At 39.0% G+C, this 144,179-nt stretch overlaps 5 protein-coding genes across 9 annotated transcripts in view; 3 read left to right on the top strand and 2 right to left on the bottom strand.

Annotated features, from left to right (window-relative positions):
* Positions 1-10,753: 10,753 nt before the first annotated feature.
* LOC122639309 lies at positions 10,754-52,012 on the top strand. 3 transcript variants are annotated; one of them, XM_043832132.1, is made up of 16 exons: positions 10,754-10,787; positions 12,037-12,130; positions 12,254-12,361; positions 13,167-13,202; positions 13,465-13,575; positions 17,705-17,788; positions 17,861-17,979; positions 18,983-19,084; positions 38,279-38,395; positions 38,485-38,550; positions 38,769-38,835; positions 40,981-41,034; positions 41,933-42,022; positions 50,321-50,347; positions 50,459-50,494; positions 51,770-52,012. In XM_043832132.1, exons 2-16 carry the CDS (start codon positions 12,071-12,073, stop codon positions 51,875-51,877), a joined length of 1,185 nt encoding a protein of 394 aa, XP_043688067.1. In that variant the 5' UTR covers positions 10,754-10,787; positions 12,037-12,070; the 3' UTR covers positions 51,878-52,012. The 3 variants fall into 3 exon arrangements, with proteins under 3 accessions (XP_043688067.1, XP_043688069.1, XP_043688070.1); XM_043832134.1 differs by lacking the exon at positions 10,754-10,787 and adding an exon at positions 11,319-11,348; XM_043832135.1 differs by lacking the exon at positions 10,754-10,787 and adding an exon at positions 11,790-11,914.
* Positions 52,013-62,348: 10,336 nt separating this feature from the next.
* LOC122641155 (secretory carrier-associated membrane protein 2-like) lies at positions 62,349-110,025 on the top strand. Of its 2 annotated transcripts, XM_043834489.1 has the most exons (13): positions 62,349-62,549; positions 66,231-66,296; positions 88,838-88,954; positions 89,057-89,119; positions 94,213-94,246; positions 94,366-94,488; positions 96,223-96,285; positions 96,426-96,519; positions 97,013-97,058; positions 97,159-97,226; positions 98,549-98,597; positions 109,382-109,447; positions 109,529-110,025. In XM_043834489.1, exons 1-13 carry the CDS (start codon positions 62,493-62,495, stop codon positions 109,613-109,615), a joined length of 933 nt encoding a protein of 310 aa, XP_043690424.1. In that variant the 5' UTR covers positions 62,349-62,492; the 3' UTR covers positions 109,616-110,025. The 2 variants fall into 2 exon arrangements, with proteins under 2 accessions (XP_043690424.1, XP_043690425.1); XM_043834490.1 differs by lacking the exon at positions 66,231-66,296.
* Positions 110,026-111,019: 994 nt separating this feature from the next.
* LOC122640380 (pentatricopeptide repeat-containing protein At1g73710) lies at positions 111,020-114,685 on the top strand. Its single transcript, XM_043833548.1, has 2 exons — positions 111,020-114,291; positions 114,569-114,685. Exons 1-2 carry the CDS (start codon positions 111,173-111,175, stop codon positions 114,570-114,572), a joined length of 3,123 nt encoding a protein of 1,040 aa, XP_043689483.1. The 5' UTR covers positions 111,020-111,172; the 3' UTR covers positions 114,573-114,685.
* A 6,647-nt stretch (positions 114,686-121,332) lies between these two features.
* Positions 121,333-121,976, bottom strand: LOC122639451 (glycine-rich protein 2-like). Of its 2 annotated transcripts, none has more exons than XM_043832313.1 (2): positions 121,451-121,976; positions 121,333-121,407 (listed from the first exon to the last, which is right to left on the bottom strand). In XM_043832313.1, the coding sequence occupies exon 1, from the start codon at positions 121,920-121,922 to the stop codon at positions 121,452-121,454; it is 471 nt and encodes a 156-aa protein (XP_043688248.1). In that variant the 5' UTR covers positions 121,923-121,976; the 3' UTR covers positions 121,333-121,407; position 121,451. The 2 variants fall into 2 exon arrangements, with proteins under 2 accessions (XP_043688248.1, XP_043688249.1); XM_043832314.1 differs by having other exon boundaries at positions 121,348-121,413; positions 121,448-121,976.
* A 15,399-nt stretch (positions 121,977-137,375) lies between these two features.
* LOC122640895 (PAP-specific phosphatase HAL2-like) overlaps positions 137,376-144,179 on the bottom strand; it is a 9,051-nt gene continuing 2,247 nt past the window's right edge. Inside the window, exons 3-5 of the mRNA XM_043834177.1 lie at positions 142,830-143,517; positions 138,058-138,421; positions 137,376-137,713 (exon numbers count right to left, since the gene is read on the bottom strand). Of these exons, the coding sequence (XP_043690112.1) occupies positions 138,118-138,421; positions 142,830-143,517 (992 nt within the window). The 3' untranslated portion in view covers positions 137,376-137,713; positions 138,058-138,117. The remainder of the gene's footprint in view (positions 137,714-138,057; positions 138,422-142,829; positions 143,518-144,179) is intronic.

Below are 144,179 nucleotides of genomic sequence, written 5' to 3'. Positions count from 1 at the left end.
AAGTTAGACTTCGACTTCCCCTTTGGGGCCACCCGCCTCAGAGGAAACTCTGTGGTGAAAATGGGGGCCCCAGTATCTCCCGGTTCGTGTGTGTTGTAACGTCGTTCACGAGCCCTTGGGGATTTAGTGGTCGGATACCTCCTATTACCAAAAACAAAAACAAAAAAAAGAACAGGTTCAGCCTTGATGGGTTTGGCTGGGCTTGGGCTTGGGCTCATGGGCTTACCTTACTAATCAGACAAACGTGTGAAAACTTAAGTGGAGATCATCAATTTATTTTTATTTTTTTATTCAATCCCATTGTAAATTTGTAATCTCATATCGCAAAATCACTGCCATGGTGCCAAATTGCTATATTGCCATCTTAGCGTTATACCACTAAATCAATGTCATGACCCCATATCTTTTTTTGGGTAGAAGTCATGACTCCATATCAGTAATCACTAAATCATTGCCATATTGTCAATTTGAAATGATATAGTTACCAATCCGAATAGAGGTTGTGAGAAGGTACCTAATATCGGTATCGATGTCAGCCTTAAATCGGTATCGTCCCCATCAGATATTGAGCCTTGTGCTATGAAATATTAAATAAGCTTTAAAAAAATGAAACGTTAAATACAAAATTAAAATAAATAAAAGAACCTTAAGCCATGTTTACTCTATTACGTACATGATTCGGTAGTCTGGTGCGGCATCGTGCAGTGGGATTGGATTGGGTTGGGTTGGGTTGGATTGGGTTGCAGCAGGGGAGGGGGCCGGGGGGTTGCAAGAGGAGGAGGAAGACGATGAAGAAAAGAAGAGGAGATGGTGATGTGGGGTCCCATTAGGTTTTATATTAAAAAAATTATTTGTAAGGGTAAAAATTGAAAATAGAAAAAAATTCAGCGAATCTGTTAATTATAATACAATTTAGATATCCCAAACACAATTTGTGCAACGATAGGTATCTAAAATATAATTTGTCAAAACCTTAGGTACCTAGGGGCATTTACCCATAGTATAATTTTTATGGCGATTATTCCCAACCAAACACCTTTTGAGCCCAAATTATTGAATATGGATATTTCAACTAAGATCTCTTCTATACCAAAAAAAAAAAAACTCTTCTTTCTGCTAATTGCCCATCAAGTACTAGGTGGGCATGGTGAGTTATTTACTCAGTTCTCTTCTCCCCGATTCCCATCTAAAGAAACATGGTGTGTGACTGTGTGGCATCTATGCCCTACCCCTCTCCCTCGTGAAATGAAAAATTCGATCATTGTTGAATGTCTCTGTATGATAGCGATCATGCAGAGACACGCAGCCTGATTACGATCCCCCTCCCTAGTTCTATTTCCCCAAATTTTACTTCAGTCTTGAGACCGTTGAGGAAACTATTCTAATTTTGCCTCAGGTGAAGATGGATTCTACCAGTGCTTAGGTAATCCAAGGACTTTCAAAAAAATGCAAAGTATGCAATGTCAAGAAGAAGAAGAATTAAATTGGTTACGTTGCAGTACGTATTTGTTGAAGTCATTATAATTCTGCCAAATCCGAACTGATGAGGCTTACAACTTGGTATTTACACTACCATTACTCTATGATCAAATTACTAACAACATAGAAACGAATTTGTTGAAGTCGTCACAGCTCTTCCAACCACGAATTGTTGAAGTTTGCAACTTGATGATAATGGATGTCTTTTGAAACAAGCCAAAAGACATATAGATGGGTGAAAATCTATATTATACTGCTCCTAAAAAAGAAAATAAAAGATAAAAAATAAAGACACTTGTTGTGTTGATTTGTTGGATGCCTTGCTTTGTTCTAATACCAACATTTGCTCTAATCCATAGCCCTCAGCTTCAACAGATGTTAGAATGCCAAGGTTGAACACCACAAACCCACCAAACTAATCTGTTTCACAGATCATTTCTTACATTGTGCGGCTCTGTTTGGGGTAAGAGAAATATAAGAGAACTCAAATCAAATCAAAACTAAACAAACATTACAAAAATTGTTACTTTACATGATGTAATTAATTCCAAAATATGCTAAATTTAATCATTAAATTTCATTTTACTTTGTAATCAAATTCTTTTTATTTGAAAAGTATAACAAATTTTACATTAAAAAAATGAGGAAAGGTTCTATGAGGCTCTCAGCCATTGAGGTAGGGTACGAACACCATCTTAGTCTATCCCTCTCCTCGTCGCATTAAATGACTTTGTTGCCTTATGATGCACAAAAGCCATTTTGTTGCATCTCATTAGTGTGCTCACCTATGTTGTTCACTCAAACAATCATCTCCCTTGAAAAATATATCTACCATAGATAATAAAAGCTTTAGTTATGTTAAACAATTATCCTTGTAAAATTTTCCTTTTCTTTTTATAAGGTCAGTTCACTTCCTTTTACACTTCCTTTTAGTAGCAACCAAAGAAAGTCAAAAGGAGTCTAACATTGAAATGTTAAATCACGCACACTTAAATAAGAGATAAAATAGAAATAGTTTGATAGATTTATTTTAATGACAAAACAGTAACTCCTTGACCTATTAGGAGGTAGTCGAACCTTTTTTTCTCACAAGAGAAATATAGAGACACAACATTTTTTTTTTGGTACAGACCACGTAATACAATTTGCACAATTGCTAATGACGTTCACATGATAAGTTACATAACCATCTGAACCTCCATTGTGACTAGACAACTAATATTCCACCAAAGCTAAATAACTACTACATACACAACAAAATTACAATAATATAATCTTAAATACATAACCATGATAGGCACGTAACATGTTATTATCCTTTTCCTAATATTTCCACCCAATATTGTGTCAGAAATTCAATAAATAAAAATTTCCAAGAGCTTTAACTAATGATATAATATGTATGGATTTGTTGGGATACACGTAACAATCAATTTACAACCAACTCACTATACTTAAACTAGGGACCATCTAATCTGACACCCACTATTTCTCAATCTAAAGACTTGATTATAGTCTTATGGGAAAATGTTATCTAAGCTTAAGGAGTACATTGCGCCTTCTCACATGTATTATCATATTAATTTTGAACAAAAGATCATTATCTGATCATATAGCCTCTCCATTAGTGCGAGGGCCAACAAGAGTACACGCAGAGACATCAACATGGATAAGATTTTACACTTTATAGAAGGTGGAGCAGTAAATCCGTGCTCTCCTGATTCTATGCATAGAGACCACATGGCGAGGCAATGTTTTTTTTCTCATATAATTTTTAAGAGAAAGAAACAATGATTTTAAAAAAAAATATGAGAAGGTGTAGTGTACCCTTCATACTCAAAGAACCCTCTCCCAAACTCTAAATAGCACTACATAAGTATATAGGTTTTGGGAGAGGGATCATTAATTGTCCGTGATGCAATCATTGTTTGGAAAGTTATATGAGAAAGAATCATGAGTTTGAAGGTAAATTACTCACTCGGCTACTTAAAACCATAGTTGGAAAATCAGGTTTTCTGACTTGACTCATCTTTTATAAAAATTTGGTGATTCGGTCTTGTCAAATCCGGTCAAGGCGAGTCACTTTTTTAAAATTTTAATATAATAAATAGGAAATTTATGAAACACCCCCTAAAAATGGGTCGAAACTCAGATCACCCCCTAAAATTTGAAAATACTCAGATCACCCCCTGGAATAGAGCCCAATACTCAGATTCAACCCTACCGTTAGTTAAGTGATGAAGTCAGCTAGTTAAGTTTTTTGAAAACCCTAAACTACCCTTTGGTTAATGTGAAGTTACTTTTTAACCTTTGATCTAAAAACCCCAATTTTTTTGAAGTTTATAAGGATGAGGGGAATCAGAGGGGAATATTCCCTCTTTTTCCCCAAATCGACAGAAAGACAAATGAAACCCTTAGGGTTCTGCATCAAGGAAACGCCGTGAATGGCCTGAAATAACTCTGCAATTTTGAGATGATACACTCAATCCTCACTTCTTAGAGTTCGCCCTTTAGAACTTGTTTAGAAGAGTTTTTTATGGGATAAGAAGCTTCCATGGCTATGCCCCACAGTCCCTCTTTGGCTGAGACGTCACGCTGCATTCTAATGTAACCTTGCTCTCCCCATTCAGCTCCCCATGAGTTCCTCACAATCCAGTACTTAGTCCCATCAACAATTGTTCCATACCCAACAATCGCTACCCCATGATCCAGCTCTGTTCTGCAAGGTCCAGTGAATACCCCCTGTGTTGATCATCAATCATCACATTTGCAGAGTTATTTTAGTTTCGAACCTTTTCAATTTTTATATTACATATTAATTAAATACTAATTTTGGATTGGTAGGAACTATATCACACTTTTTAATTGAGAACGAAAACAAAATTCCAGATCCTCTGTTTTCTCATTTTGTTTTAGATGGAGATAAATTATATACGTACCTCTGAATAGAACTGGAATGCATTGCTGCTTGCTTCAATGGCAACTCATACAGGTTGGTTTGTGACGGCTTGCATCATGGGATTTGAAGTGGATTGGGGAAGCTGCAGTTCTGCTTCTTGGGCTTTTGAAAAATATGAGATTTAGGGTTTTCTTGATGGATGATCCTCCGGCCATATACCGTTTCCGACTAAATCAAAACCCCAAAATTTTCCAATGGAGACCGTTGTCTCTTGATTTTTTTGTTTTTTTCCTTCTCTCCGGCGACTCTCCGGCGAACTTACAGGTGTGAGTAAGAGGATGAAATTAGGTTGAAGATGAAGGAAAGGGTAATATTGTAAATTTAATTCTAATGATTTAGTACAAGGGTAAAACAGTCTTTTTACATCAATAACTAACAGCAGACCAACTCCGTTAGTATAGAGGGGGTGATCTGAGTATTTTCAAATTTCAGGGGGTGATCCGAGTTTTGACCCATTTTCAGGGGGTGTTTCGTAAATTTCCTTAATAAATATGTATAAATTAGTAAAAAATAGAAAAAATATGGGAAAAAGCCAATTAAAATAATGAATCACATATCAATACATTTTGAGTTTATACCATTGAACAAGAGAAGAGAGTCGAAGAGTTGAGTGTTTCTTATTGTTCTAGAATACGGATCTACTATTTACTCAACTCAAATTTTAAGTGAACCGGTTTTATGGATTTTTTTTAAATGACTAAACTCGTCGAGTTTGTCATGACTCGGGTAAAAATACCGAGTCTTATTTGACTAACCCAGTCATGTCATTTTTTACCTTGACCTAGTCTACACAATTCTTGACCGGATTTTTCAAAATTTTGACTCGACTCAGGTGACTAGCTCCAATCAAAACCCGATTTTCCAACTATGCTCAAAACTTCTCTTCTAGTTTTCCCAGAAAAATAAATTTCTCCTCTATTTCTCCCTTGATATTTTAGAATATCAAAGTTGCCCTCTAAGGTAATCGGTTTTTGCCTCCTGATACACCAAATATTATCCATCCAATCTGAGAACAACACATGGAGTAGCTTGGTGCCACAGAAATCAGTATTCGTCCAAGACTAATCAGACCACGAGCGTGGTAGTTACGTTGGGTTAGACACGTCAGCAAGATCAGTTTTAAAGAACCCTGATGGATGGTGACTGCTAACCACTACTCACGTGTAAAAAGAAGATTCTGAGTCCCTGGAAAGGAGGAGATGATTGCTCTTCTAAAGAGTTTCCTAATTCAAGTACTGGGGGAGGACGTGACGAAGAAGGAAAGCCATCTGGCAAATCTTTGGGAAGAGGGTTAGGGAGAGAAACTTGTATAAATAGAGGCCCTTGTATCCATGTAAGGGATGGATTCAAGTATTCAATCAATAGAGAAAAAAAATTAAAAAAACTTTCAAGAGTAACCTTCGGTTCCATAATTGTTTTTAGTCTAGTTCTTGTGTTGCAGTGTTGAGGGATTTTCTTTGTGCAATGCCTCCCAATAGGTTTGTTTACTTTTGCTTCATGGAAGCCATGATAGAGAGTCTGATACTTAAAGCAAAGGTGAAATTCCACACCGACTATGATTTGTTGCCATGTGCTGATGATTACTCTTGCAACAAGTGAAAATGTAAATTTAATTCCTAACTCCTGCTTCTATTAATTGCTATTTAAGCCCCGTTTGTTCTCAAGTAAAGATCGACCAAAAGAAAGTTTCTCAAAGAAAAAGCATAACTTTTATACTTAAAAAAAAAAGTTTATTATTATTATTATTTTAAATAATAATAATAATAATAAATTGTATGTAGCATTTGGCATTAAGGTGAAAGTTTCATTAACAGTGAAGAGATTCCTCCATATTGTATGGAGTGTTGAACCTAACCTCTCAAATGTATAAAGAGTCCTATCCAATAGAACAAAAAGATGTGGTGGGTGGTTCTTAGTTAAATGTAGGTGAAGGAAAACTCAATCCAATCATTAAATGAGAGATGAAAATGGAACCTAACACCACCTAATCCAATGGGAGAGGATTTCCCACACCGTTAGTGTGGGGAATCTAACACGCCACACTAATGGCACCAACAGTGTCATCTACATGGGTTTTCACTGTTCACATGGTCAAAGGAAGTAGAGAGAGTGTGTGTGTGAATGGAGGTATGGTACATTTTGGATCAATGGGAAATTTTTTTCCCTAAAAGGCAAGTAGCATAGAGGAGTGATATAGCACTAAAAATCCTTTTTATTGATGGACGACATGTGGCTGGCTCCAAATGCAATCCCCGAAAATCATAGCCCACAAATCTCTGAGGCTATGAGTTAATTAGCCTATTAACCAACAGAGCATAATGTCTATATCTGAAAGGGGGTATAGGGAAGAGACAGACGCCAATTATTCGTCATTGAAAAACGGGGAACGGACTTGTATCGTCCACATCCTGGATAGGCCCTGTCTGCACAGGCCAGGGGAAGAGATTTCTCTACTTCCAAGGCAGGTTGTACTGTCATGCGCCCAGCTTTGCCCCACATACAAGGCGGTGAAAAGTACCGCCTTGCCCCTGCCCGAGCGCCCTGCCCGAGCGGGGGTAAGGCGGTACTTTCCGCCCACCTTGTATGCTGGGCAAAGCTGGGCCCACGGAAATACTGCCCGGCTTGGAAGTAGAGGAGTCGGATCCCGGCCAGATCAAGTTACAATACAAGGATTTTTTCCAAATGCCCCCTAAAAATGGCCAAACTTACAGTTGCCCCCTAAACTTTCACTAATTTCAATTGCCCCCCTATTTTCCAAACTAAGTACCACTATGGTCCCTCCCGTTAGTTAGAGACGTTATGTTATAACGGATCCCAATTTTTTAACATTGTTGGACCATTCTACCCTTTGATAAGGTAAAATGACAAAAATGCCCTTACCTAATTTCCAAAAATGCCCTTACCTGATCTAACCCATCTTCCCCAAACCTCTGCAATTTTTCTCTTTTTCTTCAAACCCTAAACTTGTAGAGGATGAACTCCTTCGATCAAAAGAAGTAAACTACATTGTTTCTGATCTCCAATTCCATAAAATTGCCTCACTTGGGATTACATTTAGTACCAAGAAAAGGGAAGAAAAGGAAAAAATTTTTTAAAAAATCCAAGCCTTGCACCTAGAAGGAACAATACTTTGATCTCTGAACTCTGATAGCAGAAAAGAAAGAAACAAAGGTCAAACCCTGAATTAAATCTCATTTATTGCACTTTCTTTCATTTCAATTTAAGAATATGAATCTCTCCAACTCCCTCTGTTTTGAAATGCTCTAATTAACCTTCTTATTTATGTGGCCTGAATTAATGCTCATAACCATCTAATGCTGATGCTTTGGCTTTAGACAATTAGACCTTAACAATGACTCCTTCGATTTTTAGAGGAAGAACCAGGGTTTCCCATTGATTATGCAAGTTACCGTCAAGTGCAGTTTCAGGTTGCTAGTTCTCTGTCGGTGCCTAATCTTTTGGGTACATACTAGTAGATCTGAAATCTTAAGTCGAATAGTGCTTGATCGAATGAGTTCTTCCTCTAAAAATCGTTTGGGGTTTGAAAAAAAGGGAAAAATTGCAGAGGTTTGGGGAAGATGGGTTGGATTTTTATTTTTTTTTCAGGTAAAGGTATTTTTTTCATTTACCATATCAAGGGGTAGAATGGTCCAACAATGTTTAAAAATTGGGATCCGTTATAACATAATGTCTCTGTCTAACGGGAGGGATCATAGCGGTACTTAGTTTGGAAAGTAAGGATGCATGTGAAATTAGTGAAAGTTCAGAGGGACAACTGTAAATTTAGCCATTTTCAGGGAGGCATTTGGAAAAAAAACCAAGAAAAGATAATATCATAAGATAAGCATGAGATAGATAAAGATCGAAATCCCAAGAGAGTAATATCTAATTTAGGTGGGAACTAAGACCCATTAAAATGTCGGTGGCCCACCAACAGCCGTGCATCGGGCACCACGTGTCCACGTGTAGAACCAGACCACCGTCTTCAATACGCAATGTCGTTTAACACCAAACCTTTTAATAATCCAAAACTAAAATTTTCAAAATAAAGTAAAGTTTTAGGTTTACCTTATCAGTATTCATCACTCATTAGGAAATCGAAAATGAATTATTAAATGACTGACTTTTTTGTTTTTGGGGAGTAAAAGTCTTAACTGGACTTTTGTACTTATTCGTTTATAGTCTTCTAGTGGATTTTAGTTTTTTTTCGACCCACTGGGTCTCGCCGCCTCGCATGAAAGCAAGTGAACCACTTCGTAAATTGGAATCCCAAAACCTTCCCCGGTTAACTATTCCATCATCAATAATTTCTTTTAATTAAATTCTAAATAATAATAGATTAACAATAAACTCATTATCAAACTATCCCCATATTAGGAAATCCTCCTTAGCTCAAACCTTAATTCCATGCTTAAAATCCTACGATTTGTAAGCAACTAGATCCGATCCTTAATCGGAGTATATTAATAACCTATTTCACATGTCATCAGATTCTTCGATTGCACTTTTATTTTTTTAAGGGTAAATTACATGTCATCTCCTAATTTTCAAACGAAACTCAGATTATTCCTTCGTTTTTGAAAAAATTCAAATCACTCCCTCTATAATAACAGTGTTAATTTATTGTTAGTTATTAGTGTGAAAGAACTATTTTATCCTTATACTAAAACATTAGAATTAAATGGTCAAAGATAGTTTAGAGATTTAAATTTATTTAACTGGTTGATATCATCATTTAACAACATAAAACTAACGATAGGGATTAATTTATCATATTAGAGTCTAAAAAAGGGAGTGATTTGAGTTTTTTCAAAAATCAAGGGATAATCTGAGTTTCGTTTGAAAATCATGAGGGTGACGCGTAATTTACTAAAAAAAAACAATTTCCGCGGATCAAATCTTCTTATCTGTTTATCAAAAAAAAAATCTTCTTATCTGGACCCACAGCCGTCAGATTATGACCATTGGTTCACAATCGCAACTGCGGTCATAGGACGCAAGTTCAAGCATATCTAATTGACTCACGCGGTAAAGTGACAGGGAAAGGGTTCAACTCCCCTCCCCAAACCCCTTTCTTACTTTAAGGTTTTTCTTCTCTTGTGATTGGTCCGTCTAAAAAATATCTCGTGATTGGACTTTTATATCATCCTTAAATTAAATAATTCCTATCAAAACCGACCGGTGGCATAGTTTGAGGTGCTGGCTGCATGATTTTTGGACCAAAGGATGTTAAAATCAAACCGAAATTGTAAAATTGAGATCATTTAATTAAAGGGTTTAAATCAAATTACATTGTTTAACCAAATAAATCATTTAACACTCTTAAATGTAAATAAATGTGTCAAAATCAAATTGAAAACCATTTACCAAAACATTTAATTAAATAATTTAAACAAACCGAACCATTATTGGTGAATTGATACGATTGAAGGGTAAAAAAGTAAAAAAAATATTGAATTTTTGAATAAAACCAAGGTAAATCTCAGTCGGATCCAAGACAACCTGGATCGGTATCGGCCGAACCAATCCCTTGTTCGATACTGATTTCTTGCAACGGTTTCAAAATCCAAACCTAGAACTGTCAACAAAGACAAGGGCAGTTCACCTGTTCAACGATATTAGGTGATCTGCTGATGTGGACTTGACAGGTGGCATGAGTATACATCATAAACTAATCACACGTGTAAGGATGATAACCTTTTTTTTTTGGTAATCTAACCTAGTAGATTAAACTAATGATGTGTTCTTACCAAAAAAAACAAAAAAAAAACTAACAATGTGTGATAGTGAACGCCGGGAAAAGAAAAAAGAAAAATAGTTGCGTTAGGAACCCTATCGAGCCATATATAAGGGTATCCTGGTAAATAGGCATAGAATTATCGATTATTTATTTACTAAAATAACCTTGAAACGATTGCCTTTCCTGACGTAGAAGATTCCGAAAGAAGTTACTTTTTCGATAAAAAATGAGGGACTCGAAAATAAAATAAAATGTAACGACACAAAGATATGGATCAGTTGTTATTAGTCAGTCGGAGAAAAGCTCATGCAGTTTCCCCGTAAAATTTGGCGCATCTGACCCTTACGTGTGTCAAATACTCGAGCTCTCTCTCAAAAATAAAGGGAGTAGGAGAAGAGAAGAGAGCTCTCTGCCTCTTCTTATATTCTCTTCTGTGGCTTTTCGTCTCTTCGTCTCTTCCTCTCCCCCCTGTGTCCTGTCGACTCCCTTGGTTTTGTCTCTCTTCTTCTCGGAGGCAGAGAGAGAGAATCCTGGAAAGGAGTGAAGGAAGCTCGTGATACAGACTTTGAATCTTTGGGAATCATCTAGTTCTTTGTTACTTCTCCTGAGATTGTTGTTGTTCTTTGCTCTGATTGGATTTCGTTCAGATGTACAGAGGTCACCGACATTGTTTCCAATTTTGAGCAAAGCTTTTTTGTCCTTTACAAAAAAGCGAAAGATCCAGTTGTTTTGCTTGGAAGCTTCTGGGCGTCAGAGTAACGAGAGTGAGCTACAAGGAAAGTTTCCTGTGGAACTTGTTTGTTTCCATCTAATTTCTTCCATTTTTAGATTGAAGAAAAGATTTGGCTTAACAGATTCGTTCGTTCTTCATCGCTGAAGTTTCCATTCATTAGTATCGAAAAGCTACTGGTTTAATTTCAGGACGGGATTAAAGTAGAAGAAAAGCAATCTCGTCCCAAATCTCCCGCCAGCAGACGTGAAATTTCTCACTTAATCCGCAGTTACAAAGAACATAGACCGAATTTTATCCCTGCAAAGGAATCTGGTTCGAGGGAATTTCTGTGTAATAGTTCGTTTGATCCGCCGGAAAAAGAGGGACGAATATTTTTTTTTCTGGTGCGGAACAGAATTTCTTGTGAGTTTTTCTACTCCTAGTCGAAAATAGAAAAGGTGAAACCAATTTATTTCAATATTCTTTCTTGTTTTTAGGATTCAAAATTTTTTTCCTCTTTTTCTCCATTTTAAGATTTCTGTTTGGAGAAGGTTTTCCTGCTATCTTGGTTCTTACTTTTTTTGGATGGAAGGTTATTCCAGTAATTTTTGATTATCCACTGATATCCTTCCCCACTTTAGTTCCGTTCCGTTCCTTTCTGTTCTGTTTAATGAGAGAAAAGGGGAAAGGTTGTAGCTGAAACTGGAGTGTCACTAGCTTCTTTTTCGTTTTTCTTCTGTGTATTTGCAGCATACTTATCCGAATATGAGGTATTTTGTACTTGTGTTAATATACTCTTATAGTGTTCTAACGGTTCTGTTCTTAATCCATTAGTTTGTTCTCATTTATTCTACCAAAAAAAAAGTTTGTTCTCATTTAGCTTTGTAATCTGAGTGGTGCCTTTCCATTTTAGAGAATAAATCCCTTCAATGAGCTTTTGCTTTTTCCTAACTTAGCTAAGTGATCCGTTGCATGTTTTGAGCTGGAATTAAGTACCAGCAAATGGTTCCTTCGTGGAAATGGCATAGGAATTCTAATCAGTTTTTCGTGTTTCTAATTTGGTTTCTAAAAAGTTGCTGAATGTGCCTGCTTGGGCACTTTTGCACCAGTGCTAATTTCGTTATTGGTTTGCATGCTTTGTCACAGAATGTTTGAGCAAAAGTAGAAGCTGTGGTTGTCTATGAGGGCGATAAAACCTTGGATATGGCTGCCAAGAAGCAGAAACGTCTCTTTTGATGGGGTAAGAGACTCTGTTTAAATATTCCCCTTCTCCTTATTGCTGGGAGGAACATATGAGTTTTACTTGTGCTATATCTGATGGGTCTTAGTTTCTAAGAATTATGTATAATGGGTTTGATTGCAGGGTACACATGGCTTTAAGATGAAGCCGCTGCCTTTTATGGTAATTGTGTGTATACTTATGGTGGTCATTGTGTGGAGAACCACTAATTATCAGTATCAACATGCTGAGGTATATGAATACTATCAATCCTTCTATTATTGTATCTTTCTATGGTAAGGAAAATGTATGGGTCTTTAAGGCTATGTTTGGTTGACAAGAAATGGATAGAAAAGAGGAGAAAATATTCGTTTTTTAAAAAAAATTTGAGGATAGAGATAGACACAAAATCAATTATTGAGTCATGAAAAAAATTGAATTTTTTCTTTTCTGTCTATCTATTTCTTGCCAGCCAAACATAGCCTAAGGTGAATCCTTGGGATAGCATGCTAATGGAAGATATGATTCTCTCTACCCAACTTGGTCGCAAACCCTTCTCTCCCCTACCTCCCACCACACCTCGCCCCCCCCCCCCCAAAAAAAAGAAGAAACAATAGTAATAATAAAAAATACATAAATAAAAAGAAAGAATGAATGACGAATCTCGTATATGGAAGTCATTGAGTGGTGGTGGGTGGGACCACAGGACTTGATCATTTGCAAACCGTTGTTGGTGGACCACCATGATTATTATATATCACACAATAATCGCCATGATGATTATATATTTTCCCGACAGATACCTTATGTTGTGTTTGGTATGCATTCTTGGAATGCATTCTGAGTAGATTTCGCATTCTCAGGCGATAAAAACAACTATTTTCATCATCCAAGAATGTGAAATCAACTTAGAATGCATTCCGAGAATGCATACCTAACACTGCCTTAAATTTCACCCAGCTTCATTTTTTGGGTGGTATTTATAGAGCTCTCTTGAACTTGGACTCATGGCTGTATTTTTTGGTGGCTTGGTACTGGCATTCTATGAAACTGACAGATGGAAAACAGATTTCGTCCTTTTGGCACACTAAAGGTAAAATCTTAATTGTTGCACCTTTATTGTGAAATCTATTTTCGTTTTCTCTCTGATATTACTCTTTACTTGATTCGAGCTCACCTAAAAGAAATAATGCGACCTTCTTGGTCCTTGTTATCAGTTAAGAATTGCTCAGTGATCGTCACATTTACTCCCAAACTTGTTGAAGTGATTTCTTTCAGTTTGCATGGTTGAATATCTTTGTAATTCACATTTCAACTTCATTATTTTCTAAGAAGTCTATTCTATGGTAATCTAGGATTCTGAACTGGCTTCTGTCAATCTGGACTATTTACCTCATGGTATCATTCAAGCAAACTCAGATCTGGAGCTGAAGCCTTTATGGTTGAAAAGTCGTTCCAGGTCAAAGGTAAACTATGGTCTTAATAAACTGCAAGTTTTTCAGTGTCTGGAATTGTAGAATCTGAGTAGATTGCTTTGATTTTGTTGAATATTAGATTTGATTGTTATGTTAATTGGCTGTTGATGTTTGGACACAAAGTCACAAACCATTAAATAACTGGTATATGGATACCGAAATCTATTCGTGTGTGTTGGGTACTGTTGCATCCTTGTGGCTTATCAAGTGGTGTTCCCTTAGGCTTTTGTTGGAAAAAGGATGCTTATACTAAGTTGCAAGTTTGTCCTTGTTGGTAGAGTTCTGTTTAATATTTTATTCCATTTCCTAACCCATATCCTTTTTTATGACTTCAATAGTTTTGCTGTAAGAAAATTCAGAAAGAGACTTTCTATGGTAGGAAGACAAGAAACATGATCATTGGGTAGTGTGGAATAGTGTCCTAGCATAAGCTCAATTGAGGTGGATCAGTGGAGTTGATAGTCGTGAACTTGTAGGGATAAATGAATTTCTCAGAAAATGGCATTGGGGTTTGACACAACTTAACTCAAATGAAGCCCAACAACTCATGAAGAGAAGTGATCGAAGGTAAGTTTTGGTCGTGCTTTAGGTTGGATGAGAGAGTAATGCAGCGCTAACCTTTGTAATCTAGGGTTCCAATGAGAGGAAATGGTAATGGGGGGCTCGGAGAATGACTCTCAAACTAAGACCACAAGTGCGCTCTGAACCACGTTAGGATTCAAGCAATGTCAGAGAGTAGGAGAAATGGAGAAAGTGAGGTTAAGGAGGAGGAAGAAGAAGAAGAATGTGGTAGCAAGTTGTGTGGGAGTAATTGCTTACTCTCCACTATATTGGTTCACTAAGCATTAAGGGAAATTACATCCTTACCCTATGCTAATATATGTTAGCTAAGGGAGGTAAAAGGTAATGTTAGAGCAAAACACCAAAAGAAAACACGAAAAGAAGCAAAAACAGAGCAAGATGACAGAGATTTAACGTGGTTCACACACCAGTATGGTGTGCTACATGCACGGCTCCATGGGCGAAGCCGAAGCTGTTTCACTATGTAAATCGGAGAAAGTTACAATGGAGATCCCTCAAGAACACCCAAAACGGTGCTGCTTCTCTCTACCAGAAACCCTAAATCGAAAACCCCAAAATTCTCACTCTTTACAACAAAGCGGGTAAAGAACATAAATACTCCTCCATCGGATCAGGGTCGATCCATCGGGTCGGGTCAAACATACCACAGGGGCTTCGCCCCCTCACCCCCCCCAACGAGATCAATGATGAGCTCCGAGCTTGGGCCGCTCTGCTACCATCACAGATCTCAGGAAAAGTTCCATTCGGGTCGCCACCCAAAAAATGTCGGAGCGGGGCATTCTTCGAAACGGGTCAGAGAATTCAAGACACACATAACAAGTAAAAATAACATTACAACATAACACATTACATCATAATACCCAAAGTACCTTATTACATTGAATTACATAAACTCTTAACAAAAGTTGCAGGTGAGTACAATCCTCTTCTTATAATTCCTCCTACCCAAGGATAGCTATAATTTTAATGTCCTGAATGTCTTTGTAACATTGTAGAGTATTATCAGTATCTCTCCAAATAAACGGATTAATTAGCCTGAATCCTTGCATATCGATATCAGGATTTGATTGATCTAATTACATCCGCCTATGGAAGCAGGGGTAGAGGTAGCTACCAAATCTTCTACAATTGTGTGGACTGATGGACTGATGGACTTATGAGCCTTGATCGTTACAATGGACGATTACCACATTGAGCTGGTTGCTGGAGGAGAAAAACCAATTTATTGCTTATCTAGCTTACTCGAATTGCAGAAAAATGTGGTGTGGCCCGCTGATTCAAGAGGCATTTGATTGAGCAGAAATTTGACTAATGTCCTTGATATCCCTTCATGTATCGTTAGAACATATGGATAGTCAGCCACTTGGTCTGACAAACTGGACCTGTTGTAAACAGTCATTGTCAACACACATTTAACAATTCAACGGGTCATCTTTCCTCATGACCAGGCTTTGGATCATTGATTGCTCAGCCCTAAGAGTATGGGTTATTAATGTAGGACAGAAGTGAAAGCTTCAGTCAGTCCCAGAATGGGATCTTATACCAGGGAATAAGTCACACGAATGGTATAATCAGGTTGTGGTAAGGTTGATGGGTTAAGGGAAAGGATCAGAATAGGGAACAAACAGTATAACAGTTTAAAGGGATGGAACAGAATAGGGATCTGTGGGTAAAGGTCTGAAACAAAATAGGATCTAATACCAAGGGTCTATATGGAGCCGGCAGGTTAATTCCTACCTGCCCATTGCTGAAAACTGCAGGACTCGATCTCAGGGCAGGTTGGGATGATGGAGGGAGAATACAGCAGTTTCAATGGCTCCAAAAGGGCTGAGATTTGGATTGAGTGATCCACTCTTCAGGGGTGAAACCCGATCAAAGGCTGTGGGTGGTTTGATGACTGGGTTGGGCAGAGGAGTCAGGAATCAGAATTAGAAACTAACCAGAGAATAGGTCTGAAACTTGCAGCAGAGAGGATTGAAGGTTGAAGACAATCTTCTAATGGCTGTAGAACAGTGAAGGGTTGAAGAACTATGCTTGAATCAGTCTCCCGGGCTTCCCACCGCAAGGAGTCAACTGGATCGAACACAAGCCCCTTCCACCTTGGATCAAACACCAAGGAAACTCCATGGAAGCAAGCATGCAAACAGCAACGAAGTAGTTGAGCAAAAATCGTGGGCTCTTCAGCCCCTTGGGTTGCTTTATATAATATTAGAAAGGAGCAACAGGGTCCAAAATTAGAAAGTTTCCAATTTGGTCCCCTTTTGCTTGGAGTACAAGACAATCATTTTCTAAACTGATGTGAGCTAATTGTAGACAACTTCTAATTATGAAATAGAAAGTAAATAACATCAGCTAGACTACTAGACTGGACCATAACATAAGGACTCAAATAAGACAAAAGGACTAAAACAACCCAAGACAAAAATCATGTCATGGCTGCCAGCTAGGCAGAAACCTTTTTCTTCCTTGAGTACACCCTCAGCTCTGCATCAGTTATGATACGTTCTTAACAACATTTGTCAGTAATCTGCTGTTTGCGAGAGGCTGTATATGGGAGATAGGGCATTCAGTTTTCTCTCCTGCTGCTTTTATGTCCATATGTGATTATTTTATGTTGCATTATCTGATTTTATGTCATGCCAGTCCAATTTTATTTAGAGCCAGAATGTTCCCTCCCAGATGATTTATGGTCAAGGACCATTTTTGGAACAAGATATTGATTGGTTCATCATAGTTCTAGAAATGGGTCATCACCAACTCTTTTGTCAAGTCAAATGTAGAATTGTTAACCGACCTGTTCCACTGAACATGTACAGTTTATCTGTGCGTACTCTGAGGTTATGTTGGCATACAACGGCTCACTCGTATCATATCTGATCTAATCAATTTTGACATATCGTGAAATTTGTTGCGCTGAACCGGTACTTGATCATGCTTCCTTGTGCTGCTTCAAGGACTGAAGAAACATGGATACTTTATTGGAATTGGTGGATCAATGGGAACGTTTGTTCTCTTGGTCTTCTATTCAAGAAGTAACAGACTACGTGTTACTTCTCGTGTATAGAAATATTTTCGATAGGTTATTCTAAAGTGTATTGGTTGATTTAGTGTTCATCCTTGACTGGTTGTCTTCCCGTGAAACGTGGTGTCACGATAGACTTGGTAATCGTCTTCTTGAGAGACGTAGTATCATGATAGACTTGGTATCCTTGGTGGATCGACCTATCTATGTGGTAGATGAGGTTCCTGGTACATGAGTCCTTTGAGACCACGTGACTTGATAGGCGGTGGCCTAGAGTCCTTGGTGATGTGGTTGCTTAATTAGTGAGATGGTGACTTACATACTCCAAAAAGCGAATTAGCTAACGCTGTGAATCTTTGTATGTTTGAATATTTGCATTTCCCTTCGTGTATTGATAAGATATTTACCTTATTTACCCCCTAAAAGATGCAATTCCTCTTACCCTTGCTATTAAATTTTATTCTAGCGATGTTTTACTTGTTTGAACACCAAGTAATGGCAGTGTCCATTTTCCAGGTTGATATTCCTAGTCATCCAAGCTTACTGGCAATTCCAGCTGGAATTAAGCAGAAAAAAAATGTTGATACCATTGTTCAAAAGGTATAGTTTTTATTTTTGTTCTACACAGCTTGGAGTAGAGCATTCTTTGTCTCTAATTTTTTTGAATCTCAGTTTTTTGCAGAAAATTTTACTGTTATACTGTTTCACTATGATGGTAATGTGGATGGTTGGCGGGATTTAGCGTGGAATAACAAGGTCATTCACATAGTTGCTCTCAACCAAACAAAATGGTAAGTCCTCCATACTGATGTTTACAAATCCCGTTCTTGTTGGGTAGTGAAAATGCAGAAAAATGCTATAACGCATAGACAATGACATGGCCAATAGCCTAGGAGGCTTCGTTGATGACTTAGTAAACTAGGTCGTGTGGTGGGGGAATAATATACTATATAATACTTTCTCAATTGGCTCTTGAATATGGGTAATGTATTAAAAATATCAATTTTACACAAAGCAATTTGGCAGTAGTGTATCTAAAACCTACCTAAGCTGTCGACTGTCGTATTTTCACATAGACACATCCCTGAAAGCTTAGGCAACCCTCTAATTATCAATTTTACACAAAGCAATTAAGCAGTAGTGTTGCCAAATACCAACCTAAGCTGTTGCATTGTCACATAGACACATGCCTGAAAGCCTAGGCAACCCCCTAGTTAAACCTTGTGTGGACTTGTATCACCTTTTAGCCCTTAGGCTGGTCAGTTGTCTAGGTCTCAAGTGGGCAATGGCTCAATGCGCTGTTTGAATATGGCATGTTCTGCTGTTATTAATAGTAGGATTTAAACCAGCCAACGTAGTTTGGAGGCAATTCAGATTGACCATCTAGTGGTGCAAAATGGCACACAATCTTGGCAGGATGTGGAGGCAACGTGTGTGGGTTTAAAATATGGCATCTCCAAAAGGGTTCACCGACAAAATTAACTTGTCAAACAATAGAAAGCAAACTCCCATTCTCTTTCCCTCTCCCCCCTTCTCAAATTCTGCTTGGCCAATTGGAGTGTGACAACTAATGCTGTTGCTCGGCAGTAAGAGGATCAATTAACCAATAACCATATGCATTGGTTTCTTATGATCATGCTTTCAGACGCAACAGTTCACATCTCTAGCATTTGACTACAGGGTATGGGATGCAGTAGGCTAGGTCTATGGTCTTGGCAACTTGATTTCCTAACAATAGTAATGACCTGATCTCACCTTCCTTTTTATTTATTTTTTTTCTGTTTATTATTCCAGGTGGTTTGCTAAGCGTTTTCTACATCCTGATGTCGTCTCCATTTATGATTACATATTTCTTTGGGATGAGGATTTGGGAGTAGAAAATTTTCACCCAGGAAGGTAAATATCAATGGGGCTTTTTGTTAGTCAACATTTCGTCTGCCTTTTGATAAAGTATAAAATCTTGGTAAATGAACTGGAAGTACTAAGGCTTCCTCGTGATCCGGACACTGGAGCTTCAGATTCTGATGACGTCCCACAGTAGTAATATTCATAATTTGTTTTGTGGAATACTTTATCAGTGATCATATTGCTTGATCAAATGAACTTAAGTAATAAGTACTTTACGTATAACATAAGAAGTTTCAAAGGTCTTCCTCTCAGTTTGAATTTATGTTCAGTGCTTCCCTAAATTGTTTATTTTTTTCTTTTTTTCCTAAATTACACCTGAGGTTCCTCAAGTTGGGGGTATCTATGCCAACTTGAGAAATCGTAGAGAGAGAGATAGAAAGATTCTGTTTTGCAGAAGTTGATGAGAGTCAGTCGAAGAACCTCACTGTGGGGGTTGGGTTTCAGAAGCTTGGAGTGGTGAAACAAGTAAATATTTGGTGGTTGGGGGGCTGCCGAAACAGTTGGGGAGTTGCAGAAGATAATGATTGGGGGGGGGGGTTGGTTAGTGCAAGACTAGAACCAGATTAGGTCTAATCCCAGGCAGGATCAAATAGAAAATCTCCAAAGAACAGTAAAGAAAGCAATGGGATCCCGAAGAGAACAATGGGATCTCAATGGTTGGAGGAGAACGAAATCTCAAATTGGTAACCACAAGAGAAGTAATAAATATAAACCCACAAATTTGTAACTTTATGAAGCTGCAATCAAGAATAAACAATCTCCTGAATAAAGAGAAGCCGATCAGAATAGAGAGAAACAGAGATCGAGCAGCACTTACGGTTTTGAGAAACCCTAGGTTCTCCTATATTGTTTTTTGGATTGCTCCTGATTCGGTTGATGGAGATGTACCCTGGAAGCAATGATCTTGATGTAGCAATTGATGTAGTCCTAGGTAGGAGTAATCGCACTAGGAACCAGGGTAATAGGATCACCAACAAGGCTGCTGGTTCAAATGGGCAGAATAGGTAAACTAAGGTAGAATTAGGGTTAGGACTAGGAGTTGATCTAGGGTTTTATTTAGTAATGATGTGCAGGTCAAAAGGAAGCTAATGATATAGGTTTTAAATAGGTTTAAACAGAAAATTAAAATTCTGAAATTCTAGGGTTAGGGTTTTAGGTTTTAGGAAAAGAGATCAATTTAGGGTTGGGAGGGGGAATTCTGGACAGGGCTTCTGGCCGAGTGATAAAGGCAGTATGGGGAAGGTTCGGGTGTAATATGGTTAAATTCTGTAGGCTGGTTAGGTCTGGACAGGGTTTAGGGTTCTGGGTTTCAATGATGGTGAGGGAAATTAAGGTTTTTATGGATAGCTGGGGCTGGGAGTTGGGTCGAGTGTAGGGTGTGGTGTAAGGCTGTGATCCAGTTTTGGGTGGATTCTAATGAAGGAATGGTGCTGGACAGACTTTAGATGATCTAGGGTTTAAAGGGGATCGATGGGTTTTATTGGAAGCTTAGGTTGGAAGGTTAGAAGAAGAAGGGGAATGCTAAAACAGTAAAATAACTTACTGCATTGTAGGTTCTTCAATGGCAGCTTGAAGATGAGCTTGAGCAGGACCTCCCGATCTTAATAGATGCAAGGAGTCGATCGGAGTCCACCAATCCCTTCCACCTTGATATGACTTACAAGGCCTCCTTGATATTACCCACAAGGAACACTCTCAAAGAGCAAGCAGCAGCGTTCATGGCAGCAGCATAAAAAACGATTTTTTAAAACATAATTGGTGGGGGAGCCTCTCCCACGATCTATTATTAAATAGGAGGCTAAAGGCCTAATTCCTAAAGCTATTACAACTCTAATCTCCATCCAAAATCGTGGAGAGGTACAATTAAGTGATTTCAAACAATTCAAAAAGCATAAAAAGACTCAATTGACCCTAATGACTTAAAACAACTTAAACTACTTGAAATAAAAGAAGATTCTCTACTAGCCAATAGGATATAAGAACCTCTTAGCCAATAGGAGCACTTCACTTAAATTAGACCAATTGGATGCAACCAATGTAAACCGGTTCAATTAAAAACACAAAATAAAAACTAAGTATAGAACTAAAATAAACTAAACTAAGGCTCCTACACTCCCCCTCAAGCCAATATTTCATTAATCAAATTCATGTACAATTCTGGCCTCCCTTACAAACTTTTATAGAAGACTCAAAAATAGGCTTAGACACTAAAATGTGAAGGCCTAACCCTATCCTTAACTGAAGAAATAATTGAATGGCTTACTAATGTGGTAGCCCTCCACTATTTATTTATAATAGAAGTTCAAGCATAAACCAATTCAAATAAAACTCTTAACTCTAACTAACTGACTATAATAATAATCAGAACAGAACTAGAATAAGAAAAACACCCCATGGGTCGACCCATGTCATACAAATACCCATATTCCAACACTCCCCCTCAAGTTGGTGCATAGATATCAGTCATGCCCAACTTGCACACTAGAGGTTGAAAAACTTTTCCACTTAATCCTTTGGTGAACACATTAGCCAACTGTTCTCTAGATTGCACATAAGGAACACAAACAGTCCCATTATCCAGATTCTCCTTGATAAAATGACGATCAATTTCAATGTGTTTCGTCCTATCATGCTGCACTGGATTATAGGCAATACTTATTGCTGATTTACTGTCGCAGTAGAGTCGCATAGGCCGAGTAATAGGAATTCTCAAATCTTGTAACAAGGTTTTGAGCCACAATAGCTCACAAATACCAAGAGCCATAGCTCTAAATCCAGCCTCTGCACTGGAACGGGCCACCACTGTTTGCTTCTTGCTGCGCCATGTAACACAATTTCCACCCACAAATGTATAGTAACCTGTGGTGGATTTTCGATCATGAGAACCAGCCCAGTATGAGTCAGTGTAGGCTTCAATTTGTAGATGATCATGACGGGATAATAACACTCTTTTACCAGGGGTTGACTTCAAGTATCTCAAAATCCTGAGTACTGCCTCTAGATTATTAGATCGGGGATCATGCATAAATTGACTGATAAGACTCACAGCATGGGCAATGTCAGGCCGAGTGTGAGATAAATAAATTAGTCGTCCGACTAACCTCTGATATCTCCCTTTGTCCACTGGTTCTCCATCAATGTCTCGGAAACGAGCATTTGCCTCAATGGGAGTATCCACAGGAGAACAGCCTAACATGCCAGTTTCGGAAAGAAGATCTAGAGTATACTTTTGTTGAGATAAGAATAGCCCTTGAGAAGAATGGGCCACTTCAATCCCCAGAAAATAGCGAAGTATGCCGAGATCCTTGATCTCAAATTCCTTGGCCAAATAAGTCTTCAACTTGGAAATTTCAGCAGGGTTATTTCCAGTTACGACTATATCATTGACATATACTATGAGGAGAGTAATAATGCTGCCCGATGTCTTGATGAATAAGGTGTGATTTGCGTTGCTTTGTTTATAACCAAATGTCAACATCACTGTCTGAAAGCGACCAAACCATGCACGTGGTGACTGTTTCAGACCATACAAAGCCCGCTTAAGTTTGCAAACCTTGCCGTGAGTTGCAGCAGATGAGAACCCACGAGGAACATCCATATATACTTCCTCCTCTAATTCACCATGGAGGAAGGCATTTTTAACATCAAGCTGCTGTAGACTCCATCCTAAGTTCACTGCACAAGAGAGAATTACCCTGATAGTGTTCATTTTGGCAACAGGCGCAAAAGTCTCCAAATAATCTATCCCATATGTCTTGAGTAAATCCGCGAGCAACCAGCCTTGCTTTAAAATGGTCAACAGTTCCATCAGCTTTTTGTTTAATTACAAAGACCCACTTGCAGCCAACAGTCTTCTTTTGTGGTGGAAGTGTGACAAGGTCCCATGTACCACTCTTCTTTTGTGGTGGAAGTGTCACAAGGTCCCATGTACCACTCTTCTTAAGAGCTTGCATTTCTTCGACCATGGCCTCTTTCCACCTAGTATCTGCAAATGCCTCCTGCCAAGTCTGTGGTATGGAAACAGAAGATAAAGAGGAAACAAATGCATGAAATGAGGGGGATAAAGACTCATACGAAACAACTTGTGAGATTGGATGTTGCGTACAAGACCTTTTCCCCTTCCTAAGAGCAATGGATAGGTCAAGTGATGGATCGGAAATAATAGTAGAAGGATCCAAAGGAGCGGAATCTAAAGGATCAGAAATATTACCAAAGAAAGTGTCATTCGGTCTTGGTTCAGAGGACAACTCCTGGTGTGGTAATACTGCAGTGGTGGGCTGTCGTTGCCCCTTTTTTTTTCGATAATGCTGCTGACTAAAGTCTTTCTCTGGCTGTACCTGCTGCTCTCCCTGGACATCATCATCTAAAGGTACATGATAGTCATCAATAGGTTCATGTAGAGGAGGAATAGTAATCGGCACATCTTCTAGAGTAGATGTAGACTCCCCCTGAAGAGGTGCCGAGGAGGGAAAGAAAGCCACCGCTTCATGAAAAACGACATCCATGGAAACAAAAACACGACGAGATGTAGGATGGTAACATTTATATCCCTTTTGGGTGGGAGAATAACCAATGAAAATGCAGCGGAGACCGCGAGGGTCAAGTTTGCCAAGGGCATAGTGGTTTTGAACAAAACAAACACACCCGAAAATTTTGGGAGGAATAATATAGGAAGAAGACCCCTTTAAAAGGTCAAGAGGGGAGAGGGCATTCTATTGATAAGATAAGCGGCTGTTAAAACAGCCTCGCCCCAAAAATGAGAAGGAACATGCATTTCAAACATAATAGAGCGAGCTACATCAAGAAGATGTCTATTTTTGCGTTCAGCCACTCCATTTTGGGGTGGAGTGTCAACGCAACTGGTTTGATGAATAATACCTTGATTAGCAAGAAATAATTGAAATGCCCCATCTAAATATTCACGACCATTGTCGCTCCAGAGAGTTTGAATGGTGGCTTGAAACTGAGTTTGAACCATGCTATAAAAAACTTTAAAACAGGAAAACACTTCACTTTTGTGTTGCATTAAATAAACCCAAGTGGTGCGTGTGTGACAATCAATAAAGGTGACAATCCACTTAAAACCAGAAATAGAGGATGTGCGTGAGGGACCCCAGACATCAGAATGAATCATAGAAAAAGGCTTGGAACATCTTTTATTTGAACTAGAATATATAGAACGAGTTTGTTTTGCAAAAAACACAAGCCTTAAAGAGTGAGGATTACAATGCTGAAATAAAGCAGGAAAAATTTTAGCTAATGTTCCTAAAGGTGGATGTCCCAATCAACGATGCCATCGATGCAATTCAGATAAATGATGGCCAGCGGAAGTAGCAGTCAAAGCCTGGCCAGACTTAGCAGCAGTACTGGAGATAAGATCATCGTCAAGCAAATAAAGGCCACCACACATTTTATCAGTTCCAATCGTTCTCCCTGTCCCCAAGTCCTGAAAGACACAATGTGAAGGATAAAAAATAGCTTTACAATTGAGATCAGATGTCAAACTGCTGATAGAAAGCAGATTAGAAGTTAACTTAGGGACATGCAAAACAGAGGACAAGGATAAAGAAGGGGAACAATGGAGGGCTCCCTTCCCTGATACAGAGGAAAGAGAACCATCAGCTATTTTAATTTTATCTTTGCCAGAACAAGGAGAATAGCGAAAAAATAAATTAGATTGACCAATCATGTGGTTAGTGGCTCCGGAATCGATTATCCAAGGATGAGATAATGCCAAATCACAATGACCAGCAAAAGAAATACCTGGTTTGGAGAGAACAAGGTTGGATTCAGAAGAGGGAACCACAGTGGAGGTAGAGGTAGATGCAGATGAAGATGTGAAAGACCCAAAGTTGGTTATCATACGACGAAAGACAGCAATTTCTTCTGCAGAAAGCGTGGTAGTAGGGGCTGTTTCAGTAGCTTCAGAAAGGTGGGCTTGTGTGCCACCACGACAACCACGACCACGGCCTCGACCACGACCACCACTACGACCATCAGATGAGTCAGAAGGCCGACCATGCAATTTCCAGCAATAATCCATAGTATATCGTTCTTTTCCACAATGGGAACATTTAAGAGGTTCCTTCTCAGACGAGGAACGTGTACCAGTATTAGAAGGATCACCCCCAGAAGTAATTAAAGCTGATCTCTCTGGCTGTGTAGGTGGTAACATGGTGGAACGACGAGTATCTTCCAACTGTATCATAGAGTAGGCTTGCTCCAAATTGGGAAAAGGGGAACAACTCAAAACTTGAGACCGAAGCTGAGCATATTCCACATTAAGTCCAGTCAAAAAAGTATATACCCTGAATTTATCCTCCCTATGTTGAAATTTAGTAATATCAGAAGGACAATCAAGTTGAAAGTTATCATAGTAGTCAAGCTCTTGCCACAGACTATGGAGTTCAGAGTAGTATTGGGATAAAGTAAGTTCACCCTGTTTGGTTGCATGGAGTTTTCTTTGAATATCATAAACTTGTGCATCATTCCCTACCTGGGAATAAGTATCTTTAGCAGCCTTCCAAATTTTGGCAGCTGAATCAAGTAGTACATAGCCACGGGCAATGGATGAAGTCATAGCACTGAGAAGAAAGGACATAACCAGGGAGTTACTTGAACTCCACTTATCTTGTAATGAACCAGCCTCACTTGGCTTGACAGTGGTACCATATTTACATCCCTTATAGCCCTTTGAATCAATGGAAAGAAAGACTGATGTAGACCAGAGTAAATAATTAGTGCCATCGAGTTTCACTGGGCTGGCTGGAAAAGAGGGATAATCATGATGATTCCCTTGTGTAGAAGATTGGCCAGTGGTGGTGGTAGGTACATCTGAATCAGGCATATTGATGAGATTATCGATCACAAAAAAAAACCAAAGTATAAATATGATGTGATGAAAAGTGCAGGTATCGATTCCTGCAAAAGAAATAAGTCTCGGCTTTGTGTAGCAGATGGGATCCTTTATGGTTCCAATCTGATAGTGCAGGAAAAAATAAGATGAAAACCAAATATAAATCTTGGAATGCCGAGAGCCTCAATAACCTAGAATCTTCAGAAAAAAAAAATTGCAGAATCTTCTGCAGTGGCTGAAAAATAATCTGCAGGTCTTCAAACAGAAAAAAATCTGCAGGTCTTCAAACAGAAATAATCTGCAGGTCTTCAAACAAAAATCTGCAGGTCTTCAAACAAAAAATCTGCAGGTCTTCGAATCAGAAAAAAATAATCTGTAGATTGTTTGAGTTAAAATAATACCGCAAGCGTACGGGTCAATTGTAGCTACTGGTCGAACACGAGGAGATATACGCCACTCTATTTAACTAACTAAAAAGTAATGCAAAGTGAACCAAATTAAAGTGTTAAATTAAACTAATCAAACTAATGAAAATTAATGCATCCTAACTCATAATCATCTAACAAAATTAAGGGATTAAGTTGGCGTCCTAACACATGAGCATCTAACCTATCAAACTAACGTAAATTGGAAGGAATAACAAAAACGCAGCCACACTTCATAACCACATAAAAAGAAATAAGGGAATAAAAGTGCATCCACATACCACAACCATATAAAAAAAATTAAAAGAAATAGAGGGAGAAGAAGAAGAAGATAGAGAGAGATAAAGGAGAGGGAGAATGAGATTAAGGGTTTAGAGAATGAGATACCTTGATGTGCTTAAACCGGATTGAACTTGCTTGCATGAATACTTGAATAAACTTACCATGGCTTCTTCTTCTAAATCCCCAAGTCTTGTCATCAACATAGGAACTTAGACCAGGAAGCTTGAAACTAAACTAGAATTATTACAACCATATTGAAGACATAAAATTAAAGTATGAATCAAAAGCATTACAACCATGGAATTGAAAGCATAAAATCAAACTAAAAGCCAAAAACTAGAAGAAGAGAAGAAGAAATTTCACTAATTAATTGAACTAAAAAATGAATTAAAATTGAATTAGAAACTAACTAAAAACTAACTTCTTACAACCCAAAGGGCAAGGGGTATTTATAGGGGGAAGAGAAGAGAAGAGGGAAGTGTAGGAGAAATATTCCCTAAGAGAAAAGAGAATATTCTCTTCTCCTTCCTCCTTTACATTGCCTTGAATCTTAAGAAAAAAAAAAAAAAATAGAAAGAAGAAGAAGAGAAGATTGTTTAATTAGACCTTCTATTTCTAGAAAAGTAAACTTCCAATTCTAACAAATGCTTCCTTTTCTTTGTAGATATCTGCTCCATGCAATAAAATCAAAGCATCTTTGATTTTTCAACCTTCTATAGATGAGAAAATATCCTTCAAAATAAATCTATCCCAAGTAGAATACCAGAAGTGCCCTTGGAAAGTTGGAGGAGAGAGAGAGTAAGGGTGATGACTAGGATTCTTTCAAGAATAAATAAAATACCCATTCTATCCTTCAGAAAACGTGGAGCATGGGGTGCTTATATAGGCCTCACCATTGTGTTCCTTGCGAAAAATCTTCCAAGACCGAAATTTCGTCCAATTTGGAGTTCGGGAGCCCAAGATATCTCAAGTTGAAGTTGGACTGTCCAGGGCCCTCCAAATGGAATCTTTCGGGTACAGGAAATATAACTTCTGGTTATTGCGTTAAGGCTCCTGGAATCCAAACTTTCGCTTCACTTTGTCCCTGGCCGACTATCAATAATTACAAATAAACCCCTATAGACCATTTTCGTGCTTCGTTACGGAAACGGCCGTAAATTCTTTGTTTCAACTCGGAATCAAGTGTCGTTTGAACCGTTGCGAAGCTGACTCGATGGGCTACGCATCCAAGCCATTAACACCTCTAAACAGCTTAAAAACATTTCCTTAGCAGCATCTCCTCCATTTTCACAAGAATTCACCTAAAACCTGAAAAGCACAAGAAAGCATCGAGTAACTCTGTCCAATGTGGTAAAATGTATGCTTTATGCCCTAAGATTTCACACATAAATGTGCTCATCACAGATCTTAAAACAAAAAAAAATCTGCATTTCTTCAACTTCAAAAAGTGATCTCACTTTGTATGGAGATCATAAAAAAAGGATAAAAGAAAGGAGGTAAGATCTAGGGCAGGTACTAGATCATTATTAGATCACCTCAAAGTACCGCCCCCATGAAACAGTGGAGACTTGAGAAGAGAAGAGAGAAGAAGGGTCTCGGTGGGTTTAGGGTTTTAGAATAACTGAGTTAATCGATCTAGGAGAGATCGATCTTGAAGGGAGAAGATGGATGAGGGAAAAAATCAATCTCAAAGAGGGAGATCGATTTTTGGAATGTGGGTTTTATCTCTCAGGTATCGATTTTCTGCTTTGATACCATGAAGAAATAATTGAATGGCATACTAATGTGGTAGCCCTCCACGATTTATTTATAATAGAAGTTCAAGCATAAACCAATTACAAATAAAACTCTTAACTCTAACTAACTGACTGTAATAATAATCAGAATAGAACTAGAATAAGAAAAACACCCCATGGGTTGACCATATGTCATGGGTCGACCCATGTCACATGAATACCCATATTCCAGCATTAACTAATAAGGTAACCTAAATTGACTAGGAAAGTGAAATAACAAAGGAAATAAACTCAAATAGGACTCTTATCTAAACTATTGAAGTAAATCCCGTGTTCCTACTTTCTACCCCATATTTTATGCTCATTAAAGTGGTCAATTACAAAATAAACCCATGGGATCAAAGTCCCAATACATATATAACCCAACCCAACGCTTATTTCCAATAAAATAAGCCCTCTAAGTGACTTATCTATATCTGGGAGGATGGGAGAGGCATTCTGTTTTGCAGAAGTTTGACCTCTAACCCTACCCTCTCTGGCTATGTGTTATATGCAGCATTGGAGTAGTTGCGGACAGAATATCTGACATGTTTATGATATATGAAATGTCCGCTGGAATAATCACTTTAGAAGACGCCAAATCATCAGACCACCTACTCCTCACTGATCTTCCCAAACCTGTAGTCGTCTCTTGCCCCCCCCCCCCTCTGGTTTCAGGTAGCTGGAGGCAGGGAAGTAGACTGGGAGGGGGTTGAAGGTGATAAGGGGAAGAAAGGGCAGATCAGGGAGGGGGAATAATCTTGGTCACATAGCTTTCTGACTCTTCTGAGTTGCTTGAATCCCACTCACTAAGAGTTGAGTAAACATTTTGATTTCTGGTAACTCCCGAGTAAACTGAGTCAAATGAAGCATTCTCACAAGAAGTTTAATGATCATGAGAGACAAACCCTGGTCGTATGTGAGGAGTAATTTTGTTACTAGTAATGTTTTTTTTTCATGGTTTTCGTACGAAATTAATATTTCTTATTAAAAACATCTTACGTAAATGAATTCTGTGTACATACACATTTATGATCAACTCAATAAAGCCTTATCCCAGCCACTCTTAACTCTATATATATTTTGTAAGAGCCATTGAGCTCCCACCGATTTTATCATTGAAAGAAGATGGCTTTTTGTTGGTTATTCTGTGGGACTTAGAACTGGTTGTGAGATTCAACTGTCCTATTGGTGAGACCCCAATACTGCTGGTGGGATTCCAGTAAGGCTAGGTTAGAAGCCTGGTCATATCTTCTTCTTCCTATCACTTTCTCTATTGCTCAATTCTTGTGTACATGCTTATTATTTGGATTTTTATTGTTTGAAATCTGTAGATCCTTAAAATCATGTTATTGTTGATTTTCAGAAATCTTAAGTCGACTGTTAATTAAGAATCATGCTGGCAGTAGTATTCCTCTGTAAATCTAAATCCAACAATTTGATCAGGTTCTTCTTTGGTAGAGTTATTCTTAACCATGAATCAGACCTTCGACCAGGAGTTCACTTCAATCTGAGTTGCTGATCCTCAGATATTTAATTTCTCTTGAATCTGATTCTTTTTTTTTCCCATCACTGTGGTTCTGATTTTCAAATGAGTTTCTAAACCTAACGTTAGGCTTCTAAAAATCCATCATCTTGATTCCCGAGTCCACTTAAATCTCAACGTCACTGTTGAGAGGATCAGAATTAGAGCTGAATGCTTGGATGGTTAATTGATCACCCCAAGCCTTTATTTATATTAGTGAAAATAGAAGACAGAATTACATGTGAGCAATGTGGGACTAAACCCACATAATAGAAACAAAAAATAAAACAGTAAAAAAGGTCCAGAATACCCCCCACAGTATTCTGGCCCATATATTCCAACACTCCCCCTCAAGTTGGAGCATATATGTCGTACATGCCCAACTTGACTAAGATAGGAAGAAACACTTTGCCACTTAGCCCCTTAGTGAACATATCGGCTAACTGATCAGCAGACTGCACAAAGGGAAAGCAGATGAGTCCGGCTTCGAGTTTCTCCTTGATGAAATGTCGGTCGGTCAACCTCAACATGCTTAGTACGATCATGCTGGACAGGGTTATGAGCAATGCTAATGGCTGCTTTATTAGCACAATAAAGCATTATGGGAAGATGGACAACAACACCAATATCTTGCAACAATCCTCTAAGCCACAAAAGTTCACAGATTCCTTGTGTCATTGCACTGAACTCTGCTTCAGAACTGGACCTTGCCACAACATTCTGCTTCTTGCTACGCCACGTGACAAGGTTCCCACCCACAAAAGAACAGTAGCCATAAATTGATTTTCTGTCAGTAGAGCTAGCCCAATCGGTATCAGTATAAGCTTCAACCTTCAGATGACCATTGGGAGAGAGAAGAATTCCTTTTTCGGGAGGAGACTTCAAATATCGCGAAATATGAAGGACTGCCTCCATGTGAGAGGAATAAGGATCATGCATACACTGCCTCACCAAATTACAGCAATGACTATGTCAGGTCGTGTGTGAGAGAGATAGATTAGTTTGCCCATTAATCGTTGATAACGGCCTTTGTCGACAGGTTCACCCTCTTTCTCCCTAAGTTTGGTAGAAGCTTCCATAGGAGTATCTGAAGGATGACAACCTGATGCAGGTTCATCATAGAAATTGGCTTATTTCTTTAGAAATAGGCCTAGGGTTGGGTTATATACATGTTGGGCCTTTGTTCCCAAGGGTTTTCTATGTATTAGGCCACTTTGATGAGCCTAAACTAGGAGTATATAGGTTGCATACGGGATTAGCCCAATACTTAGTTTATTTTTATGTTTTTTAATCGAACCGGTTCAAATTGGTTGCATCCAATTGGTTCAATTTAAGTGATCATGTGACTTGGTTAAGTGGTCATGTGACAACTTAAGTGGTCATGTGATGTAAGTTGGGCCGGATTAGGATTCTATAAGTCCAGCCATGTTTTGAGTCTATATCTTTTAGTATTTTAGTTTTCTAGTTAGTTTAAGTTACCTAATAGGTTAAGGATTGGGTTAGGCCTTTCCTTTTTAGTGTAGGAGTCTAATTTTGAGTCTTTTATGTAAGGTTGTAAGGGGGTCAAGTATTGAATACGAATTTTGATTAATAAAAACTCAGCTTTATGTTTGCTGCCTTTGTTGCTGCTATTGCTCCCTTGTGTGAGTGTTGTCTTGTGGATCTCAAGGTGCTAGGGTGAGTGGACTCTCACGACTCCTTGCGTCTGTCTAGTACCGGGAGGTTCTTCTTCTTCTTCAATCGAGCTTCTTCAAGCTGCTGCTGCTGCCTTTGAAGGAGATCAAACCAGTAAGTAATTTTAGTTTTGCTGCATATATCCTTCCCCTCTTCATACTCTAACCTAATCCATCATTTATCATCGACCTAATCAGATCACTACAGCCAGCCTTCCATCCCCTCCATTAAACCTGCAACTATTCCTTCGAATTTTAGCTTGATCCCCAAGCATTCACCTTCCAACCATCAAATCTGTTCCAAACTTCCAGCATACAACCCCCACACTTCTCCCTACGCTCGATCCTAAACCCAGCTCATAACTCCCACTCTATCCCCTCCATTCCTCCACTCCATTAAAACCCAAAACCTGCAACTCCATTTTGTCCAGAATTGCAGAATTTTAAAACCTTCCTAAATCCTATTATTTATATGCCATAAAAGCACCCTAGACCTGCATATTAAAGCCATATAAGACCCATTCCCAAATTCCCATCCTAAACCCTAGAATTAACTTAAAATCTAGTGCTGTCCATTTGAACCATCAACCCCTTTTGCTATTGATCCTGTTATCTGGCTCCTAGTAGGTCTCCTACCTATCTAGGTCTACATTACAACCTAGCAACCCAGTCTCAGACAATAGATCTAGGATATATTTCCTTTGAGAAAGAAAGATGCCCTTTGAAGATCGAACAACTTCTATCCCTAGAAAATATTTTAGAGTTCCTAGATCCTTTACTTCAAACTTATGGCCAAGGAAGTGCTTCAATTTCTTGATAGCATCACTATCATTACCAGTGACCACAATATCATCCACATAGACTATGAGAATAGTTACTTTGTCACCAACTCGTCTGATGAACAAAGTGTGATCAGCATTGCTTTGCTTATATCCTGCTGAAATCTTAGCTTTGTGAAACCTGCCAAACCAGGCTCTAGGTGACTGCTTCAAATCATAAAGAGCACGTTTCAATTTATAGACCTTGCCCTTAGTCCTGTCATCAGAGAAACCTGGTGGAACATCCATGTATACCTCTTCCTCAAGCTCCCCATGGAGGAAGGCATTCTTTACATCCAACTGCTGAAGGTCCCACCTAACATTTGCAGCACAAAATAATAACACCCTTATAGTGTTCAGTTTCGCTACTGGTGCAAAGGTCTCCTGATAGTCAATTCCATAAGTTTGAGTAAATCCCTTTGCAACCAGTTGTGCTTTGTACCGATCAACTGTCCCATCTGTCTTCTGTTTGACCACAAAGACCCATTTACATCCAACTGGTTTTCTCCTTGGAGGAAGAGCCACAAGATCCCACGTATTATTTTTGTGTAGTGCTCTCATTTCTTCCAACATTGCTGCCTTCCACTTTTCATTTGTAGATAATTCCTGCCAATTTTTAGGAATGGAAACAGAAGAAAGAGAAGATACAAATGCACAAAAAGAAGGAGAAAGAGAACTATAAGAAACAAAACGGGATATGGGAAGCAGAGTGCAAGTCCTACTACCTTTACGATGAGCAATAGGTAGGTTGTAGGAAGAGGGCTTACCAGGAGAGGAAGAATCTGGATCTTGAGCCAGCAATTGGATGGGTATCGGTGGTACAGTGGATTGAAGCTGCCCCCTTTTGGTGCTTCCCTTTTTATAGGTGATCATGTTGGAGTTGTCAATCTTCTTCTGAAGCTCACCAATAGTTCTCTAGACAGGAGTCAGCTTCCCTGAATAGGAACATCAACAATAATCTTTCCCATGGTCTCCCCCTGTAAAGGACTCCCTTCGGATGAGTGGGAAACAGCCAGAGAGGGCTGGGCAGCAGTCAAAGGAGGCTGGGCAACAGTCGTAGGAGACTGGACAGCAGCCTCAGGTGGTTGGGCAGCAGCGTAGGGGTTAGAAAAGGAGGAACCTCAAAGGTCAGCACATCTTCACTAGAACTCCCCCTCTAAAGAGGTGGTGATGAATAATAGGAAACGGTCTCATGAAAAATAACATCCATACTGACCAAAGTACGGCTGACCAAAGTACGGCGGGAAGGGGGGTGGTAGCACTTGTAACCCTTCTGGGTTGGAGAATAACCCAAAAAAATACAATGTAACCCCCTAGGTTCAAGTTTGCCTCGAGACTTAGTATCTCTAGCATAACACACACAACAAAACACCTTGGGAGTAACAATAAAGGAGGAATTCCCTAGTAAAACCTTAGTTGGACTATGGGAGTCAAGGACTCGGGAAGGTAGCCTATTGATGAGATAGGCAGCAGTGAGGACAGCATCTCCCCAATACTAAGATGGAACATGTCTAGCAAACATCAAAGCCCTGGCCACCTCTAACAAGTTGCGGTTTTTCCTTTCTTCCACACCATTCTGGGAAGGGGTATCAACACAACTGGTCTGGTGAACAATACCATGGTCAGCTAGATAGTTTTGAAATTGAGATTCTTTATACTCTGTTTCATTATCACTTCTTTATATTTGGAGAGTAGCCTGGAACTGAGTTTGGACCATTTTATGAAAATGCCAAAAACACCCAAAAACCTGATTTTTTGTGTGTAAAAGATACTGGCAATGTGTGCTTAGAGTGACAATCAATAAAAGAAATAAACCATCAGTGACCAGAAAGAGATGTTTTACAACTAGAACCCCAAACATCAGAATGCGCCAATTGAAAACAAGAACTCCTTTTATTTGATAAAGAATAAGTGGAGCGTGTCTGTTTGGCCAGAACACAAGCCTCACAAAAAAAGTCATCCTTAGTACAATGGGGTGACCAAACTAGGAAATAAATGCGCTAAAATTTCTAATGGAGGGTGACTTAATCTGGAGTGCCATTGGTAAATTTCAGAAGAGACTAAGGTGTTCTGAGGTAGCGGAGAAGGTAATGGTGGTGGTGGAGAGGGACGGCCATCTTCAAGCAGGTACAATCCACTATGTACTTTACCTAATCCAATAGTCTTCCTAGAGCCCAGATCTTGAAACACACAATGGGAAGGAAAAAAGGTTATTTTGCAATTAAGATCATGAGTAATACTACTAATAGAAAGAATGTTAGTAGTAAAATTAGGAATATGTAAAACAAAGGACAAAGGAAGAGAAGAAGTACAGTTGATGATTCATTCCTTTTTCAGATATGGAAGAAAGGGAACCATTAGCTACTTTGACCTTGTCTTTCCCAGAAGTGGGAGAATAACGATGGAACAGGCTAAAGGAACCGGTTATGTGATCTGTAGCTCCAGATTCTATGATCCAAGGATGGGAAGCTACAGAAGCACAGTGACCTCCAAATGAAATACCTAACCGGGCAAAGTGTGAACCTGAAGGAGCAACGGAGTTGACAGTATCAGCAGATGTAGTAGAGGCAGCTGCAGCGGAAGTCCTTAGCATACGTAGGAATGTCTGTAGATCATTCTGGGATAGACCAATGGTAGTAGCAGGGGTTGTAGTAACAGTCTCAGTGTGATGAGCCTTGTTCTTTGGCTTTTTCTTTGTCTTGGCAGCCCTTTTTGCTTCGAAGTTAGCTGGTTTCCCATGAAGTTTCCAGCACTTCTCTTTGGTGTGTTAGGGTTTGTAACAGTGCTCACAAACAACAGTCCCTGTAGTAGAATCACCAAGAGAAGCAGTGCCAACAGGTGCAAGAGTAGTCGAGGCAGCAGCCTTTAGGGTTGATCTGTCAGTAATAGGTGGGTGCAGCATAGCAGCCCTACGATTTTCCTCAGAGGACACCAAGGCATAGGATTGTTCAAGTGTGGGAAAAGGCTTATGGCCCAATACTTGAACACGAATTTGGTAATACTCCACATTTAAACCCGCCAAAAAATCATACACCCTGATCTTGTCCACATGCTTCTTATATGAAGCAATGTTAGCAACTATAGTAGGGTGGAAATCAGAGAAATGGTCCAATTGTTGCCATAGACTGTGTAGAGAAGCATAGTATTTGGAAACTGAAAACTCTCCTTGAGTAGTGTGGAGGACCTTCTGCCTGAGTTCATATGCTTGGGCATCATTGCCAAGCTGCCCGTAAGTTTCCTTGCAAGCAGCCCGAATTTGAGAGGCTGTATTAAGGAGAAGAAAATTATGTTGCAGATCTGAAGTCATAGGTCCAATCAGGTAGGACATGAGAACACCATTGTTGGCAAGCCATCTTTCTTGAGCATGACCAGCCTCAGTTGGCATAACAGTGGTGCCATTAATGTGACCAGTAAGGCCACGGCTAGCAATGGCAAAGGAAGCAGACCGAGACCAAAGCAAGTAATTAGAACCATCCTGTTTGATTGGATTAGGAGAAAAAGTGTGATAGTTTGGTTTGCTTAGGCCATCATTATCAGAAGTAGTAGTGGAAGTAACAAAGTCAACCATAATTGCAACAGAGAAGCCCAAATTGTAGAGAGAGGCTGTTGTGATGAGAAACCCACTAAATACTCCAATAGAATGTCTAGAAAGAGGAGGAGAGACTCTGTAAAAGATGGTCAGATGTGCCTCCAAAAATCAGCAGCAACAGACAAGTAATTCTCTGAGATCGATATTTGTCAGGGTTTTGAGAAAACCCTGATAATGTTGTGATCGACTTTTGGGAGAAGGCTGTCAAAAAAGCATGGGATGAAGCTGAAATTTGGATCGAGTAGGCCTATGGGGCTGCTGAATCACTCTTCCAAAAATCAGCACTAACAGAAAGCTGTACTCCCAAGATCGATATTTGCAAGGTTTTGGGAAAACCTGAAAAAAAAAATCGATTAAAGAGGGGATCTTCAGAAGAGCTAGCTGGAGATAGAGGCTTGGCTAATAAACTGCAGCAGGTCTTGATCTTCAAAGAGGTGGAGAGATTCCTTGTAATTGAGATTGAATCAATCCAAAATATATGAAGTCTTCAAATTTCGCAGACAGAGTGCAAGCCCTTATCGATTGAAGTTGTTATAGCATGGACTGAGGTGATGGAGGGCAACAACTAGATCATATGGATCACCTCATCAGTGCTGCCCTATGAAATATGAAAGAACAAAAGAGAAAAAAAAATGAGAGAAAAGGGAGATCGAGAAAGAGGGGATCGAGAATGGAGGAGAGGAGAGCCCTAACCCAAAACCTGCTCTGATGCCATGTTGAGAGGATCAGAATTAGAGCTGAATGCTTGGATGATTAATTGATCGCCCCAAGCCTTTATTTATATTAGTGAAAATGGAAGACAGAATTACATGTGAGCAATGTGGGACTAAACCCACATAATAGAAACAAAAAATAAAACAGTAAAAAAGGTCCAGAATACCCCCCCACGGTATTCTGGCCCATATATTTCAACAGTCACCAAGTCGATTCAAAGGTCCAAGTTGGCAAGCTGCGCTTGGCCATTGAATTGTTCCTTTACTTTTTCAGTTTTTCTCTTCAAATTTTAATAATTTTTAAATTCGTTTCTCAAACTACTGTTTGACAACTGTTCAAAATTGGTCAAAACCAGAAAAAACAGGAACCCTTTTTGGTTCAATGCTCGGTTTGGGCCTTTGGATACTCTCATTTCGCTCATTTTCCGGACAACCAAACACAGGCTAAATAGATGGTATTTGGCTAAAATTCCATTATCTGTTAGGTTGGACTTATGCCTTTTGCGTTCGGGAACCTCAAAAATAACATATGAAACATCAGGAATCCTGCTATAGATAACCCCAGCACGAGGAACCTCAGGTTTAAATTACCTCTTTTTTTGGATTTGTAAACTATCTTTTACATTTCTATTTCCATGTTAGATGGATACATCATACATGTCTTCCAAATCTTCTCCGATTCCATGCTTGCAGCATTTTAATCAGAATCCAGTTTGGTTTCCTCAACCTAACCCAGAAAAAGATGAGTTTCACTGTTTAGTCAATTTCTTTGTCTTGCCCTAGTTACTCTGATGCAATCTAAAAATTCAGATTAAGGATCTCAGATGCAAGCAAGCCCATAAAGGAAGCAACTGTGTTGTTCAGGGAAGAAATCAGATTGATGGATGGGGAGGGAAGAGAGATGAGATCAATCTTCTTGGGAGGAAGAAGAGAGAAGAAGAGAACAAAAGAGAAGAGAAGAAATCAGTTTTGGGATACCAATCCCGTATGCACTGCTCAACAGCACCAAAATTCTTTAAAAAAAAAACTCATATTCATTACTCAAGTCATCTCTAATTGATGGGGGATGTATTACATACATATAGACCTTCTAAAATTCCTAATTTTACTCATGAAGGGACTTCTTATCACTCTAATACACTCAATAAAGTGAATAAACTGATAACAGAATTCTGTCTAGCTATTAAGTATCCTAATCTAACTCAAACACTCAATTTAAGTACTAATCCAATGTACTAACATTATCTCCACTTTATGGGCTTATAAATTAGGCCCATTACATCCATAAACCCAAAAATAAGAAGCTCAAGGTCTATAGAACCCAACCATGGGCGAAAATAAAATCTTCTGAGGCCCAATATACCCAATTGAACAACCTTAACTGCATCATACTCTGCTGATAAGACTGTTATTACAAAAAGCTAGGCGAAATTGAAACATCCTATTTGTTGATGTGAAAAGTTTTTTTTTTTTTTCCTAATCTCATTTGTGTAGTTTTGATACACCTAAAGGGTTTCTCTTTCCAGATACTTGGAAATTATGAAATCAGAAGGACTAGAGATATCTCAGCCGGCTTTGGACCCTAATTCAACAGGGATACATCACAGAATTACCATCCGGGAAAGAAGAAAGCAGATCCATAGGTGAATGGATTTCCTCTTAAAGAATGAGTGCTGTAAACATCATTACGTCTGACATGCCTGCTGATAGCAACATTGTTTGCTTTATGCAGAAGAGTCTATGACACTCGTGGCAAGGTGAAGTGTTCAGATGCCAGTGATGAACCACCTTGCACTGGGTATGTTATTGTGCTTGCTTACAGTTTCACCTTCCGCCTGTAACATTTTCAGTTTTTCATTTTTTTCTGGCCATAGAGCTGCAAAACAGAATGAAGGTGTTCAACCATTAAAGCAGCAATCTAAATTTTGTGCATCTGCTAGCAAGAATAATGCTGTAAAATTATTCCTTCCAACTTATTCTGTATGGCTATAATGTATTTTTTTTTTTGATTTATAGATTTGTGGAGGGTATGGCCCCCGTGTTTTCAAGATCTGCTTGGCGTTGTGCTTGGCATCTTATCCAGGTAAAACGAATTGCCCCAAGTATTGTCGTGTACTTTAGTTAATTTCCTTATGACTGTTCCAGTGCACGAGGCTCCCGCTACTGCAGGGTCTGGGAGGGGCACATGTATGCAGCCTTACTCCCTGCATCGCAGGAGAGGCTGTTTCCAAAAAGTGACAAGCTCTGTTAAGCCCATCCCTGTTGGACAATGCAACATGTCATAACAGTGAGGTAATGGCTTCTTTAAACCCAAAAAAAAAAGAGACTCCCGCTCCACAACAAAAGGGTTGGGATTGGGGGGGGGGGGGGGTTGGTGGTGGCATTCTCATATATGTCGAGAAAGAACAGAGATGACACTGTACATCCTAATCCTACTACTAGGCAGTATTAATCATCTACTGTTTTATTGGATCTTTGTTGTCCGTTGATCATAAAGTTTAAATGTCATTGTGTTATATAATATTCATGAAATCTTCCTTCATTGGGTATTTTGATATAAAATATTGAAAAGCCTATAAAAATACATGCATGTGAATTTGTGTAAACAGTGAACTTAAAAAAAAATTCTTGAATGGGCGAAAGTTTTCTGGTCTTGTGGTCCACATAACCAAGCCATGGTCGGGTGCCTACTTCTGCCATTGGGCAGATTGGATTGGGCTGAAATTTCGTGGATAGGTAGACCCTAAGGGGGGCTCATATGTCAAGTTTCAGCTCAATAGAGTTGGCCATGTTGCGAAACAAATCATTGAAAAATCTAGGATTTGACATGTTGCAATGGACTACCAAGGAGGTGCATGAACATACATGAGTGGTCAGATTGAATTTTGGGTTTGAAATTTTACATGTCGTCTATCCAAACAAGCTCCTTGGTATCTAATGCAGTGAATGCGCTTTGTGGCCAGGAATGGGAGGGGAGTTTAGTCCCACATTGGTGGGGTAGTGCGCGGCATTTTGTCTTATGACCTTGGAAGGGCCTCTCCACCTTGAAGCTCGGGTTTTTGAGTTGACGCCATTAAGTGGTATTAGAGTGGGTTGTTTGTGCACCGGCCATGTGGGGGTCCATGGCCCAAATCTGGGGGAGTTAAATGTAGTGAATGCGCTTCATGGCCAGGAATGGGAGGCGAGTTTAGTCCCACATCGGTTGGGTATTGTGCGGCAGTTTGGCTTATGACCTTGGAAGGGCCTCTCCACCTTGATGCTCGGGCTTTTGAGTTGGACGCCATTAGTATCCAACCATCAGTTTTACCATTTGATCCTTCCACGCGTTGGAATTAGATGATTCAGTCCCAACAAATTGTTTACCTGGTTTGCCAACCTGGGAAACATTTGCCAATGCTTTTATTGAAATCTCAAAATTTTATTCGAGTGAAAAGAAAAGGTCTTCATAATGCAAAATCGACCTCGAACCAGGGAAACCAGCGGGAGATTGGTTGCAGCAGGATCAATACAATAAAAGGAATAAAATTAAATAACTGAAACTCTTTTTATTGTTAGTTTCTGTTTACATATGAAGAAGAACATCAAAGGTTAGAAAAGAAGAAGAAATGGATACAAGAGGGGGGGGGGGGAATAGGATCAGCTCTCTCAGCCCATCATCCTCTCACCCAGGGCTTCTCACCGTTGCCGCATCTCACAGCTTCATCAATAGCTCTTTTCTCTTCAATCTCTCTCTTTTCTGTTCAGCCACATTCATGTATTTATAATAAAACCTAAGACAACTTCTAGGAATAAAATAAAAATCCTAAAAATAGAAATTAGACTCTAACTAGGATTCCCAATTAGGATTACAACTCAAACAGGCAACTAAATAAGCATCTAATAATAAAAATAACACAAAAAATCAACTCCTCTAAGCCAGCAGTCCATAGTAGCCCCAAAATCATTTTTCACGTGAACAGTGTCATGTGAACAATACCATGAGGTACTGTTCATGTGAACAGTAGCTTTTTTTTTTTTTTCTTTTCTTTAATCTTCTTCATGCTTTGATCTACATAACTTCACCTGGAGGACCAAAGCCACATAATATCATTCTTTTTAATTATCAATCTCTGGTATATGAATCATTCATATAGCAATATTGCATTAAGAATCTCGTATTTGTTGCTTCCTGAAGGATTTGAGAAGGAATTGCTTGCTTATGGTTATGTTACTATTTGGATTTATGCAGAATGATCTTGTTCATGGTTGGGGAATGGATATGAAACTTGGTTACTGTGCTCAGGTGAGATTTGCTTCACAGATTTTGCACCTGGTCTTGGATGTAATATCCCCGAGTTCAACATTTTCTGTGCCTGATTTCTTCTGTCTTTTCCTTAATGCATAACTTGGTCATACAAATTTATCTAAAGTGTACACTTTGATCTATAGTTTTAATGCTTATTTTATGACAGTGGTTTTCAAAGCATTTACTAAACAGTGTGTATTGGAGACTCGTTGCAAGTCCATAGAATAATTTAAATTTTCCATTATTTAGTTGTCACATATGAATGCTGACGCAATGCAGATATATAGAGTATGTGAATTCTATCCCTTGAAGTATTTTGATGTCTTGTTTATATATTTCACCATATCTGGTTGAAGAGATCTTACTGTTCTCACTGCTTTTAGTACTATTCTTCTGAAAAAAGATTTTTAGTCCCCCTACTTTTAGCAATTGAAAGGTAGTTCTTTAGCATATAAATAGGATGACATTATATATGAAAACTAATATTGGGAAGTGAACTGTGGGATCTCATTGAATGTGGATATAGGAATGCTATACGTTGATGCATTTCTCAAAATGCAACCCCCTCAACACACACATGGGGGGGGGGGGGAGACATGTACTCATACCTCAAATTTACCCCATTTAGTGCCTTTTTATCCCCTCTCCTGCTAGGCTGCTATGATAAAACAACAAAAATGGTCATTCTCCTGTTATATACTAGATCAAACATACATTGGTTTTGTGCGTTGGTGTGTGTTGTGTATATGTGGCATTCCATGGTCCTAAAAGTTGGTTAACCTTTTGGGATTGGTGTTTGGTTTGTGTGATTACACTTTCATAAAAAAAATAATAATAATAATAAAATAAAATAAACTTAGGTTTTTGTCTCACAGTCTTTACCTTGCATAAACAGGGTGATCGAACAAAAAGGGTGGGAGTCATTGATAGCGAATTCATTGTTCATCAAGGGATACCAACCCTCGGGGGACATTCAGCCATAAAGGTCAGTTGTCTTCATACTATTTTAATCCATTACTCCCCTCCACACCCCATTTACTGGATTTCTGGAATTCTATTGCCATGTTTGGGTAGAACTCAAGCGAAACAACATTTCATTGCTAATTTTAAATAAAACGTAATGAAAAGGAAAAAAGGATAATTTTTTTATGGAATTTTAGGTTGCAAGCATAGTGAAAAGAGTTGGTTGGTTTTACTTCAGCTTCACATTTTCACTCACTTTTCTCCTAGCCAGTTGGACCCATAGTTTCTTCTCGGCAGTCAGAATCAAGAGATTAGCATATTTCAATATATCTCGTTTTGAACTGGATTATTGTTTTTTTCCCTTTTTTGATCAGCCAAATGATTTTGTTTGAAAAGGGCTATACATACTTTAGAGGGTTATATAGATCTACGCATTAGATTGTGGGGTTCCAAAATTACTGGAAAAAAAAAATCCCCCTTCTGTTAAGTCCTTGTGTATTGAAGCATAGAAAATTGGTTTCTCATTAGCTCTGTGATAAACCATAAATGGATCAGATCTATTCTAAAGTGCTTAATTGATTCTTTAATTTTTTTTTCTCACCAAATGCTCCGTACAATTGCAGCTGTAAAAAAGATCCACATCTCTTCCCTATGAGACTAATGAACTGGCATTTTCAGCTCCATAACAAGTCATATATCCCTTGGCATGACCTAGCTAACCCTTAAGTTTGAATGTTTATGCCAATACTTTAAAAAGTCAAAGTGATGCAGTAGACTGTTTATACAGAAGGCAGACTGTTAAAACTGCTACCCTTTGTCATAATGCAACTGAAGATTTGTATTTTCTTAGGAACTTCACCTCAAACCATTTTGAGATACTTGCTGCAATCAAGTACTGCAAAACTTGAGTGAGAAATTAACGATGGTTGGATAATTATATATTTTCTTCAGTCCGCTACTCATGATTTAAAAAAAAAAAATAGTAATTTTGTTTGGTGAAACTCTCTATTCACAAAAAACTGATGAATTTTATTTCCTAGAAATTGTTAACAGAACATATGTCCCCTTTTTAGCTCTTTAGTTTATAATTAATGCAGTTACGGTGTAACATTAGGCCCTGTTTTGATAGCATTTGGTTATGGGCTTTTGTTTTAAGTGTCTTTATTTGTTATGAGATCAATTATAAGGCCCAAATTTTAGGACTACGGGGTACACTGGATTAATAGTTAAGTATTTGCGTTAGATTACGATACTTAATAGTTAGATAGAGTTCTATTTTCATTCTATTACTTAATTAAGAGTGTCAAACAGTTAGAGTGATTACGAGTTCTTTTATGAGCCAATTTAGGAATTTTGCATGATCTTTATATATGCAATACATCTCCTACCAATTGGAGATGATTTGAGCAAAGAATATGAGTTCTTTTAAAGATTTTTAGACTTGTTGAGCTTGGCATACTGGTTTGGTATCCTAGACCTGATTTCTTCTCTTCTGATCTCTTTTTTCTCTCTTTCTTCCTTATTATAAGCTGCTGAAATCATCAAACCAGTAACCCTTTCAACCCTGATTCATCAGGAAAATATTTCAGATCTGGGCCCGTGGAGCAGACAATCTGATCTTTGATTCCTAATCTGAAATATAGGTTGACTTGCTACATCAATAATATGGGAGAGTATCCTTCAGATATCCACATTTTGATTTAGTAAAACTATTTGAAGAATTTGATGCACAGAAAGTGAGCATCATTGAGATGTTGGATTAAGTAATGCAAGACTAGAACCAAAATAGGACTAATCCCAGGCAGGATCAAATAGAACACCTCCAGTGAACAAGATAGAGAACAATGGGATCTCAAATTGGTTGGAAGTGAATGATGAGATCTCAAATTGGTAACCACAAGTTAAGTAATAAATAAAATTCCACTAATTAGTAACCTGTTGAAGCTGCAACTAGGGCTGAATAATCTTCTCCACAGTAAGATGAATCCCCAAATGAAGAACTTGATCAGAACAGGAGAAAGAAGAGATCGAACAGCTTTTAGGGGTTTGGAAACCCTATATTTTCTCGGATCAATGATGGGGTTGTTCTTGCAGGTTCGCCTGATGAAGATGTGCTCTGTCAGAAATGAATATGATGCTGTAATCTTCAGAAATCGATATGAACAATCTGTTGAAAATAAATCTCAGAAACTTGTAGAACTCTTGAAATTGATTGGACAGAATTAGGGTTTGGAATCATGAACCGATGGAAGGGGATGGGGAATGGAATGGGTATCTCACCCTATGCCTCTTACCTATCCTCTCTCAGGACTTCAACAATTACTCAAAGCAAATTCTGTAATCATTCAGTCGTGGGTGGCTCTCAAGAGCTGTTACATATATATAGCCTAATGACTGAACAAAAATTAGAAACCAAGTCTAATTAGGATTCCCAATTAGGATTACAACTCAAATAGGAAACTAAATAAAAGTCTAATAAAATAAAACCTAACATCAACAGCCCATGATTTTACTGCTGTTATAGGGTTATCCCTACACCTACCTTACACCTACGGTGCTGCTGGCATAGGGGAATCCCTACACCTGCGGCTGTATTTTTTTGGTAAACAGCCTAGATACATCATTAAATTTACAATTCAAGAATCTGATAACGTGGATCATATGAACTTCAGCTCCTGGTGATGAATTGTGGATCAAATATAGGCTAATGCTTGACCTTAGTGCAATAATAGGTCTGATAATGCTCCTAAAACCTTAGAAGATATCTTCGCACTGCTACGTAGGTATTCATGCTACTTTAATTGTTAAAGGTCCATTATGCCTGTGTGTCGGTCTGATTAGGTAGAATTTTTTGGACTAAAATCTTGATAATTTTCTACTTTCTATACTAAATTAAGTTATTAAGTAATAGAATACCAGGTCCCAAGTTCTCTGTGCATCTAGATTCACTTGACAAGAGTCATTATTTAGAGGGAGGGTCGGAGCGTTCTATGACTGTAGGGTTTCTTACCAAGACAAACCCTACAGATGACTTGCTTCTCCTCATATTGGCATTCAGCATGGTGGTCATGAAGCTGTTCATGCTGTTAGCCAAATTGGCTGGATTTGTAAACTCAGTCAACTTACTTTCATAAATTAAATTTAAAAAAAAAAAAAAAAAGTAAAAGTCCCATTTGTTCAGCATTCAAGCCTTACTAGTTGGCAATATAGGGGGTGGATAACATGAATCTGATGCTTATTTTGGGATGGATTATTAGTTAAGGTTGATGCTTACAACCGTTCTAGCGCATGTTTCAATGAAAAGTTGGAAATGGATGAACTAGGTTATTGGCTGGTGAAACATTGGACTTTTATAGATCAGCTCAACTTGACTCAACCAAGCCTTAATTTCAACTAAATGAATTCAACTATATTCAAAGCCATACTTGTCATCAAACTTTTCTACATCAGCTATTGTAGTATGACAGTATCATGGAACTGTAATTGACTAGGATTGGGGTTTGTGTTAACTACAATAACTATGGGGATGTTTTGAGCTTATTATTTCTAATTTTTCAGTTATGTAGAAAAGTTAAATATTCTTTTTTTATTTTTTTTTTAAGCATTGTCCTATGTAATTCTGTTGATAAGATCCTTTATATTAAGATTAGCTTCTGGCAGACAACCTTTTGTTTTTTCACCCTAATCAAGGTAAGGAGAACTGCAGATACACGTTTTGTAACTTTTTTACTTACCTATACACATAAATCGAACTACTGTGGCAACTGGATACTTAAAAATTCTTAGAGTGCCTGGATTGCATATCAATATGATATTGGAATAATGGATTCATCTGGGTAGTTCTTCCAATTGGTGGAGGGCCAGTTAGAGGAGAGGTGGAAATTTGAGAAGAAACTCAGAGTTGCATGAGGAAGAGGAAACACACAACCATACACTCACGTTGCGCAAACAGAATCAACTTTCTATCCAATCCTGTCTTCTAATGTTGGGTACATGCAATTGTATAAAGAAAAACAAACAAGACTCCTAACTAGACTCTAAAAGTGAGAATAACTTGCAATCCCACTCTATCTCTAATTCCTACTTATCCAACTCAATACATGAATACAAGACAAAGACTAACTAAACTACTTTCAACCCAAAAACCCGAATTGGACTGGTTCCGTCTGGGTTTGAATTTCCAAACCCAGTCATGCTGGTCCAACCAGTTAAGTGCTACTGCATCAATTCTCCTCTGAAAAAAACTCTACTTCGTCGAGTTTGGACAAGGATCAAGGTTGCCATTTGACTTAACATGATGGAGGAGATAATATCCTGTTGTCTACTGAAGCTTGATTGCTGGAAGGTTCTTAGTTAAGAGAAACTTCATTTAAAATCCATCATGTTTGAAGAAGTATGTATTCTTATAATCACAACGTTGAGCCTTCTTATCAAACAACCACGGACACCTCAAGAGGATGTGACACACCTGTAAGCGTAGAACATCACATTGCACTTCATCGACTAATCTACCACTAGAGTACGTGAGCATACATTGATCCATTGAGCTTAAGATTAGTGTTGTACACGCACACAACTTTGTAAGGGTTAGAATGTGGCTGTCTTTCAACTGAGTTTGCGAAAGTATTTAGAGACGTCATTGGTGCAACTACTACCATCGATTAACATGGTGCACAAACTGTTGATGCATCCCCACTCTGGTCTGAAAAATACTATATCCATACCAATCATCCTCGTTAGAAGCCTTGTGTGTAGACAAAAGTGGACAAAGAACGTAATAATGTTGCAACTCTCCATCACTATCGTTGTTATTGGCTTTACTAGGTTCACTATCATGCTCTGCACATTCGCGCATCTTCAACTCATATTACCAATCTTGCCGAAGCCAAAAATGTTGCTAACAACAATATCTTGCATGTGTGTCACCTTGTTTCTTCATGCCCATATGGGCTTGTGTTGTTGTCCATAATGGACTTTCATTTTATAATCATCCAAAAAAAAGTTTTTACAACTCGCCAACTCCGAACTGTTAAGGTTTACAACTTGGTATTGAACGACACTAAAACTAAAACTACTCTAAAACCAAATTGCTTACTTGCCATTAACGAATTTGTTGAAGTCTTTACCGCACTGCCAGTCTCTAACTCTTGAAGCTTACAACTTGATGCTAATGGATGTCTTTTGAAACACGGGCCAAAAGACAATTGCTGGAGAGTAACACCTGTCCAGCAAGTTTACATAAAAAAAGATAAAAGATAATGTAGAGATTGTTGCGTTGATCCGAGGATTCCTTCCTTTATTGTTGAACTGCTCTTTTATATGCATTCTTTGCAGTTCTGGTGGTTTCTGATAGTGACCAGGTAGTTATTGCAACTATCCACTTCCTTGAGTGTTGGTTATAACTACCCTGTTTACCATTCGTCGGTCAATGACTGTTTATCGGTTTTTGACAATTCATCAGTCACTAATCGTTCGTCAGTCATTGATTGTTCATCAGTCATTGATCGTTTATCGATTACTGACAGTTTGTCAATCACTGAAAATAGGCCGATCTTGACTGAAATTGGTTAGGTCTATTGACCGAAAATTGGGTGTAAACAACTGCTCTAGGTTGTTATCCCCATAAAAATCGAGGATGTCCAAATTCATGCCTCTTTCAACTCCATAAATAGGATCAACATATTCATCGACTCCATATGGTCGCGGCGGAGGTGTATGATATGGTAGTGGTGGTGGCGGTGGTGTAACATGAGACGAACCCTGTGGGATGGAGTTGGAAGAATCCCCAGACTGCATGGTACTCTTTCCTCTATCAGAAGCCACTAATCAATAAATAGAAGCTTGGATGGATATCATTAGAGTATGGATGGAATGATGGTATCAACACGTTTGGTGAGGGTGCCATTTTTGCATCAGTTTCACCTTTACAGGAGTTTTATAGGAGTTGAGCTGTTGGATAATCTCACTATTGGTCACCATGATTATGATATGAATAGCATCTCCAAATTGGGGGTGATCCCGGGGTTTAGAAAACCTAGTTGGAATCGTGCCAGAGGTTGGAGTCTTCAACCTCTCTGTCAAACCAGCGAAGGAGGTGCTGCAAGTTGCGACAGAGGAGGATGTCGAGAAAGGAGGCCGACCACTCCGGAGGACGGGAGGGGTTGGCGCAGAAGTCAGGAGGGAGGGGTTGTCTATAGGAATTGATGTCACAAAGAAAGGAAGATGAGGGGATAGGGGTGTTGTTGCAGCGCTGGAGATGGGAGAGGGTTGTGTTTTTTTCCCTCACTGTTAGTGTCATTATGGCAGAACAGTAACGGGAAAAAAGAAAATAGGGAAGAACAGAGGAGTATGAAACTGCAGGGGAAGAAGCAGGGGTAACGTACGTGAGGAAGGAAGAGAGAGATTGATAGGGTCTTTCAGCTTTGATACCAAATTGATTTGATACCACACACTCACACCTCTGTAGTGTTGGGCAAACTTATTCTACTTTCTATTCAATTCTGTCTTCCAATGTTGGTACATGCAATTATATAAAGAAAAGCAAACAAGACTCCTAATAGACTTTAAGAGTGAAAATAACTTGCAATCCAACTTTATCTCCTAATTCTTCCAACCTTTGTTGGGCCGGTTCTGTCTGGGTTTGGGTTTCCAAACCCGGTCATGCTGGTCCAACCAATCAAGTGCTACTGCATCACCAATTGTCCTGGAGTTTATTTTATGTGCTGGCAATGCCATCTTTCTGTTGTCCTTAATACAACAACAACAAAAAACTAAGCCTTATCCCAACTTAATGGGTTCGGCTACATGGATCCAAACAAAACAAAATAGAGCAAACAAAGATATACTCAAAAGGACAGATGGAAAATGAGTAATAAATAATAAGATGAAAGATAGTAGGAGGAAAAAGGAACAGCCCAATACGTCAGGATAATCTCAGCTAAATGGGGTCAGCGACATGGATCCTTGCCCTCCAAATAGGCTCTGTCCGAGGCCATACTTAGGACCACACCTAGACTATTAATGTCCTTCCTCCCCACTTCTCCTATGGTCATTTTAGGTCTGCCCCTAGCTCTTCTAGCCCCTTCAATCGGAATCATATCACTCCTCCTTACTGGGGCGTCCCTAGGTCTCCATTGAATATGACCATACCACCTTAAACGACTCTCTCGGAGCTTGCCATTGATCGAGGCAACTCCCAAGTCCTCTCTTATATGTTCATTACACACTTTATCCTTCCTTGTTTTTCCACACATTCAACGTAACATCCTCATCGGTCAACATTCTGCCCCATACATCATGGCCGGACGAACAACAGTCCTAAAGAACTTTCCTTTAAGTTTTAAAGGAATACGTCGGTCACACAGCACTCCGGAGTCCGAACACACCTCTCCACTTCATCCAACCTACTTTAATTCTCTGTGTAACATCATCCTCTATGTTACTTCTATGTTACCTTCTTTACTTATTATTGTCCTTAATGTGGTATTTTATAGTAAATAGGATCCTTTTGAACATCTGAAGTTTAGCCCAAGCATGATTTACATCAAATAGGTGATAACTCAACTCAACTCAGCCTTATCCCAACTAAATGGGGTCTGATTCAATCTGAAAATCCAGATTAAGGATCTCAGATGCAAATAGGCCCAATAAACAAATCTGAGATAAAGGAAGCAACTGCGTCGTCAAGGGAAGAAATAAGATTGATGGAAGGGGAAGGAAGAGAGATGAGATCCATCTTCTTGGGAGAAAGAAGAGAAGAGGAGAAATCAGATTTTGGACACCAATCCTGTATGCGCTGCTCAACAGCACAAAAACTCTTTAAAAAAACTCATATTCTTTATTCAAATCATCTTTAATTGATGTGGGATATATTACATATATATAGACCTTCTAAATTTCTTAATTTGACTCATAAAAGGACTCCTAATCACTCTAATACACTCAAATAAAGTAAACAAATTCAAACAGTCAATTAACTACTAATCCCGTGTACTAATGCTATCCCAACTTTAGAGGCTTATAAATTAGGCTCATTGCATCAACAATCCCCAAAATAAGAAGCCTAAGGTCTATAGAACCCAACCATTGGCCAAAATAAAGTTTTATGAAGTCCAATCGACCCAATTGGACAATCTTAACTGCATCAGGGTCGGCTACATGGATCCTTTTCCTTGAATCATCTCTATTCAAAGCCATACATCATATAGGTGATACTTATATTGTATTCATCGTTGTAGTGATCCATAACTGAGAATTGCAATGATAATGGAGTTTAGTTTCTATTTCCTGCTGTAACAACTTCCTTTTACATCATATGCAGGCATCTAAAGATACTCATCACATGAAGGTATGCCCCATTTTAATCGATGAACATTTTCTTTTTCATCCATTCAAAGCAACTACCATAGTATACTTTTGATATACTTATTTTCTCTCTGGTTCTTTACCTGATCCACAGAGAGGAGGTGTTCCAGCAGTTGATGTGCGATCAGAGGTGAGATAGCTTAGCCTATAGTCTACTAGCAAACGTGCATGTGCAAATCCACGCGTGGTCATTTTTCTGTGTGTGTGTGTGGAGGGGGGGGGAGAAACACAGCTTAAATATGTGTAATACAAAAATCTTGAAATCGAGAATATGCCTTGCTTACTTTAGTTTATTGTTTCATTATGTTTTTTGGCCTCTATTGTTTTCCATTGCATTTTATTTGGGCGTGCAAAGGTTTCCCTTTTCTATCTAAAATTTTTAAAAAAATACACAATTAAGAACGAACAAAGAAAAGGGGAGGGTGGTGTGGGGGAGGCGTGAGTGAGAAGGGATGTGTAGGGGTTCCCTTTTTCTATTTACTTGATTCTCAAAGCATGACAGCATGTGCACAAACTTCGTTTTTTAGGTTGAAAGTCCTTTCTGATTTTATGACAGTACCTTGCCTTTTTACTGTGACATGAACTGATTTCCCAGTACAGTGGAAGGTATAGGTTTTTGACTTTGTTGATGTTTTGAGCCCAACTATTTGTTTGTTTGCAGGTTTAGATGTTCGTTCGTGTCTTGTAATTTTCAATTTGGCTAAAAATACTTATTTTTCCTATAAAGACAAAGGGAAAAAGTTTCCCATGACGCTAGTGTACAATTGCCCTCACATGGGATTTTTTTATTGTTTTTCTCTCGACTTCACTAACAATGTGGGCCCATGTGAATGATATTTTTCACGCAGCCACTGGCATGGCATGGGAGATTCACCCCACACTGGTGCCGTGGGGAACCCTCTTTGAAAGACAATCACATTTCCAAGTTTATTTTGGGAGTGTGAAAACATCATTCATATTCAAGTAGAGTTGAGTTTTGGCATTGTATCATCTATATATTCTTTGGTGTCATGCATAATGTAGTATGGACTACATGTGCAGTGCGGAAATATGTTATGCACCATTGTTCAGATGGACTAATTGTACTATTTTTGTGGAATTTTTGTTTGTGTACTGCTGACCTTCCCCAATGTCTGCCTTCATTTCATATTGTTGCTTCCTCGAGAATCCTTAGGAAGATCCCCCACATTGGACAAATTGCCGTATTGTACTACAGTATTATAGGTACATAGTTGCCATCAAGGGATGTAATAAAATACCTTACATAAATGTCTTGGTTTCCTGTTTCCCCCCTCCCCCCCCCCACCCACCCAAAAAAAATGTCGTGGCTTGTTTACAAATTATGAAATTGTGAATGTATTACAATGATTCAGTGTAGTCCTTATGGTTGGTTCTTATGGAGCAGATAAGGAGACAATCAACATCGGAGCTTCAAATCTTTCGAAAGCGTTGGGACCAGGCTGTCAAAGAGGACAATAAATGGATTGACCCCTTCAAGAAAAGGCAAAGATGACACTGGCTCAGCTAAAAGGTTTTCCACTTTTTTTTGTTAAATTTATTCATTCTTTTGTCCAACTCTCCGCTTCCTGTTTCTCATGTCATTTTATTCAGTCTGTTGAGGTTCATTGAATCGCAGATATATAGTTTTTGTACTTGGTCTCTAGTTATTGTTGTAACTTTCTATCAATTTTGTTTATACAGATTTTGTTTGGTATGTATTCTTGGAATAGATTTTGGGTCTAGAAAGCATCCCGACACCTGATTCTTCTCTATTTTTCTTGCTTCAGAATGTGTTCTAGAGACAATTTATTCTTAGAATGTATAGCAAACAGCCTAAAAAACTCAGAGCATTGTGCATACTAAAATTAATTTTGGAAACTCTTTATGATATTGTCTCAGAGGTCTCCATCATTAATTTCAAGTCTTCAAATATGACCACATGATAATGCAAGTCAATTGTAGGTTCTACAAGCATGTTGAACTGCTCCTATAGACTTTCCACCTCGTTGCCTGGGAATCTCAATGTACCAATCTGGGCAAGCGGATCCAATAAGACACTTGGAAAACATAGGTCTTCGTTGCTCTCCCAATTCAACTGCAGCTCCATCAGAAACTGCCACTCAATGTAGTTGGACTCGGGTCACGACTAGTTTTACATCTCCTTTGACCAATACAATCTTTTGAGTGTATGGGAGATTTTTTTTTTAAAATCCCGTTTTCTTCACCCATACAATAGGTGGTGAGAGTTAATGATGGCACAAGATTCCATATCATTGGATAAGGTTCATCATTCATGGGTGAAGAAAAGATTTTGCTTCAAATTATGGCAAAAGAAAAGCTATTGACCGAGTTTTCCCATACCCACAGAATCCTTTGAGCAATGGGTGTGGATAGTGTTGGACGAAATTTTGCAGCTACCTGGGCTTGCAGCCAAAGTAATGGAATCTCGAAGGGTGTTGTAGCAGCAAAAATTTTTTCATGTTGGACAAAATTTTGGTGTTTCCCGGGTTGCAGGAACTTTCTATCTACCTGTGCTCATAGCCAAAGAAATGGAATCTTAAAGGGTCTTTTAAAAAGTACCAAAACCTAAGTGTATTTGTGAACCCAAAGGGGAAGTAAATTTTTCCGTTTCTTTGACCCCAAGCCTGGGTAGCTTTAAAGTTCTTGCAACAATAGAACCAAAATTTTTCCCATGGGATTATCATCCAAGGGATGGTGGCAATCAGTTTCGTCCCAAAGGGAGTCTAACCTTAATCATTCTAGGATGATGTCTGACCCTTCGCAGTATTGGTGAAAACATTCCCCAAAAGTAAACTCAATCCTACTAAAATAGATCTCTTTCTCCCTGTTCTCACCCTGGCTCCCTGTCCTCACCACTTCCCCTCTCTCTTCTTCTTCTCCTGAATCCCACCGGCTGCACCCCTATGAAGAGCAGAATTTCTTCCCTCCAACCGCATAAAACTAGATCCTTGTAAGGGTTCTCATCAAAGGAAAGAATATGGAAGAACGGTAGTAGTGTTACGGAAGAACAATCACACTGCCGTTCGTAGATTCTCAAATGAATCTATCAAGTATTTGGGTTCGTTCAGTAACTTGTGTAACTTATGAATAAATATGGGATACAAATAGACTAGGAGCTCCTTAAGCTGTTTGATTGAAAAATGTTGAAGTCAAAGATAATTTTAGTTGACATTTTCCCATATACTATGAGGGAAAGGCACGAGCTTCATGCATTGGGTACGTCTCTTTTTTTTTTTAAAATTTTTATATTGACATTTTTTTTTATCGTTTTGTCCATTGAACTTCGACAGCAGCAAGGACAAACTCTGTCTACTTCTTCAACTCCTCCGCAAATAAATAGCAGCAATACCCCAGCAGCCACCATAACGGACCTCCGGACGCAACATGAACAGACCACCGAAATAAGCTGCGCGCGCTCACACACAACAATGGGGTTAAAATCGTGAGGCCCTCTTTACTGTTAATTCCCTCTATGCTTCTATGCTCTATACTCAATGTCATTAGATGTTTTTCTCATATCTTTTTGTTGTGAACACAAGCCCACAAATAAAAATTGATCTTATATTCTGTAAATAATATTTGTAATTCCATATATATCTGTAACTTACAAGATGATAAGTTCTTTTTTGGTGCAAATACAAGATGATAAGTTCAATACATGGAAAGCAACGTAACTGATTTTTGCCGATGGAGTTTGATACTTAATTGCCACAAAAAACGTAAAAAAAAAAAAAAAAAAAAAAAAAAAAAAAAAGTCTCTTAAGTCATCCATTTCTATATAAAAAAAAATGTCTTATCCATCAACCAATTGAAATAACAGTATTTTGTGACTCCACGGGTTCACATAACTTGGCTAGGTAGATCGCTTTCATTGCTCACAAAATCTTTACCTAATTAGAAAAATTGTTTCATTTCCTTCACCAAGGGGCGGGAGAGGACAGGAATGGATATCGGGAAGGTATTTTGAAACATACAAAAATCTTAGGAGGGGTTTTGTGAACACTAGGATGGTGGGTGAACCGTTCTGTATGGATGGGGCAAACTTTGTCCAAACAAAAAATGTTTTAGTCAACTCAACTCAGCTTTAGCACCATCAATCTTGTCGAGAAAGGTCATAATTCTCATTTTTTATCTTTTTATTCAAAATGATAAAGGTTGATACAATTCAACTCAACTCAGTTTTATCCCACCTAAATGGGGTCGGCTAAATGGATTTTATTTCTTCAATCATCTCTATTCAAAACTATACAAGATTCCAATCCGAAGCTATAAATGTCACTCATCACCACCTCTCCTATGGATATTTTAGATCTACTTCTAGTTTTTTTAACTCCTTCAATTTAAAACAAATCATTTTTTTATACTAAAACATTCAAAGGCTTCCATTGCACATGGGCATGCCACTCCAGACAAGTTTCTCGCAACTTATCATGAATAGGGGTAACACCAATGTTTGCCCACATTAAATTTGTTTAAACGTTCTTTCGTTGCATCCTAACATTCAGCCCATGTCATTGCTAGTCATATAATTGTCCAATAAAAATTTATTTGAATTTAAAGGGATGTGTCAATTACACAACACACCAAATGCACCCCTCCATTTCATCTATCAAATTTTAATTCTTTGTATAATATCATCTTTTATACTAACTACATATCATCGATTTTCACAACCTTATTCTCAATCTTATTGTTACTAAAGTTGCATTTCATATATTCTGTTTTTTGATCTACTTATCTTAAAACCTTATCCCAGCATTTATTTCATCCATCAAAACAATATTATCTACAAAAGGCATACATCATTGGATCTGGTTTTGAATGTCTAGTAAACTCATCCGTGATTGGTGCAAACAAATGCAGGTTGAGAGCTGAATCTGGGTGTAATCAAATTGTTATATGGAATTCACTACCTCAGTCTAAGTCCTTTTTGCTTGAAATATTTTTCTTCCTTACAACTTGCCAAATTAACTCTTTAGCAACTCTATCATAAACTTCCTCTAAATCAATGAAGGCCATATATACATCTTTCTTATATGGTCTAAGTCTTTCCATTAGTCTCATAAGAAAATAAATAGGTTCCGTGTTTGATCTCTCTAGCATAAAATTCAATTTGTTATCTAAAATGTTATTTTCTTGCCTCAGGCGAGTTTCAAGTACTTTCTTCCATAATTTTATAGAATGACTCATGAGTTTAAATCCTCTATTATTATTAAAGCTTTGGATATCACCTTTATTTAACCATTAAAATAATGCTTCTTCTCCATTTATTTAACATTTTTCTTAAGCTCAAAATCTTATTAAATAACTTAGTTAGTCATGATAATCCACAAATTCTTACACTCTTCCAAACATCTATTGGGATACCATCTGGACCTACTACTTTACCTATTTTCATCTTTTATTTAAGGTTTCTTTTACTTTAGTCACCCTAATTTTCCGTATATATCTAAGATTTGTAATTTCACAATGGTTATTATAACCTTCTAAGATAATATTAATTATTTTTATTGTTTTCATTTAGTAAATTGTAGAAGTAGTTAATCATCCTCTCTTTACTTTTCTCATCTTTTATTAAAATATTATCATCATCACTTTTAATACATCTTTTTTTTTTTTTTGGTAAAACACTTTTAATACATCCAATATAGTTGAAATTAGTACATATAGCTATTATCTTGTCCACTTGTGAAGGTTATTAGACGCTCTTCCCTCTTTTAGAAATATGTGGTTACTATTGATAAATCATAGGCAACCACAAAATCTAAAATTGATATTTCCTCCTTATTCTTATCTCTGAAAGTAAATCCTCCATGAATACTTTAATTACCTCTATTATCCCTTCCAAGAAACTCATTTAGATCTTTTCATTTGATTAATTCCTTGAGTTAAATGATCCATGTGTTCCCAAAATGTTTTTTTTTTGTGTTTTCATTTAATCTTATTTGGGGGGCATAAGATTTGAATATATTAATTATCTCATTCCTGATATAAGTTTGATGGATATTATCCTATCACTGACCTATTTAACATCTATGACTTCGATTTTTTTTAAATCTTTATCTACTATTAATTATTCCCCACACCATCAAGCTCTGTTAATTCTTCTTATTTTCATTGCATCTGTCAATTCTAGACTCTTTCCTGTGTAAAGTTTCTATTTTCGAAGATGTTGTAGCTTCTTTACTCATCCATTATACAAAAACCCTTGCCTACTTGTAAGTGTAACTAGGCACCAAATGATACATTTCTTAAGGTTGTTGATGGGTTAGAATATTATTGTAGTCATGATAGTAAAGAAAAAGGACTATGAAAATGGGGTTCAATAGAAGATATAACCCGCCTTTGTTCTAATTATATTTTAATGCATGAGTTATTACCATTTTGATAATATGTCTGCATTAAAATGTTTAAATAGCCTTACCAAAAAATACGTTTAAATAGGACGAATATAAAAAAGTTTGATGGTTTTTTGAAAGAAATCCAACTCGGGTTATGAGTGCAGCCTAATTGTTCAAAAGACACATAAGCCATGAATAGTTTTGTACTAAACATGTATTATATCTCTATCATACCTCCTCATATATAAAAAAGGAAAATCTTATGGTAATCAAATTTGGTTAAAACCTTACTTTTTTGCCCCTTGTTATATTTTCAAAAATTACTAATGAAGGGTAAAATAATTTTTTCAAAAAATTGAACATTATTTAAAGCAGCATTATATGCAGTTTATATGTGAAATGATAGGATTATCCATGCATTAAATACTATATTATATAAGTTTTAGGAATAAGATATGTGACAAAAGAGTAAGGTTACAACTTGTTAGTTCACCTACTCGGTGACAACAAGATGCACCCCTATAAAAATTATCATATGTGCTGAAATTTTTGGCCATGTGTTCATCTCTTTCTAGCAACCATTCGAGCCTCGTATGCAACTATGAAAGTCTCACTAACTAGAATTTGCAATGTCTTAGCATAGTAATATGCAATTAACTGTGGAAATGGGTCGAGTTGAGTTGGCCATAAAGAGTGAGAGTTAAGACATAATCTTTTTTTTATAATAAACAACTGAAGATCTAATCTTGTTTTATTAGGCAAGTGGATAAGATCTATTTGGGCGTGTCAGTGTACAAGGCTCCTGCCAGTGCGGGGTTTGGGAGGGTCATAATGTACGCAACCTTACTCCTACTTTCGTAGAGAGACTGTTTGCAGACTCAACCCAAAACCAATTGGTCACAATGAAACAACCTTACCATTGCGCCAAGGCCCGCTCCCCATTTCAAGATCTAATATAGTAAAAAAAAAATCCCTAAATCAATCAATTATGCTTATGTTTGAGAAATGTAAACCTAAATTTGGACATGCTAATCTTTTTCATCATCAATTGAGTGTTGCGATCCAACTTCACAACCCATCGACACAAGGCTCTATTAGTTATTATCATTATGTCATTTTCAATAGTTGTCATTATCCATGTGAAATAACATGATTTTATCCCGTCACTATTCTCAGTGAAACGTTATGCTTCACTATTTGTCACATGACAGTATATGAGTTTGTCCATGGGAATATGTGATAGAAGACTAAACAAGCATCACATTGGTACAATTTCAAATTAAAATGAGTAGAGTAAATAGCTAAAATAATAAAGATGTTATTTTGTATTTTATATTCATCTCTATTTAATGGTATTTTGGTAATTTTACTAAAACTTTGAATTAGAGTTTGAGCAACTTTCCTTGCTTACTTTGAACCAAAAATTTGCCATTGAGATGTATTTGGGGTCCTCTATGACATAAACTAACCCTTGTATTGCCAAGTGGTAGATAATTAAAATTAGGGGAAGTGTTTTCTATTGGGGAGTGTGGCCCTTACACATGTACATAAGCATCAACAAGGGCGTCAATGTCACATTTGATTGGGGGGGCGGGGGGGCAGTCATTCCGCTCCCCTCTATTTTTGGATGCAGGGGTCATGCTCCTACCCACAAAGTTCTTTTTGCCATAAGATTATTGGAAAAACTACCATTTTTGCTCTACTCTCTCCCCTCCTTGCATGAAATAAATTTGCTTCCCTTCAATATAGATACCATTTTGTCACACCTCATTGGTGCAGTCACCCATGCCAATTGCTCAAAGAATTCTCTCCCAAAATTATTATATGGGCTGAAATTATTTTCTTAGTAACCATTGGAGGCTCTTGTATGCAAGATTCCTGGAGCCCCAAATGGACTGGGCCCAACATAGAGAGTTTGACTTTGTTACAACTTACAACTCTCCTCGAAGCTGGGGTAGAAGAGAAGCCCACCACAGAGTAGTCCACAACATTCTCATGGCGACATGGCGTGATCGTTGGTCAATTCCAAGGAACTAATACCAGAAAGTCAGAAACCAACCATATGAAATCAATAAATAATAATTTAATATTGATACGATGAAAAAATATAATATATGGGAAAAAGAACGCTACCTGGTCGTGTGTGGTGTGCAGTCCTATAGCCAAACACTGGACCACATGAAATGACCACTATGTTCTCATTAATAGGGGTATGACAGTCATTTCACATATATCTGTGTCTAGGAACACATGACCAGGTAGTATTCTTTCTCCCATGATATATAAATAGAACAAGGGTTAAAGAATGCCACCTAGTCGTGTCCAAGGCATTGACACTGCGCCTAGACACAGCTAGGCGTTAAATGATCGCCCAACCCCCTACCATGGCGCCTAAAATTTTCACCTTGGAATGGAGAGGCTGGGCGGTCATTCCGCGCCTTGGACACGATCGGTTATTGTTCTTCGTATGTTTACGATGCATGGAAAATGAAATATTGCCTCATAAAGTCTATTTATCTTTGGTGCACTCCCCCTATGCCAATTGCTCAAAGAGCTCTCTCCCAAAATTATTATATGGGTTGAAATTATTTTCTTAGCAACCATTGGAGGTTCGTGTATGCAAGATTCCCGGAGCCCCAAATGGACTGGGCCCAACATTAAGAGTTTGACTTTGTTTCAACCTACAACTCTTCTCGAAGGTATGTATTTTTTTTTTTTGTTGTTTTGGAAAGAAGGCTATTGAAGGTGGGGTTGAAGAGAAGCCCACCATGTAGTCCACATCATACCTCCAATAAGTAATTAATTACCAATCTGCCAAATCAACGTTCTCATGGCGACATGGCGTGATCGTTGGTCCAGTCCAAGGAATTAATACCAGAAAGTCAGAAACCAACCATATGAAATCGGATCTGGCTCTTGTCCAGCCGAGGCGGGAGCTGGACCGTCCAGCACCCACCTAAGATTCTTACATTTGGATAGGTTTACATCAAACGGTCCTAATTTTGAAAGGAAAGTTCTAACCCATCTTCCTCTCTCACCCTCTCCTTGACGAAACCCGACCCGACTACTGAACATATTCCATCTTCCTCTCCTGAAAAACCGTTCGTTTCTCTTCATCTTCTCCCTTTCTGCGAGAATCTCCATCTTCCTCTATATTCCACTCATCTACTTCAAAGTTGATTCCGGCGATGGCGAGGCTAACCAGGTATTCTTCTCTCTCCTTTTCTATATTCCACTCATCTTCTCCAAGTACTGTACAGCTTAAAAAGAGTTGTTCCACTGAGATAACATCAACAAAAGTAACTCTTTCAAAATAGAGGATAATGAGTCTTGATAAATAGATGTAAGAAGGAACATTGAGTACAAAATTTCCAACCAATTCCAACTTAACCAGATATTCAGAAGTAAAGAGGCAGTGTGGCAAATTAAGGAATCGTTTCACAGAAATCGAGAGACAGAACTGGTGAACCAAACGAGTAATAGCAACACATATCCAAGCATGAATGTGATCTAAATCACAGGAGCTACCAAATTTGAGATGGAAAGACCGATTAGATACATCAATTCGATCAGCATCGCAAAACAAAATAACGAAAAGTGTGAAAATTCTGAAAAACGATGGGAGGTTTTAAAAAGTGTGAAAATTCTATAAAATTTTGCATTTCAATTTTGAGATCTTATCACTGCTCAATCAGTGTTAGGGTTTCCCTTGTGTCGCAGAGAGAAGATGATCCAAAGAGGGTTTCGTTCTGAAAAACGATGGGAGGTTTTAATTGACCCTGGGTTTCAAATTGTAGTTCTGGTCGGGTTTGGAGTGAACGAGAGAGACTGAGAGAGGAGAAAGTGGATTTCATTTTTGCCAAAACCCATTTGACCGTTGGATTATATTAATGCCAGGTGTTGAGATCGTAGCTGGTGCTGGACGCTCCAGCTCCCACCACTGCAGGATAGGAGCCGAATCCATATGAAATCCATAAATAATAATTTAATATGAATATGATGAAAAAAATATAATATATGGGAAAGAGAACGCTTCCTAATCGTGTCTTGTACGGGGCCTTACACCCAGATACAGAGCCACATGAAATGACCATTATGTCTTCATTAAATTTTGTATTTTCGTATGGGTATGACAGTCATTTCACACATATGTGTAGGCACACATAAGAGTGTCAATTGGTTCGGTTCTTGGTTATTGGTTCAGATCTTTAGCGGTTCCGTCTCTAAGGTGTCAAGACCATAACCGGACTAATAAGCTTACCGGATCTAAATCTGAGACCCAAGACAGTTAACTAATGGGTGGTCCGGTTCCGGTTCCTAATCGGTTCCAAACATTATTGAGCCCAAAACAAAGACACTGAGAGTTTCTCTAGGAAAATAGGAGCTTCATCATACATAGATATAGTATTGTCGAGCCCAAAATAAAGACATTGACACATATATAAATAAGGGGACAATTTTAAGAATTCATAATTTCCATTTCAAACTCAAGTCATATCTAGATGACTTGAAGAGCAATAAAAGAGCACCACTTAAAAGTCCCAAGCAATGTAATACTATCAATAGGTTAGGGTTTATAGCCTTTTAGGGTTTCAAATTTATAATTTCTCATTCAATTTGTTTACATAACATCCAGTTCCAATAGTTCTGGTGTTACTGGGTCCTTAATGGGCTATCGATTCTGGAACCAATGGGAGACCTGGACCAATAGTATATCACTAGGACCAGATCCGTCCCAATAAACTATTGGGTGATCCAGTTTCGGTTCTGTCGGCTCATATCGGTTTCGATTTCCGATTCTAATTCTAAATTGACACCTCTAGGCGCACGCGATCAGGTAGCATTCTTTCTCCCATGATATATAAATAGAATAAGTGTTAAAGAATGCCACCTGATCGTGTCCAAGGCATTGACACTGCGCCTAGACACAGCTGGGCGTTAAATGATCACCCAGCCCCCTGCCATGGCACCTGGAGTTTTCTGCCTTGGAATGAGGGTTGGGCGGTCATTATACGCTTTGGACATGACCGATTATTGTTCTTCATACGTTTACAATGCGTGGAAAATGAAATATTCCCTCATAAAGTCTATTTATCTTTTGGGGCGCTCTTCTCTGTGCTGTAGCACAGGCTGTGCCTAGGCACATTGGGATGGGCACAATGATCACCTTGCCCCCTGCACAGGCTGCCCATGTGTCTAGGTGCAGCCTGCGCTGCGGCACAGGGAACATTCTCCCTTATCTGTTTTTTGGTAGAGATAAAGTCTATTTATCATGTTTATAATCGATAGGGATAGAAAGATGCCGATTAAACGGTGACACACATATATCGATTAAAATAAAGAATCAGCTGGTAAAATTTAAAGTAAGATAATAATAATAATAAGAAAAAAAAACAGCCGTTCACGTTCAACATGAACTGAGAGAGACTCTCTTTCTCTCTCTCTCTTTGTGTGTTTTTCCTTCCCCACGAACAGTTTTGGTTGTTTCCTCCGACTTTTTCTATCCTCAGTTTTGCCTCAAATAAAGTCGTTTATTCACAAACAGTCAACAGAAGAAAGGGACCCCTTCATTTCTTCAATTGGTCCCTCTCCGTCGATTTTGTAGTTTCCTATTGATACGTAGAAAAATAAACTGGCCCTGTTTTGTTTTTCTTTTTTGTAAATTCGTTGATCTGATACGCTTCTCTTGCAAGTTTTGTCTGTGTTGAGTCTCCAGATCTTTGTTTTTTGTTTGTCTTGAAGATTGATTTCTAGCGATTCACTGTCATGGCCGGGCGTTACGATCGGAATCCGTTCGACGATGAAGAAGTCAATCCATTCGCGGTGAGTCCTCCATGATTTTTTTTCTTGGTTTCGTTCTGCATTTTGCGTGCCATGAATCTTCAATTTCACGAATAAACCATTATGTGGTGGTGATTTTCAATGTGAAACTAGATGTTATGGAATTGCAAAACTCCGTATGTTGGGTAGTTTTTGAATGATTTGCCCAGTTTCAGTTGCGTTGATTTGTCTGATTTTGTCGTAGATGCTACATTGGAAGTTGATTTGTCGTGATTTATGTTGCCTCCCTGTGTGAATTGTCGGATCTGTGTTTTCCATGTTGTGTCAGTGATGAAATGAAATGCTAGATGCCAAGTCACATTTATTGCTCGGAAAATTGTTTGTTCTTGCTGACCAGAATGGATTACATTTTATTGGATCCATGTTTTTTTGTTTAGCAGAGGTTGATTTTCTTTGCTTCAGAAGCTCTTTTCATGCTCACCTAAAAGTTAGAGAGAGGGGCTTATTTCATTAGAATATACTAGTGTTGCATTTGAAATCTGCAGGACATTCGTCACCCTTCAATTAACTCTTTTTTCATTTTTTTCTCTGGCCAGTCCATTTTTACCTTAATTTGTAGCAATGTTTGATAAAGCTCATACGTATCAATTTCTTATTTCACTTGCATCCTTCCTGGACTTCTTATTTCTATTGTTATAATCAATGAATTGTGTGAGAAACCAAAAAAGGATCAAGGTAAAGATTTCCCAAGGGTCCAAAGCATGGTTCCGCTGTTGGAATTCTCAGATTTTGTTTTATCAAATGATTTTCCATCAGTATAGATGGAATTATGTGGTCCTACTGATGCAGGTCCAAGCACTAGGAAGAAGAAGAAGCCATGATATGGCTGCTGCCGTGTTTTTCGTTGGAGCCTTTTTTTTCCTTTTTCCATACTTAGTTTTTTTTTTCAGTACTTTAGTTAAGGGTATATTGGTCATTTGACCTTTTATTATTTCATTTTTCCCCTCCACGATTTCTAAAGGAGGATTTGTTTTTTTTAAAAATCAGATTACAAGATCTGATCATATTGTAACTAGGATTCAGAGCTAGGACTAAAATTCCTACTCTGATCATATTGTCATTAGGACTCAGAGCTAGGATTACAACTCCTTCTCTGAATAGGACTGATTGGCTGATTGATGGATCAGCCCCTATTATAAATACATCAATTCGTGGGAGGCTCCCCCACAGTTCATTATTAAAAATTTATGCTTCTTAGCCTTGCTGCTATTGCTGCTGCTCTTTGTGAGTGTGTATCCTTGTGGATCTCAAGGTGGTAAAGGGTAGGTGGATTCCTGCGACTCCTTGCATTGTGAAGATCGGGAGGCCCTTTCAAATCATCAAGCTGCTGCCATTGTGTCTGCAATTCAGTAAGTTTGAACCTGCACTTTGTTTTTAAACCTTCTTCTTTTAATCTGCCCAGCCATTCCCCTTCCATTAGACCTCATTCACCCCCCTCCATCCATCAAACCTTACTCTCCATTAAACCTGCAACTCCTATCTCAACTAGGACTCCCTCATAACTACAGATCTGGCCATCACTTTCAAACCCTACTTCCAGCCTATATCCCCCACACCACTCCCCACACTCGACCTTAACCCTAGCCCTTAGTCTCCACTATAACCCCTCCATTCCCCGACTCCATTAAACCTAAAACCTGCAACTCAATTCTGCCCAAACTGCAGAATTTTCGAACCTTCCTAAACCCTAACATTTATATACCATTAAACCCTCCTAGACCTGCATATTAAAACCCTATAAACCCCATTACCTTTATTCAACCCTAACCCTAGTTTTTGCCCTAAATTAGTAAAACCTAACCCAATCGGCCAGCCCTTGTGTGTGACACTGTGACCCCATTACCCTGGCTCCTGGTGGGACTACTCCTACGTAGGACTACATTACCTACTGTCCATAGTATTGAGGTAATTGCAGCTTGCATGGCTCCTATGAGCTTGTCAAATGACGTGGCTAAGTTGGTATAAGGACTTATACAAGAGTGAATTATGCTTAAAGTTATTGATGAAGTATGGGTTCATGTATTTTTCACAGGCTTACATGTCCTTGTTTAGTTCCTCTTCTGTCCTTCATCAAGAATGAACTCCTTCAATGTTACTGGTTGAGTTAGACATTAGGATAATTTTCCTTGGATATCTCCTAGCACATTCAAGGAGATCTAGAAACTATTTGTGTTTTGGTGGTCTCCTCTTGTTAATATATGTCTAGATACCTAATGACTAATGGTTGAATTACTATTTGTCTAGGGACAAAATATATTTTTTTGTGTTCAACCTCCAATTTCATAGAAAATTTTGAACTTATAAGTTTTCTGTTTTTAGAGTATTGAGATTGGGATGGATTGTCAATCATTGGAACTCCATTGGGCACACAGATAGATATTGTGAAGACAAGATCCATTGTAACACCACCTGCTGGTTCTTCATGATTACTGGAGCACATATTTTTCATACTTTCTAGGATGACTAAAATCATGTCTCTAACTATTTATGATTATACGGTTGTGTCTAAAAATGGTACTATCATGTATCTAACTATTTATGATTATTATACAGTTGTTTCTAAATTTTTACTATCATGTCTCGTACCCATTTATGATTTTATTGTTTTTATAGTGATTTTAAAGTATCCTATTTAGCCTATTAATATTTTTTTATCGTCATTACTATCATGTGCTTTCACACTAGTCTTTTGAATTTCCATCTGGAGCTACCTATGAAGGTGTTTGTGAACGAATGTTTTTCTTTTGATGCTGATGCGTGACAATTTTTTGGGCACCACATATCTGAGAGTTTGGCTATTTCAGGTTCTTAAAACCCAATAACATGTCCAATGTGATGGATTCTGTCTATGCACTTCTTTGCACAATTTTCTCATATGCCCAGCAACATGAGAACATTCTTCGAGTACATGTATTTGGTGTGTTATCTATGACAGTGAAATAAGTAATGTAGTTTCTCTTTTCCAGATCAAATTTTTAGAGTAGTGTCTGATATTTTGTATAGGTGTGTGACACCAAAGATTTGATCCAAATTAACTAATTCAATTGTACTCCAGCAAGAATTTGTTTTTTGAACCTGAGAAATTAAAATATCTTGAGGTTGTATGCTGTTTGTTTCAGAATCTTGTAGTTATTTTCTTGATTTTCATTTATTTTTCGTGGCATGTACCGAATCTTGTTTTTGTACAACATGATTCTCCTGTATGCTGTTAATAGTAGCTAAAATTGCTACATTGCATTGCACTGGGTCATCATCATTATCATCATCATTATTTAGTGTTGGTATCAATAAAGGAAAACTAACTTTACAAAGAAGCTTTCCTTGACAGTCTGCCTTCTTGAGCCACCTGGAGGGCTTCTTTTGTCAATTCGACCATTGGATGGATGGTTTCTCAGGTTCTGGGTCTGATCCCAATTTATGGGCTCAACATATAGGACTTTACCTTTTTATTTTTTTTTCAACTATTGAAGCAAAATTGCTTGAAAACTTTGTATCACCACATGGAAATTGTCTTTCTGCTGAAACTTACCAGATCGTGACATGGGCAACATGTCCACAAAATTGAGCACCAACTAAATTGCCATCTGGTCAATATTGACCCATTGTTATTGCTACGTTGTTGTTGTTATGATCACCATTGTTGTTTGTGAACTATAATGGCAGGATCCAGCTGTTAGGGGGAAAGCATCTGGACAGTCAAACTATGGGGGAGGTGCATTTTATACCACAGTAAGATTTTTCTTTTGGATGGCTTGAAATCTGTTCATTGAATTTCAACTTTTGTCGAGGATTTCAAAAGTTCTTTGGTTGTACATTATTACCACCAGAAACCTCTGATTTTATTCCTTGATTCTGGAAGTTCATCTGTAAAATTTGGTGATGGGAGTGAACATTTCAAATCCTTATTGTAAATATGTACCAAAGTACAACTTAACTCAACTCAACTCAGCCTTATCCCAACTAAATGGGTTTGGTTACATGGTCCTTCTCCAATAAGCTCTATTCAAAGACATAGTTATTATGAGTTTTAAGCTATGCTTGTCTTTCCTCACCACTTCTCCTAGAGTCAGTTTAGGCCTACCCCTAGCTTATTTAGCTCCTTCAATCTGATTCAATCACCCATCCGTACTAGAGCATTCAAAGGCCTCCGGTGCACATGTCTATGCCACCTCAAACGATTTTCTCGCAACTTATCATGTATCGGAGCTACTCCTAAATTAGCTCTAATTTGTTCATTCCTTATTTTATCTTTTCTAGTTTTTCTACTGATCCACTTCAACATCTTTATTTCAGCTATATTAAGTTTGCTTATATATTGTTTCTTCACTTTCCAAGATTCAACTCCATTCCATAATCTCTGGTTGTATAATTGTCCTATAAAAATATCCTTTGAGTTTTAAAGGAATACATCAATAACACAATACTTCGTACGCACCCCTCCACTTCATCCACCCTATTCTAATTCTTTGTGCAACATCATCTTCTATTTCTCCTTCTTTATTTATGATTGAACCTAGGTACCTAAACTTTTCATTTTGTAGTATCTCTATATCATCAATTTTCATCACCCCACTTTCAGTCTTATTGTTACTTAAGTTACGCATCACATACTCTGTTTTTGTTCTATTTGTCTTAAAACCTTTTGATTCCAAGGTTGATCTCCATTATTCCAACTTAGCATTTATCCCTGCTTTTGTTTGATCCACCAGAACAATATTAGCAACATAAGACATACACCAAGGGATCTGATTTTGAATCTAGTAAGTTCTTCTATGATTAGTACAAACAAATATGGGCTTAAAGCTGATCCTTAATGTAATCCGATTGTAATTGGGAAGTCACTACCCTGCCCCCCACAGTTCTTACACTAGTCACCACCATAGTACTAAATCTCGCGAAATCTCGACTGAATATTTCGAAAATCTCGAGCAGGGCGAAACGAAATTGTACCTTGAATCAAACAAATACCAAATCTTGGTTGGGATTTTGAGATTCTCTTTTCAAAACACCTAGTACAAAAGGTAGAAACTTGAGACTAACAAGGCTGCTCTTTTGTGGTTTGTTTCTTCTGTTTTCTTCATTCTTCAAACTCTCTTTACTGATTTGTGTACCGACCTTCGAATCTACGCCGGAACCACTTGGAGAACACAATATTCAAACTTCTTAAGTTGTTAACTTGTTGTTGACTTAATGTACTTAATATTATGACTTAAGTTATGACTTATGAGTCATTCACTTTATGTTTTCAACTTCCAAGTCAATTTACTTGTTTAAATTGTTTATTAATCATTAATTTGTTATGTCCTCTAGAACTTAAAGTCTTAAACAATGTGTATGTGTAATTAACTAAGTTATACATTAGGGTTCGACCGTACATTGCCAATCAATGGTCCAAAACACCACTTTGGGTGACTATTTTTGCAATTTGAACATTTAAATGTGTTTATGTAGCCTAAAATAGGGTTTCCATGAAGTTTAAGGCCTTAACTTGGCCTAAAACCCACTGAAATGACCTACCGAAATATACCAGAAAAATTGCAAAATTTCGACCGAAATATCCGAAATTTTGGATATTTCGGTCAGCCCGAAACTGTTAAGAATAGGAGTTTAAGGGTATTCTTGTATATAACCACATGTATTTTATATTTCTTCTGTTATTTGTATAAGGCCAGGGGCCCCTGTGTAATTAGTTATTCTTTTTCAATATAAGGAAGTTTGTCTCTAGTTTGAGAAAAGAGAGATTAAACACAACCGTATGTGCTCTTCTCTTTCCCTCTCTTTTTCTTCTTCTCCTTCCTCTCTAAAACTGAACATGGTATCAGAGCGTACTCTTCCTGGAGTTTGAAGGTGTTAGAAGGGTGTTTAGTGGACCAAGAGGTGGTTTCCTCTCTTGGTTGTTGCTGGAGTTTGAGCTCCAACCTGCGGTTCTTCACAGATCTGTTTTCTCTCTCGGTTCTCATCCAAATGGAGAGCGACCAAGTGCTCTAGTTTCGTTTGGAGGTTACCTTTCTTCCCATTGTGTCATCTCGAAGCCGGTTGGGAGCATCCAGGGACGGGAGTGAATCTCGGCCAGGACTGCTTCGCCTGTTTTCCGCCGACCAGTGTGGGATTGGCAATAGCTCTTCACTAGAGCTTTGTTTGGGAGCTTTTTGGACTACCCACTGTCGTTTCTTGGTAAGGAAGACTTTTCTTTTCTACTCATTCTTTTTTTACGTTTGTGTGAGGCTCTCAAGCTTTTTCAAGCTTTGTGGTCTAGGTTACCTCTGTTTTTTTCTTGTTACTTGGGAATCTATTGTTCTTGCTTGAAGTCTTGTTGATTGCTCCTCTCAAGTGTTTGTTTTACAACCACAATGGGTGAAAAAGCTGTTGAGACATCCGAACTTCCCATTACGCACTTGCCAATCCCTCTATCATATGAGAATCCAAATGTTCGCTCCCCATTGTTAAGCTTGATAGTAACAATTACTTGGATTGGTCACGGTCAATGAAGCTTATCCTTCGAAGTAGGGGGAAGTTGGGATATATATCTGGGAGCTTTAAGGCCCCTTCCATTGATGATCCGGGTTACTCTAAATGGGAAACCGAGAACTCCTTGTGATGACTTGGCTCATTTTTTCAATGAAGCCGGAGATTGGAAGAAGGTTTATGAAGCAAGGAGACAGCCAAAGATATTTGGGATAGTGTTGCTCGTATTTTTGATAGAGTGGGGGACTCTGAAAGGTTTATCAACTTCTTCAACAGATTGTTAGCCTACGTCGGGTGACAAAAGTATCTCTGAGTACTATAGCCTTGTTGTGGGACTTTGGGAGGAGTATGATCACTACAGAGATCTCCAGTGTGTCCTGTTGATGAGCCTAAAGTGCATCGATTATTTGAGAAGGAGAGGGTCCTGTTCCTTCTGGAGGTCTTAACTCCGAGTTTGAACCCATACGGGCAGATACTTGGCCGACCAAGTCTTCCCTCCCTGGAGGAGGTGTGTGGTTATTTACAGAGTGAGGAGACGCGTAGAAGTGCTATGGAGACCACTCCCACTGTTGAGCGCTCTGCTCTTGTTTCATCCACTCCACAGGACCGTCCTCCCTTCACTAAGGGGGCTGGTAGAGGCCGATTCTCCTGTGACTATTGTGGCAAGTCCGGGCATAAAAAGGAGTTTTGTTGGGATCTTCATGGAAACCACCCTCTACCGCATCCGAGGACAGAAAGGACCGAAGAAGAATGGGCCTAAAGCCCATGTTGGGGTTCATGAGTCCGATTCATCCTCCCTCTCCAAAGAAGACATAAGCAGCTTTTCGTCGGATTGTAGCACACTTGGATGGATCCTCCTCTCGCACCCACTACTTCCATCGCTCTACAGGTCTCTACTTCATCTCGCCACTACACCTGGGTAATTGACTCGGGGGCCACGGATCACACGATGTAGGTCTCGGCTTTTTAACTCCTACTCGGTTTGTTCGGAAAAGATAAGGTAAAAATTGCTGATGGTTCCCTTTCTTCCATCTCGGGTAAGGAGATGTCCAAGTTACTCCACTTATCCCTTTGAAGTCTGTCTTTCATGTTCCCAACTTTGCCACTAATCTTCTTTCCATTAGCCAATTGACTAAATCTTTGAATCGCTTTGTCACATTTTTTCCTACCCATTGTCTTTTCGAGATTTGGTGACGAAGAAAGTGATTGGCGTGGACGTGAGACCGATGGATTATATGTTCTCGACACTTGTGCTTCCCCGTGACGATAGCTCAATCTTATGTGTGTGGGCAACATGGCGGACGTACGGGAGGACATTTTGCTTTGGCACCGCGCGTTTGGGACATCCTTCCTTTTACTTATGAGAAAAATGTTGCCACATTTATTTACCTCTTTTCCCGTCAATCATGTTTTCCATTGTGAACCTTGTCTTTTTGCAAAAAGTTGTAAGACAGTTTATCCATCTTCTAGCAATAGATCTATTTCACCTTTTCACATTGTTCATACTGATGTTTGGGGCCCTTCCCCTGTTACTTCTTTACGTGGCTTCCGCTACTTTGTCTCCTTTATTGATGACTTCTCTCGAGTTACTTGGGTTTATCTCTTGAAACAAAAGAGTGATGTCTATGTTGCATTTAAAAACTTTTATGAGTTGGTTTACACTCAGTTTCAAACTCGTATTCAGATTGTCCGTTCTGATAAAGGTGGAGAGTATATGTATGGTGGTTTGGAGTCCTTTTTTTCTGACCGTGGCATTATCCACCAGGTGGCTTGTGTTGATACCCCTCAACAAAATGGGGTTGTTGAAAGAAAAAACCGCCACCTGCTGGAAGTAGCCCGGTCTCTTTGGTTTACAATGCATGTTCCAAAAACCTTTTGGTCCGATGCCTTACTCATTGCAGTCTTTCTTATCAATCATATGCCCTCCAGTGTCTTGAACTTCAAAGTACCTCTTGCGGTCTTACCCTTACTTTCTTCTTCTTTTTCACTTCCCCCACGGGTCTTTGGTTGCATCTGCTATGTCCATCTTAGCAAATCTGCCCACACTAAATTGGATCCTAAGTCCTCGAAGTGCATCTTTCTTGGGTATTCCTCTACCTCTAAAGGCTACACATGTTATCACCCTCCTACCCGTCGGTGGCTTCTCTCCAAAGATGTTTCTTTCTTTGAACATCTCCCGTATTTTCGATGCCTCTTCGTGGGAGTGTGTAGTAGTGAGGTTGAAGAGGCTCCTGAGTTTCTATCATTTCCTTCCCCCTCTCTCGTCCCTATTTCCCATTTCAAATTGACAAGGGAAAGAAAAGGTCCGAGGATACTCGTTGTTGAGGGGAGTCTCCGAGCGCAGAGGTGAACAGAGAGCAAGGGGAGCTACTTGTGTACACAAAGGACAAGAGAAATCCTCCTTCATGGCTCCCTATACGAAGACCGCCAAAATCCTCCTTCGTCTCCTCATCCCGAGACAGTATACCTTCCTCTACTCCTACACCCTCGGACTTAGATCTTCCTATTGCTCACCGCAAAGGAACTCGAGCTGTACTAATCCCATTGCCAAGTTTGTCTCCTATGATTCTGTCTCCCCTACAGTATTGCTTTCACGTGGCTATCTCCTCCATCTCTATTCCTAAGAATGTAGTAGAGGCCATGGCTGATCCAAAATGGAGAGAAGCAATGAATACCGAGATGGTGGCCCTTGAGAAGAACCACACTTGGGATCTTGTTGAACTCCCAAAGGGGAGAGTTCTGTTGGATGCGGATGGGTATTCACGATCAAGTTCAAGTCCGATGGTACGTAGAGAGATATAAGGCAAGATCGGTTGCTAAGGGCTATACCGGTGTATGGCATTGATTATCGAAACCTTTGCTCCAGGTGGCCAAGCATAACTCCATTCGGTACTCCTCTCAATGGTCGCAAACCTTGATTGGCCATTATACCAGCTTGATGTAAAGAATGCTTTCTTACATGGTGACTTAGAAGAAGAAGTCTACATGCACTCTCCCCTTGGGTTCAAGCATCCTAGTGGCAATGGAAAAGTGTGTCGTCTCAGGAAAGCGCTTTATGGCCTTAAACAATCTCCTAAGGCTTGGTTTGAGAGGTTTAGGCAAGCTATTCTACGAATGGATACATCCAAAGTCAAGCTGATCACACTTTGTTTATACAAAGGAAGGGCAACACTATTACGCTCTTATTGTATATGTTGATGACATTGTGGTCACGGGGAAATGAAACTGAAATCACAAAGCTTAAACTTTACTTGGCTCGGCAGTTTGAGATCAAAGATCTTGGTCCATTAAGTATTTTCTGGGATTGAAGTTTGAAGATCCAAGCAAGGATCGGTGTTTGTCGGAGGAAGTTTGTCCTTGATCTACTTACGGAGACAGGGTACTTAGGGTGTAAACCAACCTTCTCTCCTATTGATCGAATCACAAACTAGGAGAAGATTGTGGTGAGCCCCTTGTAGATGCTGAAAAATATCGAGAGATTAGTAGGCAAGCTAATCTATCTTTCCCTTACCCGACCGGACATAGCCTATCTTGTTGGCGTGGTAAGTCGTTTATGCATGCACCCAAAATGGGACATCTTGATGCGAGTGTATAGGATCCTCGGATACTTAAAGTCATGCCCTGGAAAAGGTCTTCTCTTCTCTAGAAATGGTCACTGAGGATCGAAGCATACATCGATGCGAGGGCTGGATCTATTTCGATCGAAGATCCACTTGATCTTGTACTTTTGTTGGTGGGAATTTGGTTACTTGAGAAGTAAGAAGCAACTGTGGTGGCTAGGTCAAGTGAGGCGAGAATTTAGAGCTATGGCTCACGGAGTGTGTGAAGCCTTGTGGTCAAGAGACTTGTTCAGGAATTGGGATTTGAGACTGTCAAACCTATGAGTTTATATTGTGACAACAAGGCAGCCATAAGTATTGCCCACAACCCAGTGCAACATGATAGGACCAAGCATGTTGAGGTTGATAGACATTTTATCAAGGAAAAGATTGAGTCAAAGACCATCTGTACCCCTTTTGTGAAGACGAATGAACAAGTGGCCGACATCTTCACCAAAGGACTTAGCACTCATCACTTTGACTGTTTATTGAACAAGCTGGGTATGTATGACATATACCACCCAGCTTGAGGGGGAGTGTTAAGAATAGGAGTTTAAGGGTATTCTTGTATATAACCACATGTATTTTATATTTCTTCTGTTATTTGTATAAGGCCAGGGGCCCCTGTGTAATTAGTTATTCTTTTTCAATATAAGGAAGTTTGTCTCTAGTTTGAGAAAAGAGAGATTAAACACAACCGTATGTGCTCTTCTCTTTCCCTCTCTTTTTCTTCTTCTCCTTCCTCTCTAAAACTGAACAGAAACACCAAAACGAAACGAGTTTTTGAACCATGGTCACCACACCATTATAGATATTTTTAACTATGTCTCTATATTTACATGAAACATTTTTCTTTTCTAACACTTGCCAAATTAACTTTCTAGGGACTCTAGCAAAAGCTTTTTCTAAGTCAGTAAAGACCATATGGAGATCTTTCTTGCGTTCTTTAAATTTTTCCATTAGTCTTTTAAGCAAATAAATAGCTTTTGTGGTTGATCTTCTTGGTATAAAACCAAATTGGTTATCCGAAATAGTTTATTATCTCAAGTGGTTTTCAATTACTCTCCTTCATAACTTCAGAGTATGGCTCATTTGTTTTCCTCTGTAGTGAAGACGACAACAACAACAACAACACATCCTTATCCCAACTAAATGGGGTTGGCTACATGGATCCTTGCCCTCCACTCAGCTCTATTCAAGGTCATACTTGATACAAGGCTTATGCTATGTATGTCTTTCCTCACCACTTCTCCTAAGGTCATTTTAGGTTTGCCCTGACTCTTTTAATTCCTTTAATCTAAATCAAATCACTCATCTGTACTAGAGCATCCAAAGGCCTCTGTTGGACATGGCCATGCTTCCTCAAATGACTTTCTTGTAGCTTATCATGTATCGGAGCTACTCCCAAATTAGCTCTAATATGATCATTCCTTTATCCTTCTTAGTTTTGCCACCCTTCCATCTCAGCATCATGTTTCTAAATCTCGGTTTTGCAAGAAATCGAGATGAAACCTTAATATGATGCCACTTTGTACCTGGTTTTGACCAGGTTTCAACATGTTTTGGCCATATTTCGGTAATTTCATAAGTTTCGACCTGAACCACCTATATAAATTCACTTATCCTTATAGAAACTTGACGAAACCTGGGAGTTTCGACCTGATTTAAGAAATCTTGGATTCGTTTGGCGAATCTAAGATTGTTTAAATCTGATTTATATTGAAGGAGTTATGTTCCGGTCAAACTTTATTTGGTGTGCGCGAATGTTGTCAAAATCTCTCTTGATGAAAATATTTTTTTAGATATCTAAACAAAAGATAAGTTTCCCACTCTTTTGGTTTTTAGTCATGTTTTATTATAATATAATAAAATTTAGAAAATTTTAGGACTAAGAAAAATCGCAACATTAGAAGTTGAAAATTTTCACCTACCGCTGAAAATCCAGTTTTTGTTCTTGAACTGGGGGTTGACTTTTTATCCTTTTGGAATTTGATTTTCTAACTATTTTTATTGGATTCAAATGGGAGGTATTTGCTTATTTATGAATAGTATCTTAAGTATTTCATTTACTTAAATGATATTTGGTATAAATTTGGGATATTCTGGTTCGATACCATTTCCAAGAACAGTATGCACTATCAAACTTGGGTCAAAACCACAAGTTCCATTTTGAGTGTTCTTTGTACGAAACTAATGCATGGATTGGTTTCAAAATGTCAAAAGTAGGCAGCACAGTAAAAATCATGGCAAAAAAAACAACTTCTGGGCCTCGAAACCAAGGTTTCGAGTTGGCCTAAAGAAAGTACCAAGTTTTGACCGAAATATGGTTGAAACCTGGCATATCTCAGTTTTGGGGCTAGCCGAAACCAGCCTCGTAACTGATACTTAGAACCTTTCTCAACATTCTCATCTCTGTTATACTGAGTTTATCTATATGATGCTTCTTAACTGCCCAACATTCCGCATCATACATCATAGCCGGTCGTATGATTGCCCTATAAAAATTTCCTTTTAAGTTTTAAAGGAATCATAAATGAGAAGATGGAGATGAATAGGAAGATAACTGAAGCTTAACACCACGAAGAATGGAGGAGCTCTTCTTGTCTCAAGCTGCGCCATCTCCCTGATGTAGACTTGTTGATATCGAGGCTTGGGATAGGTGACTTTAGCTAGAAAATGAATATGTGGAATGGTAAAAAACAACAGTTCAGAATGGGCTGCATTTTTAGCTGTGTTCCAAAGATTTGAGAACAGAATGTTTACTAAACGGTGTTTTTGACAATCCATAATGTGTTCTTGATTCAGAATGCATACCATACACAGCCTCAATACTGGCTATTATTATTATATATAAATAAGACTAAGGCATATCCAGTTGCTCCTTATACTTCTGGGTCTGAGCTCTTGACTAATACAAGTTATTATGGGAAAGTTATACCATAGTACTAAACTACTAACGATGTATTAGCTTTTGGGTAATTTTGATTTAATAGACTTCGACTCTAGTTTCTATTTTCTTAATTTGGGAATAGAGTCAAATACTAATGGGAGTTACTAAAATTGTAACTGGACTTAGTAGTTTCCTACTTTCTTTTTGTCTTATGGCAGTTTGGGATTCTCTCCAATTATCCTTTCTATTTTTTGAGTTTTCAAATCTTGTTAGCAGAACCAACTCAACCAAGAGGGTTACAAAAATGGTTGTTAGGAATGTGATGCTGTCACTTACTCAGCTGAACAGTGTTTGGGAAGGTGTTGGGATCTTGGTGACTTAGAGGTAGGCCTGTAAACGGATCGGATTCGGCTTGGATACGGACAGATGTGATCGGATCCGGATATTCCCTGGCCGAATACGGATACCTTTAAACAGATTCGGATGCGGATTGAATTCGACTTTTGACCATCCGTTTACATCTCTGTCTTGTGTAACCTTGACCTTCCTCCCCCAGGCGGATACTATTCACTCTCAATCCATATCTCTTAGATCATGATTCTCTTTTCCTCATATTCTAGAACCTGTTGAATTTTCAAAAACCCTCAAGATCATTATTTACTTAATTTTTTATTATTAAGTATTCGGATTTTTTTTTCCGGACGGATTTTTATCGGAGTATTCGGATTTTTTTCCGGATGTCTCTAAACGAATAAGGATGTCCCTAAACGGATACGGATGCGGATCGAATTCGGATTTTCGGTTATCCATTTACAGCCCTACTTAGAGGCTGCCTGAACCTGTTTTAGTGTTGTATCATGTGACATTTCTTAAAAAGCCTTTAATATTTTGTTTTATGAGTCTTGTATTAATCTATTGAATATTCTATGTCCAATTGTTGAGCTTTTCCTCTATGGATTCATGCATTCTCATTGATCCTGAACTTTGTCCCTAATATTGTTGGGTACTAGCCTTGAAGCTGTCAGCATTTTTATGGGATGGGCTTGTTTTTATTTTCGTAACATCAGTGGAATAATGGTGTAAAAGTGCATGTTTGCAGCTGTTTCACCAACATATAATGCTGCAGGACGGAATCAAAAACTGCATTTAGGATAGTTTGCTGTAGGTATAGAGTAAAGAGATAAGTGAAAAGAAGAAGAAGAAGAAGGTAGAGAAGAAAGAAGAAGATCATCTTAGCTTCACACCATCTTTGAGTCACTCCATTTTGGCTTCACACCATCTTGAATTGCATAAGATCACTCATGCTTTCATTCCTTCCTTCCTTGCTTGCTTCCATCTCCATATACAGTCTGTTTAAACCCCAAAAAGAAAAAAAAAAACTAATAACTACTTTTCCAGCAATAAGGGTAATTTACACATACCACCCCTGAGGTTTGATGAAAGTATGATTTTACCCCCCAGTTTGGAAAATTCTGCGTACCCCCCTGAGGTTTACAAACATTAACAAATACACCCATTCCGTCAGTTCATGACTAACAGTGTTAAAAACATAAGATGAAATGACAAAATTGCCCTTGCAAGGAAAACAAAAAAGAAAAAACCTGCAACTCATATTCCCCAAATCAATTGGGGAAAATGAGTTGCAGGCTATTTCATGAGCAACTCGATTGATGTTGGAATCTGAGAAAATGCTAGAGCATGATATCACACTGTGCCTTGTAGATATCTAATTGAGAGAGTCTCATTGACAATGACCCTTTTGTTTCTGTTGTAATTCAAAACTTGAAAATTTCCTGTTAGTTTAGCAGAGTAGTAATATCGTAGGGTCCGATACAGGAGAGAATGAACAATTCCCATTAGTAGTTGCAGGATTCATTCAAGGTGAATCCTAGGTGATGAAGATGGCACCATGGTACTGAAATCCCATATTCCTCTGTCTTGCAATTGGATTAAGAAGAAGGCCGGCATTGTTTTGGTTCCGCCGGGACGGGTACAGTAACATAAGTTCCATTCCATTTCCCTATATTTCTTAGCTGCGAGGTAGTGAAAAACTATACTCAATTCCCATTGCAAGTTCAAGCAATATTTTTGAACCAAGGAATTCAAATTTGGGTGGGAAAGGAGTAAGAACCACAATGATACAGCAGTACATGACTCAATGGTGAGGAAGAACACGGCAAGAATGAACAAATTCACTTTCTTCATTTCCTTTCCATCTTTTGCTTTCCATTTGTTTGGTGAGGGAGAATACAGAAAGAACGAATTCACAAAAAATGAACCTCAAAGATGGAAGCGACGGCAGTCGCCCCCTTGGCAAGGTTGGAAGTCATGCTTCCAGCCTCAGCAATGACCTTGCCTGTGCTCACCAATATGAAAAATGTCTTGAACACATCCCCTGAAGATATCTGCCCCTGCCTCAACAAGTTTACCCCCAAACCAGAAGTCCAGTGCCCACGACATGAATGTCAAGCACTGTGCAGAACCCATCCCTATCCCTGCAAACCGAGCCTTCTTCCTCCCTTCTTTCCTTGGTTCTTCCTGAGCTTCCTCGAACAGCTGAAGCACTTTCCCCACACTCCCAAAAGAAGTCACAATCCTGTGATTGTAAACTGCTTCCACAGCAATCTGGGTACTCTGGTTCTGTGCCTTAATGAAATTCAAAGTTATACTCGATAACAGAACTTTTCTCGTATAAAAACAGAGGATCGTCAATGGTTGAACAGCAATCATAACCAATGCGAGCTTCCATGCCACAATTAAGCCCATCACCATTGCAACCGCGACTGCCGATGTGGTCTGAACCAGAAGAGACAACCTGTCTACAACCAGGGACTTCACCAATGGATGCTTCGTTGTTCAGCCTGGAGCACAGAGCTCCACTCGAGTTTTCCTCTTCGTTGAACCATCCCCCTTCCAATGTCAAGATCTTCTCCGATTGAGTTGCTCATGAAATAGCCTGCAACTCATCTTCCCCAATTGATTTGGGGAAGATGAGTTGCAGGTTTTTTTTTTGTTTTCCTTGCAAGGGCAATTTTGTCATTTCATCTCATGTTTTTAACATTGTTAGTCATGAACTGACGGAATGGGTGTATTTGTTAACATTTGTAAACCTCAGGGGGGTACGCAGAATTTTCCAAAATTGGGGGGTAAAATCATACTTTCATCAAACCTCAGGGGTGGTATGTGTAAATTACCCCAGCAATAATTACTCCCTAAAAACTCCCTTACAACATTAGTACACAACAATTCTGGCCCCAAATAAAAATACAACAAAATAATAAAAAGAACTACACATAATGCTGGTTATTTATCCATAATGAAGTGACTTGTGGCTGCATAAATCCTTGAGTGATGTCCTCATCAAATAGTTTCTGAAGGAAATATAATTCGAGAGACTTCACAGAGTAGTTGCTGAAGGTAATATAATTCGAGAAAACTTCACGAAAAAATTAAGTCACACAACCTAGCTGGAGTTGCAAAGAGAGAATGGCAACAGCTAAAGGTTTCTCTGTTAGGTGCCGTGTAATATTATGGAGAACTATGACATTATCTCACTTTTCGAGGCCTATATATCTTTAGTAATGGCTTTTGCTCCGTGTAACCATGGTTGGTTCACTGAGACCGTCACCATAACAAATTTGCCATTCTTCGCATGTGTAAGGAGGGGCAGTAATGGTCCTTGTCGTACAATACTGTCAGATTACAACGATGGCCCCTTTGTCTTATTTGGTCCACATCAGATCTTGAGGGGCACTAAAAGGTGGTTTCAAGATATCTGTAACCATGTCCATCTGGTTGCATGGAGATAAACATTAAAATATCCTTCTTTATTGTATGGTGTGATACAAGATGAGCCTGCATGTAATGGACTGACAGGTATTATGAAGTAGTTTAGGGCCTTAGCTTTGGCTGTTGGTGCAGGAGTCATGTCATCTAGCAATTTGGTTTTTTATTTTTTATTTTTTTATGGGTTACTTGTTAGAGTTGATAGTAAATATGTATCAAGGGTAGTTTAGGAACTAGACTTCTAACTAGTTCCCTTATTATGTATTTTTAACTTTTTATGTCTTTTTACCTTTTACCTCCCTAGGGAGGTGATTGTAATACTTTTAGTAATTCTATTTGAGCAATATAGGTGTGTTGGAGAAGTCTCTCTAAGACACACAACTTTCAACCGTAACTCTCTCTTCTTCCCTCTCTTGTCTCCTTCTTCTCTAACATCTTCCTTCCTTCCCCATTGTTTCCCTAATCTGAAACTCAACTTGGTATCAGAGCAGGTTGGTTTGAGAGTCGTATTTGGTTGCTCTTCCCTATTCTTTTCTTCTCTTTGGAATCCTAGGATTCAAAGGGTTTCAAAGAGAAGCTACCAATGTAAAGAATCTGTGGTATAGAAGTATGAAATAGGTTGGAAATAACCTACTCAGCTGTTTGGAGGTGTTCTTTGAGCTTGGTTGAAGCTATTATGAAGTTTTGAAGCCATTCCATCACCTGCAACTATTACCGCCAGCTTCAAGTTTGAGCCCCTAGTTCTCTCTCTCTCGGCCTTGGTTTCAGCCTTGGAATGGCTCCATAGAATCGCCCAAAGGTGCTCTTTTCATCCCATCTGGCCTTGGTTTCAATCTTCCACTACTACTTGAGCAGTACTCTTTTTCGTGGAATCTCTGTTTCTGCCCAGGTAATATCGGGACTGCAATTTCTCTGCTCCTCTTGTTTCTGGACTGCTATGTATTGCTGCCTTTGCTGAGAAATGTTTAACAGCAGCCTGTGTGACGGCCTTGAGATTGTTTCAGATATGTTATTTCTTGGTGAATGCTAGGGTGAAGCCCCTTTTTCCTGTTTTTTCCTTTACTTGAGCCTCTACAGGCTGCCGTTACTTGTTGGCTCTGTTTTATCAGACCTGTTTGGAAGTTTTTATTTATTTGGGTAGAGTGTGTACTCCCCACTTGAACAATGGGTGATTATGAGATTTCGGGACCTGGTATAGCTGAATCACAGCCTGTCCCTTCTCCTCAATTTGCCTATGAAAGCACACAGTTTCAACTTTCCTTTGTGAAACTTGATGAGACAAATTACTTGGACTGGTCACATTCCGTGGAGCTTTCCCTTAGGAGCAAAGGGAAGCTTGGGTACATCACAGGTGCTATCAAGCCTCCAGAGCCGAATGCACCTACTTATGAGAAATGGGAGACTGAGAATTCTACAGTCATGACATGGTTGATCTTCTCCATGAAGCCCGAGATTGGGAGAAGATTTATAAGAAAGGAGATCGCCAAGGCCATCCGGGATAGTGTCTCTCGGCCTATGACAGAGTGGGTGACTCGCCAAAGTGTATCGCCTACACCAAAAGATTCATTCCATGAGGCAAGGGGACAGAACTATCTCTGAGTACTATAATGCCTTACTTAGTCTTTTGGAAGAATATGACCACTACCGGGACCTCCATTTGACTAACCCGGCGGATGAAGCGAAGGTGTATCAGACCTTTGAAAGGGAGCGGGTGTTCACTTTACTTGGTGGTCTGAACCCAGACTATGAACCCATCCGGCTCCAACTCTTAGGCCGATCTCCTCTTCCATCTCTTAGTGAGGTCTGTAGTTACCTACAGAGTGAGGAGACTCGGCGTGTCACTATGGACTCCACATCAGCATCATCTCATGACAAGTCAGCTCTCAATTCCAGTTCTTTTCGAGACACCCGTGGGGGTAGCAGAGGTCAAGGGCCCAATCGTGAGGCAGCCAGTATAGTAGAGACAATTGGTGCCAGTGGAGTTGGGAGAGAGGTTTAAATGTGATCACTGTGGGAGAACTGGGCACACCAAGGATAGGTGTTGGTCACTTCATGGTCGCCCTCCTAGCACACGTAGTCGTGGTGGTCATAGAGGGGGAGCTCGAGCTCACTCCGTGACGACTGAGGCAGATGCTCCACAGGATGATCCTATCTTGGTTGACACAGTCCGTCGGATTATATCCCAGTTGAGCACATCTCCTGCATCTACCGTGGCCAGCTCATCTTCGTCCTCGGCCTTGCGAGTCTCCGCTACGACGTCTTATCGCAGCCAGTCTTGGGTCATTGACTCGTGCCACGACCACATGATGGTATGTCCTCTAATTATGATTCCTATACCATTTGCTCTGGTAAGGATAAAGTCGGGATAGCTGATGGATCCCTTTCCTCGATATCTGGTAAAGGTAGTATCCCTGTTACCTCCTCTATTTCCCTTACCTCAGTTCTTCATGTTCCTAACCTTGCTGTTAACCTTTTATCTATAAGTCACTTGACTAAATCCCTCAACTAGTGTGTCACCTTTTTTCCTTCTTACTGTCTCTTTCAGGATTTGGTGACGAAGAGGATTATTGGTAGCGGACGTGAGGAGAAAGGCCTTTACCTTTTTTATCTTGGTGTACCCACCGTTCAGTCCTATGTGTGTGGACGTGATGACAGTAGTTCAATGGAGTCTGTTATGTTATGGCATCGACGTCTAGGCCATCCATCTTTTGTTGTAATGAGGAAACATTTACCTCACTTATTTTCTTCTGTTGCATCTTCCCATGTTTTTTAATGTGAACCATGTATGTTGGCCAAACATTGTTGCTCCTCTTATCCATATCATGGTAATAGAAGTGCTGCTCCTTTCCATATTATACATACTGATGTTTGGGGACCTTCTCCCACTACTTCTTTATTTGGCTTTCGTTACTTTGTCTCTTTTGTTGATGATTTTTCTCCTGCTACTTGGACTGTTCTTCTGAAAAATAAGAGTGATGTTTGTGAGGCATTTCAGAATTTTTATCAAATGATCCTTACTCAGTTTGATACCCGTATCAAAGTTGTCCGGTCTGATACAGGGGGAGAATATATGTTTAGTGGTCTCCAAGCTTTCTTTACTAAGAATGGCATTCTCCATCAGTTAGCTTGTGTTGATACACCCCAACAAAATGGGGTTGCTGAGAGGAAAAATCGCCATTTATTGGAGGTCACATGTAGTCTCTTGTTTGGTATGCATGTTTCCAAGACTTTTTGGTCGGCTGCTCGTCTCACTGCTTCTTTCCTCATCAATCGCATGCCAACCAAACTTCTTGGTTTCAAATCTCCCTTAGACATCTTATCTCCATAGGTTTCTACTTTCTCTCTTCCTCCTAAAATCTTTGGCTGTGTTTGTTATGTGCATGTTAACAAATCACATCGCACAAAACTTGATCCCAAAGCCCTCAAGTGTCTTTTTGTTGGCTACTCTTCTACTTCTAAAGGTTACCGGTGCTACCATCCTTCTTCTTGCCGGTGCTTCACCTCCAAAGATGTCACCTTCCTTGAATCTGTTCCTTTTTTTGCCCCATCTCAGCATCCTCTTCAGGGGGAGAATTGTGGGAATGAATAGGCTGCTGATTCTCTCCATTACCCACTACGTATCTCTCCCTTTATGCTTGACATTGGGAAGTCTGTGAATCTGGATGATGTGCATATTGATTCGGTGGTTGACAGAACTGCCAGTGGTCCTAGTAAGGAGAAAGATTACCACATTACATACAGAAAAGGTGAAGGCTTGCATAATGAAAGAACGAAGACCTACCAAGAGTCCTCTTTGGATCCATATCCACAACCTGAGATCCACTCTTCTCACTCAGGTGATCTCCCTTCTCCTTCTTTATGTGATTTAGACCTCCCTATTGCTGTTCGCAAAGGGAAAAGAGCTTGTACTAATACTGTAGCCCAGTTTGTTTCCTATGATGCTCTTTCTCCTACAGGTCTTGCCTTTGTTACTGCCCTCTCTGCTGCTTCTACTCCCAAAAATGTTATTGATGCTATGTTTGACTCAAAGTAGAGACAAGCTATGTCTGAGGAAATGATGGCACTTGAGAAGAATGGTACTTGGCAACTGGTGGATCTTCCTAAGGGACATGTCCCTGTTGGATGCAGGTGGGTCTACACAATCAAGTACAAATCTAATGGGAGTGTTGAGAGATACAAAGCAAGGTTGGTGGCTAAGGGATACAATCAAGTCTATGGAATTGACTATCAGGAGACATTTGCTCCGGTTGCCAAACACAACTCAATTAGAGTTCTTTTGTCATTGGCTGCCAATAAAGAATGGCCATTATACCAGTTGGATGTGAAGAATGCCTTTCTCCATGGGGATTTGGAAGAGGAAGTGTACATGCAAACTCCTCCAGGCTTCAAAATGCCATCAGCTGAAGGGAAGGTGTGTCTCCTCAAGAAGGCATTATATGGTCTCAAACAGTCACCAAAGGCATGGTTTGAGCACTTTCGGTAGGCCATTCTGAAGAATGGATATTCCCAGAGCCAAGCTGATCATACTCTCTTTACTAAGAGGGGCCATGGTACCATTACAACCCTTATTGTTTATGTTGATGATATTGTGGTCACAGGAGATGATATAGTTGAGATAGATAACCTGAAGAGTTACTTGGCACGACAGTTTGAAATTAAAGACTTGGGTCCCTTGAAGTATTTATCAGGCATTGAAGTATTAAGGAGCAAGAAAGGAATTAATATATGTCAACAAAAGTTTGTTCTTGACTTGTTGACCGAGACAGGAATGTTGGGCTGCAAACCAGCCAATTCTCCTATTGAGCAAAATCATAAACTAGGAGAAGATTGTGGTCCTTCTCTAGTTGATGCGGGAAAGTACCAAAGGCTAGTGGGGAAGCTTATCTATCTTGCCATGACACGCCCAGATATCTCCTATGCAGTGGGAGTAGTGAGCCAATTCATGCACGCTCCCAAGAGTGGCCACTTGGATGTCGTGTACCGTATTCTTAGATATTTGAAGTCTTCTCCAGGGAAAGGATTGTTGTATGCCAGACACAACCACTTGAAAGTGGAAGGTTTCACAGATGCTGATTGGGCTGGCTCCATTACAGACAGGAGATCCACTTCCGGTTATTGCACCTTTGTAGGGGTAATTTGGTTACATGGAGAAGCAAAAAACAGCATGTTGTAGCTAGATCCAGCGCAGAGGCAGAATTTAGAGCTATGGCCTATGGAGTATGTGAACTTATATGGTTGAGAAGACTTGTTCGGAGGCTGGGATTTGACACTGAAGGTCCTATGAGACTCTCTTGTGATATGAAGGCAGCCATCGATGTGCCCACAATCTGTTCAACATGACCGAACCAAGCACATAGAGGTTGATAGACACTTCATCAAGGAGAAGATAGACTCGGCTGCATTTGTACTCCCTTTGTGAAGGCTGGTGATCGGTTGCGGATATCCTCACCAAAGCTCTTGGCTCTCCTCAGTTAAATGTCCTTCTAAGCAAGCTGGGATTGCATGATATATATTCTCCAGCTTGAGGGGGAGTGTTAGAGTTGATAGTAAATATGTATCAGGGGTAGTTCAGGAACTAGACTTCTAACTAGTTCCCTTATTATGTATTTTTAACTTTTTATGTCTTTTTACCTTTTACCTCCCTAGGGAGGTGATTGTAATACTTTGAGTAATTCTATTTGAGCAATATAGGTGTGTTGGAGAAGTCTCTCTAATACACACAACTTTCAACCGTAACTCTCTTTTCTTCCCTCTCTTGTCTCCTTCTTCTCTAACATCTTCCTTCCTTCTCCATTGTTTCCCTAATCTGAACCTCAACTTTACTATCTAGACTATAGGCATAAAAAATCAATGCTAAGGTTTTTGAGGGAACAAGGTTGTCATTTGACAAATACTTAGGGTACAAAAATTTAGAAAAAGACAAAATAATCACAAGTAAACAAACAAAGAAATACATGTCTCACCTTCTACACAACAGGAGAGCTGAGAGGAGAGAGAGAAAAGAGGGTCCTCCACCATGTTTGACCCCTTTGGCAGGTCAGACCACCGGTTCCTCCCCCTCCTAACCCCGTCCCCTCCTCCTAGCCACTCCTTCACCCTCTCCCTTGCCATCGGCGCTAAGGCCTAGAACTCTTTATTTAGTCTTGCTCCTATCTCTGCTAGGGAGGGCCACCTCCACTCTCTCCACTTTGTCTCACTTTTCCTTGTTGGAGTCAAAATTGTTGGTCTCTACACTACAGGGCTGCTTGATTCTGAAATCTCTAAATGGAAGAACTGCTCGTGTTGAAATTATTTATCCACCTGTATCCCCCTTTGGATAGGCCGCCGTGTTAGAGCTCCTGTTTGATATACATATTGTTTCCTCCCTTTCCTATAAGGTTGGTCTTTTAGAGGAAGCGGTTCCAACATGGTATCAGAGCAGGCAGGGGTCACGGTATCGAATCCCCCTGGGAGTGGGCAGGTGTTGAAATTATTTATCCACCTGTGTCCCCCTTTGGATGGTCCGCCATGTTAGAGCTCCTATTTGATATATATATTGTTTCCTCCCTTTCCTACAAGGTCGGCCTTTTAGAGGAAACGGTTCCAACATGGTATCAGAGCAGGCAGGGGTCACGGTATCGAATCCCCTTGGGAGCGGGTAGGTGTTGAAGTTATTTATCCACCCATGTCCCCCTTTGGATAGTCCGCCATGTTAGAGCTCCTGTTTGATATACATATTGTTTCCTCCCTTTCCTACAAGGTCGGCCTTTTAGAGGAAGCGGTTCCAACAACTTGGTAGGCCACCTCATAGGGAGTATACCTCCTGTCAATATAGTGAAGCTGTCCCTAACCAAGCAATGGAGAAATCAAGGGACCCTGGATACCTACCTCTAAGACAATGGAGTTTTCATATCAAATTTTCTGAAGTAGAAGATAAGCTGAAAGCCCTTGGGGAAGGACCTTGGCAAGTGGGGAAAACCCCCATCTTCCTATGCCAATGGGACCAATATCTGCAACTCAACAATGTATCTGCACTCCATCCCGATGTGGATCATGCTTCCAGGCCTTCCTCTCCATTTTTGGTTTGAGAAGGGGCTTAGCATCAATGGGTCCGTTGTCGGCAAACCCCTATATGATAAGAGAACTGAAATGATGGATAGACTAGCATTTGCACGGATCTGTGTTCAGGTCTCTGCCGATGCTTTCCCTCCAACCCCAGTTACCGTTGTGGAAGACGAAGGTTTCTCCTTCCAATACCATTTTGAAAGGCTTCCTCCCCAGTGCCTTATTTGCAAGGTTTTTGGCCATCTTATTCAGGCTTGCACTCTCAAGCCCCCTGCTATTGTTGTGCGCAAAGATCCCTCTCTTGCTTCTGAGGCGAAAGGTCCTGGCTCCTCAATCTACCTGCCTCCTTCCCTGTAGCCTCTGGTTCCCATGGCCTCAGCTGTGGCCGGAGAAGTAGGCACCATCAGCACCATCGCAAGGAGATTTCGGCTTCTGGTTCTCCCCGAGGTCATGAAATCAATCTTCCCTCCAGACCATCAATCCTCCACACTTCTACCACTGGACGAAACCGCTTTGACGCACTTCAGTCCTTTGGTCCCAACAATGAAGGCGCCACCAGCTCTGACCAAACCCATCTTAATGGTAGACTTCCGCTTGTTGGTTTTGACTTGTTGCCCTCATCTGCCTGCTACCCCTGGCATTGACCTGTCGCCCTCACTTGCCCCCTTTACGGCATCGGCTTCTGTTGTTAACCCTCAACTCTCTCCTTTGTCTCTTGATCGTGCGTTCCCCTCTCCCCATACCCTCCCCCTCCTTTTACCTCTTGCGCCTTTAGTGGGGGGCGGGGGGCCACCCCTCAACTCCACCTGCCTCCCATGTTGGGCTCTTCCTTTCTACCCCCCTCGACCTGTGTTGTCCCAACCCTTCAGCTCCAACCCCCATCCCCTTGGGCCCTACCACCCACGGTCCTACCCCCTCACCGAAACCCCCCATGCTTCTGGCCCATCCCATGTTTCTACCCTTATTGGGCCTTACTCCTTGAGCGGCCCACTCCACCCTCCCTCCCCAATCCCAGCCAAGCTCCAATGCATCCCCCTCCTATGCCCCCCTCCTTTGTTGTTGAGCTTCTCTCCCTCCCTTTGCTTAACCCCTCATCTCATCCAGTCCCCCTATTGTCCCCCTACTGCCGGTGCAACATTAGCTCCCCCCTTATCCCAAGAAGCCCCCTGGAGTACTCCGTGCCCAGTTGTGAGAAGCTACTGCCTCTAACTAGGGATATCTGCGACCACGTCCTCTGCCAGCACAACTAGTTGCGATTTGTGGGTTCCTCTGTTTTGCAGGTTTTTGTGATCTCTTTTTGTGGATTTGTTCTAGTTTGTGCACTTCTTTTGGTCGGGGTTTCTGCCCTTTTGTGTTTGGCTATCTTTGGTATGTTGGTTTGTCGGGGTCCTTCCCCTTTTCTTCTTCAGTCCCCCGTGCTCCTTTGTATAGGTGGGGTCTTGGAATTCGTTGATTCCTTTTCTCCTCTCTTTGGTAATGGTTTTATACACCCAAAAAAAAAAAAAAAAAAAAGAACAAAGGCCTAATGATGTGGATAAAGCTCACTATACCCAAGGGTTAAAGTCCACTACTGCAACAACTATCGTTGTAGGGACAGACCAATCTCCAGGTACTGGGAGTGGTAATTGAATTTTATTCATCAAATCTTGCTAGTTATTTTATCTGTACCATAAAATAATTAGGTTTGAAAATATAATAGTATTTATAAATTAAAAACCCTAAAATCCAGTCAAACCTTAATTAGGACTCAAAGGCCTAACTGCCAAGTAAACTGAAACTCTTAGTGTTACTACAAATGAGTAAGAATATTCTCTAAATTACTTCCCTTGAAGCAATTTTGATTTCTATTATTTTTAAGAATATTCTCTAAATTACTTCCCTTGAGGCAATTATGACTTATTATTTACCTAAAATCAACTGAAGTCCAAACCTAATAAATTTATAAAATTACTTGGTTCATTACAATTGTGTGTTTGGAGTTAAAACCCCTGTCAACTCATCGATCTTTCTACATGAGAAAAATTACAATAATGCTTTCCTTCCCTTCCATTGTTTGGGATAGACAAAATTCTTATACATAAATTGAAATGCTTGTAAGGACCAAGGAATTCCAGCAAGGGTGACGAGTCTGATAATACACTCAAAATTTTACTTTTGTTTGTGACTCTGAATATCTGATCAAGTCTACAAAGTATTTGAGCATAGATGAAATAGTTTACAACTTTATGTTTCACTAGTAATCCATACGCAATTTCATGGGCATTTTTGTAAGTTAAATATAGTACTGTATTTACTGCTGTATTGTCATAGCATAATGTCATTTGAAAAGTCTGGTTGTCTTTGTTTGAGACGTTTATTTCCCTTTTTTACTTCTTTATGCGATCATCACCGATCTGAAATGTTCTTCTGTTTTATGACGCCCTGGCTTCCTTATGGTCTGCGGATGCTCTAGTTCTGAAATATTATTATCTTGCTGTGATTCCCAGAATCCTGGAAGTGTTCCTCCTGCCACAAACTCAAGGCTTTCACCTCTTCCTCCTGAGCCTGCAGATTTCAACTATGACCGTGGAGCAACAATTGATATTCCTCTTGATACAGCAAAGGTGGGTGTTAATTCTCAACTGTAAAGTTAGTCCATTTTTCTTACTTCTTATGTTTTCTCTGAGTTTTAGGATCTCGGTTTTTTTTAATTTTTTTTTATGTAGGATTTAAAAAAGAAGGAAAAGGAGCTTCAAGCCAAGGAGGCTGAATTAAAGAAGAGAGAACAGGTACATGCCAGTACTATTGCATTGAATAAATTTTTCACATTCTGGTAGAACAATCTGTCCCCCTTTTGTTGAACATATCTTGCTAAGAGATTCAACTTTTCATCCAAATTGGAATTACCCCTAGTTTTGGTATTTCTGTAATGAAATTATGTGTTAGGTTTGTTTATCACATATGAGGGTCATATCCACTTTTTCAAGGATCAGTAAATACTTATCCAGATCGCCCAATGTGGAGTGCTGGATAGCACAATCCATCTTATTACCATGGAATCAAAACTCGGTCGAAACCTGTCGAAACCACCGAGACAACTCAGTTTCAACAGGTTTCGAGACGAGTTGGACCTAAACTTTGAAAAATCCATTAATTCGACAGGTTTCGACGGTTTCGTACTGGTTTTAGAGCGAAACCAGATGGTTTCGGTCGAAACCAGTGCAAAACCTGTCAAAACCAAGGCTATGCTTCTGTGGAGCTCAACGCTTCTCGAATCCAAGCAAATGGGTTCTCGACCTCGACCCTTCCCATGGCTCCAACCCTTTGAGAATTCGATTCGGAAAGTAAACAACAGTACAACACTGTTGCCTTGTTTTCTCGAAAGCAATACAAACAAGAGCATCAAAAACAAAAATATCACGAAAGACGTCGCAAGCGATGTGACAAACGAGCTCAAATCCATATCTCCTTAGTCCCTTCTTCCCACAATCCCACCTCTTCCTCTGCTGCTTCTCCAACTTTCTATTTCTTGTTTGCTCTTTAATGGGGTTAGTTAAAGTGAAACCAGAGAATGAACAGTTGCAGCGCTAAAAACCACGAAAACTAGCCGTTGATTGGCCCATTGAAAGCAAGAGAGAGAAGAAGAAGAAGAATAGCCGTTGTGGAGGATTTATGATACTTTTATTTTCTGAAAAAAACTAAAAAATCCATTCTGGATTCGTTTTGATTTATTTTAACGTTAAAATAATGTTAAGCATGTCTGTGACTTGGGGCCTGTGGTTGAGCTGGGAAAGTGGAAGATAGCGCATTTAAAGGGAGAAGAAAGTGATTATGGAGTCTGAAATGACCAAGTTACCCTTTATCTGTAATTGTCTTTTTTGACTGAACAGACGAAACTTGTATTCGCCGCTTTATTGGTAATCAACAATCCAAGTTTAATGACACAAATACTCTTATAATGCAGTAGTAAACTGGGGTCAATAACCACAAGTACTATTTTCAGTGATTTTTTTGTCAATGTAATTCATGGATTGTGTTTAAAATGTGAAAAATAGGCAACCTGCAAAAAACCAGGTCTAAAAAACCTTGTTTTACAGTCGAAACCTTGGTTTCCCCATCAATGGGAAAAAATCCCTGGTTTCGACCGAGATATGGTCGAAACCGAGACGAACTCAATTTCTGGCTGATCGAAACCTTGTCGAAACCCGAGTTTTAGAACCTTGCTTATTACACTGTTTTAATTGAGTCCCTTCAATAGCAATCCTTTGCTCGCTGGATTCAGTGATCTCAATATATCTGGATCTGTTTTACCTGAAAACAAGCCAGGGTTTGATGCTGACCTCTAAATACTTGGTCATGTCATTTGCTTATCCAATTTAAAGTGTTATAGTATTTGCATGTTAGATGAAGTTCACTGATGGGTTTCTAAAAGTGTAAAGGTTTAGGATCAGATACACAATAATAAACCAGAACTGCGGTAAAGAATTAATGACCAGAACCAAAGAAAATCAGTAAACCAAGATCTGATTATCAGACGTACTTCAGAATCAATGGATTACACTATTATATTAGGGAATAGACTAACAGAAATGGAAAGCAATCCAACAGTCAGATTCCAGGTTACAGACGAATCTCACTTGAAGAGAACTCTCTAAAACTGAGAAACGATAACAGTGATGGTGGATAACTTCAGAACAGTATGTAAGTGTCAGTGGATGATGAAAAAGAAGTAAAAGAAGTCAGAACTAATATAAATAAACAATCAGCAAAAACTAGACCTCAAAATCAAAGATCAAACTTTAAGTTCAGGAATTTGAATAAGAATAGGACTCTGTTGAATCATTGTCAAGATCTAATTTTGAAAACTGAGATCAACAGAACATCAAATGTGATTTCTGAACATGTATTCTGATCTGGAAAACTCAATTCAAAACTCAGGAATTCAAAGAGTTGTAGTTGCAGAAGGAACTCATAAAACAGATCAAAGATTGGATTTTGAAAATAAAGAACTGAAGTTAAGAAATGCAATTGCAGAATATAAGACAAGATCTGAAATCCCAATGAGAATGAAATAAAATTATAAAATTTAGTCCACTAACATGCTCAGGAAATTAAGGTTAAGAACTAACCTGTTTGCATAAACGGAAGAATGAAGAAGATATGACTAAGCATCCCACCTAGCCTCATTTGGAATCCCACCAGCCACTATTGGTATCCCACCTTCAATTGATTACTTCATCTCAGAGAATATGAAAGCAAAACTATGCTTTATTCAACTTAAAAAACATGGGGAGGCTCTGAGGCCTTATATATTTAAGTAGAAACTGAAAACAGAATTACAATAGGAAAAAAGAAGTAAAAGCAATGTAGGAAACATTCTTCTATTGGTGTTTCACCTCAGTAAAACTCTATCTTAACTAAATAGGTAGAATAGGTGTATCACAAGATTAAAACATATCCAAAGTAAGGGGAAGGAGTTCTATTTAACCAAGACTATCCAACCTTTACAAGCAATAAAATAAATTAAAACAGAACACTTAACTGAGCCCCACGATCTGGAGAAGACCTCGTTCAGTCTTGAACCAGAAAATGTCCCAAAACAGAATCCATGAATGAGTTAACTCAGAATGCAAGGCTGAGTTACTGAGTCAGGGGTTTTCCTCCTTCTTTGGTGGTTTTTAGAGTACCTTCCTTGGTGCTGATCTGCATCATTGACTTTTTTTATTTTCAAAAGAACAAGAAAAGATTAAAAAACAAAAGGGCGTAATCAGTGCATGAGGCTCCCGCCACTACGTGGTCTGGGGAGGGTCATAATGTACGCAGCCTTACCCCTGCTTTCGCAGAGAGGCTGTTTCCAGACTTGAACCTACCTTTATTAGTTGGAATGAGGATTTTCTGAGTTCAGTATAATAGGAATTTACCATGTATCACTGTAACTTGCATGTGTAAACATTTATCCTCGACATCTTTATGGTTCCCTCCTCCTCTCCCTCCCCCCCACCCCCAAAAAAGAAAAAAGAAAAAAATTTGTTTTAATCATTATTTATTTCATTGCATAAAAAATCTATAGGCTGCTACTGCAAAGATTATATATGAAGTTTGACCCCTTGAGGGCTGCAATCCTAAGTTGCCCATCTACTAATCGAAGCTGAATCCCCTTCCACCATCAAGTCAGTATTGACTGTAAATCATAAACAGACAGCCTTTGAACAAGACTTAGTTCAGCTGTGAGCTGTATTCAAATCTGCCCTGCCAATTGGATCAGAGAGGATAATGCTACAACTGCTTATCCCAAAAGCTCGAGCTGTTAAGTAAGGGCTGCAGCAATGTAACCATCGGTTTTCCAGGGTTGGAATATGGAATGAAATTGAGTTTGAGTTAGTTCTTTATGGTGGTCTGTGTTTCTGGGCAACACTTGAAGCTCTACATAGTCCATCTAACTTCGATCCTTCTTCTTTCTCTCTCCAATTCGGGGAATAAGATTCCTCCACAAGGCGATTCAAACACTAGGAGCTCAGGTCCAAAAGTCCCTTTCAGAATTCAGGGTTTTGATTATCCTTCTGTATCTACCAATACTAACCGATACATATCTTATTTTTAAGGTACTGATATGATACCCTAAAAAAGGTATTCGTACATGTAAGAAACCTCATCCTTTATATACTTTTTTTTCCTTTTTATACATGATATATTTTACATATTACTTATTTATAGTGTTTTATGCTTGCATAGTTGCATATATCCTAAGCATTTCCATGTGTTTCTTGACCATTTTCTCACATATATAGCATATCTTGCATCTCTTCGATACAATATTATATGTCTCTTAAAATCACTCTTCCAATACGATACCTGATACTGATACTTTGAATGTCGGTTCTACCGCCAAATCTAGTTTAGAAACTCAATACTCCTTATTCAGTCAGTGATTTGGCTTACTAGTTGTTGTTGATGAGAGTATTATGAAGTAAGAACCTACCTCTGAAACCTCACTTCCATTGGAGATCGTATGAGCAAGATTTCTTCATCGAAGTAGAAAGTTTGCTATAGTGAGGTACTGAGGTTGAAGAAAATCCCTTGCGATAGATATTAAAACTCGTTATTTCCTTCTTCCAAAAATGCCCTTCTTTCTTTCTCTTATCCCTTCCCTCTTTATCTTCCTAACTAGACCTTAAAAACTCTGGTTAATTACAGAACTGCCATCAGCTTCGTTGTTTCAGTTGTTTAACACTTGGGTGGGCCCATAAACAATCCGAACCAGGGTTTTCGATCCCTGGATTGCATCGTGGGATCTCGGAAACTACAAATGTACAGTACCATATTGAGCTCGGCATGTGTGGTTCTTATGATTAGCACCTATTTAATAATTGATTTCCCTTCCTGTAACACATAAAATCTCAAACTTATGAAATATCTATAGCCCCTTAGTCATTAAGGTTCTTTCATGAGCTTATATATAATCAAATATCAGGGCAGTGATGGTTTAGACTTTAGAATAATCTAAATCTTGGGTTCAATGAGAATTTTGCAGCAGTAATCTGTATTTAAATTATTCATATGTATTCATAAATGTTCGAGATTCATGATGCATTTGACAATTGACTTGATGATTTCTCTGTAAAAAAATTTGATAATCTGCTGCATGTTGGCTATTATATGGGATAGATGTTTTGCACTTTTGCTGCTGATGTTCACATTTAGAAACCATCCTGTGAAGTATTACACATGTATGTTTTCATTTCATTTTCTTTATCATCAATCATCTGTTCCATCAATTTTATGGATAGTTAAAATCTAAGTTTGTTTGTAACTTCTCTTGCTCGTCTTTGGTTAATGTAATTCATCCTTTCAACTTCTAATCAGCCTTCTTGATGCTTTATAGGAACTGAAAAGGAGGGAAGATGCTGCAGATCGAGGTACTAACATTTCTGTTATATAATCATACTACTTATATGTTGGTGCCATTCCTTATGTACTACAGAGCTACGTTAATCTGTGTAATCTTTTATATTGACTAAACTGTTTTGTTTGGCAGCTGGTATTGTCTTAGAGGAGAAAAATTGGCCTCCATTTTTCCCCATTATTCACCATGATATAGCAAATGAAATACCAATCCACCTGCAAAGGCTGCAGTATGTTGCATTCATGACATGGTTAGGTGTGTAAGCTCTATTGTATTTCATGGTTCTTGTGTTACTAGAATTATGGCTTAAACGATGGAGAGATACTTGTATGCAATAGTTTGTTTTTATGATGTACGGATTACTGTTATATTGGTGTGGTTGTTTTCCAATTTATTTGGTTGTACAACGAAAATCAGCAAGATATTTGAATTGAAAAGTAGCTCCACAATATCTTGTTGTGATACTGTCCAAAACCCTCAGGTTTTCTGAATATCTGCCACGTGGCAGGTGGATGGACCCAATATTTTTGGGCAGGTAGACCCCAAGGTCCCTGCTCACATGTCAAATTTCATCCCAAACGGAGTTTTCCAAGTGGCAAAATAGAGCTTTGAAAAATTCTCGGTGGTTGGAGAGTCCAAAATAGCGGTTGGAGCATAGTTGTCACGGCGTCTAGGCCACCCAAGGCATTGGAGAGGATCCATAATCAAGGTGACCAAGGCGTCCAAGGCGACGCCTTGACAACTATGGGTTGGAGTACCATAGGTGTGCACAAATATACATGGGGATGCATGCCAATACATGAGAGGGTATTTGATTGAATTTGCATTTGAAATTCTGCCATGTGGCTAATCTAGACCGTGTTCTTACTATGCTACATCTTCTGTCTGCGTGGAAGAACAATCATTAGGGTCGCATGGGAAGCCCTTTCTAGGGGGCAGCTTAAAAGCACTTTTGCCTTTATATAATGGTTCATGAGACATGGTTATACATATATATTATTTTGATCAGATGTAATTGTTCTTCTCTCCCCCCCCCCCTCCTTGGGTTTGTTCTAGTCTTCTAGTCATGTTTGTTGCATCAAATTGTTGACTTGAATTTTTGGAATCTGTAAAACTGCATGCCCATATTGTAGGCTTGTAGCTTAGGAAATGTAATTTCATACATCATTAGTAGAAATTTAGGCGTTGTTGCACTATTACAGTGATGAAGCTATGCCAATAATGTGCACTATATTTGTGGATTAGAAGCTTTCAAATTCGACCAGTTATTTGGGTAAATATCTTACAGCTGAATTATGAAATGTTCTATATTTAGAAATAATTTTTACAATGGCTAGAACAATTAAAAGTTCTTCCAAATTTAGATTATGTGCCATAGAAACAAAATGAGTCTACATGAAAGGTTATAGAATTCGATAATTACATTAGCAATGGTTTTCATTCCATTGTTGGTACTGTACAAACACCCATCAATAGAATCTTTTTGGCAGATAGGGACCTCTTAGAAAAAGAGGTAAGCCCTTTGGAAGAAGTTATAAACTGTTTTATGAAGCAGTTGGAGGCGAGAAAGAAAACAAAATACTTTTTCTAAGAGATCTTTTCTGAACTCAGGTTTTTGAGAGTACTATGGTGATGGTAGTTCTCTCACTCACTTGAACCCTGCCTTCAGTTCCTTTTCTCTAAGATCCTTTTATACTGATATTTTTAGAACCTTTCTTGCTTTTCTGCTGTGGGTGGTCTTTCTCTTCTGTCAGTTGTGTGTGTGTGTGTGTGGGTGGGAGTGGGAAGTTGATCACATTTCACCATGAGGTTGTCGTCTTAAATTGTTAATGTTACTTCTAAGATGTTTTTTGTTAATTGTCTTTATGTGATCCCTTAATTGTTTTGTGTTTATAGAAGTTCTAACATCTAAACATACTGTGTTCTGTGTACCTTTCAGTTGTTAAAGCTTTATTAGACTTAGGTAATTTACAATTTTTGAACTTGCAGGGTTGGTAGTATGTCTATTATGGAATATTGTAGCAGTTACCACAGCATGGATCAAAGGAGAAGGTTAGTTTGAAAAAGAGTATCTACCTTCATATTTACTTCCCATGTCTTGATACATCTAATCTCTTCAGAGCATTTGATTTGGATCTAATCCAGTATTCTATATTGCATGATCATTTATAACATCACATCTGGTGTTTTAGGTGTGACTATCTGGCTCCTTGCCATTATATATTTTATATCAGGAGTGCCAGGAGCTTATGTACTGTGGTACCGTCCTCTTTATCGTGCTTCGAGGTACTTCTTTTCTTTGATTATTGCAGACTTATCTCTTGATGTTAAATGTGTTCACTATAAGGGTATGCTGTAGAGTTAACAGACTTGTGACCTGAGTAGGACCTATCATTGGTTGTCCTATAAACTTTCTGACTGACGGACTAACCAATCTGATGATCATAACCATTATTATTTGTGGCATGTCTTTTTAGGTTGTTAGGTAAGGATCCTGAGGATAATTCACTAGTGTGAAGATCTGATCACTAACTACTATCCAACTAGGTAGATTTTGGGTGCTTTTTCCTTGGTGAAATGCATGAGGATCTAACAGTACTGTACCTGCTTTTCTTTTGGCACATCAAAACTTATTTATGGTCCGTAATTTCGTTCTATTTGAACTGCCCATCGACAAGATCCTAAATCTCTGCATCTCATCTTCTGTTCTGATTTGAGTTTCCACTCACAATGCTGTGTTATGTAATCACATTGCTGCCCTGCTTTTCTATTTTGTCAGGACTGAAAGTGCATTGAAGTATGGGAGGTTTTTCCTGTTTTACTTGGTAGAAAATTTTCTCTAATTTGTTATTGTACATCATATTTCTGCATTGAACAGGACATGGAAGGGGTCCTAACTTGTTTTCCTTTGTTTTTCTGGTACAGATTCACATTGGATTTTGCATATTTTCTGCAGTTGCCCCTCCTATTATTTTCAAGGGGAATTCTCTTACGTAAGTTCCTGTTCATAGTATTGTCTTGCTTTTTGGATACGAAACTACTTTTAGCTTAAACTAAGTTCTTGTTGAGATTGTTTAGATTCAAATACTACTTTTGAGTTTTGGCTTAGATTAGGATTTGTCTTTTATATGTTTCAGATTCATACTGTAGATGCAGTAAGTGCTCAAAGAAGTTAACAAATAGGAGGGCAGGTTTAATTTGCAGTTGGACCTGCTACAGTTGTGTATTCATTTTTATGTGTCAAGGCCGTAGCAAAACTTGAATATGCATATTTACTTATGCTGACACAATAAAATACATCTGCATTGGATACAGCATTTGTGCTTCCATGAGTATCTGTTGTTCCCATTCAAAGGATATAAAACAAGGAAATATCTTAGCCACACCCTGTGGGAGGGGGGGGGGGGAAAGGAGTGTCAAATCATTTGTAACCTGACTTTTCTGCCTTCCTATGCATATTACAAACTGTTTTTTTTAGTGAAACGGGTAGAACTTTGTAATTCATTATCTTCCCCTTCTCTCTCGCATGAAACTGCCTTCCGCGATCTCTGCAACTCAACCCTCAGCTCTCCTCATCTCTGCAATTAGATGGTGACATTGGCGGCTACAGCAGACCACAAGTTCTGCAGCATCAACAGTGTTCAAGTTCTGCATTCACACATAGGGTTCATCCATTTGAAGGAGAGATTTAGATTTTGTGTTCAAGTTTAAGGTTTCACAGATTATGGTTTAAGGTTGCCAGAAAAAAATGGCTGGAATGGAGGAGACGGTTGATTTCATGGTTCGTGGAAGTTCAAGGTTCAGTTCACGCTTCATGGAGATTCTGGCGCCTTTAATATTTTCTTGCAAGATTTCACTGTTCATGGCTCCTTGTTTAGGGTTTTGACCAAATGACCATTTTTACCCCTAAGAGGATGTGCTATAATATGGAAACGAGTGTATTTAAAGTCAGTTTACTAATTCATTTGACACCTTCGGTGGTGTCACTTCGCCTCTCATAAAACAAACATATTTTTGTGGTATATCTAGTGAATTTTACAAGAAGAAACTGTGTAGAACTTCCTTGGAATTCCTGAAGATAGTAGTATTGAGAATGATATCTATTTAGAAGCATGGTATCACTGTGTTAAATGTCAAATGTCAAAATTTGTCCAATAACTATGTCCTGGATTTTGGTAAGTGAAGTCTTTAACCTGCTTGTTTCACACTAAAGATGCAACCCCCCTTCTATCTACCATGTGTTTTTGTCTCTAGCCTCTGCCATTATTTTCTTTGCTAGATTGCTGATGATGTTTATCTGATGTGCTTTGAACAGAGGTATCTTGCCAGCAATTTCTCTTCTCGGCGACAATGCTTTGGTTGGGGTAAGTTAATGCTTATTTGTAGTTTATTTTTTTTGCCTTTAGTTATATCAATTGTAGTTCAATTATCAATTGTCAAGCAGTTTAGCTTGCTAGTAGAGTTTTCTGTATTTACCTAACACATTGTTGACCTTCTTTGTGTGAAACATTGCACATTCAATTATCAATTGTCAAGCAGTTTAGCTTGCTAGTAGAGTTTTCTGTATTTACCTAACACATTGTTGACCTTCTTTGTGTGAAACATTGCACATTCTTTGGATGTGTCAAAACTCTAATAAACTAGTGAAAATGATAATTGCCTAAATTGCTTTGGTAAACTGGGGGAGGAAGGGTTATCCTCTCTCTCCAACACCTCCCCCCGCCCTCATTCCCTCTCTCCCAAAAGTCTAGCTTTTTTGACGTTTGGGCTTGGCATGTGTTTTGAGCCAGCACGAGCTAATCTCAACCTCTAAAATTAGGAATCTTAGGACCTTTTGTTCTTAAGGTAGACCAATGATCACATACTTACATACTTAAATAAGACCAAAAACACCAAAATCAATGCATGGACCTTTGTTAAGGATCCTCTCAACATGATCCACCATTGTTGTTCCCCATGGGCAGATGGTGTTCTATTCCGAGCATTGAATAGAAAGGACATGGTTTGAAGTAGCCATGTCTTAAATTTCATATTCAAACATAGTTGGCAACGTGTGGCCTAGGCGTCCAGGCTCTTTCTTGGGTCCAAGGCAACATCATGCCTTGTTGACACTTCACGAGTTTAAATTGAGTTATGTTATTGCTTTGTTTTTTGATAACATGCTTACATTATATGTTAGTTTTCTCATATTAAGTTATTACTAGCATACTTATACCATATTGCATTGATATAGCTTCTATGTTTCATATAAGCATTAATTATATAAAATTGTCATTGCTATACTATACATAGTCATAAACTACATGTCAAGGGCACCTTGACGATGCCTAGGCGAGCACCGTATCGCCTAGACACCCCTCCAACGCCTTGGTTGCCTAGTCACCTTGACAATCTTGTATTCAAATTCAATTAAATACCTCCCCATGTATGTCCATGCACACCTATAGTACACCGACCAATATTGTATACTCTCCCTTAGTCTTGGATTTCTCACAGCTGTATTTTTCCACTTGCCAAACTCTCTTTCAGTTGAAATTCGATATGTGGACAGGGATTTGAGGCTCCACTAATTCAAAAAATTTGGGTCCCATTTGATTTGTCATGTGAAAGAATTCACCCTTTGATGAGATTCATAGCTGAACTGGCTTGATCAATCTGGTCATCTAGACTGAGAAGTGAGAACCGGGCCCGAACTGGGATTTGTCTCTAGTAGGGTTTTTAGAGATTGGGTGGTCCTATAGCAACCCCAACCTTAGGGTTTTGACCTCGGGTTTTGATGCAGATTCATCACCGAAATAAGCTTGTTTTATTAGGAATAAGTCTAGGGTTGGGTTCTATATTGTAGAAATTAGTGAATGGCTTGATTGATCAATGAGATCAGTCAAGCTCTCTATTTATAATAATAATAATAAAAGAGATTACAAAGGGAAACACTGTTCACGACACTGTTCACGTGAACAGTGGCACAACCCAAATATAACTCTAATTCTAACTAGTTAAATAGAGCTAGAATAGAACTAGGAAAGGGAAAATAACTAAAATAGAAATAACACCCCATGGGTCGATCTTATATCATGGATCGACCCATGTCACACGTAATACCCAAATACCCATATTCCAACACTCCCCCTCAAGTTGGTGCGTAGATATCAATCATGCCCAACTTGCACACTAGAGGTTGAAAAACTTTTCCACTTAAGCCTTTGGTGAACACATCAACCAACTGTTCCCCAGATTGCACATAAGGAACACAAACTGTCCCATTATCCAGATTTTCCTTGATAAAATGACGATCAATTTCAATATGTTTCGTCCTATCATGCTGCACTGGATTATGGGCAATGCTTATTGCTGATTTATTGTCGCAGTAGAGTCGCATAGGCAGAGTAATAGGAATACTCAAATCTTGTAACAAAGTCTTGAGCCACAATAGTTCACAAATACCAAGAGCCATAGCTCTAAATTCAGCCTCTGCACTAGAACGGGCCACCAGTGTTTGCTTCTTGCTGCGCCATGTAACACAATTTCCACCCACAAATGTACAGTAACCTGTGGTGGATTTTCGATCATGGGAACTAGTCCAATCTAAGTCAGTGTAGGCCTCAATCTGTAGATGATCATGACGAGAGAATAATACTCCTTTACCAGGAGCCGACTTCAAGTATCTCAAAATCCTGAATACTGCTTCCAGATGATTAGACCGGGGATCATGCATAAATTGACTGATAAGACTCACATCATAGGCAATATCAGGCCTAGTGTGAGATAAATAAATTAGTCGCCCAACTAGCCTCTAATATCTCCCTTTGTCCACTGGTTCACCATCAGTGTCTCGAAAACGAGCATTTGCCTCAATGGGAGTATCCACAGGAGAACAGCCTAACATGCCAGTTTCAGAAAGAAGATCTAGAGTATACTTGCGTTGAGATAAGAACAGCCCTTGAGAAGAATGGGCCACTTCAATCTTTAGAAAATAGTGAAGTATGCCTAGATGGAAAATTATCACCTCCAGTTTGCTGACCGGCCCAGTTCCCCAGTTCCTCTAATAGGGGGATGGTGGACCCCACCCGGGCAGGGTGTTTGGGCATGGGTAGAGAGGTCATTTCAGCCCCCCTTTGTTAGAGGAATTGGGGAACTGGGCCGGTCAGCAAACTGGAGGTGATAAAGATCCATGCTTAGATCCTTTATGTCAAATTCCTTGGCTAAATAATTCTTCTACTTGGAAATTTCAGCAGGGTTATTTCCAGTTACAATTATATCATCGACATATACTAGGAGGAGAGTAATAATGCTGCCCGATGTCTTGATAAATAAAGTGTGATCTGCATTGCTTTGTTTATAACCAAATGTCAACATCGCTGCGAAACGACCAAACCATGCACGTGGTGATTGTTTCAGACCATACAACGCACGCTTAAGTTTACAAACCTTGCCATGAGTTGCAGCAGATGAGAACCCAGGAGGGACATCCATATATACCTCTTCCTCTAATTCACCATGGAGGAAGGCATTTTTAACATCAAGCTGTTGTAGACTCCATCCTAAGTTCACAGCACAAGAGAGAATTACCTTGATAGTGTTCATTTTGGCAACAGGTGCAAAAGTCTCCAAATAATCTATCCCATATGTCTGAGTAAATCCGCTAGCAACCAGCCTTGCTGCTTTAAAACGATCAACAGTTCCATCAGCTTTTTGTTTAATTACAAAGACCCACTTGCAGCCAACAGTCTTCTTTTGTGGTGGAAGTGTGACAAGATACCATGTACCACTCTTCTTTAGAGCTAGCATTTCTTCGATCATGGCCTCCTTCCACCTAGTATCTGCAAATGCCTCCTACCAAGTCTGTGGTATGGAAACGGAGGATAAAGAGGAAACAAAAGCATGAAATGATGGGGATAAAGATTCATACGAAACAACCTGTGATATTGGATGTTGCGTACAAGACCTTTTTCCCTTTCTAAGAGCAATGGGTAGATCAAGTGATGGATCAGAAGTAATAGGAGAAGTAGCAGCATTTAAAGGATTAGAAATATTACCAGAGGAGGTGTCATTCGATCCTGGGTCAGAGGACAACTCTTAGTCTGGTAATGCTGAAGTGGTGGGCTGTTGTTACCCTTTTTTCTTTCGATAATACTACTGTGTGAAATCTTTCATTGGCTGTACCTGCTGCTCCCCTTGAACATCATTATCTAAAGGTACATGATAGTCATCAATAGGTTCATGTAGAGGAGGAATGGGAATCGACACTTCTTCTCGAGTAGGAATGGACTCCCCCTGAAGAGGTGCCGAAAATGGAAAGAAAGCCACGGCCTCATGAAAAACGACATCCATGGAAACAAAAACACGACGAGATGTAGGATGATAACATTTATACCCCTTTTGGGTGGGAGAATAACCAATGAAAATACAGCGGAGACCGCGGGGATCAAGTTTGCCATGGGCATAGTGGTTTCGAACAAAACAAACACACCCAAAAATTTTGGGAGGAATAATATAAGAAGAAGACCCCTTCAAAAGATCAAGAGGAGATTTATAGTCAACTACCCGAGAGGACATCCTATTGATAAGATAAGCTGCTGTTAAAACAACCTCCCCCCAGAAATGAGAAGGAACATGCATTTCAAACATAATAGAGCGAGCTACATCAAGAAGATGTTTATTTTTGCGTTCAGCCACTCCATTTTGGGGTGGAGTGTCAAAGCATCTGGTTTGATGAATAATACCCTGAGTAGCAAGAAATAATTGAAAGGCTCCATCTAAATATTCACGACCATTGTCACTCCTGAGAGTTTGAATGGTAGCTTGAAACTGAGTTTGAACCATGCTATAAAAGACTGTAAAACAGGAAAAAACTTCACTCTTGTGTCGCATTAAGTAAACCCAAGTGGTGCGTGTGTGGCAATCAATAAAGGTGACAAACCACTTAAAGCCAGAAAATAGAAGAGGTACGTGAGGGACCCCAGACATCAAAATGAATCATAGAAAAAGGCTTGGAACATCTTTTATTTGAACTAGAATAAACAGAACGAGTTTGTTTTGTAAAAACACAAGTCTCACATAATAAAGAGTGAGGGTTACAATGCTAAAATAAAACAGAAAAAATCTTAGCTAAGGTTCCTAAAGGTGGATGGCCCAGTCGACGATGCCATCGGTGCAATTCAGATAAATGATGTTCAGCGGAAGTAGCAGTAAGAGCCTGGCCAGACATAGTAACAGCATGAGAGATAAGATCATCGTCAAGCAAGTAGAGACCACCATGCATTTTACCAGTTCCAATCGTTCTCCTTGTCCCTAAGTCCTGAAAGACACAATATTTGAGATCAGATGTCAAACTACTGATAGAAAGCAAATTAGAAGTTAACTTAGGAACATATAAAACAGAGGACAAAGATAAAGAAGGAGAACAATGGATGGCTCCCTTCCCTGAGACAGAGGAAAGAGAACCATCGGCTATTTTAATTTTATCTTTGCCTGAACAGGGAGAATAACGAAAAAATAAATTGGATTGACCAGTCATGTTGCCAGTGGCTCCGGAATCGATTATCCAAGGATGAGATAATGCCGAAGCACAATGACCAGCAAAAGAAATACCTGGTTTGGAGAAAATAAGGTTCGATTCAGAAGAGGGAACCACAATCGAGGTAGAGGCAGGTGCAGATGAAGAGGCGAAGGTAGTCATCATACGACGAAAGGCAGCAAGTTCCTCTGCAGAAAGTGTGGTAGTAGGGGCTGTTTCAGTAGCTTCAGAAAGATGGGCCTGTGTGCCACCACGACCACGGCCACGGCCTCGACCACGACCACGACCACCACTACGACCATCAGAAGAGTCAGATGGCCGACCATGTAACTTCCAGCAAAAATCCACAGTATGTCATTCCTTTCCACAATGAGTACATTTAAGAGGTTCCTTCTCAGACGAGGAACGTGTACTAGTACTAGAAGAGCCACCTCTAGAAGAAATTAAAGCAGATCTCTCTGGCTGTGTAGTTGGTAACATGGTGGAACGACGAGTGTCTTCCAATTGTTTTCCAATTGTTTCATAGAGTAGGCTTGCTCCAAAGTGGGAAAAGGTGAACGACTCAGAACTTGAGACTGAAGCTGATCATATTCCATATTAAGGCCAGTCAAGAAAGTGTATACTCTGAATTTATCCTCCCTAAGCTGAAATTTGGTAATATCAGAAGGACAATCAAGCTGAAAGTTATCATAATAGTCAAGCTCTTGCCACAGGCTATGGAGTTCACAGTAGTATTCAGATAAAGTAAGTTCACCCTGTTTGGTTGCATGGAGTTTTCGTTGAATATCATAAACTTGTGCATCATTCCCTACTTGGGAATAGGTACCGTTAGCAGCTTTCCAAATTTTTGCGGCTGAATCAAGTAGTGTATAGCCACGGGCAATGGATGGAGTCATTGCACTGAGAAGAAAAGCCATAACAAGAGAGTTGCTGGAACTCCACTTGTCTTGTAATGTACCAGCTTCACTTGGTTTGATAGTGGTACCATATATATATCCCTTATAGCCCCTTGAATCAATGGAAAGAAACGTTTGTGTAGACCAAAGTAAATAATTAGTGCCATCGAGCTTTATCGGGCTGACTGGAAAAGAGAGATAATCATGATGGGTCCCTTGTGTAGAAGATTGGCCAGTGTTGGTGGTAGCAATGGATGCAGCTGAATCAGGCATAGTGATAGAACTTCAGTAACCGAGAAGTGCAGGAATTTACAGAATATTCTGCAATAGGCAGCAGTGCTTCAAAATAAACTTTGCAGGTTGTATAAAGAAACAACTACAGTGTTGTCAAACAAAGAGAAGTTGCAGATCTGTATACAGAAAAAAACTGCAGGGCTTCAAAAAAAATACTGCACTCCTGCAAAAAAAATCTGCAGATCTTCAACAAAAAAGCTGCTGCAGGTCTTCAATAAAAAACTGCTGCAGGTGTTTTAAAACAGCTGTAGGTCTTCAGAAAAAAAAGGAGGAAAGGAGTCTGCAGATCTTCGCACAATATGGATTTGCAGGTCTCAAAAAAAAATTCTGCAGGTCTGGAGAAAAAATTCTGCAGGTCTCCAGAAAAAAATTTTCAGGTCTTAAAACATCTGCAGGTCTTCTAAATAAAATTCTGCAGTGCTTCAGTCTTCAAACATGGAGAAAAAAATACTGCATGTCTTCAATCTTCGAGAAAAATAAATCTACAGGTCTTCTAAAAAAAATCTGCAGTGCTTCAGTCTTCAAACATGGATCTCACTGTGCATGGAGATCATAAAATAGGATAAAGTAAAGGAGGTAAACTCTAGGGCAAGTACTAGATCATATTTAGATCACCTCAAAGTACTGCCCCCATGAAATAATGGAAACGAGAGAAGGGAAGAGAGAAGGAGGGTTTCGGTTGATTTAGGGTTTTAGGGTAATGGGTTAGTTGATCTAGGAGAGATCAATTGTAGAGGGAGACGATGGAAGAGAGCAGAATTAATTTCTCAGATATCGAGTTTAGGCTTTGATACCATGTAGAAATTAGTGAATGGCTTGATTGATCAATGAGATCAGTCAAGCTCTCTATTTATAATAATAATAATAAAAGAGATTACAAAGGGAAACACTGTTCACGACACTGTTCACGTGAACAGTGGCACAACCCAAATATAACTCTAATTCTAACTAGTTAAATAGAGCTAGAATAGAACTAGAAAAGGGAAAATAACTAAAATAGAAATAACACCCCATGGGTCGATCTTATATCATGGATCGACCCATGTCACACGTAATACCCAAATACCCATATTCCAACATATACATTTTGGGCCTTTGATCCCATATGTTTTCAATGTAATAGGTTTCTTTTATGGACCTAAAGTATGGGTAATAGGGTTGCATACGAGATTAGATGTTTTAGTTCCATACTTAATTTTATTACTTTCGTAGTTTTTCTTTAGTTGGGCTGGATTAGGACTCTGGTTCGAGTCTATTTCAGTTTCCTAGTCAGTTTAGGTTACCTAATAGATTAAGGATTGGGTTAAGCCTTTCCTTTTTAGTGTAGGAGTCTATTTTTGAGTCTTTTATATAAGGTTGTAAGGGGGGAAAGTATTGGACACAAAATTTGATATTAATGAAAAGCTTTTTGCTACTCTTCTTCTTCTTTATTGAAGATTTTTGTCTTGTGTTTGATCAAGACTGGTGGGATCGATGATTGATCCGATCGACACCTTGCGGTGGGAAGCCCTGGTGGTTCATTTGAAGAAATCGGTGTTCGATCCGATTGACACCTTACGGTGGGAAGCCCAGGTGGTTTGTTTTGGTTCTCTTTGCATAATTGCATCTCCATTACTGTTCTACAGTCAAGCAATCTGATCTCAAGGTTCTCTTCATCAACTATCAGAACACATATTTCAATGGTTTTGTCTGTGACATTGGATGAGTGGATTAATGATGAAATTGATTCTATGGTTGAGGTAGGCAGTAATTCTTCTGCTAACAAAATATATGATTTATTACTCCCATCCCTAACCTAATATATTTGGGTTCCCATTGTTCTCTTGGTTTTTTCCTCATATGATTTATTTCCCATTGTTCTCTTGGTTTCCTCATATGATTTCTCACCCCATTGTTCTCCTGGTTTTACTCTAAAATTGATTCACCTTTTGATAAAAGATCCTCGTTTGATTCCTAGTTTGACTATTCAAACCTAAGATTACACTAGGTTCAGATCAATTTGATATCAGAGCAAACTTGGTCGATGATCCAACCCTTTTGCTGGCTATCCGTCAACAACTTCAATTTATGCAAGAGAATCTGAAAAAGACTCAGTAACAATGCAAGGAATTCAATAACCAATTGCTGGTCAAATCTGATTGTATGGACTCTTCTTTTGACAAATTGATCACATTCGGTTGAGCCAAAGGTGGATGAGCTAGAAGACGAGCTGACAATGATGGGGGACGAGATGGCACCGCTAGTCGTTGACGATCAACTTGTGAAAGAGAATATACTGTTTGATCTCTTGAGTGAACCAATTGATTTTGTATTTCCAAGTTGCTACTTCAACAACGATTTTGTGTCGTGGATTTCGTACCGTTTTATCATGGTCGGATCGATGATTTCATACAGTCACGGATGGATGCCGATCAAGTGGTTTTGATTCTCCCATTTTAAAAAACTCGAGGGAGTTTTTCTCAACACTATGAAATTGATGTAGATTTGTGGCTGAACTGGCTTGACCAGTCTAGCCATCTAGACCTAGAACCGGGCTCGAATTGGGATTTGGGCCTAGTATGGTATTTAGAGATTGTGTGGCCCATAGAGACCCCGACCTTAGGATTTCTACCCCAGATTTGCACCACCCTTATTACATGTATAATTATAGTTCTTACTTTGGGAAAACCACAAAAACAGATTATCAAACATGTTTTTTTAATGGCAATAAAAATAGGAAAACAGAAACAACTCGAAACAGTTTTTTTTTACATTTTCCTAACAACAAAAAAGTTTTCAAATGGGTTTGCATGTTGGTGAGGAAAAACTTATTTTGACAGCATGTAGCCAAGATGAGTTCTTGCATATCTTTTTCCCAGAATAAACATGTTGAATAATGTACACCAGAACACCGTGGGGGTTTTCTGGTCATTTTACAGTTTTAATTTTATGTTTATGTTCCTCCTAGTTAAGTTTGCTAAGCTAGGGGTATTTTGGACATTAGGCTGTAATCTCTCTTATTATAAATACAAGGCTTGTTTGATCACATTGATCATTCAAGCAATATTCTCTAATTCAGATCTGCTAACTAAACATTTGGGCCCCATTTGTTTAGAGGGGACTTAGGTGGGGTGGGAGAATTGGAGTGGGAAAATGCTGATGTGGCACTTCAAAATCCCACCCGTAGCCTATTCAAAGTCCCACCAATGGTTACTGTTCATGGGAAAAGTAACTTTACCTCAACATTTCCACCCTAACAAAACCCCACCAACATGTGGGTCCCATCTTCCCAATATTCCCACCCCACCTTTCCCTCTAAACAAACAGGCCCATGGGATTATTACCATTGACATCCATTTTGATATTTGTTGTAGACCCTGCTTGGGTCAATATTAATATTGAAATGAAGCTGAAATTGTTATTTTTACAGCAATTGGCCCTTCAATGTTGTTTGTTATGTGAGTAATTATTTACATGGCCAGATGAAAGCTTATCTACACAGCCTTGACTTTTGAGCCACTTGAACTCGGATCTTATCAATCTGAACTTTGGATAGAGCACCGCTTGGATGCTTACATTTTATATTTCATGACCATCTTAACTATGTGAGCCACCATCTTGCAGGTTTTCTTCCTTGTATTTTCATCCATCAGATCAGTGGATGGTTGATATGGTAATATTAGCCGTTGGATATATCAGGGATCATGTTGTTTGGCAATGTCAATTTTAGGTGCCAAAAACATATTGCCCACGGCATATTGAATTTTTTCTTAATCGTCCAAATTTGACCTGTTTGTGCCACATGGTGTAATGCTTTTGGGCTTCAATTTACCAGTGAAGTATGATAGACAGTATGGCCTCAATATGGTCCCTGCATATAAAGTTGATTGGTTGTTAAGGAAAACCAAGCCCTGTTATTATTATTGTTATTGTAAAACTTCATGGTATTCCCCCTTTTAGGTTTTGCATGCAATGAGTCCCAATCTTGTAGAGCATGAATGAAGCTAGATCCATGATCTTCTCCAACTGATATCTCCTCTCTCTCTCTCTTCATCTTCGGGGGGTTGCGGGTGGGGAAGGGAGGGGGTAGGAACATTCTAGAGGTAGAACATTGTAACATAATGGGTCACTACATTAATTACGGCATGCAGCCCTAGACACTTGAAGGGACTTGATCTCAGAATCTGATTGCGAAGTCTTGGTCCTAGATTCATAAAGATCCTGATAATGTATGTTCATGTCCAATCATTTTTTTTTTTTGAAGACACATCCAACCAGTTGATGTCGGAATTATTTTGATATTGGTTTGAGCTCTGGACCTGGATCTGCATGGGTGATTCTTGGATCTGATTTCAGATCTTGTGGATTCTACCTGTACCCCTACAAATTTTTATAATCTACATTTATAGCCAGATTGTGCTTACCCTAACGTACATCGACCCTGTTTTAATTATTTTCACAGATTTTCTATTTCATTGGATTTGGATTCTTCTGCGTTGAATCACTGATCAGTTGCTGGGTTATTCAGGTTTGGTTCTCTTCACACTACATATTCCTCACCCTTTTTGCATATCACTACAGCTTCACTATTCTTTACTGTGGTTTGCAGCAAGTATACATGTATTTCCGAGGTAGCGGCAAGGCTGCAGAGCTGAAGAGGGAGGCTGCAAGAGGAGCCGTGAGGGCAGCGCTATGACATGGCACCACGGGAATGGTGAATGAAAAAGATGGATGGGCGACATTGGATGTGGGCGGAACTGTGGAAGAAATAGGGAAAATTGCTGGTTTAGCTGTGGGCATTTTTGCACACCATGTTTCATAGCCTTTTATAGCCCATTGTTTATGCTGTTTATCAGGGAATATTATGAGAAGACGACTTCAATGTACAAAGAAGAGGTAGGTCAAAGCATGTTGAAAAGAAGACTTAGTGTGATTTTATACTGGGGAGGGTACAGTTTCTTTACAGTCCATTCTTTACACATTTGATTTAGTATTTGATTCTATATGTATCGTGCTGATGCTCTTTTTTCTGTTGGTTTTTTCACTCGAACGATGTATCATTTTGGCATTGAGAGGTATTACTAGCCTTGTAAATTTGGGAAACAATCTATCTTTGTTGTGTCATTACTCATTCCTAACTGAATTGTCATTACTCATTCCTAACTGAATTCGATCATGTTAAGTTTATAGCTCCTCCATTGAAGTCATTATTTTTCAAAACTTTCAAGTCTACACCTGATTCATTTGGCAATGCAACTGCAATCTCCAGCACAGTTCTAGGAACCGGTATTTGGATACAGGATTGGTCTTGGCCAACACCGATCTAGATCGGTCTGTATTGGACAGATTTGCACTTGCTTTTCAATAAAAATCGTTTTTTTTTTTTTAAATCTTTTTACATTTATTAGTCCGTATCAAAGTATACTCTCAAAATGCGAATAATTATCACCTTCAATTCGCTGCCAGCTCCTAATTGCCCCCAACTCTTCACATATGAGCGAAAATGACCACCCTATCCCACCTTGGGCAGTGTGTTCAGGCAGGGGTTAGGGTGGTCATTTCAGCTCCTATGTGAGGAATTGGAGGAATTGGAGCGGGCAGCGAATTAGAGGGGATAACGATTCGTCAAAATGCACTCAGAAATCAATATCTTTGAGGGCAAAACCATCTTTTAAGATCGATTGTATTCTGATCCCAACCGGATTGGATCCAATCAAACCAATTCCCGATACCTCAAACCATCATGTATTGTCATAAATGCCTTTAGATACCCTTTTCTCTCTTGTGATGCAGTACGAAGAGCCGGTCCTCCAAACTAAGCTAGTAATACAAACCATGGTTTCAAAAGTCGTGAATAGATCGGTGAATCGGTTTATTTGGATTGGAATCGACTATGACTGATCCTATTATTTTGGGTGATTTGGCACGAAAAATTCATGCAAAGAAACCCTAGAATCTGTGTTCTCAGATCTGAGGGCCGATTCTGAAGTGCTTGGGATCGATTCCGACGATCAGAATCAGAATTGGCAGGGACTGATTCGATCCCCCGATTCCGTGTTTTGAGACGCTTATACAATACCACATTGCAGGTTTAAGAGCTCCCGCACGGAGGCCTGCATCGGCGCTTGGGCAGATTATTTCGGCTGAACAGGTGGTTTAGTCATCAACGAAAGGAAGACGGGCTATTCGTTTCGTTGAAACCCTCAAGGCTAGAGCTCAATTGCAGAAGTGGAGGGCCAGCTGTTGGCGATCAATGATGCTTCACTGTTATAATTCTAGAGAGATTGGGCGCGATAATATTCAGAATTCAGTCCAATTTCACGTACTTTCTCCGTGTAAGCTTCAAAATCTCCAATCTCGTTTTATTACTAGGGTTTCTCTTGGGTCCCCGAAAGAAGTTAACGCTTCTTCAGAGTCTAACCTCCATTGCCAGAGTACTAGAGACAGACATTCAAAATTTGCACCTTTAATTTTACCTGCTTTTGGAACCGAACAGAACTTGCACACACCCGTGAGAACCTGGCTTCGTAGGCCAAACCCTAGAGGAACTAAGATTTCTGTAGGGTTTAAGCTCCATTGTCACACGAGACCTGTAGTTTCTGCAACAAAATCCCCTAAAAAAACAAGGAAAAAGGCAGACGATGGTCCGTTGCATTCAATATTAAGCGCCTTAAAGACCAAAGGCGACATTTCTGAAATCCTAAATTCGTGGATCGGAAAGCTTAGTCCGAAGGAACAAACTGTAATTCTCAGAGAGCAGAGAGATTGGGAAAGAGTCCTCCTTGTGTTCCGGTGGATGAAATCCCAGAAAGACTACGTACCCAATGTAATTCATTACAATGTGGTGCTTCGGTCTCTCGGTAGAGCTCAGAGGTGGGATGAACTACGGCTCTGCTGGATTGAGATGGCGAAAGAGGGTGTTCTGCCAACCAACAACACTTACGGGATGCTTGTCGACGTTTATGGAAAAGCGGGTCTGGGTAAGGAAGCCCTTTTATGGCTCAGACACATGCGATTAAGGGGTCTGTTTCCGGATGAGGTTACGATGAACACTGTTGTCCGGGTCCTCAAAGAAGCTGGAGAATTTGATCTAGGGGAGAAATTCTTCAAGGATTGGTGTGCAGGACAGGTTGATTTGGATCATCTGGATTTGAATTCAAATTCTGATTTGATGTCGGAATCGGACCCCATTAGTCTAAAACATTTCTTGTCGACTGAGCTTTTCAAAGCTGGGGGCCGGATCCCTACTTCCAAAATGTTGTCTTCTGCTGCAGTGATAGAGAGTTCCGTTCAAAAACCACGACTTGCTGCTACATATAATACATTGATCGATCTTTATGGCAAGGCAGGTCGGCTGAAGGATGCAGCTGATGCATTTGCTGAGATGTTGAAAGCTGGTGTTGAACCAGACATATATACTTTCAATACCATGATCTTTATTTGTGGGGCTCATGAGCATTTAGCAGAGGCAGAAGCTTTGCTTAGTAAGATGGAAGAAAGGGGAATTTCTCCTGATACCAAGACTTACAACATCTTTCTATCTCTGTATGCCAATGTGGGGGACATCGATGCGGCCCTCAATTGCTACAGGAAGATCAGAGAGGTCGGTCTGTTCCCTGATACTGTAACCCACAGAGCTGTTCTTCATGTATTGTGTAAAAGGAATATGGTTCAAGAAGTTGAGAGTGTGATTAAAGAAATGGATAAATCTGGTTTACATATTGATGAGCATTCTCTTCCTCCTATTGTTAAGATGTATGTTGAAGAAGGATTTCTCGATAGGGCAATGATACTTCTTGGAAAGTATCAATTCAATGATGTGACTACATCCAAGACATTTGCTGCAGTAATAGATGCTTTTGCAGGGAGGGGTCTTTGGAAGGAAGCCGAGGCCGTGTTCTCTGGAAATAAGGATTCATCAGGACACAAGAAGGACGTTTTACAATACAATGTCATGATCAAAGCATATGGGAAGGCAAAACTGTATGATAGTGCTCTTTCACTCTTCAGGAACATGAGAAGTAATGGAACTTGGCCAGATGAGTGCACGTATAATTCTCTCATTCAAATGCTCTCGGGTGGTGATTTAGTGGATCAGGCAAGGGAATTCTTGGCTGAAATGCAAGAAGTAGGGTTTAAACCACGGTGTGCAACCTTTTCTGCTGTTATTGCATGCTATGCACGTTTGGGCAAGGTTTCTGAGGCAGTGGATGTTTATAAAGAAATGTACAAAGCAGGAGTTGAACCGAATGAGGTTATTTATGGGTCTTTGATAAATGGCTTTGCTGAAGCTCGGAAGGTCGATGAGGCCTTTTACTATTTCCATGTGATGGAGGAATCTGGAATTCCTGTGAATCATATAGTCCTCACATCTTTGATTAAGGCTTACAGTAAGGTGGGATGCTTGGAAGGAGCACAGAAGCTGTATGAGAAGATGAAAGATTTGGAGGGTGGTCCTGATATTGTTGCATCCAATAGCATGATCAATCTCTATGCAGATCTTGGGATGGTATCTGAAGCTAAATTAATTTTTGATAATTTAAGACAGAATGGCCAGGCAGATGGCGTGTCATTTGCCACTATGATGTACCTTTACAAGAGCATCGGCCTGCTTGATGAAGCTATTGATATTGCTCATGAGATGCAACTATCAGGTTTGCTTAGGGACTGTCCTTCATTTAATACAGTGATGGCATCTTATGCCACGAATGGACAGCTAAGGGAGTGTGGTGAACTGTTGCATCAGATGGTAACACAGAAAATTTTGCCTGATAGTGGGACTTTTAAAATAATGTTCACTGTGTTGAAGAAAGGGGGCCTACCAGTTGAGGCTGTGATGCAGCTTCAGTTATCATACAGCGATGGAAATCCTTACTCCAGGCAAGCCATAATAGCCTCCGTCTTCTGTATTGTGGGTCTACATGCTTTTGCTCTGGAAGCCTGTGAGACCTTCACTAAGGCTGAAGTGGGTCTTGATTCTTCCATATACAATGTTGCAATATATATTTATGGTTCTTCTGGGGAGGTAAACAAGGCTCTCAATATTTTCATGAAAATGCAAGATGGGGGGCTGGAACCAGACATTGTTACTTTTATCAATCTGGCAGATTGTTATGGAAAAGCAGGAATGGTGGAAGGCGTAAGGCGGATTTACAATCAATTGAAATTTGGGGAGATCAGGAGCAATGAGTCCCTGTTTAGGGCTATTATAAGTGCCTATAAGAGTGCTAATAGGTATGACCTTGCCGAAATGGTTTGCCAAGAGATGAAATTCACCTTCAACATGCAAGAGCACTCTGATTTGGAAAAGGAAGTTGAATCTGATGAAGGAATTTCTATACCTATAGAATCCACAGATCTCATGACTTTGAAATAACCTAGTAAACATCTCTTTCTCATGGTGTCCGAGAAGGTCAAATTCCTTGGCAGATTCTCTAGCTTACAAGGGGGTATGAAAGGAGTTTACTTATATAGGTCCATATCTGTGCAGTGAGAGATTCTTTTGTAGAGAGTGTATTCCAGGGCCCTAGGGGACAGTTTTGGGGCTTGAGAAAAACTTTTGTATTTCGTGTCTCCGTCTTGCTTGATGTACAGTTTTCTTGTGGCTTTTGCCTAATACAGTCAGTTAAACCATCAAAAAAGAAAACAAGTGATTAGGATGTTTATGTTGTATGAGCAGAATTAGTCATGTAAATCTTGAAGCTATTTATTTGTCTACACTGTATAGTACATCAGTTAACCAGATGAAAGATTTTGTGTTTCTCAAGTTTAATAAATTCCCATGCAACATATAATTTTGTCAATTCCCATTGTCACTTACCAGTCACAAGTAGATGGCATTACAGTGAAATAGTGTATTAGAGACATTAGAGATGGTAATTAATACATATAGACATGATAGTCACAAGCCAAAGTTCTAGCACATGAAAGTTGAAGTATAATGTGTCTAGGTGCATTGCAATGGTAGCTGTAGTACCGTCACTCTTGCTATTTATTCAGGGACAGGAGTTCGAGTTCATTTACAGTTGCTAGAGAAGGACCCTTTCTTGCACGACAGAGTGTCTTAGGAACAACCACCTCTCTCTCTCTCTCTCTCTCTGCTTTGTTGAATTGTCGTTTCTATAGTCACAAATAGATGGGTGCAACAAGACCTGTAAAACGAAGGAGAGAGCTGCTTACTTTCACATGCTGGTAAAAGGGAATATAATTTGACTGAAGATTTTTCTTTTTGTTGCAACATTTTTTGTGGCACAAGAAGGAAAACCCCCCAATCCCATAACCCCCTTAACCCAAAATCCCAGGTGAAGGCAAGATATGAACCTAGAATGTGGTGAGAACAGGCCACTGGCCCTTACAAGCTATGCTAGCTGGTACCTTTCATATTCTGAACTTAATACCATATGTTGTAGGTCAAGAATATTCAAAGCATGCTCATTTACTGAACAGAATTGCTAATTTTCTAAATCTGTTTGATTTGGATAGTGCAAGACTATCAGCAGTTCTAGATATACTATGGTACCAATTATAGCATCCGCATCTATTAGGCTCACAGTTGTGTACTTTTAATTGCAAATTCCATTGACAACAATCTAAAACAGAAGGACAATGATCATGTACTCTGTTTATCTGGATGTCATTCCGAAGCCTAATGTACCCAGGAGCTTCTGTGAGCTTTCTACAGGAAATATCTACAAAATTCATGGTTCTATTGAGACCATGTTTCTGGCTTTTGAAAGAAACCTAAAAATTATCTGGAAAGTTGTCGATACTGAAACCTAGTTATAGGACCTTTATTTACACTTTGCCCTATCTCTTTTGATTCACTGAGCACTGGAATCTGCTCATTTTGATGAGTCGATGAAATTCACCAAATTCATCAACAATGACTACAGTAAGGAGGGATTGGTGTAGAATGTCTAAAATCCCAAATATAGTTGAATGGGTATTACCTGTCCACTAGATTGAAAGATCCATGGATTTAAAGTTCTTGAAGGTATTAATGTTGTAAATTGTGATCCAGCTTACAGGTTAATTTCCATGTTGAATGTTTATCATTATTGTGATGGATTGTCTTTAGAATCTGCAGATGGAGCATTATGTAGGGTAAATAGACTGCATCTTGATTCTGGATTTCATTCACTGTGCATCAAATAGGTGATCAACATGCATGAAGATATTAGTAGTAATTTCTTTACTTAACCAAAAGAATAAGGGAAGGTGAACACACATTGATCATAAGAAACTTAAATATATATTTAGAATATAATATCAACATCCTGTGAAAATCTGGAGACTTTCTTCCAAGAAAATTGTCAAATTTTGGCTGCGAAGACATTTGACAGGATACAGTAGTTCTGTATAAGATTTCTTATGTATATATGCTTCCCCTGTATATTCCTTCTTTTGTATATTCTTTCCTTCTCTGTAAGTCGCTTGTTCCTCAAGATTCTTGTACTGAATTCTATACATTGAGAATAATATACCACCAGAAGGCACGGTGGAATCCCTTGCAATATCAACATCCATTAGTTCTATTTATAGTCTTCAAGATGTTAGAAGTCATACAAGTGGTACTCGAGTTATTGTTGGTCTCCATGGAAAGCTCCTCAACCTTCTTTGCAGCTATGTGGTACTTAAGACTTGCTATAGCATCCCACTATGTTGCTTATGGTTTCCATTGAAACCATTTTCTCTTTGTGCTTTGCAGGTCACTGATCCTGAAAGTGACCAAATGTGTTTTGTTTTTTCAAACAAAAGGGTCAAAAAACCATCCAGTTGCCGTCTATAGAAATTATCCAGGTTCTGAAGGGGAACTTAACATTGAAATTTGAAGTGGGATATAGCTATTGTATTCACTGGTTTTCAAGATATTCCATCATAGCCTTCAGCGTATTGAAATCAGCATTCATGCACCATAAGAAGTGATCTGATGTGTTCCTCGGCATGGGAAACCCACAGCAGTGTGAATTCAGTTAGGGATCAGCAAAAGAACTCTTCAAAGTACTTTGGGGAAAGATCAAAGTTGAACCAGCAATCAGGTTTGAATTAAGGAAGATCTAATGGTTAACACTGTAACACACTTGGAAGAGTTCAGTGCATTTATTTCCATTCTATTACTCTGATTCTAGACTATCAAAATGGAGTTCTAACCTTTCATCAGAAAAAAAAAAATGGAGTTACAACCTTCAGTTACCATAATGAGTGATAAAAACTTTCCTACATTGAACCTGCTAGTATTAGCAAGACTGGGTTGAAGAAGATTAATGAACCCTCCTCCATTCTGTTACTTTCATAGCTCATCTATCATGAACACCGAGTGTTTCGATTAGAGAGAGAAATGAGCTACTAAGCAAACTATCTTATTTTACTACCATCATCTGCAGCAACATTCAAACAGCATTCATAATTGGGGTAGATGGAACTATCACTTTTGTACTGCACCAGCCAGCCAACCCAACTAAACCCAGAAGACAGCATTTTTGTGGGACCCAATCAATTACCACATAGATCTAGCAGAAGGGTGAGCTTGTATTTGATAGGAGGTTTGCTCTTTGTGGAGTTCCCAGTCATTTAGAGCTTTACTTGCTCCGTTTTGTTCATTTCTTCTTCCTCTTTCCCCATATTGAAATCATATATGAACTTTTAAAAAACAAGGGGTTGAGATTGGCATTATGTACCTCATTAGCTAATGTTAAGTAATGGCTAATAGTGAAGAGAGAACCTCCTCACCATGGAGACCTGAAGTCTTTGATTAACATAGAAAATGATATTCTGGCACGATATAAGGGGGTAAGGGAGTCAATTGGGACGGGTCCATATGATTATCGGTACTAAAGGTGTCAATCCCAGTACTGTCCCATTTAGTAAATAGGACCAAACCTAGGTCCCAGTCCCGATTATTAACGGAACAGATGGTACCAGTTCCTGAATAGTTATAGACTTGATGAAAAAGGGAGAATAACTTTAATGGTTCTAAGATGATTCTATTATTAGAAAACAATTTAGAATACAAAATCAAGATAAATTTCATTGATTTCCTTCTTCAAACTCCTCCCTATGATCATATGTAAGCTTTTCAAAACGACGTCTAAGAATTAATGAGGATGAAATAAACAAGCACATAAAAGGTTTTAGTGTCATCACAAAACAAGTTTATAGAAATAGAACTAAAGGTCCATAAGTTGAAACCTCTATAAAAAAAAGATATCATTAAAATACATCAAACTATAACCATAAAACTTCAACATAAAAACATGAAATATACCCTTTGAAAGGGTACTCAGTTTTGGTAGCTAGCGGATATTTTGGTACCGGTACTATTGGAAATCTCATCCCAAAACCGTCCCATCTCATTTATTATTTGGTACCTAAATGAGATCCCAATACCATCCCATTTGTTAATGGAATGATCCAATACTTAATTTTAGCAAGACAGTTCCTCATTCTTTAGTTCCAAATTGACACCCTTAATAGAGGTGAGAGTTAATAATGACACAAGAGTCTGGCCATAAGTTTATATTAATGATATAAAGAGGTCACAGTTGAAGGAAACTTAAAGCCATTATAAAAACTTTCCTTGCGTTGCATCATAAATTCTGAATAGAGTAGATAGTTTCTCCCGGACTTGGGTGCTTTGTAGCGCGATACACTGTGTAATACACATCCAACGGGCTGTAATGCTTGGGCATGTAATCCAACACCCAACCAGTGTATTGAGCTGCATGTCCAAACATTACGGACCATCAGATGATGTGCTACACACTGTATAGCGCTACAGAGAAGCTCTACGCGTTTCCACCCGCTCTCCTTTACTCATCCTCTCTTCCTCGCTGTTTCCCTTTTTCATTTAAAAAGAAAGGGTGTTTAAATGCATACAGTGGGACTCCTCCATCTACTAGTTGGGTAATAATTAAACCAACCTAGCAGTTGTCTTTACTCTTCACTCCCTCGACGATATTGGTGGTTCTACAACTACTGTTCTCTCTCACTCTTACCCATCGCTGAAACTCCAAAATCTTTCACCCAAAAAAAAAAAAAAAACCTCCAAAATCTCATTTCAGGTTTAGATTTCACGTAATAAAATTTAGGATTTCAAAGTTTGGGAGTGTTTGAATGACACGTCTGGCTCTACTGATGTATTTAGTCTCTTCTCTATTCTCAAAAGTATTTAATGTAATTTTTCTAATAAATTTATCATTTCACATAGGAACTATATAAAAATATGAGCAAGAGTTCTCCTAGGGAAGGTGGCCTCTGTGTGCACACGGGCCAATGAGAGTGTGTATAAGTATCATGAGGTGGACTTTCTCCTTTCATTGGGGTTGGGGTAGTCATTTCGCCCCCCACCATGTCTGGGTGTGGGTGATACACTCTCCCATAGGAAATTTTTCTCCATAAAATATTACACTAAATGATAGACAAAGTTTTCCTCCACCCATAGAGGACGGTTCACAAACCCCTCCTAGGGTTGTAGTATGTTCCAAAATACCCTTGATATCCTCTACCGCCCCTCAATGAATGGGATCGGTGGAGGGAAACTCAATCCTTAAATTATTTTCAATCTTTTTTTTTTTACACTTGCATTAAACAACTTTTGAGAATAAATCAAGAGGCTAAAAAGTAAGGTTATAAATTTATTAACACCTTAGGGGTTTCAAATTTGGACAAAGTTTTCTTTCACTGAGCGATGAAGGTTCACCCAACCATGGATTCACAAGCTTGTGGGTTGTGGTTGATGGAAAATTCGGTCCAATTTTTGTGTATTTATTATTTGGAAGAGGATTCTCTCAGCTAGCAATGTACTATACACCCTTTCACATTGGTTTTTTAATCATTATTTATTTTTGTTAAAAAATAATATAAAAATCTAATGTGAGAAGGAAGAGTGCCACACTCTATACGTTAGAGCCTTTTATCTTTTTCATTTTGTTGAGAAATGTTTTTTGTGGGAGAGTATACTATCTTGCCTAGATACATAGGGGGGCCAAAATGATTGCCCGCGTTTCTTGTGCATGTTCCCATTGGCCCACACGTGCGCACATAGACCACGACAACCCCCCACCCAATGGAAACACTTCCCCTCACTTTATAAGGTTTTCAACGTATGTGACAGAATAGAGTATTCTCAAGCTTTAAAAATGAACTACTAAGAGGCAGACAAGGGAAAAAGTAGGCGGTGCTGAACTGATTAGGATAAAACGGAATCTCCACAAATGATCACTTGATCCTTTCTTTGTGGTTATGGTGCTTTCATCCTAGATGATGAAGGTTTTTTCTTGGCAGGTGTTGCTCTCAAAGATATTTTAAGGTCTGCCATTTATTCTGAATGTGCAGTCATGAGACCTGGTTTTAGTGCACAGTGTCAGAATGGATATCGATAACATGCAAAACTGATACGATATTGATATGGTATCGGCCTGGATCAGTTATATCAGACAAAATTACCCCTAAAATTCCTTAAAAAATGAGTTTTTTGACCATTTTACCCCTTGTCCATACCGTGCTATTGATATGGTATCGATGACTAGCAAAACCAATACATATCGTCGAATACGGGCAAAACAATACCGGTACTTAGAACCATGCATGAGACTAGGCTTGTTGCTTGCTTTGTAGTTGGAAATCCATGATTTGATGATGGAATCAGATTGTGCAGATTTAATTAAATATGTAAACATCTTTCTAATCTACCATGGGAAATTTTACCACTTATGCAAGACATTTGGAGCTTTCTTTCACACTTTCATTCTATTATTATTATGCATGTTGTGCGACAAACTCTTTAGCGCATCTTTTAGCTGCTTTTGGAATTTCTTTTTATGATTCATCACTTTGTAAATGGGTGGGTATGTCTCCTTACTTTCTTTGGGATGTACTTGAACTTGATGGGGGGTATATTTCTAATGCATAACTTTTCATTTGACCAAAAAAAAAATAAAAATCACTTGATCATTTCTTATACTTAAAAACCATCCCAACCAATATTGCAAAGATGGAAAATTATCTTCTTCAATTCCTAAAGTTCGATAGTGCGGCAATGTGGGTGGAGATGTGACACATGATAGCTCAGATTTAGGAGGGGAATAGGGAGGGGGTAAGACACCAGCCAGGAGATTCGAACTCGACACCTCCTGATGAACATGGGCATGAAGGGCACCAAAACTCACCATCTGCACTAAGCAACTGATGATAGATTCATGAATTTCTTATTAGCGAGCAAACTATTAAATTGTCTCTTTTATTATCGAACTAACAGTCCAGATCCATATATAGATTATAGAAAAAAGATTTAAAAAAAAGAAAAAAGAACATTAAAACCAACTCTTAAACCCTCCATAAAGCCCCAGCTCCCCCAACTGCACTCCCCATCCCACATAGATCCCCATACATAATATAGCATCTAATAGTTACACATCTAAAACTCTCATTAGTAGAAACCAAAATGATAAAAGATACCCGGTTTACCGGCAACCGGTAAACCGCCGTTCCAGTGACTAGTAAAAGTTTTTCCTTTTTCACCTTTAATCCTTGTTTTAACAGTAAGCAGTACACTTCTTCTTGCAGTCGATGGTGCAACCACCACCACCACCGCCACTGCCGTAGTTCTTACCAGAGTGGCTGTAGGAGGTGAAACACTTGGCTGGGCACGTGAGCTTCTTCTTGTAACAAGGTCCTCGCTCCTTGCACACTACTGTGGGGCGTATAACGCCACCCTTAGAGTAACCCCCACCGGGACCGCCATAGCCAGCACCGTAACCTCCGCCGCCTATACCACCGTTTCCCCACCCGTTACTGAACCCTGGAATCCCAAATCCACCACTACCCGGACCGAAGAAACCTCCCACCCCTCCATTATTTCCACCTCCCTTGTTGTTGTTGTTGGTGTTCTTTAGTTCGGCATCAAAAGGTCCACCGGAATCTGGGCGAGCAGCGGCGGAGAGGGAGGTGGTGGTAGCAAGCAGAAGCGCCATCATAAAACCGCTTAAGAAGTTGAAGGTATTCATTTTTTTTTTTTTTTTGTTCTTTCTGGGTTTGTGCTCTCTTGTTTCGTTGATGTTTAAGATCAGAAGAGAGGGGAAGGTTTGGTATTTATGTAGCGAGGAGGAAGAGGAAGTCAAGGAAGAGCATTTAAAGGGCGAGAGAGAGAAGGGTTGAAGGATTGGATGACAGGTAAGAAGCGCAGGAGTGACTAGTGAGTGAAGGGCCTACTAGCGTGTTGGTCAGGTCTGGTAATGCGCCATTATTAAAGCTGCTTCTTCTTCTTCCTTCCTTCTCTTAATATTTATGATACATTTAAAACCCTGCCCTGCCCTGCCCACCTCACTTGGTACAGCGTTGGCCCAATTTTCTTGTAATTTTGAGATGTGGGTCTGTGAGATTGGATAAATAGCGACGTAGCCACAAAGGCGGATAGGGAGACCTGGTGAGAGCGAAGGGGAATAAAGGAAGAGAGTTTGTTCTTGGCAGGGACCAGGTTAGCTATTTGTATCTGGTCTCCAACACTCACAGCAAAATAGCCCAACACTTATTTGTAGAAATGTTTAGTCGAAATTGAATGAAATCTTATACAAGAACCTTTCTAGAAGAAAAAAACAGGAAACTAGATCAACCTGGGAGTGTAAATCGATTAGGAACTGGGTATTCGGATTGGTTCTAGAGAGTGTTAGTGTGATAAGGAATCGAATTGAGAATTGAATTGATTCTGAAAATCAATACTCAAATCAAACTTGGTCAGTTTGGTTCGGTTTTCAATTCTTATTTGATTATAAAATTTGGTTTTTATATGATTCGGTTCTAGTTTTTGTATTCATTCATATATTATAATATACTAGTATTATAAAATCAAAATTCTTTTGATTTGGTTTCGGATTTTGCAATTATAGTTATGAGTTCATCAAGTTCTAGATCAACCTAGACCGGACCAGGCTGGTCCTTGGAGCATTCATAATATATGCTTGCTATTTTTCAATAACAATAGGTTAGGGCGTCGAACGGTCACAGATCCAAACCAGACTGATAAGATGTTCGGTCCTACAAAAGCCAAATTAAAACCGACGATTTTGGTTTGTTATCGATTTCTTTTAACGGTCTTTTATCTATTTTCGGTCTCATATCATTTTTTGATATTTAAAATTAAAAATTTTGTTGTTTTTAATTTCGGTTCAAACGGTCGGTCATGTCAGTTTTTTAACCCGATTCGTTTTGATCTTTTAACAGTTTCTAAAAATCAAAGTCAAAATAAGAAGCAAACCAATTGAATTCGACCTAGATCCAATCGTCTCGACGGATTCGATCGTTCTGGTCTCATTTTTCAACATATTAGCCAAGTGTGTAAAAGAGTAGAGCTTCAAAGCCCTTGAATGTGATCAGTCCGTATGTGTGTCAGGCACATTAAGACTGGAACGGGTTTCTTCGATTCATTATAAATGGGGATGGTTAGCTTGTTGTGTAACCTCTAAGCAATATAATGTAGTTTATTCTTGCGTTATATAATTATAAATAGTGCTTTCCAAAGAGCAAAAAAAAAAATTCCATGTTCAAGTTCCATGTATCTTCAACCACATGGTGGCTTAAATGCTGCTATGCTCTATTCAGGGTTTAAAAATCAGGAATCAAGATCAGGATTGGTCTTGGATTAGATTGAAATCGGTCAGAATCGATGGAAACTAGCTAAAAAACCTGTAAACCCTAGTTTCCGAATAGGATTGATGTGATCCAGATCAGTCATTCTAATCCAATTTTTCAATCCTTGGTTCTATTTATTTGTTTAAAGATTCTAGCTGTACACGTTTGCTTTGACGAGTAGGTTTATTACCACCTCATTGTTTCTTTGACAAAGTTTTAGTCGCATGGATTGATGATTTGGTAGGCTCACTGCTAGTTATATTTGAGGACTCTTAATGTTAACTATTAAACTTGAAGATTTATATCAATCATATGGTTCACCATATATAAGATTTTTCCTTTATTTCTTCAATAATTTCTATTGAGTTTGTACTAAGTTAGTATTTTTGAGTAAAACTATTTTATTGTGTTTCTGTTAATTTGAAATACTTTTGTACCAAAAACTGTTATATGATAAAACAAATATTCCTATCACCAAAAAATAAATAAAAAAATAGAAACACGTATGAAATTTATATTAACATAAGTATGTCTGTTATGAGAAATAGTTTTTTGTTCGGGAGTGTGGCCTACGCCAGTACTCTCATGTATCTATCTCTCTCCTCCTTAAAACAAGGTGGCATAGATGTCTTTTTCCTTCTTTTATTTTGTGATTGTGAATTTTGATACCAATGGTGAAGGCGGTGACAGTGGTGGTGGCGGTGGTGGTTTTTTCTGTTGCTCATAAATGGTGTGAAGGTTTGTGGTGGCGATTTGGTGTCCATTTCAAACAAAATTGAGCTAAAATTAAAAAGATATCAACGAATTAGTATTGAGCAACACGGAGTCAAAGGCCAGAGGGAGTCAAAATCTATCATCCTTACTAAAAGGTTTTTTTTTTTTTTCCTTCAAATGTTTTCTTTCTAGATCACTTCAGTGACTTGACCATTGCACCGTCTGAGATCTAATTGGGCAGATGAGTAGTTGAAGTCCTAAGACATCATTGAAGGGGAAAACCAAAATCTCCAATTTTCCCCTTCATTTTCTTTCAATTCAAGGAAACCATGTCCCTCGTTTCTTTCCAATTAATGACCCATTCCTTAGCTGTGCTGTCTATTAATTAGGATATATTTGTATCCACGCCAAGAGAACAATTCAACTCAGTCAGGTCGACATCTCATTATATTTAGTACAGCAATGGTGATGAGAAATGAGCAAAAGTCCACATAGAATTTTTGGTTCAAATGTTGAATTCTCTAAGTACCTCCCACAGTTTTTAGGGATCGGTATCGAATTTCTAGAATATCCCAATCCATATCTGTATTGGGGATATTGATTTTGTAGTTGATGAACCAAATTACTATCGACCAATAAGGTGATGGCACATGGCAAGGTAAAAAATGTAATACCGACTTCAAGTATTTGAGCCGACCCGTGAGCGGACAATCTAACCCTAAGTTAGGAGTGTAAAGTCACAGACCCAATATATTCAGCAGAGGGTGCAACCACAGAGTAGTCTCCAGTGTTGCCCTAAGGTAGGTCAGAATGGATCTCGTACAAACCGATCTCTCTGTTGAGTTTTAGATTCCCAGATTGGACCGAGTATAGGTTCTAGGTTACCTTCCTCAAGTTGAAGCATCGAGCCGAACCTTTAGGTCCGCTCGGGAGTGCCAGGCTGGTGAATAGTATGACGTTGCCGACACCTCGCACGTGGCTCCCACGTCAGCAAGACACATTACTTACCCGACAAGCAACTAAACTAACGGTTAACCTAACCCGACAAATAACCAACCTAGTCAAGTAAATCCTAATAGAAAAGAGAACCTTCTGGAAGGCATACCTTCCTCGTGACCTTGGACAGGCCAAGTCTCCTACCTGAGGGAAGCCACCTATCAGAGATAAGGGACTCTCCTCCACAGTTTATAATCAGACAACTCTACACTGGTCTAGCATCTTAGCCCTATAAATGGCAAAGCCTAGCCCAGGTAAAGAGGTTGATTCATTCTTCTTGATTCCACTCTGGTTTGGAATTATCTATTGCAAAGAGATCTAATTTAAGCATCGGAGAGTTCCCGCCGGTCCAGGCCGACACTCTGTTGCTCAGCTCTATTTCTTCTGTGCAGGTCAGCTCAGCCTCAGGAGATACCACGACAGATCTTGCTGCAACAGGAGTGATCCTGTATTAGTGGATTGGTACGAACCAAGGGTAAAAAGGTTAAGAAAATGATTTTTTAAATTAGGGGCAAGTTTGTCCAATACAGGCCAATCTGGATTGGTATCAGATTAGTATTGGCTGAGACTAATCTCATATCCGATACCATACCAATCCTTAAAACAATTGCATGGATGTTGCAAAAATTTCTATAAAATTGGATTTTTCACTAATTGTTTTAATTGTATATATAAGGCCTTGTTTGTTTCGTTGTAAAAATTTGTATGCAAATGATATTTTACATGAAAAAAATTTCCTCATGCAAAATTTCCCTACATTTTCAATTTTTCGCATTTTACTTTTAAAACAAACAATGAAAAATCTTATTTCAAAGGGAAATTTTCATTTTCTGTCATTTTACAATAAAAAATGGAACACGAGTATTGAAAAATAAGAAAATTTTACTTGAAGGAAAATATTCATGAAAAATATCATTTGTACTTTTGCATAGAATGTTAAACAAAAAAAGATTTTAACTTATGATTGTTAATTTTTTTGTTTAAGAATGATTGTTAAATTGATTAATTATAATGACTTTTAAGGGAAGAGGGGGCAGAACTTTTAACAAAATGGGTTCAAACCAATTAAGCCCTGAAAACTGACTGATAAGCTAATGTTAATTAAAGCTTGGGGATCGGCCGTCTCGGTCCTAGGCCTTGAAAGACTGATTACGTAATGGGGAAAAGAATGCTGCTTAGTTGCGTAGTTCTTGTGCCTAGACACTGGAAGGTGCAAAATGATCGCCCTACCCCTATGAAAAGGTGGAAATCCCATCCCACTTGATGCTTGCATGCATGCTCCCATTGCCCCTCTCACACTAGCTCAAGGACCATGTGAGCAGGTAGCGTTCTCTTTCTCGTAATGTAATTGGTGAGTTTTGGGTCTTGGATCTTAGAGATATAGGACCAATTAGACCCAATTGAAACTGACCAGCCGGACTGAAATGGCAACATAGTATTACAAAATAAGGGCAAAATAATGCTAACTGATCCTGCAGCCTCTATATCAGCGTGAGGGCCAATGAAAGTGCACACAAAGGTATTGATTTGGATGAGATTTTTTTCTTTCATTGGGGGTTGAGCAATCTTTTCACGTGCTCCTAAGTTTGGGCATAGTTACCACGTGTCCTGTTAGCATTCTTTTTCCCAAAAAAAGAATGATAAATTAAAACCCTAAATTTTATAGTTGGGAAAGCGTTTCTTTGCGTGGTGGTGGCTGTCAGTGTAGTAGGGCATGTCCTAAATTCGGATCTTTGTCCCCTCCAATTCCCTACCCAACCTAGTTCGCCCAGTGCCTATAATAAGGGAGGGCTACAATCACCACCTTACCCTTGTTCGAATACTTTGTTCAGGTGGGGTCCACACAAACAACCCCCCACACCCCCCCTCCCCCCTTCTCTCTTTATTGTAGGCACTGGGTTCCCTGGAGGAGATAATTTTCCCCTAAATTCATGGGAGAGGTCGCTGGTTGCATTCCCTCCACCCTATCTGATGTTAGATATCATTATTTCCCCTTGGAGCTGAGATACACTCTGGCCGCCCTCCGCCATCTAGGCATTCTAGTGCTGTCACCCTTAGTGGCCTATGTAAGGGTATTTATGTAATATCCCTTTATATGTTCTAATATAATCCTACTTGTATTAATGCCCAGGCTGTGAGGGGCAATTTAGTAATTAGCCCATCTGACCTAAACCCTAGTTTTCCTATATATACTAGCTGGAGGCAGCAGTCTGGGTATTCCAAACTAGATACTCAGGGTGTAATGCTTTAAGCAACCTTGTGCTTAAAACCCTAACCCTAACAATCTTAAAGCATTAGAGTTTGTGTGATCGACCTTGGAGATTGGAATCATCGTGGCGGTTCTTATACGATCAACTTTGGAGATCAGATTTGGCGCCGCTCATCGTTCAAGTCTGCAGGATTTATTCCTCTTTATCCAGAAGCTTTGGTAACCAAAAGTTTTCTGGTTGTTCGTTTGTTTTTTGTTTGAAAAAAAAAAACAACTAAAGTGTGGCGGGCTCCACCCACAAAGAAGAACTTCTCACCTCTGATAGCAATCGTCGTTGCCAACTACGGCGGCTCTATAGCGCTGTCATCAGCCGTGGTGGGTAGAGGGTTATTCCTATTTCAACCGAATACAAGCAGTGACTTATTCGGGGTTTTGGTCTTGGTAGCGTTGGAATTCCTTAACTTTAAAGTTTCTGTTTCAGTTGCAGAGAGGAATCCCTCTTTTGGCCGAAAGCCTTCTTTGTCCAAACCTTTGTCAAGAGAAATTACTCTTTTGACCGTAAGGTTTTTTCAAACCTTCTCTTGATTTGACAGTTTGATTGAAAAAAAAAAAGAAAAAGTATTGTTGATTTGATCAAAAAGAAGAGAGAGAAAGGGACTTTTGCATAATACGAATTTTGCAAAAATTCGTTGGCAGAAAGTTTGCTATTTTCTATTTCCTTTGATTTGACCATTGAAAAAAAAAAAAAAAAAAAAAAAAAAAAAAAAAAACAAAGAAAAGGTAGAAAAAGACAAAACAAAAGTCAGAAGTTAAAAGAACTTGTGAGAATCTTATTTCCTCTTGATTTCGGCTGTACAAAATCAAATCGGATCTACACCATTAGAGTCAGCACCAACGTCGACGCTCCTCGCACTATCGCGATCTTTTCTTTCGCCGTCTGAATCCAGGGTTCTCCATCTCAGGTGTGATTGTTCTTTGAAGTATTTATTTTTTATTTAAGTTTTTACTTGGACATATAAACAAATCACTTAACAATGGAGAAACATGCTGTTCCAATTGAGATGATCAAATTGGAAAGCTTTAGTGGCTCGAGTTCGGTTCTTGGAAAAGGAGGACTCGCTTTGGATCAAGTACCTCAATATTTTCTACATCGTAGTAAATAAATTTTCTCGATTGTACGGACCTAATCAAGCCCAATGGATAAGTGACGAAGACTTTTGCAAAGACTACCTATTGAACTCGCTCGTCGATAGGGGCAGAGACCTATAGTAAATATGAGACTGCAAAAGAGATTTGGAAAAACCTAAAAGCCCAATTCAAAAAGGAGGAGGACCTATCAAAAACTCACTTGGTTGACAAGTTTATGGACTTCAAGTTTCAAGAAGATAAGGAGATACTTCCACAAGTAACAGACTTTGAGAACTTGAGAACAAAATTGAACCAAGAAAACATCCCCGTTGTTGATGCATTCTTAGTGGGTGCAATTATCTTTAAGTTACCCTCTACCTGGCATTCCTTTAAAACTGAGATGCACAGAAAGAAAACACAAGTGGGGCTGGATGATCTCAAACGGTTCATTAGAATCGAAGATGAGAACAGAGCCAGGAATAAATTGGAGATGGTGAAACAACAACAGGCATATGCCAATTTGGTTTCACAACCCAAGAAATATCCTAGGCAGTCCAAGCCACCTAAGAAAGAACCCCAACAGTTGGAGGCCAAAAAGACTAATTTTAAAAAGAAGGGCAAGTGCCGCAACTGTGGAAAGTGGGGTCACTATGCATCTGAGTGTAGGGGTCCTAAGAAAGGGAACACTGACACACCACAGAAGGAAGTTCACATGCTGGTGGACAAGACTGAGCCTACTAACTTTGTTGCCATGGTTGGCAAGGGTAAGGGGTTGACCAGTACATCTTCAGATTGGTGGTTAGACTCTGGAGCGACTTGTCATGTTTGCAATAGCAAGGACCTACTCACCGATGTTGTTCAAGTAGCGAGACTCCTCATGTTGCAAATGGAGACGTCGTGGAAGTGGCTCAACAAGGGACAGCGAACCTGGTTCTATCATCAGGTAAAATATTAACTTTGAAAAATGTTAAAATCTTTCCTGGTTTTGAAAAGAATTTAATTTCCATTGGAATTTTGCTTGATGCTGGCATGTCTATTACTTTTAGTAGTGGTAGAGTAACATTGTCTGTTAACTCCTTTTATTTTGGATGTGCTTATAATTTGAATGGTATGTTTAGGTTGAGTTTAGCTAATGAGACAATAAACCAAGTTAACCATAATTCACTTGATCCCAAAATACTACATTGTAGGTTAGGACATGTGAACTATAGGAAAATGCTTAAACTAGCTAAAACTCATAATTTACCATTAGACACTTCAATTAGATTTAACAGATGTGAAGTGTGTGCTCAAACTAAAATAACTAGAAAACCGTTCAGACCGGTTTCTAGGAGCACTCAACTTCTTGAACTTATACATTCTGACATTTGTGACTTTAAAAGCTACACAACTAGAGGAGGTCGGAAGTATTTGATAACATTTATAGACGATTTTTCTAGATACTGTCATTTATACCTGTTAAAATCTAAAGATGAAGCTTTTGAAAAATTTAAAATTTTCAAGAATAGGGTAGAAAATCAGTTGAACTTGAAAATTAAAAGATTTAGAAGTGATAGGGGAGGAGAATACAAATTGACAGAGTTTAAGGAATTCTGTGCCTCTGCAGGCATAATCCTTGAAACTACTGCTCCTTACTCACCTCAATCAAATGGCATAGCTGAAAGAAAGAACAGGGCGTTAACGAGAGATGTTAAACTCCATGTTATTGACAACTCGGCATGCCCTCTTGCTATTGGGGAGAAGCAGATGTTGATCGCAAATCACATTCTAAATAGACTACCACATTCAAAACCGACTTCTACACCTTATGAACTATGACATAATCATCCCCGTAGATATGACACTCTTAAGGTTTGGGGCTGTATAGCTTATGTTAGGATACAAGACCCTAGGAGACCTAAGGTGGGAACTAGAACAAACACTTGTGTATATCTAGGTTGTGCGGAAGACAGTCTTTCAGCAGACAGCTTTTGGATCTATCAACCAATGTGGTGATAGAATCTAGGGATGCTATATTCTTTGAGGATAAATTCCTTCGAAATAAAAGCCTGACCTTGCCTGGTCTGACTGAAGTGGTTACAGAATTACCTTTGGAATCTGAACCAATTGTTTCTGACACTACTCCCACAATGCTCCTTGAATCAGAATCTAGAAGAATATCTACTAGAGATCGAGTACCTAAGAATTTTGGTGAGGATTTTGTGACCTACCATTTAGAGGCTGATCCATCCACCTATAAGGAAGCGATGAGATCTAGGGACTCACTGTTATGGAAAGAAGCCATTGATGAGGAAATGAGATCTTTAATGTAGAATGAGACCTGGCACCTTGTTGATCTGCCTAGAGGGGCCAAGACAATAGGGTGTAAGTGGGTACTTAAGAAGAAACTTAATCCGGATGGGTCTATAGCCAGGTATAAAGCACGATTAGTAGCTAAAGGCTATAAACAGGTGAGAGGGATATATTATTTTGACATCTACTCCCCGGTCTGCGATTTGGAAACAATAAGGATTCTTCTTGCCATAGCATCTATTGAGCACTATGTTGTGCATCAAATGGATGTAAAAACGACTTTCCTTAATGGAGACCTAACAGAAGAAATCTACATGAACCAACCTGAAGGGTTTGTCATGGAAGGTTCTGAAAAAAGAATTTGTAAATTAAACAAATCTCTCTATGGTCTTAAACAAACACCTAAATTATGGCATGAGAAGTTTGACAAGACAGTAAAGAGCCTTGGTTTTCAAACCAGTAACTCAGATAAGTGCCTTTATTTTTTGTCTGAGTCAAACAAGGTCGTGATTATTTGCTTGTATGTAGACGACATATTGATTCTAGGTTTTGATCTCTCTGTAGTGAGTGACATTAAAGAAATCTTGTCCAAAGAATTCGACATGAAAGATCTTGGTGTGGTAGACACCATTCTTGGGATGAGAGTAAGCTTCAGTGAGCAAGGGATCACCCTTAGTCAGACTCATTACATTGAGAAGCTACTTTCTAGTTGGGGATACAGTGATTGTAAACCGATTGAGACACCCTATGACTATAACAAACGGTTGAAACCTAACACAGGTGACATCGTGAATCAGTTAGATTATTCTAAACTGATTGGTAGTCTCATGTATGCAATGAGTTGTACTAGGCCAGACATAGCCTTTACGGTAGGCATGCTGAGTCGTTTCACTAGTAATCCTGGAAAAGAGCATTGGGATGCCCTATCGAGGCTGATGAGATACCTTAAGGGTACTCAAGGTTATGCTTTATGTTATAATGGACATCCTCCAACTTTGGAAGGATATTCTGATGCATCTTGGTGCTCAGATTTGGGAGACAGCAGATCCACCAGTGGTTATGTATTTACACTAGGAGGAGCAGCTGTAGCATGAAAATCCAAAAGACAGACTAGTATTGCTCTGTCATCTATGGAATCGAAACTTTATGCTCTAGCTTTTGCGGGAGATGGAGCAGAGTGGATAAAGGATCTGATCATGAATATTCCATTGAGGAGTTTTAAGTTAAACTCTATATCTATATTCTGTGATAATCAAGCAACAAAGACGATTGTGAATAACTCACTCTTTAATGGTAAGAGGAGACACATCAGGCTGAAACAGGCCATGCTGAATTATAGACTAGAACAAGGGATTATCACTTTGATTGATATGAGATCGAAGGATAATAAGGCAGATGTCCTTACAAAGGGATTGAACAAAGATCGAACATTCAAAACTACAGGGGAGATGGGGTTAAAGACCATTTAGTCAGGTCTTAACCTAACCCAATATTATTTTGAATTATTCGAATCTCATCTAGCCTTGGTAAACATTCGGGACAGTTTATATGTTTCAGATAACTTAGTTAGGTTACTGAGTATGGGGGTTTGTGAAACCATTCCAAACTTGATGGTGTAGCAAATTTTCATGTGAAGTCTCCTTACTTTGTTATTCCACAAAGGAATATAGAAAATGTCTGATATGTTTCAATGATATTGTGCTAGTCTTTATGTCATTCCAAATTTGATGACATGTCTTTCATAGTATAGTGTACCATTCCAAATTTGATGATACAACATAAATCTATGACTGATATGACGAATACAGTATTCCAAATGGAAACATGGTATGGTCCTTATGATAGAGACTATATAGGATCGAGTTCTTGTAAAGAAACTTGATGATGATGCTTATTGTTTTTTGATTTACCTTCAGCCATATATGAAATGTACTAAGTTCTTATTGTTGAACTAGATACTATTGTGCAAATGATTGAATTTATAATATCTTATGAAATTCATATTTGACAAATTATAGAGAATGGCGAAGATGGAGGAGAACGGTTGAATCTGGATCTCGATGAGGATGACTTACTTGATGAGTAAAGTCACATGGATTGCAAGGACTTTTCCTTTTGATTATTTCTTTTGGTTTAGCCACTTGCATGTGGAACTTCGGATTTATTGTTGGGTTTAGTTTTGATCTAAAACCTTTGTTTTATTTCTTGAAGTTTACTTATTTCTTATTTGATTTATTGGATTATTGATATTCAATTTATATTGATTCAATTACTGATTGAACAATGGTTCCTATACATGTGTAATGGATATATGTAGAACATAGGAGGAGATTGTAAGGGTATTTATGTAATATCCCTTTATATGTTCTAATATAATCCTACTTGTATTAATGCCCAGGCTGTGAGGGGCAATTTAGTAATTAGCCCATCTGACCTAAACCCTAGTTTTCCTATATATACTAGCTGGAGGCAGCAGTCTGGGTATTCCAAACTAGATACTCAGGGTGTAATGCTTTAAGCAACCTTGTGCTTAAAACCCTAACCCTAACAGCCTATGGCCCTCGGTAAGATCTGACAAATAGAAAAAGGACGCGACAATGAAAGGTGAGTGATTCACAACGTTCAAGGGCACTAGGGCACGTGCCATAGGCCCTGGAGGTGGTTAGATCCCACATTACTTCTTCTTCTAATCAAAATCCAAGTGTGAAATGAAACTCAAAATCCAGCTAAAAGAAGCAAAAGCTTACGGGTACTTTACTTCATTGTTTGTTTCGATTGCAATGAATGAAGTTAGAACAGCAACTCTCATAAAAAAAAAAAAAAGATAGGACAGCAACCCAAACAATAATAATAATAATGAAGATAGACGAATAGGGAGTCCCTAAAAATATCAAAACAAAGGAGCAGGACAATGCATCAAAGCCTTTAATCGCATCCTTTGCAATTGGTCCCATGAACCCTTCTCCCATCCTATGTAGTCCGTACACGCGTTATAGTTACCATGGTTTTCTCTCTCCATAAGGGGGAAAATTATTTCTCAACCGCCACCGTACCATACATCAAAGAGATTTGGGAAAAAGAATGTTGCCTGATCGCGTCCCCTATGTCCTCTCACATGGTACAGTGAAAGGACCACCTCACTCACCCCTTTCCTTGGATGCTTGTGTGCGCACATCCACTGATCCCTTCAATTGGATGCTTGTGTACGTAGCCTGGCAACAAACCCCTTCTTCATTTTGTATTTTTTCTTTATTTAAAAAAGAGATATAGTATAAAAATCATTGTGAAAAAGGACGCAAGGTACTCGACGGTTCGAACCCTTGTCCCTATCTATAATAAGGAAAATTGTCTATAAATCTTAAGGGCAAAAAAACTATGTCTGGGAGTGTGGTCTACGTTAGTACTCTCATAAGTAGGGCTGTAAATGGATCGGATTCGGCTCGGATAGTGCTATATCCGCATCCGCATCCAATTAACTATCAGACGGATTCGGATAGTACTAAACGGATACGGACATGGATACGAATCGGATATTTTATCCTTTTATATGTAAATATAGCTTTTCGGATAGCTATAGCCTATCCGTATCCGCATCCGTTTAGCTTTTGGACGGATTCGGATAGTGCTAAACAGATACGGATATGGATACAGAAACAGATTTTGACTATTCATTTACACCCCTACTCATGAATCTATCTCTCCTCTTCATATGAAAAGACATCTCTACTCCCTTGTTTTAAGGAGGACAGATATGGACACATGGGAGTGTTGGCGTATAGAAAATTACTTCTCAAATCTTAATGTGAGAGAACATAGGCTACATTTCTAGTTCAAAAAAATCCTCTCTAATAATAATAATAATAGAGAAAGATGCTACGCATCTCATCCATGTTGATGCCCATATGCACACTCTCGTTAGTCCCCACATTGATGCAGGGGCACACGATCGGATTATTCTTTTTCCTTAATAACAAAGAAATTAAGGATTCTCATTCCAATGTCGGGGGAATCTCTCACACTACACAAATGTGGTATGAAAACGTTATCATTCACGTGATGGGCCCACATGGTCAGGAGAGGGAAAGCAACCTTTAATTCGCCCATTGAATCAAGTTCCAAGGCCAAAGGGCACGTCGATCAGACTCATGATTCCCTACTGACAACCTTTAATTCGTCCATTCATTTTGGAGATTAGATTTTATTTTAACCTCTCCCCTCCCCTCCCCTCTCCTCTGGTCCCTCACAGCTCTCTGCCTTCTGAGTTCTGGACTGCTACCTCATAAACCCCTCAGCCAACCACTAGAACAGTGAAGCTCCACCGACTCTGCACAATTAAATACATCCTTACAACATGAAAGCCTCAAGAGACATGTCAACTGCTCCTACTAAGTATATACCAGATTCTCCACAACAAATGACTGGTGAATTCTAAAAGACCTGGGCCCAAGCCCCTCTCCTTCTCACCTTGCACTAAATGAGGAAAACAAAAACAAAAAAAAAAAAAAAACCACTAGAAGTGCTGGAAACAGATCGGATTCCCAGCCATGTGGGACTGGAAATTTAAAGCATTGAGATCCCAGAATGAAAGACAGATTTAAGGCTGTGTTTGGTATGCATTTTCGTAATAGATTTGGAGTCTAAATGCATTATGAAACCCGATTTTCTCCTTTTATTGCTTCAGAATGCCTTCGAAATCCAGAATCTATTCCAAGATGCATACCAAACACAACCTATGATAATATCAAACTCAGTCTAATTCTTAACTCTTGTAAAATAAGAGATTCCCATCAGGACAGTAATTCACTTCCACCTTTGGCGTTATACTAATCTCATTTGAAACCCCCATAAGCAAATCCACTTGGATGGCCAGACCAGTTTGATATATCAGACCTGTCCAAGCATACCTAGAGAATCCTGCATCTACATTCATGTCTGTTTGGTTACAGAGGAAATGTTAATTAATAGACTTATGCGAACAATCCATTGGGATATCAGAGCAGAAGAGAATGTAAAATGAGTTCTTATGCATAAACCTGATGATCTTATATACACTATGGATAAGCAGTGAGGCCATCTTAATATGTAGTCTCTGTTCTTGTTCCCTAATGCTCAGTTGGTATGACACTTATGAGTTTGTTGAACAATAATTAGTTAATGGCAGGTACAGCATACAAGTGACCCTAAGAGAGGAACGAAGGGTAAACCTGTAACCGCGCTCTGCCAGTTCGTTCATCCAATCTCCAGACATGAGGAATTGTCCAGCACACGGACAAGAATGGATGTGGGAACATCGACGAATCTTCAAATCCTGGGAAACTTTCCAAGGTGGCAGATACATAGCAATAACAGCAAACTTCAAGACCAACTCATGACAGAATTTACTCGTTTAGAAAGCTTCTAAGGCATCAAATTGCTGTGAACTATTTTGAAGAAGGCCATTAACAAGAATCAAATGCCATTTCTTAGAACAAATAGAAAGGAAAAGAAAGCTAGAAATTCTGGAAATCTCAACCATTGGATTTTTGGCATGAACTGGAAGAGAGATCCACTTAAGAGCTAAGACAGTTCCTCTAAAGGGTATTATCTCTGTTCAGGGAGCTCAGTTATCTTAATAATTTAGAGCCTTGGATCTGGCTGATTCATCTAGTTCTGGTTTTCCAGGGTGTCTTTAAAAAGATTATTTCCGTAGGGTTAGTTTTTCCAAATTCCAATATTATTTATTTTTTAAGTACCAATGCAAATGATAGTTTTTCAGTGAATGAATTAATTTTTCAATAGATAAGATCCTATGAGTTTGCTGCTGCTCAGTTTTGCACCCAAGAGGGATTCTTGGGTTTTACTATTTTCTCTTTATCACCAACACACTGCTTTTCTTCATTGCTTTGTAACTCTAAACCCATAATAGACAAAAACTTAGCCCATAACCCCTCTTTAGTTGTTAAAATTTATAAAAGGACAAAAGTATCCATATACCCTAATTCAAATGCCTTCTAATAATTTTTGGGTTGTTATAGGTATGGTATTGACAAAAATCCACAAATTTTTATTTTTTTTTCAATTTAGAGGCATTATTAGGGGTGTTTTGGTCATTTTACATGCTTTAACAACCAAAATTTTATAAAAAGAGGATATAAAGGACAAGATTTTTATCTTTGGAGAGTCTGACAGATAGAGAAATTATAGAGGATTTTTTGGATACAGCTCTTTCTGTGAGGGGTTTTTAAGATATTTTTCCTAACCAATTTTGCTTCCTAAGTCATTAGAGAACAGGTTTTCTCTGCTTGAACTTATGCCAATGTTTAGTTCACATCTAAAATCCATAAGTTGATCCTAAAACTTCAAACGTATTCAGGACTACAAATTCAATCAAAAAAGAAAAAAAATTATTTGTTTGGAAACCCTCTAAAGAGTGTCATCATGTATGTAACTATGCGTATGCATGAGTAGAAACTAATAAATCAGACACTATAACCACCAACAAAAGATCCAGTCCTTCAAAATACAATCAGGATCAGTAAAATAGTTGCATATTTATGTATATATATGTATGTACATGTGTTTCATAATTGTATTCCAACTGCTGCACATGAAGAATCCCATAATTCTGCATAATGGCATGCTCATGCATTAGAGAGCACATACAAAGAGTAAGATGCTTCTGGCTAATCCCCCCCCCCCCAAAAAAAAAGAAACCGACCCATGGAAATAACCTACTATCTTCAGCTCGGTTGGTCATCTTAACTCCATCCTCTGCAAGTAACTGAGGAATGCGAAGGGGTGAAAGATTGGTTACCGACCTTCATCAGCAAACCTGTCAGAAACAGCCTTCCCCTGCAATTAATTTTGAGCTTAAAAATGGTGAGTCAAAATGCTAAAGAAAGGAACATAGGTGATGATTAAAATTAAGGTTGAAAAGCTCGTTACCCAGAACCCAGTTGCATAGCTATAGAATCTTGACTTCATGGAGTTGATTCAGTGACTCGGTGAGTAATTGAATTTTTTTAGGCTAAATATTGATTTTCCGGATAAAAATGAACATCGGATTTCAGCCACTATTTTGAAACAGATGAGTGACTGAATAATAAAGAGGAGAAAAGAACCTAGGTCACTGAGTCACGAATCAGTTCATCTAGTTTTCCAATTTTTGGATAATACAATCACTATGATGATCTTACCCTGTTAAATGATAAAGAGATCATCTGCTCCATTGATGCAGTGGAAATATACAATAAACATCATAGATTAGAGGAGTCCCAGCTAGCATCGACAGCCCTGATGATCTTCTGATGTAGTTTAACACCAGAGCAAGCAATTATGCCTCGATCGAGGCCTTCTAGATATATACCCTGAGAAAAGTCTAATGGACGACCTCCAGCATCAGTTACCACACCACCAGCCTCTTGTATGATGACAACACCAGCTGCATGATCCCATATCTTCTCTTTGTATCCAGCCTTTGCAAACTTCATAAAAATCTCTGCATCCCCCCGAGCAATAGCAGCATACTTCACCATACTATAGACCCGCAAAGGCTGATTTCTGCCAGTGGGGCGAGCAGAGTGAGAGTGAGAGATCAATTTAAAATATTGATCCAACTAAAACCATTTAAAAAAATAAAACAATTTAAGATGCATGTACATTAGTACACCATAAAACAAGTAACATTTGCATGCTGTCATTGATGAACATGGCTCAGGGTCTCAAAATGGTATTTGCAAACTTTTGGGCTATCTCAGCACAGATGTGTTCTTACTAAACAATTAGCATATTAACATCTCATCAAATTATTTCCAAACAGTAACACATGCTTCCATGTTTAGGCAGATGTTAGGTAAGGAGTTTTTCTGTTATTTTGATGAGCATAAATTTTATAAATGAACAAGAGGCTGCAAGAACAGCCCAACAGAAGCCCATCCTCATTAGGATCCAGAAAGGATAACCCACTGCACATCTTACAGCCAGAAGCCCAAAACAATAGCTATTCCCTGGATCCTTGGACTGCATGGTAGGACGGTTCCCATAGCCTTCAAAAATATTTTAATTCCCTTCCAACTAAAAGGGACAAGCAGGGCACAGTTGGGTCAAGAGCAATAGAATTAGTGGATGGTTCACAATCTCCTTGTTTTGCAGAAACATCATAATATGTTGTATTTCCTATAGAATCGTGGACCCCTATCTCCTAGTTGGCGGTACAAAAGTTAGATAACAGTCGCGATAGGGGGAGTTCCCCTATCGTGAGAGAGTTTTAGTACTTTATGGTTATGCAGGTTGTAGTTTCCTTTCTTGTTTCAGTTTCCCTTATCTGATTGTAATTCTTATCTAATGAATAATTGCTGATTATTAATAAAGTTTGGAGGTCAGTGATAGAACACACACTGATTCTATCGCTGAACTAGTTCTCCTCATCTCTCTCTCTCCATCATTTCTCTTCCTATTTCTCTCCTTTGATCTCTGGTTGACTGGTTGTTGGTTTCTCCCTTGTCACATGGTATCAGAGATTTAATAACCAGTCTTCCATCGATCCTGATTTTGAAAGTCCAAGGGTTTTCAGTCCATGGGTTGTAGCTCCTGAATACTGCCTTACATGTTTTTCAGGCCCTAGTATGATAACAAACTAGGGTTTCTATTATCTGTTATTGGTTTTCATGGAGTATTGGAATCATTGAAGACAGTTCTACAAGCATGTGGCAGACTCTGGAGGAGTCTTTGTAACCCAAATTCCTTCACAACAAGCCATCGGTTTTACCTCATATTTGGAAGAGCAATTCATCAGGCCCAGCGGTACACTCAATCTCAGTTTGAAGAAGATCCTCCAATTTGGGTTTCCAGAATTGAGGTTCTCCTTTACTCCATACGGTACTCTGTTTTTGGGTTAATTTCCAGATATAAAGAATCTGAAATTATTTATGATCTGGCCAGGAGATCTGATTGATTTTTTGAGGCATTGTTACCCTTCTATAAGGTCCCATTGATCCAGTTTTGCCGATCAGCCTCCTTGATTAGTAGTAATTGTTTTTCTCCCATTATTGTTTGTGGAAATCTGTATTGAGCTACGTTATTTGTGTTCGTTTTTAAGATCTGAATGATATTCTAGGGTGTTATCCCCTTGCTTTTGAGGATCATTTGATCCATATTTAAGAGTCATCTGACTCCAGCTGCTACTGTTATTATTTTTTTTCATCCATTCTTTGGAGAGAATATTGTTGCTTCTCGTGCTTGGGTACCGCTGATTGGTGTTCTAAGTTCGTGTGCATGATGGCTAATCCCAAGGGACAACGTTAATTTTCAAATTACCACCATCAAACTCAATGGAGTTGTAATTATCTTCTAGGGTCTCTGGCTGTTAAGGTCTATATTAATGCCAAAGGAAAATTAAAATATCTTCAGTCTGATCCTCCCTCCACCAACTCTAAAGAACCTTTTGAGATGAAAGCATATGAGGAATGAACGTGGAAGAATGACTGTCCATATATGGTCTATGAAACAACATGGACCAATCTATAGCAGCAAATATAATTTTTCATCCTACTGCCAAAGGAGTATTGGTTGAATTGAGGCGTACCTTCTCCCAAGAGAAGAATATATCTCATGTTTATGATTTATATGACAAGTTGTTTACTCTCAAGCAGGGCGACAGGTCCTTGAATGAGTATTTTAATGCTTTTACGGGTATATGAGAGGAGCTCAATATCCATCAGCCTCTAACTACCAATCTGGAGCAGGTACAAATTCTGCGGGAAGAGTTCTATGTTGCAAAGTTTTTGGCAGGATTGAATCCTGATTAGCAGTCAATGAAGAGTCACTTGCTTGTTGGGGAAAAGGTGCCCTCCCTTAATGAGTCTTTTGCACGTCTTCAGCGTATTAGTATTCCTTCTAGAGATGATACCTCCCCTCTCCCAAAGAGAGCTAAGCCTTTGTTGCTGGCCGTGGCCATGGTTCTGGCTTCTTTAGGAGAGGACGTGGATCATGGGGAGGTCATGGTTGTGGAGGCAGAAGTACAGGTGGCCAGCAGAGTGACGAACCCTTCAGACTGTGTACCTTTTATGGCAAGCCAAATCATACTATTAAGACATGATGCTAAACATGGACGACTAGAGTGGGCTCCACCGTTAGCTAATTCTGTTGTGCCTGATATCAGTACTACAAAGGTGTCTTCTGGAGACTCCAATCCTACATTCTCATCTGGAGTTTCTTCATTAGGTTCTGTGTCTTGATGACTACAATCATTCGTTAAAGCTTATACAGAATCTTCAACCATCCACTCTGGCCCACACAGGTACATCTGCTTTCCTTACTTCCACCATTACCACTCCATGGATCATAGGGGGGCAAGTTTGGCCCTGTCAGCCCAAACCTGCCCTGAGCCCGAACAGGGTCTGGGCTGAGATATCTTGGCCCTGAGGGCGGGTCAGGGCTGGAAATTTTTAACCCTGTTGCAGCCCTAATGGATCATTTATTCTGGTGCCTCTACACATATGACTGGTAAGTTAGAATTATTTTTTTCCTTATCAAAGGTTCCTAACTCCTCTCCTGTCATCCTTACTAATGGATCCTCTACCAATGTGACTGGTCATGGTTCGGTTTCCCCTACTACATCCATGACCTGGTCTTGTGTTATTTACGTACCCTAGTTACCATTAAGTTTGTTATCTGTTAGACAACTGACTAAATCTCTCTCTTTCTCCATTGTTTCTCTTCCAATTTCTCTCCTTAATATCTATGAGGTATAGGTTTTTAACTCTTAGGTTTTATTTGTGATGGGCTGAACTATAAGGCCCAGAAGCTGGGGGGGTCTAAAGGGGTGTACGAAAATAGATATTAATTAGAAGTGGGGTCCATTAGTTAATGTAGCTGGCTATTGTTTAATCATTAAAGAGTCCTATTTTGGATTTTTTTTTTAAAAAGAAAAGAAAGAAGATCTTTTTCTTCGTTTCTCTACTTACTTTTCCAAGAAAGGATATACGCAATTTAGAGACAAACACTTCAGAATCCATGTATGGCTGATCAACCAGTTGCCCTTTCCCTCACTTTGGTTTGTGTAGAAAGAAATAAAGTCCAAACTTGTCCATGTTTTAGAATGTTTTGAAATATTACTTAACACTTACATGGTTTATTCTCTCTTTTTATTTTCTTTTTAACACTTTGATGCTGAAATTATCTTTTCCTCTTTCAAATTCTTCCCTATTCACCACTGATAGAATATGCCCCTTTTTTTTTTGGTTCTCTCATTTGAACTGCCATACTTTGACACCTAACTGATTGCAGCTATAGGGAAGTGAATTTTTCTCTCTCTTCTTATTCCCCTCCCCCAAAAAAAAATTTCCTACACTTTTCTATTAGAATTTCTTCTCTGTGAAAATTTGACTTCAAATACCATCATGGTTTCAAAACGAAACTATCAGCAACTTAACAAGTTTACGGTTTTGGTCGAAATTTCAGTGAAATTACCGAAACAGTTGAAGGTTTGCTCAAAAAGGTCAAAATTGTGTACTGTTTTCCAATTTTATGGTTCTTTATTCCTATTACATGTTTCAATTTTTTTTTTTGGATGTTATATATTATATGACTATATTATGTGTAGAATTGACTATATAAGGAAAAAGATACATTAGGCTGGTGTACACTAGCAACCTAGGGTGCGATGCCAAACTATCACTTTGGAAGGGTTTTTTTTTTCAATCTAATGATTCAATGTGTAATCACACTTAAATGGGCACTATAAGAAGCTTTGGGGCAAAATTCCATCATTTGACCACTGAAATGGCATTATGAGGTGACCTGCAAAATGGACCAAATTTCGAGCCGATTTTGTAGATTTTGACGGTATATTGAAATTTGGAACCTTGAATCTGAAAACACTCAATTACTTACTGCAACTGGATGGTAGACTATAAGATTATAAATGATGGTATATTTTTAGCAAGAATAAAATGAAAAGTCAACGCACCTCAGCCCAACGCTGTGAGCTAGCCCTGCTGTGAAGGAGTGGCTTGAATTGGACTTTTCAACCGGTTCACAGAATGTAGCCAGTGCTGGATCATCGATGAAGGACACTTGAACTGCTCTTGCTAAGTTTGACAGACCAAGCCTGTTGTTTTCCCTGACTAATGGCTGCATCCATGCCTTTCCACTACCTTTCCTTGCATACATAACACAGCCTTTGTCCCAAGAACCAGATGTGGGAGAGGACAACTTAGACATGATTCGATAATAACGGTGGTGATAATTTAACCATTCCTTATTCATTGGGTAGTTGGGGCACCCAAGAACTCCAAGAGCAACTACTCCATCCTCTATCAAGGCTAGAGCTATGGCATATTGGTCTCCACGTACAAATCCCAATGTTCCATCAACAGGATCAAGTACCCAATGTCTTCCACTAGGACCGCCAGTTGAGTTGCATCGACTAATTGCCTCAAGAACCTCTGTAGTTCCAAGAGGCCTAACTGGACTTGTAAGTCCAAAGTCAGGTGCTTCAATCAGACACTGGTTCACAGTCTTTACCACAGCTTCCAGTATGCCCACTGAATCAGGCTTGGTGAGAGTTTGGATATCTTCTTCAGCAACAATTGACACATTTTCACTCCCAAAGTTTTCTGACAACATCCAGCTAACAGTTGCTTGGACGCTCCAATCTGTTTATGCAATGTGATTGAGCATTAGATAGAAGAACAGCATCATCTTCACCAAAAGACATTAAAACATACAGAACAAGAACAATAGCTTATAAGCCAATTGGAGAACATTGACAAATGGAATAGCCCTTTAATAATTATATCCCTGGATCAACACTGGTATGCTTGTTTAACTACTTAAAGATAACATATAACTGATAACATATAACAAATTACCTGATCATTTAAGTAAAAGTTATCCTTTAGACAAAAAATAGTTTTCTCTGTAATAAAAACTGGTGAAGTGAATTGGTGTGGAAGACTGATAAGGACTTCCTGCCTAGCTTTCAATTACAAGTTACTAATTATTTTAAATATGGCCACTGTGAGAGAGTAGGCATGTTCTCCTCTTTGAAATTCAAAATTGCACTACCTCCATGGAAATATAATAACATGGTATATTGCAGTTGTAAAGGAAAACATGTCGTGACTTCAATATGATGCCCATGGAGGCATACAACAGTGTGACATCTGGAAGCTGATTTAACATACATGTCATAAGGATCAAGGATTTTACACCAGATTGAAGATATGCTTCATGAACTGAATAGCTATGTTGATTCATAATGTAATCAATATTTCAGAGAAAAGATTAGAAAATAACGCAAAAACATCCCTGTTTC

The sequence above is a fragment of the Telopea speciosissima genome, chromosome 9 (genome assembly GCF_018873765.1).
Source record: "Telopea speciosissima isolate NSW1024214 ecotype Mountain lineage chromosome 9, Tspe_v1, whole genome shotgun sequence".
NCBI lineage: Eukaryota > Viridiplantae > Streptophyta > Magnoliopsida > Proteales > Proteaceae > Telopea > Telopea speciosissima.
The sequence above is the reverse complement of the archived record's forward strand: the minus strand, read 5'-3'. Positions and strand labels throughout refer to the sequence as shown.

Excerpts from the sequence above, each read along its gene's own strand:
- LOC122639451 (XM_043832313.1), bottom strand. The coding sequence starts at position 121,922 with ATGAATACCTTCAACTTCTTAAGCGGTTTTATGATGGCGCTTCTGCTT.
- LOC122640380 (XM_043833548.1), top strand. The coding sequence starts at position 111,173 with ATGATGCTTCACTGTTATAATTCTAGAGAGATTGGGCGCGATAATATT.
- LOC122639309 (XM_043832132.1), top strand. The coding sequence starts at position 12,071 with ATGAGGGCGATAAAACCTTGGATATGGCTGCCAAGAAGCAGAAACGTC. Across the intron at positions 38,551-38,768 it reads GATGAACCACCTTGCACTGG|ATTTGTGGAGGGTATGGCCC; the intron begins GTATGTTATTGT and ends TTTGATTTATAG. Across the intron at positions 50,495-51,769 it reads CAGTTGATGTGCGATCAGAG|ATAAGGAGACAATCAACATC; the intron begins GTGAGATAGCTT and ends CTTATGGAGCAG.
- LOC122641155 (XM_043834489.1), top strand. The coding sequence starts at position 62,493 with ATGGCCGGGCGTTACGATCGGAATCCGTTCGACGATGAAGAAGTCAAT. Across the intron at positions 62,550-66,230 it reads AAGAAGTCAATCCATTCGCG|GATCCAGCTGTTAGGGGGAA; the intron begins GTGAGTCCTCCA and ends CTATAATGGCAG. Across the intron at positions 89,120-94,212 it reads AATTAAAGAAGAGAGAACAG|GAACTGAAAAGGAGGGAAGA; the intron begins GTACATGCCAGT and ends GATGCTTTATAG.